The sequence below is a fragment of the Macaca thibetana genome, chromosome 14 (genome assembly GCF_024542745.1).
Source record: "Macaca thibetana thibetana isolate TM-01 chromosome 14, ASM2454274v1, whole genome shotgun sequence".
Lineage (NCBI taxonomy): Eukaryota > Metazoa > Chordata > Mammalia > Primates > Cercopithecidae > Macaca > Macaca thibetana.
The window spans coordinates 90,415,366-90,559,544 of NC_065591.1; the positions used below are offsets into that span (position 1 = coordinate 90,415,366).

The following is a 144,179-nucleotide window of genomic DNA, read 5'->3' on the forward strand; positions in this document are numbered from 1 at the left end:
AATTTTGGCTTTTGCTGCCGTTGCTTTTGGTGTTTTAGACATGACGTCCGCGCCCATGCCTATGTCATGAATGGTATTACCTAGGTTTTCTTCTAGGGTTTTTATGGTATTAGGTCTAACATTTAAGTCTCTAATCCATCTTGAATTAATTTTCGTATAAGGAGTAAGGAAAGGATCCAGTTTCAGCTTTCTACTTATGGATAGCCAATTTTCCCAGCACCATTTATTAAATAGGAAATCCTTTCCCCATAAAGAAGAAAAGAGAGAAGAATCAAATAGATGCAATAAAAAATGATAAAGGGGATATCACCACAGACCCCACAGAAATACAAACTACCATTAGAGAATACTATAAACACCTCTACGCAAATAAACTAGAAAATCTAGAAGAAATGGATAATTTCCTGGACACTTACACTCTCCCAAGACTAAACCAGGAAGAAGTTGAATCCCTGAATAGACCAATAGCAGGCTCTGAAATTGAGGCAATAATTAATAGCCTATCAACCAAAAAAAGTCCAGGACCAGACGGATTCACAGCTGATTTCTACCAGAGGTACAAGGAGGAGCTGGTACCATTCCTTCTGAAACTATTCCAATGAATAGAAAAAGAGGGAATCCTCCCTAACTCATTTTATGAGGCCAACATCATCCTGATACCAAAGCCTGGCAGAGACACAACAAAAAGAGAGAATTTTAGACCAATATCCCTGATGAACATCCATGCAAAAATCCTCAATAAAATACTGGCAAACCGGATTCAGCAGCACATCAAAAAGCTTATCCACCATGATCAAGTGAGCTTCATCCCTGGGATGCAAGGCTGGTTCAACATTCGCAAACCAATAAACATAATCCAGCATATAAACAGAACCAAAGACAAGAACCACATGATTATCTCAATAGATGCAGAAAAGGCTTTTGACAAAATTCAACAGCCCTTCATGCTAAAAACGCTCAATAAATTCGGTATTGATGGAACGTACCTCAAAATCATAAGAGCTATTTATGACAAACCCACAACCAGTATCATACTGAATGGGCAAAAACTGGAAAAATTCCCTTTGAAAACTGGCACAAGACAGGGATGCCCTCTCTCACCACTCCTATTCAACATAGTGTTGGAAGTTCTGGCTAGGGCAATTAGGCAAGAGAAAGAAATCAAGGGTATTCAGTTAGGAAAAGAAGAAGTCAAATTGTCCCTCTTTGCAGATGACATGATTTTATATTTAGAAAACCCCATTGTCTCAGCCCAAAATCTCCTTAAGCTGATAAGCAACTTCAGCAAAGTCTCAGGATACCAAAAGCAACGGCAACAAAACCAAAATTGACAAATGGGATTTAATTAAACTAACGAGCTTCTGCACAGCAAAAGAAAGTACCATCAGAGTGAATAGGCAACCTACAGAATGGGATAAATTTTTGCAATCTACTCATCTGACAAAGGGCTAATATCCAGAACCTACAAAGAACTCAAACAAGTTTACAAGAAAAAAACAAACAACCCCATCAAAAACTGGGCAAAGGATATGAACAGACATTTCTCAAAAGAAGACGTTCATACAGCCAACAGACACATGAAAAAATGCTCATCATCACTGGCCATCAGAGAAATGCAAATCAAAACCACAATGAGATACCATCTCACACCAGTTAGAATGGCGATCATTAAAAAGTCAGGAAACAACAGGTGCTGGAGAGGATGTGGAGAAATAGGAACACTTTTACACTGTTGGTGGGATTGTAAACTAGTTCAACCATTATGGAAAACAGTATGGCGATTCCTCAAGGATCTAGAACTAGAAGTACCATATGACCCAGCCATCCCATTACTGGGTATATACCCAAAGGATTATAAATCATGCTGCTATAAAAACACATGCACACGTATGTTTATTGCGGCACTATTCACAATAGCAAAGACTTGGAATCAACCCAAATGTGCATCAGTGACAGACTGGATTAAGAAAATGTGGCACATATACACCATGGAATACTATGCAGCCATAAAAAAGGATGAGTTTGTGTCCTTTGTAGGGACGTGGATGCAGCTGGAAACCATCATTCTCAGCAAAGTATCGCAAGAACAGAAAACCAAACACCGCATGTTCTCACTCATAGGTGGGAACTGAACAATGAGATCACTTGGACTAGGGAAGGGGAACATCACACACCAGGGCCTATCATGGGGAGGGGGGAGGGGGGAGGGATTGCATTGGGAGTTTTACCTGATGTAAATGACGAGTTGATGGGTGCTGACGAGTTGATGGGTGCAGCACACCAACATGGCACAAGTATACATATGTAACAAACCTGCACGTTATGCACATGTACCCTAGAACTTAAAGTATAATAATAATAATAATAATAATAAAAATTACCCAAAGCTAGAGGGACACTTTACAATAAAAACATAAACACACGTGAAAAAGACATACAGCTATAATTGAAAAAGTATATGTACTAACAACTAAGATTTGAATTATACATGAAGCAAAAAATTAATTAAAGGGAGAAATAAATAGTTCTACATGTGTGATAGAAGTCATTAATACCTTCTCTCAGTAATTGATAGAAAAACTACACGAAATTCGTGGAGACAGAATATATGTGAACACTGCTGCTATGGACTGAATTTTTGCATCCCTCCAGATTTATATATTGATGCCTAAATTCCCAATGTGACGGCATTTGGAGCTGGGGCCTTTGGGAGGTCATTAGGTCATACAGGTGGAGCCCTCACGAATGAGATTCTTTTCCTGCTGGAAGAAACACGGGAAGATGTTCTCTGCTCTCCACCACATGAAGATCCAGTTATAGCATGGTTATCTGCAAAACAGGAATTGTCTGCTTTTACCAGAACCCACCATGTTGGCACTCATGTGTCAGATTTCCCAGCCTCCAAACCAGTGAGAAATAAATTTCTGTTGTTTAAGCCACCCAGCCTATACCAAGTTATAGCAGGCCAACCCTGCTAAGACAAATACCATCAGCCACCTTGATCCAATAATATTCATAGAAAACTACATATAACTGTGACAGAATACCCACTTCTTTCAAGTGTACATTCATTGAGGAATTGCGTTGCTAGACTACGAAAAAGGTCAATATATATAAAATTATCTACATCAAGCCCAAATGAAATTAAATTATAAATAATAAGAAAATATCTAGGAAAACACTAAATTACAGAAGATACTTTAAATAACTCGTGAAGGTAAAAACATAAAGGAATTTTAAAAAATTAACTAAATGGCAAAAATAGTTGTGAAATTTGTAAGATATAATTAATGTTGTTCTAGGAGTGGGAATTATAGCTCTAAATACTTATGTTAGGAACTAAAACAAAAATCTAAACCAAAAATGTTAGGTTCAACCTTATTAAGCTAGAAAAGTAAATTCAAAATAAACCCAAGTACAGAAAGCAATCAAATTAAAATAAGAGCTGAAATTTAATGACAATTAAAATAATAAGACAGTAGAAAAAGTTAGTAAAGCCAGAAGTTTATATTTTGATAGATCCACAAAATCAGGAAAATCCAGCTCTGCTGATCACCCATTAGCAAAGAAAATTCTGAAGAAAAACTATGAAATAATAAAAATCAAGCCTGTAATCCCCATTGGGAGGCCAGAGATGGGTGGATTGGGACGGTGAAAGTCTCTACTTATCAGCCCAGGTGGCATAATTCTGAAGAAAGTAACTATGAAATAATAAAAGTTCTAAACAATTTTATGCCAACAAATTTGAGGTCTTCAATAAAATTTACATTTTTCTTGAAATATATTATGTATACAAATTAATGTAGAAAAACATAAAATATCTGAACATCACCTTAATTATTAAGGAAATTAATGTGTTGCTGGCCTGGCCAATTAGTACATGTAAAAAGGATCGAGCTCACAAAAAATTTAAAACTATAGCCTCTAGAATGACTAAAATTTCTTCATTTACAAAATATGTTGGTTGAGGGAGATAATCTCTAAAATTCTTGCTCACTTTACATTTTAAGAAAACAATATTGTAGACAAAATTAAATGTTTATAGGGATGATGCTAGAATAATGAACATAGCTTTTTAAATATTGAAATTTAATTAATGCTTTGTGTCTCAAAGTCTATCTTGATTCTTCCTCTTAAAGGTCAACAGTTTTGGAAAATAACAAGCATAGTTTAATTCAAAATGTATACTAAGCACTAAAGGAATATTTACTATAAATTAATGTATTCTGAGAAGCGTGAGATTGGATTATATTTTAATTTGACAAGCATGACTAAAATGGCTGTTATTTTTCATTGTACTATAATTATTATATTAACAGCAGTTATTGTGTACTTCTTAGAAGACTACATTTCATGCTTAATATTACATGGCGTAAATATCATGTGAATGTGTATATGTTTGATCTGTAGTAATTCTTCGGGCTATTATTTTTATTAAGAATCCTATACATTAAAATTATCTTAAAACCTTTGGGAAAATACTAGTAATTCATAAACAGAAAAGTTTTACGTGTCTGAATTTTTTCTTTGAATCATGACCATGAAAAATTACAAACTTATAATTAAGACTCTGGTGTTCTCACATGGCTATAAAGAACTACCTGAGACTAGGTAATTTATAAAGAAAAGAGGTTTAATTGGTTCACGGTTCTGCAAGTTCTATAGGATACATGGCTGAGGAGGCCTCAGGAAACTTATGATCATGATGGAAGGTGAAGGGGAAGCAAGCATGTCTTACATGGTTGGAGATGGAGGAAGAGAGAAGGGGGCAGTGGGCAGTGCTACACACTTTTGAACAACTAGATCTCATGAGAACTCACTGAGTATCATGAGAACAGCAAGGGCCATGTCTGCTCCCCTGATCCAGTCACCTTCCATCAGGCCTTTTCTCCAACACTGGGGATTACAATTCAATATGAGATTTGGGTGGGGACACAAATCCAAACCATATCATCTGGAGCTTATTTAGCTAAGTATGACTATTTTATATCTTGATTTTTTTTTTTTCATCTAATACCTCCAAATGAAACACTCCAGTTCAAATGTTCTTAGTTTTCTCTAGCCTAATAAAAGCTTGTAGATCCTAGAAATCTGGGAAATGGCAGGAAAACCTTGCTTGGAATCTGCTTTGATTTGAACAAGTAATGGAAGATTTTTCTCTCATCAAGGCAGAATTAAACTTATAAGAAAGTTACAAATTATAAATTAGTGGGAAAAATAACTTATGACATATTAAGAAGAAAATAATCTCTTGAAACTTAAGAGCCATTTTACTACAACCTCTTACTGAAATATTGATTTTTAATGAAACAGCAGACTAAACTGTTAATATCATCTCTAAAGGACAGGAAAACTCTTTTATACTCTCTCTCTCTATATATATATATTTATATATATATAAAATTAATTCCATTTCAGATATTAAAAGGCAATTAGAAATAAAGTAAGAATGCAGAAGAGATAAATGAAGATAAAGTAGAAACCAAATGAATTAGAAAACCAACAATAAATCTATCAATAAATGCCAAAGTTTTTTTTACTAATATCAAAATAAAATATATAATTTTTAGCTAGCATAAATACAAAGGAAGAGAATAAGTAAATGTATGCAAAATAATAAACTTTTTATTGAATTATAACATATATACAAAAAGCATAAAAACATGACTATACAGTCATCTTTATGACAAAGTTTAGTCAATCACCCTCTCCTGAAGAGGAAAAACACTGTACTTATTGTCAACACGGAAGATTCATTTTTCATAAATTATATCTAAATATTTTGATCCACTTTTTGATACTCTTTTTTTCACACAACAGTTTTCTGTTTGTTGTTGTATATTGTTCCATTGCAAGAATGTACGGCAATCTAACCATTCACTTTCTTCCTGTTGGTCATTTAGGTTTCTTCAGTGTTGGTTTGCTATTAAAAGTGCTACTATGAGCATTCTTGTGTATAAATTTTATCATACTTTTGCACAGTTGTTTTGTCAATACCTCTAGAAAAAAATTTGATGTGCTATAGGGTACACACATGCATATATATGAATTCTTGACCCTGGTAGCTTTCAGTAATTTCATAAAATTGTTGGTCATTATCTCTTCAAATGTATCTCCTAGTCCATTTTCTCTGACTTCTGGAACTCGAATAGAGCACATGTTAAATTGTTAAAAATTATTCAACAACTCTTGGAGGCTTCTTTCAAATCTGTGATCAGTTGAGAAATATAACAGCTAAAAAAGAACAACTTTATTGCTTATACAGATGATTGGAGAATTTGAATCTTGAAAGATATGCTAATCTTCTTTAGACTGGCCCACAGAGAATAGTCAGGTCTGAATTAATATACATAGGTTTAGCCCACAGGAGAAGGGCCTGCTGACAAAAATGTCTAATTACTAAGAAAACAAACCAGCCTGCACCATCTCGTGACAGGCAGTCCCAAAATCAGCACTGATGTGGTGTTACTGGTGGCAAATATCCAAGTCAGACAGCACCAAGCATGTTACTGGTGGAAGGTATCTGAGTTAACCGTGGTGAATCTGTATGAGTCTGCAGCAACCTCAATGCTTGCCCCCTCAGAAGAAATAATTCAACTGAGGGGCATAAGGCAGAAAAAGAGGACAAGGCAAGTTTCAGAACAGGAGTGAAAGTTTATTTTAAGAGGCTTTAGAACAGGAAAGAAATACAAGTATGCTTGGAAGAGACCCAAGAAGGCACATGAAGGTCACGTGCGGTGTTTACCCTTGATCCTTTAGGACTTTATAGGCTGACCCTTTCCCGTGATTCTTCCCTAAGGTGGGCTGCCCACATGCTCAGTGTCCTCCTTCTCCTTGGAAGGTGAGCACGTGCAGTGTGTTTAGGAAGTTGTATGCTTGCCCATCTGAGACTTTCTTTTCTTTTCCTGTGGTGTGCCCCCATGTGGTCATACTTGACCATTTTGTCTTTTAATGCACATACCCAGGAAATTGCTTCTTCCTGGCATCTGCATTCAATTAACACTTTAGTGTAACAGGTATAGACCATCAGGAAATGGCCTCTCCCTGGCATCAGCTGCCAAAATCATAAAACAAAAATAAATAAATGAGACCTAATTAAAATAAAAAACTTCTATATAGCAAAATAATCAGCAGAGTAAACAGATAACCCATGGAATGGGAGAAAATATTCTCAAACTATGCATTTTACCAAGATCAGTATCTAGTATATGTAAGAAACTCAAATGAATCAGCAAGAAGAAGAAAACAAATAATACCATTAAAAAGTGAGCTAAGGACATGAATAGATATCTCTCAAAAGATATGCAAATGGCCAATAAACATATGAAAAAAATGCTCATTATTGCTAGTTATCAGAGGAATAAAAATTAAAACCACAGTGAGATACTACTTTAGTCCTGCAATAATAGTCATTGTTAAGAAGTCTATAAACAATAGATTTTGGCGTGGATGTTGGGGAAAAGGGAATGCTTATACACTGCTGGTGGGAATGTAAATTATTATAATACAAACTATATGGAAAACAGTATGGGGATTCCTTAAAGAGCTATCAGTGGACTTTCTTTTTTTCTTTTTTTCTTTTTTCTGAGACAGAGTCTCACTCTGTCACCCAGGCTGGAGTGCAGTGGTGCGATCTCAGCTCACTGCAACCTCCGCCTCCTGGGTTCAAGCAATTCTTCTGCCTCAGCCTCCTGAGTAGCTGGGACTACAGGCATGCACTACCAGGCCTGTCTATTTTTTGTATTTTTAGTAGACACAGGGTTTCACCATGTTGGCCAGGATGGTCTCAAACTCCTGACCTCGTGATCCGCCCACCTTGGCCTCCCAAAGTGGCCAAGACGTGCATTACAGACGTGAGCCACTGCGCCCGGCCATGAACTTTCTTTTTCTTTGGGTAGATACCCAGTAGTGGGACTGCTAGATTGAATTGCTAGATTTTTAACAATTTAACATGTGTTTTATTCGAGTTCCAGAGGTCAGAGGAAATGGACTAGAAGATTCAATCTAGCAATCCCACTACTGGGTATCTACCCAAAGGAAACAAAATCATTATATGAAAAAAGACACTTGCACATGTATGTTTATAGCAGCACAATTCACAATTGCAAAAATGTAGAATCAACCAAAATGCCCATTGATAAATGAGTGGATAAAGAAAATATGGTATATACACCATGGAATACTACTTGGCCATTAAAAGAATTGAAATAACGTAAAAGGATCAAAATGTCTTTTGCAGCAACTTGGATGGAGATGGAGGCCATTATTCTAAGTGAAATAACACAGGAGTGAAAAATCAAAAACGATATATTCTCACTTATAAGTGAAAGCTAAGCTATGAGTATGCAAAGGAATACAGAGGGATATAATGGACTTTAGAGATTCATAAGGGGTAGGATGGGAGGGGGCTAGGGATAAAAACTACATTAGATACAATGTACACTACTTGGGTGACAGGTACACTAAAATCTCAGAATACACCACTGTATAATTCATCCATGTAACATAAAAACACCCGTAGCCCAAAAGCTGTTGAAATAATAATTAATTACTTAAATAAAAATAAGCATTTGCCAGTATGAATTTACCTCTAACCATTGCTAACAGATGCATACCATTAATTTTAGTGTGTTGTATCTTCAGTTTCATTCATCTCAGAGTATATTTTAATTGTTCTTTTGATTTCTTATTTGACCCAGTGGTATTCAGGACTGTGTTGTTTAATTTGCACATATTTGTCAGTTTTCCAAATTTATTTTTGTTATTGATTTCTAATTTTATTCCTCTGTAATCAGAGAACATATTGTATTGTTTCTTTTTAAATTTATTGAGGTTTGTTTTTTGTTCTAGCATATGGTCTGTACTGAAAAATGTTTCATTTGCCCTTGAAAAGTGTGCATGTTCTGCTGTTGATGGGTATAGTGTTAGGTCTAGTTGGTTTATAGAGATATTCAACTCTTCAATTTCTTGTTGACTTTTGCCTTTTTTATTAATTTTTGGAAGTGTGACATTTAAATCTCTCACTCTTATTGTGGAATTGTCCATTTTCTGTCCATTTCTGTCAGTTTTTGTCTCATCTATTTTGATAGGTTCATATATCTTTGCAATTATTTTACCTGTTTGGTAGATTGCTTGTTTTATCATCATAAATGTCCTTCATCTCTAATCACTTTTTGTCTTAAATTCGGTATTGTCTGATATTAATATAGCCACTTCAGCCTATTACTGTTTGCAAGATATATCCTTTTTATTTGTCTATCCTTTTACTTTGAATCTATTTATAACTTTGAAGCGAAAGTGTGTCTCCTTTTGACATCATGCAGTTGGGTCTTGTTTCTTTATCCAGTCTTAGAATCTCTGCCTCTGAATTGGATTGTATATTTATCATTAGCCATGCAAAATTATGACCCTGGGTGGTAAAATTTCACAGGACCTTCTAAGTGGGCAATGTTGAAATAGTCTCTCCAAAGTGGGGAAAAAAAAAAAAGAACATTTCCTCACCAAATACTTAGAGAGAGATATATCACATAATAGGCCTCTTTGCAGGGGTTATGTACTACAGTTTACCTTGAGGTCTAACTCAGGGGTCAATCATTTGGTTTTTTGTTAGCCAGAGAGAAAATATTTTAAACTTGTTGGCATACAGTTTCTGTCAGCACTACTGAACTCTGCCATTGTAGTATGTAAGCAGTCATAAACAATACATAAACAAACGGGCATGGATATATTACAATAAAACTTTATTAACAAGAACAGATGGCCAGCTCACGGGTCATGGTTTCCTGACTCTGTTATAACTTATTTACTGTGTTATCTTTAAAACTGTCCAGCATAAAAACAAATAAATACATAAAAATTTGGAGCTAGTCCAGAGTTCCCCTTTTTAGTGGTGCATAAACTTTCTCTGCAGATAGGAATTCTGTATAAAGCCTTTGACACTCCTCAATAATAGAAGTAGGTATAAAAACCAAGAGAGCTTTTACTGAAATCACAGTCTTCTACAGATCACTTTTATTATTTGGCATAATAGCTTCTTACTTAAACATAAGACACCAAAGAATCATATAGCCCCCAACTCTTCATCCCAAACTGCATATTATATAACCACAAAATAACTAAACTGACTGTATGTATCATAATCATAATGAACACCTCTTAAGAGGTAATTGGAGATATATATCTATATAGATATCTCCAATTTATATATAGAATGATATATTGAGTGATAACTGCAATAACACATCTTGAATGATATATAGTATATATTATTAACTTATAGCTAGTAATATATTATCTAATATATATTATATATAATATTATATTATGTATATCTTATATATGTTAGATATAAACCAATTTTATTCTCTCTACTCTTCACTATTCTAAGTAATTTTAGTACTTGTTAATAAATATAGCTGGGATTAGAAGTAAACAAGAAAAAATAATTAACATTATTAGCCAGAAATAGAGTGGTTGAGCTTTGTGTTTCTATTTTGGGGAAAGATGTTGAGAAAAATTTTATGTTTTTAATTAGCTATGATAAAGTATAATTTACATGCAATAAAATTTACCAAGTTTAGATGTACAATTTGATGAGTTTTCTCAAATGCGTACATTTGTATAACCACTACCCTAATCAACATAGGAAACATTTTTATCACTCCAAACGTTCTTTCCTGCCCTTGATCAAGTAAACTGTCCAATTGTTTGCGACAATTGTGACAAACATATTTTTGCTTTCCTTCACTATAATTTGCAATTTTCTTGCCCTTTTAGAATTTTTTACCCTATTGCAAAGTGCAGGAAATTCAGAACACATTGAAGGTAAACAAGAGAATGACTGTTTTTGCCTTTTTCCTGATTATATGGGGAAAGTATTTACAGTCAGTAACTGTCAAGTGTGATGTTAGTGTTTGTGTTTCCCTCCATAACCTGTAAGATATTCTTTATAAAAGTAAAACAGTTCTCTTTTATTTCCTGTTTACTGATTGATGCTTTTTGTTTTGGGTTTGGTTTTTGTTTTTATAAATCATGAGTGTATGTTGAACTTTTTCTAATAGTTTTGCTGCAGATATTTGGCGGTATCTATAAGCCAATCAAAGATGAGGAAATTTACATCTGTATTGAAATGGCTCATGGTTGATTGATCACACACACAATTTCAAAAAGTTTTTAAGTGCATAATAATGGATATCAAGTTAATAACTTTACTAATTATACTACTACAGACTAGAAAGAAAAATATAGAAGTAAAATTGATCAGTGCTTGGAAACAACTGTTAGACACATACATTTTGTGACATATTATATCATATATATGTTGTATTACAAAAATTTAAAAATGTGTTACAGATAAAATTCTTGTATCAATTATATAATATTTTAGCTAATATATTGAAAACACATTTGTTGTTATTAGTGATAAATATACATGTGTATACATTTATATTACTTACTCTATTGGTTAGAACCTCCAAGTGAATGTCCTTTCCTCCATCCTGACCTTAGCAGGAAAAAATTCAGTTTTTTTTTTTTTTTTTTTTTTTTTTTTAGCCATTAAATGTGGTGTGTGTATATATGTGTGTGTGTGTGTGTGTGTGTGTGTGTATATATATATATATATATATATATTTTTTTTTTTAAAAACAGAGTGTTGCTCTGACACACAGGCTGGAATGCAGTGGCATGATCTCGCCTCACTGCAACCTCTGCCTCCCAGGTTCAAGCGATTCTCCTGCCCCAGCCTCCAGAGTAACTGGGATTACAGGCACCTGCCACCACACCTTGCTATTTTTTATTTATTTTTTTCTATTTTATTTTATTTATTTATTTTTTTGAGATGGAGTCTCGCTCTGTTACCAGGCAGGAGTGCAGTCGTACGATCTCAGCTCACTGTACTCTCCGTCTCCTGGGTTCAAGCGATTCTCCTTCCTCAGCCTCCCGAGTAGCTGGGATAACAGGCGCCCACTACCACACCCAGGTAATTTTTTGTATTTTTAGTAGAGACGGGGTTTAACTGTGTTAGCCAAGATGTTCTTGATCTCCTGACCTCATGATCTGCCTGCCTCAGCCTCCCAAAATACTGGGATTACAGGAGTGAGACACCACACCCAGCCTATCTTTAGTTTTGAAGGAGTTACTGAATGTTTGTGAAGTCATAGAAAACACATATAATTTTATTTAAAAATCTTTCATTAAGTATTTTTTTCTCAAGGCCCTTCTAGTTCCTGTCTTTGGGTCTTTCTATTTCTTCCTCCAAGTGATCTTTGGATCCACTTCTCCTGTTCTCTGAATTATTTAGCAGGATAGCTTTGATATGCTTTGTAGAACTTCAAGGTAGACCTGCTCAAGGGGCCCTGGAGGCTCCTTAAAACTTGCTGAGAGTTAAAGCATGTACTAAACAAACCATATACAATAAAAAATAATGGGCATCTCAGCTGCTAAGAAAATACAAATACACCACATATTAATTATATTTAGAAAATTTGACTACCACCTCTGTTGATTTGGAAATTCATGATGGAACTACTTAATTGTCTTAATGAATATCTCTACTGATCGTCACCTTCTGAGTGCTTTTGAGTATCAGCAAGGGGCATTTCTGACATTACTTCTAATTAAAGTACATGTGTTATATTAGCTATCTATTGTTGTGTAGCAATCTTATCACAAACTTAGCAGTTTAAATCAATACACATTTATCAACTCAGTGTCTGTGGGTCAGGAATTTGAACATAGCTTAGCTCTTTCCTTTTCTGAGGTTTGTATAAACCTATAATCTAGGTCCTGGTTGGGGCTGTGTTCATGTCTGATATGTAATGTAATTACATATATTCAATCACCTTTATCGTATTGTATTTTTTGTAAGGAAGCTACAGGTCTCACTTCAATCAAAAGGAAAGGATCATACAAGGACATGAATACCAAAAATTTGGGACATGGGAACCATCAAATGTCTGCCATGCTTAGGCTACAGACACGAATCTTAGAAGTAAGTGCTTCTATGAAGCAAATGTTTTCCAATAGAGATTTGATCGATGCTATTTCTGACAGACCCAATTAGCCCAAAATATTATAAATATAATAAATAAAGAAATATCTGTGGAAAGCATGAAGTATTTTAGAAAAATGAAAAAAATTAAACAATATCCAGAAATCAAGCAAAAACGGGCAGTTATAAATGAAAATGGGCTGGGTGTGGTGACTCATGCATGTAATCCCAACATTTTTGGAGACTGAGGCAGGAGGATCACTTGAGCCTAAGAGTTCAAGACCTGCCAGGACAATGTAGTGAGGCCCCAACTCTAAAATTAAAAAAAAAAAAAAAAAAAATCTGGGTGTGGGGGCATGCACCTCTAGTCCCAGCTATTCAGGAGGCTGAGGTGGGAAGATTGTTTCAGCCCAAAAGGCTGAGGCTACAGTGAGCCATGACCACACCACTGCACTCCAGGCTGGGCAACAGAGCAAGACCCTGTGATATGACTTGGCTCTGTCCCCAACCCAAATCTCATCTTAAACTGTAATTCCATGTGTCGACGGAGGGACCTAGTGCTAGGTGATTGGATAATGGGGGCACTTTCCCCTAGGCTGTTCTCATGATAGTGAGTTCTCACGAGATCTGATGGTTTCATAAGGGGCTCTTCTCCCTTTTGCTTGCTTTCTTTTTCCTGCCATCCTGTGAAGAACATACTTGTTCCTCCTCACTGTCTGCCATGATTGTATTTTATAGTAGTGTGAAATGGACTAATACACCCTATCTCAAAAAAAATAAATAAATGAATAAATAAATAAATAAATAAATAAATAAAATGTAAACAGAAGCCCCTATTATTCTACCAAATTCTGACTTCATAAATAGTTGCATCATGGATGCAGAAAAGGAAATAAATAAATGTATTTATTTTCTATTATTGCCATACCAAATGACCACAAATTCAGCAGTTTAAACTAACATCCATTATTGTCTCACATTTTGTAGGTCAGAAGTCTGGGCACAGCATAACTTTTCTCATTCTCTGCTCTAGGTTTCACAAAGCAGAAATTAAGGTGTCACTATGGCTGTGCTTCTCTTTGGATGCTCTGGGGATGAATCCCTTTCAAATTTATTTAGGTGGTTGGCAGACTTCAGTTTATGTTATTGTAAGAATAAAGTTTCCATTTGCTGGCTGTTGGCAAAGGGAGGACTCAAAGCTTTTAGATGCTACCCACATTCCATGGCTTATGTTTACCTTCCTCCATCATCAAAGCCAGCAGCATGGGTCAAGTCCTTCACATGATTCATATCTCTCTGATCTTCCTTCTAACTCCCTGCTTCTCTGGTTTGAGTTAAAAAAAAAAATTAAAAAAAAAAAAAAAAAAAAAAGCTCTTGGATTTTTAAGGGCTCCTAGTATTAGATTGCATCCACCAGGATAATTTCCCTACACCTAGTGCACAACCTTAACCCATGCCTGAGGTTGCAAGTTTTTTGAATTTTTGCATGAGTGAAAAATCCGACCTTGGCTACGGCCTTGAGCAGTAGAATATAAATAACTCCCATATGCTTAACACTCCAATAATGGAACACTAGGCATATGAAATGCATCCACAAATTTCCTTTGGTGGTGTAACCTACTCAAAGGTTGTGAGGATTAGGGAATGGACATCTTTGTTGGGACATTCTTCTGCCTGTCATAGTAAGCTACAAAATGACAATAAGACATGATGAGATTTATTTTTCTGTAAAAAAATAAATAACGTTGTGTTATGTGTTTTCCTAAAGGAAAGTATAAATTGATAATCCAAATACATGAAATACATTGCAGAGATTTAAGAGCTTTTAGTTGTAATCTTTTATCTGGCAAGAAACAACTTCTCCTGAATCCCATTTCATTGTTACTAATCTCAGTAACAGCATTATTTTTAGGAGAGTGAAATCAAAGCTGATTACAAAGTATTTTGGCATCTACTATACAATCTTTGAGCAGTTCTTAGATTTAGAAGAAATGCTAAGGAGGCACAACATTTTTATGCAAAATTATCTATTGGGTTGGCAACAGTATAATTGTCTGTATTTTACAAAACCAGTGCCAAAACATTGGCTTAAAGGAATTGAGAGTTGTTTATTTTCAGTAGTTTTTTTTTTTTTTTTATTTGAATCCTTAAGGGCATCAAGTGGTCCTAAAGAAGCTGGTATATTTTATGTGTTTGTATTTGATGAACTCTTAAGTGTGCTCAGCAACTTTATGCTCCTTCAGGATATGCTTCATGGAATAAAGGAAAGCATTAGTTGATCTTAAGAAGGATGATAAACATCAATAATCATGGTACGTTATTTAAATAATTCCTGTAGAAAATACTGTGCTAAACATTTTTTTTAAACACCACACTTGGCCGGGCGCGGTGGCTCAAGCCTGTAATCCCAGCACTTTGGGAGGCCGAGACGGGCGGATCACTAGGTCAGGAGATCGAGACCATCCTGGCTAACACGGCGAAACCCCGTCTCTACTAAAAACACAAAAATTAGCCGGGCGAGGTGGCGGCGCCTGTGGTCCCAGCTACTCGGGAGGCTGAGGCAGGAGAATGGCGGGAACCCGGGAGGCGGAGCTTGCAGTGAGCTGAGATCTGGCCACTGCACTCCAGCCTGGGTGACAGAGCGAGACTCCGTCTCAAAAAAAAAAAAAAAAAAAAAAAAAAAAAAACACCACACTTAATTCTGATTGAAAAGCAGGCACTATTGTTGTCTCAAGTTCAAATATGACATAACTGAGGCTAACATGTTACTATTTATACCACTAATACCTAATAACGGTGCATGTAAAGCCATGAATGTCTATTGTTAACACATAGGAATTTTTGTTTTCCATCCTCTACACACACACACGTACACATATGCACACACAAACACATATATGTCCAAAATCTAAAGACATCCACACAACTGGTATGCATTTTTAAGGCTTCAGTGTTCCATGCCTAGCTCAGACCCTGGTGTTAACTGCTGATGCTGAAGATCAACAATATGCCAGAACCATTAAATATGATTGGATTTGTAAATTGTGTATCTTTATTTTATTTTATGAGACTGTATTAGTCCATTCTCCTGTTATGAACAAAGACATACCAAGACTGGGTAATTTATAAAGAAAAAGAGGTTTAATGGACTCACAGTTCCACATGGCTGGGGAGGCCTCACAATCATGGTTGAAGGTGAAGGAGGAGTAAAGGTATGTCTTACATGGCAGCAGGCAAGAGAGTGTATGCAGGGGAATTGCCCTTTATAAAATCATCAGATCTTGTGAGACTTATTCACTGTCATGAGAACAGCATGGGAAAAATCAACCCCCATGATTCAATTACTTCTCATCAGGTCCTTCCCACAACACATGGGGATTATGGGAGCTGCAACTCAAGATGAGATTTGGGTGGGGACACAGCCAAATCATATTAGAGACAGTCACGTTCATGATTTTCATTTTATTGTATTCTAGTTTTAAAGTTGTACTGCTACTTTAGGCAGGACCTCTGATTATACCAATTTAGCTGAAAGTGAAGCCATAATTAAGATATGTTGATAAGGCAAAACACAGTAAATTACAAATTAAGTTATATCACCAGTTCTATAAATTCTAGGTGCCATAAGGGGTATTTTGTTAAAAGACACGTTAAATGAGTTCCTGAAGGTTTGAAATATTTGGAACAAAACACACTGGCTGAACTCCAAAATACCAGATAATTGAACTTAGATCCTTTAGTGGAAATAATTAGGCATCATTTGCATAGGTAAGGTCATTTGAACAACTTTCTGGTGGAAAATAAAGCTAATCAAGATTAATGATTCTTAAATATATTGCTTCTCTACTTAGCATATCAAGGCAGTATTTTCTGGAGAATAGAAAATGCTTTATTAATTCTACTAGGAAAATAGGAGTTATAAGCTTTTTATTTTCACTAATTTTATCACAATGCATTTTTATACATGACTATAATATGTTAAAATATATGTTATATATTTATATATGTGCATACATATATCTACATATTATATAATGTATATGTGTGTATATTATCTATTTCATATAATTATATATAACATTAAATTACAACATATCATGTGTGTTAAATTATTTTACAAAACAATTTTAAAATAGATATTCAGAGAAATGAAGTTACTTGTTAAAGACTATACAATTTATAAATAATCAAATCAGGATCAGACACCAAGTCTCTTCAACCCCCAAACCATTTCAAAGCCTAAAGAGAAATAAGTAGAAAAGGATATATATAATTTACCTATAAATATACAACAATACAATTTTTCTTCTTGGATTGTGTTCTTCTCACGTGTTTTCTACCAAGTAAACACAGGACATAGAAAGGATGTATTTATTTTAAGTAACTATGTATAGACATATGAAACTACAAACAAATTAGCATCTCAAAAATACTGCATCAGCATCTTGATTTTGTCAAAATCTCCAGTAACAGTTGTTTAAAAAGAGAGAGTAATATATTTGCTCTAGCTCTAATGCTTGAGTAAGTATGTGTTTTGAACAAACTTGGTTCTCTACAAATGTTGTTAATTAATATGACTCATTCATCATACTGTAAACATAATTGAGAAGTAAGGCTAAGTCTGGATCTGAACTAAGACTACAAATTGCCCTCTTTCATAGAACAGATATAGGGAAGCATATGAACTAAATGGCTCAGTACGGCCTAATGATTAAAAACAAAAAGAAACCTGAACATTTGTCTACTATCTTCTTATTGGCTCCAGTGTGCCCCCTCAAAATTCATATGTTGAAACCCTAACCTTCAGTACCTCAAAATGTGACTGTATTTGTAAATAGGGCCTTTACAGAGGTAATTAAAATGCACTGAGGTTGTTAGAGGGGGCCTGAATCCAATATGATGAGTGTCTTCATAAGCAGAGATCAAGACACTGAGAGAGAGACATCAGATATCTGCACACTCAGGGAAGCTGAGTCAGGGAAATCATTTGAATCCAGGAGGCAGAGGCTGCAATGAGCTGAGATCGAACCACTGCACTCCAGCCTGGGCAACAGAGCGAGACTCCGTCTCAAAAAAAGAAAAAAAAAAAGGAAGATGGCCAAATAGGAATAGCTCCATCTCCAGCCTCCATCTCCCAGCATGAGTGACACAGAAGATGTGTGATTTCTGCAATTCCAACTGAGGTACCAGGTTCCTCTCACTGTGGCATGTTGGACAGTGGGTGCAGTACAGTGGGTGCAGCCCACTGAGCAAGAGCCGAAGCAGGGTGAGGCATCACCTCACCCAGGAAGTATAAGGGGGAAGGGAATTTCCTTTCCTAGCCAAGGAAACCGTGACACACGACACCTGGAAGCAAATGGCACACCAGGAGATTATATCCGGCACCTGGCTCAGAGGGACCCACACCTACAGAGCCTCCCTCATTGCTAGCACAGCAGTCTGAGATTTAACTGCAAGGCAGCAGCGAGGCTAGGGGAGGGGTGCCCACCGTTACTGAGGCTGGAATAGGTAAACAAAGTGGCTGGGAAGCTCAAACTGGGTGGAGCCCACTGCAGCTCAAGGAGGCCTGAGTACTTCTGTAGACTCCACTTCGGGGGACAGAGCATAGCCAAACAAAAGGTAGCACAAACCTCTGCAGATTTAAATGTCGCTGTCTGACAGCTTTGAAGAGAGTAGTGGTTGTCCTAGCATGAAGTTTGAGATCTGAGAATGAACAGACTGCCTGCTTGAGTGCGTCCCTGAGCCCTGAGTACCTAACTGGGAGACACCCCCCACTAGGGGCAGACTGACACCTGACACCTCACACGGCCAGGTACCCCTCTGAGATAAGATTCCAAAGGAACGATTAGGCAGCAACATTTGCTGTTCAGCAATATTCACTATTCTGCAACCTGCATTGCTGAGACCCAGGCAAACAGGGTCTGGAGTGGACCTCCAGCAAACTCCAACAGACCTGCAGCTGAGGGTCCTGACTGTTAGAAGGAAAACTAACAAACAGAAAGGACATCCACACCAAAACCCCATCTGTACGTCATCATCATCAAAGACCAAAGGTAGATAAAACCAAAAAGATGGGGAAAAAACAGAGCAGAAAAGCTGAAAATTATAAAAATCAGAGCACCTCTCCTCCTCCAAAGGAACACAGCTCCTCGCCAGCAACAGAACAAAGCTGGATGGAGAATGACTATGACGAATTGAGAGAAGAAGGCTTCATATGATCAAATTTCTCCGAGCTAAAGGAGGAAGTTCAAACCCATCGCAAAGAAGCTAAAAACCTTGAAAAAAGATTTGACGAATGACTAACTAGAATAACCAATGTAGAGAAGTCCTTCAATGACCTGACAGAGCTGAAAACCATGGCACGAGAACTACGTGACAAATATACAAGCTTCAGTAACCAATTCGATCAACTGGAAGAAAGGGTATCAGTGATTGAAGATCAAATGAATGAATTGAAGTGAGAAGAGAAGTTGAGAGAAAAGAGAGTAAAAAGAAACGAACAAAGCCTCCAAGAAATATGGGACCATGTGAAAAGACCAAATCTATGTCTGATTGGTGTACCTGAAAGTGATGGGGAGAATGGAACCAAGTTGGAAAACACTCTTCAGGATATTTTCCAGGAGAACTTCCCCAACCTAGCAAGGCAGGCCAACATTGAACTGCAGGAAATACAGAGAACACCACAAAGATACTCCTCGAGAAGAGCAACTCCAAGACACATAATTGTCAGATTCACCAAGGTTAAAATGAAGGAAAAAATATTAAGGGCAGCCAGAGAGAAAGGTCAGGTTATGCACAAAGGGAAGCCCATCAGACTAACAGCAGATCTCTCAGCAGAAACTCTACAAGCCAGAAGAGAGTGGGGGCCAATATTCAACATTCTTAAAGAAAAGAATTTTCAACCCAGAATTTCATATTCAGCCAAACTAAGCTTTAAGTGAAGGAGAAATAAAATCCGTTACAGACAAGCAAATGCTGAGAGATTTTATCACCACCAGGCCTGCCCTACAAGAGACCCTGAAGGAAGCACTAAACATGGAAAGAAACAACCAGTACCAGAAACTGCAAAAACATGCCAAAATGTAAAGACCATCGGTGCTAGGAAGAAACTGCATCAACTAATGAGCAAAATAACCAGCTAACATCATAATGACAGGATCAAGTTCACACATAACAATATTAACCTTAAATGTAAAGGGCCTAAATCCTCCAATTAAAAGACACAGCCTGGCAAATTGGATAAAAAGTCAAGACCCATCAGTTTGCTGTATTCAGGAGACCCATCTCACATGCAGAGACACATATAGGCTCAAAATAAAGTAATGGAGTAAGATCTACCAAGCAAATGGAAAACAAAAAAAGGCAGGAGTGGCAATCCTAGTCTTTAATAAAACAGATTTTAAACCAAAAAAGATCAAAAGAGACAAAGAAGGCCATTACATAATGGTAAAGGGATCAATTCAACAAGAAGAACTAACTATCCTAAATATATATGCACCCAATACAGAGCACCCAGATTCATAAAGCAAATCCTTAGAGGCTTACAAAGAGACTTAGACTCCCACACAATAATAATGGGAGATTTTAACAAATCACTGTCAATATTACACAGATCAACAAGACAGAAGATTAACAAGGATATCTAGGAATTGAACTCAGCTCTGCACCAAGCAGACCTAATAGACATCTACAGAACTCTCCACCCCAAATCAACAGAATTCTTCTTAGCACCACATCACACTTATTCCAAAATTGACCACATAGTTGGGAGTAAAGCACTCTTCAGCAAATGTAAAAGAACAGAAATTATAACAAACTGTGTCTCAGATCACAGTGCAATCAAATTAGAACTCAGGACTAAGAAACTCAACCAAAACTGCTCAACTACATGGAAACTGAACAACCTGCTCCTGAATGACTACTGGGTACATAATGAAAAAAAAAAGCAGAAATAAAGATGTTTTTTGAAACCAATGAAAACAAATATACAACAGACCAGAATCTCTGGGACACATTTAAAGCAGTGTGTAGAGGGAAATTTATAGCACTAAATGCCCACAAGAGAAAGCAGGAAAGATCTAAAATTGACACCCTAAAATCACAATTAAAAGAACTAGAGAAGCAAGAGCAAACACATTCAAAAGCTAGCAGAAGGCAAGAAATAACTAAGATCAGAGCAGAACTCCTGAAGGGGATAGAGGCACAAAAAAATCCTTCAAAAAATCAATGAATCCAGGAGCTGGTTTGTTGAAAAGATCAACAAAATTGATAGACCACTAGCAAGATGAATAAAGAGGAAAAGAGAGAAGAATCAAATAGACACAATAAAAAAAAAAAAAAAACAATAAAGGGGATATCACCACTGACCCCACAGAAATACAAACTACCATCAGAGAATACTATAAACACCTCTACGCAAATAAACTAAAAAATCTAGAAGAAATGGATAAATTCCTGGACACATACACCCTCCCAAGACTAAACCAGGAAGAAGTTGAATCCCTAAATAGACCAATAACAGGCTCTGAAATTGAGGCAATAATTAATAGCCTACCAACCAAAAAAAGTCCAGGAACAGACGGATTCACAGCTGAATTCACCACAGGTACAAGGAGGAGCTGGTACCATTCCTTCTGAAACTATTCCAATCAATAGAAAAGGAGGGAATTCTCCCTAACTCATTTTATGAGGCCAACATCAACCTGATACTAAAGCCTGTTAAAGACACAGCAAAAACAGAGAATTTTAGACCAATATCCCTGATGAACATTGATGCAAATCCTCAATAAAATCCTGGCAAACCAAATCCAGCAGCACATCAAAAAGCTTATCCACCATGATCAAGTGGGCTTCATCCCTGGGATGCAAGGCTGGTTCAGTATATGCAAATCAATAAACGTAATCCAGCATATAAACAGAACCAAAGACAAAAACCACATGATTATCTCAATAGATGCAGAAAAGGCCTTTGACAAAATTCAACAGCCCTGCATACTAAAAACTCTCAATAAATTCGGTATTGATGGAACATATCTCAAAATAATAAGAGCTATTTATGACAGACCCGCAGTGAACATCATACTGAATGGGCAAAAACTGGAAGCATTCCCTTTGAAAACTGGCACATGACAGGGAAGACCTCTCTCACCACTCCTGTTTAACATAGTTTTGGAAGTTCTGGCCAGGGCAATAAGGCAGGAGAAAGAAATAAAGGGTATTCAATTAGGAAAAGAGGAAGTCAAGTTGTCCCTGTTTGCAGATGACATGATTGTATGTTTAGAACACCCAATCATCTCAGCCCTAAATCTCCTTAAGCTGATAAGCAACTTCAGCAAAGTCTCAGGACAGAAAATCAATGTGCAAAAATCACAAGCATTCTTATACACCAATAACAGACAAACAGAGAGCCAAATCATGAGTGAACTCCCATTCACAATTGCTTCATATAGAATAAAATACCTAGGAATCCAACTTACAAGGGATGTGAAGGACTTCTTCAAGGAGAACTACAAACCGCTGCTCAATGAAATAAAAGAGGACACAAACAAATGGAAGAACATACCATGCTCATGGATAGGAGGAATCAATATCATGAAAAATGACCATGCTGCACAAGGTAATTTATAGATTCAATACCATCCTCATTAAGCTACCAATGACTTCCTTCACAGAATTGGAAAAAAACTACTCTAAAGTTTCTATAGACCCAAAAAAAGAGCCTGCATTGCCAAGACAATCCTAAGCCAAAAGAACAAAGCTGGAGGCATCACGCTACCTGACTTCAAACTATACTACAAGGCTACGGTAACCAAAACAGCATGGTACTGATACCAAAACAGAGATATAGGCCAATGGAACAGAATAGAGCCCTCAGAAATAATACCACACATCTACAGCCATCTGATCTTTGACAAACCTGACAAAAACAAGAAATGGGGAAAGGATTCCTTATTTAATAAACGGTGCTGGGAAAACTGGCTAGCTATAAGTAGAAAGCTGAAACTGGATTCCTTCCTTACACCTTATATAAAAACTAATTCAAGATGGTTTAGAGACTTAAATGTTAGACCTAAAACCATAAAAACCCTAGAAGAAACCCTAGTCAATAACATTCAGGACATAGGCATGGGCAAGGACTTCATGTCTAAAACATCAAAAGCAATGGCAACGAAAGCCAAAATTGACAAACGGGATCTAGTTAAACTAAAGAACTTCTGCACAGTAAAAGAAACTACCATCAGAGTGAACAGGCAACCTACAGAATGGGAGAAAATTTTTGCAATCTACTCATCTGGCAAAGGGATAATATCCGGAACCTACAAAGAACTCAAATTTACAAGAAAAAAACAACCCCATCAGAAAGTGGGCAAAGGATATGAACAGACACTTCTCAAAAGAAGACATTTATGCAGCCAACAGACACATGAAAAAATGCTCATCATCACTGGCCATCAGAGAAATGCAAATGAAAGCCACAGTGAGATACCATCTCACACCAGTTAGAATGGCGATCATTAAAAAGTCAGGAAACAACAGGTGCTGGAGAGGATGTGGAGAAATAGGAACACTTTTACACTGTTGGTGGGAGTGTAAACTAGTTCAACCATTGTGGAAGACAGTGTGGTGATTCCTCAAGGATCTAGAACTAGAAATACCATTTGACCCCGCCATCCCATTACTGGGTATATACCCAAAGGATTATAAATCATGCTGCTATAAAGACACATGCACATGTATGTTTATTGCGACTCTATTCACAATAGCAAAGACTTGGAATCAACCCAAATGTTCATCAATGACAGACTGGATTAAGAAAATATTGCACATATACACCATGGAATACTATGCAGCCATAAAAAAGGATGAGTTCATGTCCTTTGTAGGGACATGGATGCAGCTGGAAACCATCATTCTCAGCAAACTATCACAAGAACAGAAAACTAAACACCACGTGTTCTCACTCATAGGTTGGAGTTGAACAATCAGAATACTTGGACACGGGAAGGGGAACTTCATACACCAGGGCTGTTGTGGGGTGGAGGGAGGAGGAAGGGATAGCATTAGGAGATATACCTAATATAAATGAGGAGTTAATGGGTGCAGCACACCAACATGGCACATGTATACATATGTAACAAACCTGCACGTGGTGGACATGTACCCTAGAACATAAAGCGTATTAAAAAAAAACTAAAAAATTAAAAAAAGAATTTATGAAAAAATCACATCATAATGTCTTTAGTAGGAAAAAAGCATTCAATTTCCAAAATGGCAAAGTTTTCAGCCCTTTGTTTCTCTTGGTCTTCTGAGTTTGTCATTGCCCAAAGCCATTCCTACTGTATGTATCCAAATGTTTCTTGCCACACACTGATTATGGATTTGGTACTTCATTTGGCTAAGTGATGACCATTTTTAGTCCTTGGCCAAGAGCAAATGGATAAACACACAGAGTTGTGGCGGGGGGATGGGGGGGAAAGCAATGAATGTCATTATTGGCATCTTGTAAGAAAGGCATTTTCATTATCTGTTGCTCCATTCTTATTGGTTCCAGTGTGCCCCCTCGAAATTCATATGTTGAAACCCTAACCTTCAGTACCTCAAAGTGTGACTGTATTTGTAAACAGGGCCTTTACAGAGGTAATTAAAATACAGTGAGGTTTTTAGGATGGGCCTGAATCCAATATGATGGGTGTCTTCTTAAGTAGAGATCAGATCATAAAAACCAACAATATTTAGCAGCTTAAAACCAACAAGCATTTATGGTTTCATAGTTTCTGTTGGTCAGGCATTTAGGTGCTGCTAGGCTAGGTTCACCTAGCTCAAGGCCTCTCAGGAAGCCACAGTTTAGGTTTTCACCAGGGCTGCAGTCATCTCAAAGCTCAACTAAGGAAGGATTCGCATTCAAACTTATTGAAGTGACTTTTGGCAAGACTATTGGCAGAAGACATCAGTTCCTTACCATGTGGGTCTCTCTCTCTCTCACGTTACACAAAACATGGTAACTTGCTTTTCTCGGAACAAATAATGGGAAATGGAGATAGTAAGCAAAACAGAAGTCATCTATTTTATTGTAACTCAATCTCACCCCTTTTATCATATTGAGTTCATTATAATTAAGTCACTAATTCCAGCCCACACTCAAGGGTAAAGGATTAATTAAATGTGTCGAAAGCAGAAGGCATGGATTATAGAGGACCTTTTGGAGGTTGCTTTCTATAAGGATAATATCTTAATTAGAGATTTTGAAATCTGCCTGTATTAGTTCTTTCTCACACTGCTATGAAAAAATACCAAAGACTGGGTGATTTATAAAGGAGAGGGATTTTATTGACTCACAGTTCTGCATGGCTGGGGAGGCCTCAGAAAACTTACAATCATGGCAGAAGGAGAAGAAAACCCATGTTTCTTCACAAGGTGGCAGGAAAGATAAGTGCCAAGAAAAGAGGGAAAAGCCCCATATCAAACTATCAGATATCATGAGAACAGCTTGAGGGTTACCGCACCCATGATTAAATTACCTCCCACTGGGCTCCTCCTATGACATTTGAGGATAATAGTAACTAAAATTCAAGATGAGATATGGGTAAACACAGAGCCAAACCATATCATTGCCTGATCTTCTTACCATGCAGTGAATATCACATTATTAATTTGGTAGGTATTTATAAGTTTTATGATATTATTTCACATACAAACAATGTCTACATTATTCATACTGGTTAAAAATGCTAATACCTAAATTCTCCAGGCTAAAATTAATTGGTCTGCAATGAATTAAGGTGGTACAGGGAAAATAAGGGCTGGGGTTTCCAAAGTAATATTAACTTGACACTCATTTTGACACTCTCCATAGGCTTTTCAGTAAATAAAAGCTTTTTGTCTCACATATAAAGGCAGAAGTTCCACTTCAAATTACAAGTAATTTGAATAAATAAAGTAATAGTATCAGGATTTTGTGAATCTACTTTTCCTTCCTTCCTTCATTTTCTTCCTTCTTTTTTTTTTCTCTTCTTCCTCTCTCCTCCACTTTTTTCTTTTTATCTATCTTTACAATAAAAACTTAAACAAGTCCCAGTCATATCCTTTAGTTTGCCTGATAACTGTCTGGAAATAGTATCCCTATTTCAAAACTCATTAAAAACAACAACAAAAAAAAATTACTAAGACCTCAAACAAGCTACTGGCTTCCACCTGTAGATCCAATCTCACCTCCTACTGCACCCTCCTTTTTATTTATGGTAGAATATTGTCTAAGAAGTCATAAAATCTTGATCTCAAGACATTTGTTTATTGTATTTTATTAAACTAGTATAAGGTGAGATTCTGTCATTTCCAATGAAAAGAATGACAATGACAGGAGGTATTGCAATTTTAATGTACCAATTTATCAATGAATGCTTAAAAGCTTTTTATTATTTGTTCTTCTTAAATTCTGTTCTCTTCATTCTGACACAATTAAAATAAATACAATAAACAAATAAATACTTAGTTTTCAAGGTTTAGCTCAAAATCCCACACCCCTGTGAAGCATTTATAAAATTAACTAATTCTTTCTTTGTGAACTGAAAGCATTTTTGCCACAGTACTAGTATAGTACTTACTATATTGCAACTATGATTGTTTTTAGTTTTTGTAGTTGTTTTAGTTGTTAGATTTTTAAGGCTAGAATGTGAAAGTACTGAGCCCATGCTGAAGAAAGCATAACATAGTGAACTGCCCTGTGTATTTCAAGGGGTTTTCAAGGGGTCATCTGCTCACATTTATAATTGAGAGCAAAAGGTAGATTCAAAAGGAACTATAACTATAACCATATATATACATATATATGTACACATGCATATATACATATGTATACATATATATACACACATATATGTATATGTGTGTGTGTGTGTGTGTGTGTGTGTGTATATATATAATTTTTTTGAGACAGAGCCTTGCTCTGTTGCCCAAGCTGGAGTGCACTGGTGCCATCTCAGCCCACTGCCACCTCTGCCTCTGGGTTCAAGTTATTCTCATGCCTCAGCCTCCTGAGTAGCTGGGATTACAGGTGGACACAACCAGACCTGTGTAATTTTTTGTATTTTTAGTAGAGATGTGGTTTCACCATGTTGGCCAGTCTGGTTTTGAACTCCTGGCCTCTAGTGATCTGCCCACCTTGGCCTCCCAAAGTGCCGGGATTACAGGCTTGAGCCACTGTGCCCAGCCTAGGAACAAAGTATTTAATGTCATACATCTTTTACAAACTAACCTTTTCACATTGTTTATTAACATAAGGTTTTGTTTGTTTTCTGGTCACCATCTTTGGAAAACAACCATCTCTCATTCACATCATTAATTTCAGGTGATGGGACAAGGAGTTTTACATGACCAAAAAGGAAACAAAGCTCTCTTTTCATGGGTCATTGATAAGAAATTGATGTGATGATTTCCCTAGGAACTTTGTTGGAATTGTAGGCGGGAGGCACTAATTCCGTCTTATAGTTCTGGTGAAAAGAGCATTTGTAGCTTACAGCTGCTGGGGAGTTATTTTAAGAACATAGAGAGGCATCTAATAATGAATATATCAGAATAGAAAGCAGAGTGAGGAAGTGAGATTAGAGACTGATTTGTGCAATTGTTTTATGAAGTGATTGAGTACATAGTTTTTTAAAAAAAACAAAATTATCTTTTTTAAAGTTTTGTAAGCCTATTTATTATATTGTATTTTATTAAACTAGTATAAGGCGAGATGCTGTCATTTCCAATGAAAAGAATGACAATGACAGGAGGTAATGCAATTTTAATGTACCAATTTATCAATGAATGCTTAAAAGCATTTCAACAGGGCAGTCATATAATGTAGAACAAAGAACATGCACTTGGGAGGTAAACTGCCCAAATCTTGTTCTCAGCCTGCCATTTATTAGCAGCATGTCTGCTGGAAAGTTACACATTCTTTGTATTCTTTGTGTGCCTTTGTTTTTTCATCTGGAATATGGGAATAATCACAGAACAGAAATATACAGGAATATAACATTGTTACAGTGTGTGTGTATATGCATGCACGTGTGTGCTTATGCAGGTTTTAGAAGATTATCTGGTACATTGAAACATAACTGTTGGCAATAAAATACCTTACAAAGTTTGCTTGAACCCATTCATTAATCAGAGGGTGTCTACTATATGCCAAACAACTATGCTACATATTTTAGTTAATAATAATAAATAGGATGTGTACATTGCCCTAAAATTATTTACCACCAAATGGTGGGAAAGGACCTGAAACTAAGTTATTAAAATAGAGTAACATGTAACAGATCTGTAAAACATTACTCTGGTCTAACTGAAACTTTTTAACTATTGGTAAACATTTCCCCATTCCACACCCCAAACCCCAGCCTCTGGCAACCACCAATCTACTCTCTACTTCTATAAATTTGACTTCTTAAGATTCTGGATATAAGTTAAATCATGTGGTATCTTTTTTCCTGGCTATTTCACAATTATTATTGTCAAATAACAATAACATTTTAAATAAATATTTTAAAAAACTAAACACTCCTCCCCAAAAATAGACCAAAACAATTATTAATTCGTATGTACACATAAATGACAATAGAATAACTGACGGTGTCATAAATAACTGAGACCAGAAGTAACAGAGAAGATTTCATAAAAGACACAGGTTTGAGTAGCATAAAGGAAAAACATGAGTTTAACAAATAGGGTAGACTAGAGGACAGAAGTGTTTTAAAAAGTTAAAGAAATATAGAAACTTATCTAGTTATTGGATTACATACAATAGCATTTACATCTTAAAGTAGTTTTGAAGGTTTCTTGTACATCAAAGCAATTCTGACCTGTAGATTTAATTGTGAGTTAATCATTTTCTAAAAAATCAAGGATAATGTTTTCTATATATATTAAAGATATATGCTACTTCTATTTACATACTTTATATTCTTACATTAAACCTGTTTTCTAGGAAGAAATTAATCCAGTAATTCTAACTCGATCAAAGAACTAAAATGAACACAATAGGTCAAAAACTAGTTCATAGAAACAATTTCAATTAAGCTATGGAATTTTATTTTCATTAAGTTCCTCATTAGTGTTCTTAAAATAACTTCTCCAATGCAATTTTAATTCTGTAACACCAATATTTTGATTAGATTAGACAAATTGTTATCTACTATGAAATTTGATATGTCCTTCAAATTTTATCTCTAACTGAAATATTTTTACCTATTTAATAGATTAATTTGTTAATTAATTTAATTATAATCTACCTCTATGGTTGCTGGAACTTTTTCAATTATTTATTGGACTATTTTCAAACAACTCTGTATTTAAATTTCTCAAGCATTTCTTTTTCTTTCACAATTTTTGGTGAAGCGGTCCACTGGAGACCAGTGTTATAACAGTTAGACCAGTATATAACATGTTTTTTATTAAAAAAAAAAAAAAAAAAAAAAAAAAAAATTTCCTGTCTTCTGAAAACCTAGAACTTATGGTCTGGGCTTCTGGAACTTAAAAGAGTAACATTTTATTGACCTCATGATTAGTTTATATGCCTTGTTGCATTGTGTTTTAATTTATGACAGTTGAAAAGCTCTTTGCAGTGTTTCATTTTTTAGGCTTAGTGCTGCCAGATGCTTGAAGTAAACAACATTTTGAAGATATGTGGTTATCCTACATGTATATAAGAACTGGGATTAAACTTCTGCTTTCTTAAGCAGCTTTTATTCATAGGCGTGGTTTAATAGTTACTGTCTTCTCTCTCTCACAATGTGTAAGGATAAGTGACAAAACAAACCCATATGTTAAACTAATTAAAACACTTTTTCCTTTAATTTTCTCAGTGTGAAATTATCGTGTAAAAGATGATAAAAAGGGATAAACTAGTAGATTAAGTTCATTATAACTTTAAGCATAAATTTATGAGTGGGGCTAATAGATATACCACAAAGCAGATCATTTTCATGTTTTAAAATACTTCATAATGCCTAAAGCATGAAGTTAGCCAAAAAGTAAGATAGAGCTAGTGCATGGATCTATCTCTGTACCCCCTGCAAGTTACTTTACTCATGTGAGGTTTAGTTTTCTTATCAGCAAATCAAGAACAATAATAGAATTGAAGTAAAAGCTGTTGTAATGATAAAATAGCACACATATTCATTTAAACCAGTGTTCTGCAAAATAACTTCTTGGTCAGACACACTGGGAGAAGTTGTCAAATTAAATGGTGACTTAGAAGAAAATGTATGAATTTAGGTGAAAAATTTCTCTGTATACCCATATAAAATTTGTCTATAACAAATTATGTGTATTTCTTTACTTATGTATTTATAGTTTATCTTTCTAAGCTCTATGAGACAACTTGTTGCTTTAACTTTAACAAGTAAACCTTAACTTCCCCAGTTGAATGTCAAAATTATACATACCATCATACAGACCCTATATAGTAACAAAAGTTAAAAACATTATCAAATGAGAAGAGTAAAGGGTATTCTTCTAAGCTGTTCCTCTTTAATATATATTAAGGCTGTAATTCAGTCAATAACAAATGATATATCACCTAACACTGGAGGAACTTTGACTTCTAATACCTGACAGTGAAGTGGAGAACCCAAGATGGACCTGAAACTCTCTACGAAGACTCCTATCAGGTCACCCAACACAGAAGGCAGCACAGATATGACTATTTAATAATTATATGCTCAGAAGCATAGGGTGTGAGTGATAAAATGATGTCACTTCTGAGCATATATTTTAATTTTTTTGTAAATATGCAAATGTTATAACTCCAAACTGTATATATCTGCTAATATAAAAATGTAAAAGTGGATACTTAATCATAACCCATGTCCCACACACTTAAATTAAGACCAATTTAGGCCAATCACTGCATTAAATAATATAAAACCAATAATAAAAATTAGAATGTTTAAAAATTTTCTTGTAAGTTATATTATAATTCATTTTGAATGCTCTTATGTCTGAAGTCCATTTTCTCTGAGCTTTACGGTCTAACAAATTTTATACATTTTAATTGAAAAATTAATGCTATATTATTTCTGAGCTTTCACAGTTGTTTACATAGCTAGATAAGGCAAATTATTTAGAATGAAATCATTTGCATTTACTTATAAGTAGAAATTATTTCGAATGAATTTATTTGCATTTATTTATAAGTAGAAATTTATATTTGTTACGTATTTTAACTATAAAAACAGAATCAATTGGATGCAAAACTGATTGAAAAGAACAAATTTGTCATTGTAAATATTGTCATTGTAACATTTTAGAAATGTTATTTCTAAAAGAAAATGTTATTTACCTGAGAATAGGCACTGCATTTGAATGGCAGGTGCCATAGTAAAGTATGTGCATTTCAGGGAGGTAAAGAAAGACAAATGTTTTTAGAGGAAAAACGAGGAGGATTACATAATTGTTTTGAGATTATCCTTGCCCACAAGAATCAGTAGCAAGTTTGGTGTCAGTCAAAGGTTGAACAGGAAGTTGCTGAGCAGATGTCCTCACACACAAATTATTTTTTGGTGTAAGGTTGACATGGCCTTTGTGCAAGGTTGTGGTTTTTCCAGAATTTTTTGTGATTTTTTTTTTTTCGTGATAGTTTTTGCTGCAGACATTTGTGTCTGAGAACCTTCCATTTGTGGCCTTCCTGGAGTTCATTTTAATTTTTCAAGGTTTTGTTTGCTTATTTGGTTGGGGTTTTTTGTTTCTGTTTTTGTTTTCTTTTGAGACAGGATCTTACTCTGTTATCCAGGCTAAAGTCTGTGGCTGTACATAGGTATGATCAAGCTCACTGCAGACTCCAACTCCTAGGCTCAAGTGATCCTCTTTTCTCAGCCTCCCAAGTAGCTGGGACTATAAACATATGCCATCATGCCAGGCTTACTTTTTGAAAATTTTTATTAGAGATAGGTCTCACTTTGTTGCCCACTCTGGTCTCGAAGTCCTGGCTTCAAGCAATCCTCCAGCCTCAGCCTGCCAAACATCTGTGATTAAAGGTGTAAGCCACCATGACTAGCTTTGTTTTGTTTTGTTTTTAACAGAAGTGACTCCATTTTGACTTTTGCAAAGTAAAACAATAACAAGAAAAAAACCTGTGTTCATTAATCAAGATGTAAATAAATTTAAATTTGTTAAAGTATTCTCATAGTTATATTAAATCACTGATTGTATTAAGTCAGAATTCTACAGAGAAACAGAACCTGAGGGTGTTGGTGTAAGTCTGATTCTGAAGATCCATTAACCAGAAGTGCCAATGGCCTGACCAAAGGCATAAAAGAATGAAAGAGTAGAAATTCACCCTTTGTCTTTTTATCCTTTAGGGCATCAACAGATTGAATGGTGCCCACCCACATTGGTGAGGGTGATCTTATTTACTCATTCTTCCAATTCAAATGCTAATCTTTTCTAAAAATATTTTCACAGCTCTTATCAATACGCCAGGGATTCAGTCTAGGTTCTGATGCTCACTGCACCATCATTGAGATGAAGAATATTGCCAGGTAAGAAGCCTTTATTTGGGTTTCACAGCTGAGGAGAATGGGAGATCAGTCTCAAATCCATCTCCCTGAACAATTAAAATTGGAACTTATAGTTCCTTCATATCTGGTAGACCTGATGATTGGTTTCCTGAAAAAGGAACTCAGATAAGAAAAATGTAACTTTAAGTTTTAAGTCTGGGAGGATCAGTTTCTATGTTTGTTCAAAAGAAACCATAATCACTAGTTCTATGAGACAATTGGACTGGTTTCACAGACACACCCAGGAATACCAACTAAACAGACATCACTTGGGCTAGTCAAGTTGACACATAAAAGTAACAGTCCCACTCATTAAGTAAATGCTATTAATTCAAATTATAGACTACTGATAACAAAAAAACCCTAAGTGATCTTTTTTTTTTTTTTTTGAGACAAAGTCTTGCTCTGTCACCCAGGCTGGAGTGCAGTGTCACGATCTTGGCTCACTGCAACTTCCGCCTCCTGTGTTCAAGCAATTCTCCTGCCTCAGCCCCCTGAGTAGCTGGGATTATAGGTGCTCACCACCACACTGGGCTAATTTTTGTATTTTTGGTAGAGACAGGGTTTCACCATGTTGGACAGGTTTGTCTTGAACTCCGACTTCAGGTGATCCACCTGCCTCGGCTCCCCAAAGTGCTGGGATTACAAATGTGAGCCACCGTGCTCAGTCTGTGATCCAATATTTTTACTCAAATATAAATTGATCATTTTGAAGATAGTTGTAGTCAACATTGTGATGGTTAATATTAAGTGTCAACTTGATTGGATTGAAGGATGTCAAGTATTGTTCCTGAATGTGTCTGTGAGGGTGTTGCCGAAAGAGATTAACATTTGAGTCAAAGAACTGGGAGAGGTAGACCCATGCTCAGTCTCGGTGGGCACCATTTAATAATTGGCATTGCAGCTAGAATAAAGCAGACTTGCTGAGTCTTCTAACCAACATGTTTCTCCAGTGATGGATGCTTCCTGCACTGGAAGATCAGACTCCAAGTCCTTCAGCTCTTGGACTCCTGGACTTATACCAGTGATTTGCCAGGGGATCTCCAGCCTTCAGCCAGACTTAAGGCTGTACTGTTGGCTTCCCTAGTTTTGAGGTTTTGGGACGCAGACTGGCTGCCTTTCTCCTCAGTCTGCAGATGGCCTATTGTGGGACTTCACTTTGTGATCATATGAGTCAATACTCCTTAATAAACTCTTCTTCCTATATTTATCTATCCTATTAGTTCTGTCCCTCTAGAGCATCCTAATACAGTCACAAACTAAATATTATGTTTCTTTTAAATGGTATGCCATTAAAATAACACTATTTCATCATTTCCATTAGCCCTCTGTATCTATGGGTGCTACATCCATGGATTCAACCAACTGTGGACTAAATACATACTTCTGATCAGCATTTGCTTGAATTTGCAGATGTGGAACCTGCAGAAGCAGGGGGCTGACTTAAGAGATAAGGATCTGCAGACTCTGACATCCATGGTAGGTATTGGTTCAAATTCCTGGTGAATGCTAAGAGATAACTGTATTTGTTTTGTAAAAGAGTTAAAATTTTTAGAGAAAAATGTTAATTAAAAACTTATCTAATAAGCGAGAAACTTTTGATTTGCATAGTAATTATAGTATATGCTATAGTATTAATTATTAACTGTACATATCTCAATATGTTTGTATTTTTAATACAAATTTGCCACTGGGCAAGATAGCAAGATGACAATGAATGTGATGGTGATTATCTAGAACAGCAGTTCACTGGCACTCTAGTAAAAGGGCTTAGAAGAACATGGAAATTGAATTATATGAGTTACTTCTTCATTACTCTAGTATCCCCAGCAAAGGCCACTCTGTCCTCAAATATTGGTAAAAAGTTGTTGGCAAGGCATAGAGAAAAATGGTGCATTAATGAGCCCATCTATATATGGGAAAGCAGTTCATTTTCAATGTTGGAATTCTATGCATAAAATGGACAACTTTAGGAAAATAACTTGGCAAGAAATCATCAAGTCAGTACTATTTTGGCATCACTACTACTTTGGATGATATGGGTTCTTGGCCTTGTTAATACCACACTTGTTCTCTTCTTCACTGTTACTGGCTTCCTGTCTTCCTGCACCCACCCACATGCTTAAGTGTCTGCTCTTGCCCCTGCCTTAGCACTAATGATTTATTTAAAAACATGCTAAAAGAGTAAAATAAACTAATTCCTCTAAGTGGCCATTCAGACCATCATCTTTTACGTATGCTTTTATATCTTACCATTAGAATTATAAACGTTCTAGGTCATTCATCATGATCTTATCTCGTATAACTCTACATTTTTTTTTTTATTGTCTTACCAGACCCTATCATTTACGTATCTGGGAGATACATATATTCAAAAAAATTACAGTATGCCTTCAGGAAGTCATAATATACTAGCTATAATATCTCCTATATTCATTCTTCAAAGTTCTTTTTGTTCTTAGTATAACTGAATTCAGGCTGCCAAGTGAAGACACTGGGTCCCAGCTTCTGAAGGTGATACTTCTATTTTTCTCCTACACGTTATATGCCACATAACCCAAAGATGTGCTGCTTGCTCTCCGTGGCTCCTCCCCCTTTGTATTACCCACTTACACATTGTATTCCTCTCTTCTCACTTAACATGTCCAATTAGGTTGAAGTCATTCATTATGACTTCAATATCGATGGAGAAGATATAACAAACATGTGGTGTCTGTGTTCTTTTCAAGTCCTCATTTCCAAAGACCTTTTCCTTCTCTTAACCTCAGCCTCTTATTCCTCATTTGGTGATTTGCTATTTACTGACAACAAAATATAGGTATACCACCTCTGAAATTCATAATTTAAGTATCTCACTCTGTTAATAACACCACCTAACTTTCAAGCTATCTTTTAATCTTTCTCCCACGTCAATTTTTTTTCAAACTTCTGGCGACTTTCAGTCATTATCCACCATTACCTATGTCCTCTCTTCTATCTTTAAACCACTTGATTTTATAGACTGTTACTATAGCCATTTAATTAATTGAAAGTATTCTTATTTCAGTGGCCTTTTTTACTTATAGAAACAACTATATTTAAACTTTTTTTTTTTTTTTTTTTTTTTTGAGAAGGATTTTCCCTCTTTCACCCAGGCTGGAGTGCAGTGGCATAATCTCAGCTCACCGCAACCTCCACCTTCCGGTTCCAAGTGATTCTCCTGCCTCAGCCACCCAAGTAACTGGGATTACAGGTGCCCGCCACCACACCCAGCTAATTTTTGTATTTTTACTAGAGACGGTGTTTCACCGTGTTGGCCAGGCTGGTCTCGAACTCATGACATTGTGATCCACCCACCTTGGCCTCCCAAGGTGCTGGGATTATAGGCGTGAGCCACCTTGCCCAGCCTAAACTAAAATTTTAATGTAAACTGTAGAATACAGCAACAAGGCCTACACCAACCTTGATGAATGCATTTGTAAAAACACAATGATGGTGACTGAAATTTTAAAGCCACAGCTTTTAAGCAAGCTTTCTAAACTATAAATATTATCGTGATAGGTTTACTTTCTTACTCTGATAAAGGTGTAATATTTAAAAAAAACAAAACAAAACAAAAAAAAACCTATCCCTGCTCAGTATTTAACTCTTAGTCAATTATCTTACTTCTCTAAGAAAACAAAAGCAAACCCATTGTTCATAAAAAAGCTATCTCCATTTTGATAGGTCCCTATATAGTTGGTTTTTCCTCTTTTTTTCAAAGATAAAAACTTTTCTGCTTCCTAAGTTCACATTTAAATTGTTCCCTATATCCCATTGCATCTGGTTACTCAAAGATTTCATTCTAGCTATTATACCCTTTCCTTTTAAATCACCATTTTTCTTTTCTACCACACACATTAAATTTAGCATAAACACAAAATAATTCTTCAGTTTTGTAAAACACTCCTGTTAACAGTAGAGGGTATCCAGGTTCCTGGCATCTTGAACAGAGAATTATACAGAAGGCACAAACAAAGCAAGGAAAGTCCGGGCATGGTGGCTCACACCTATAATCCCAGTACTTTGGGAGGCCAAGGCAGGTGGATCACCCAAGGTCAGGAGTTCAGGACCAGCCTGATCAACATGGTGAAACCCCGTCTGTACTAAAAATACAAAAATTATCTGGGTATGGTGGTGCATGCCTGTAATCCCAGCTACTTGGGAGGCTCAGGCAGGAGAATCACTTGAACCTGAGAGGCAGAGGTTGCAGTGAGCCGAGATCACGCCACTGCACTCCAGCCGAGGCAACAAGAGCAAAACTCCATCTAAAAAGAAGAAAAAAAAAAGCAAGACAGGAATTAAGGGATTTATTCAAAATGAAAGTACATTCCACAGTCACAGTGTGGAAGCGGGCCTGAGCAATAGGGGCTCAAAGGCTCCGTTATGGAATGTTGCAAAGTTTAAATACCCCCTAGAGGATTCCATTGGTTACTTGAGGTATACTCTGTGTAAATAGAGAGGATGAGGTAAAGTTACAAAGTCATTTACTTGGCCTGTGCGCTATGGAGAGGATATTTCCTATCATAGCTGAAGTGTGAATCAGCCTTATGTTCCCTGCCTCCAGACCTCATTTTCCTGCCTCATCTCCCTGCTGAGAGATGTGATCCCCATAAATCTTTATGGGAGGCAGAGGGGCCAATGGTCTTTTTTCTGTAACTGCTTCATGCTGGCTTGGGATGTACTCCCTACCTATTGGGGATCATGGAACGCTCACCCTGCTGTGTCTAGTAGAGGCAGGGTAGCTCCTTGATGGCCAGGGGTGGTGTCTTCACTTGGAACTTGCTGGAGCCTTTGTTGAGTGATCATCTGAAGCTCGATGGTCTCTAGGAGAGAGGAAATGAATTTGGTTAAAAGATTTCATGGGAACTTCAGGGGGTGGATACCTATGATGCCAGAGATGTTTGTTATAGAGATTTGCAGAAGAAAAAAAAACAAACCCTGGTCTGTTCCAGAATCCATGTGTTTCCTTAAAGTCTTAGCATGAGCAACTCCATTTTGGTTTGGTTTGGTTTGTTGGGGCCTAGTGCATGAGCTCAATCCAAAACAATGACCTCTCATAATTTTGTTTAAAAAAATTCCCCTTTTTTGGTCAGGTTCTCACTTAGACGAGAGTGTGACTAAAATTTATGGCCTTAGCCCCACTCTCAGTTACCATATCATTTTGGGTTTCTGGTCTCAGCATGTCATTCATAAGTTACAATGTCCTCATAGTTGCACGTTTCTTTCAGCTCTTGTTATTCCAGTTGAAGAGAGACCATATGACATTCTAGAGATGGCTGCATACAAACATTTAAAACCTTTGAGAGAATATAGCACACCAGGGAGACTATTATTAAGACTATTGGGAGGATAATACCAAGCGTTTGGTGTATGCTCCTTACCCAAGGTCCCATAAACCAAACCTCCTAAAATTAAACTAAAGAGTTTACTCACTTGACTAAGCAATTTCTTCATCAATCTCCTACCACTGAGTTTCTATAATCTTCACTTGATGTATTTCCCCATAGGCTACAAATGCCAGCAGCTGCACAGGTAACTTTTTCTGTTTAGCTAATTCTATTATTTAGCATAGCTTTCACAAGAGAATTTAAAGTCTGTTGTGTGACTGTAGCCTCTACAGTAGAATTTGCTACAAAACCTATCATGAGGGGTACATTTCTGATCATTGCTTTTTCATTTTAAACCATGGAAAAAGGACCTCACAAATGAGGCCCTTTCAGAAGAGTGAAGGCCTTCTGGCAATGTTCCCTTTCACCCATGATGTGGATTAAGAGGAGTGAACCAATGTTTTGTTTTTGACTGATTATGAGGCAACACATGTACCATTAAAGTATCTTACCTACATTGGGCCTTTATCCTTTATCTATCAAAGTATAAGGTTACCCATGTATAAGGCAGGCTGCAAACTCCTTCACAAATAAAAGTATACCCCGTAAGTGCACACAACCGACACCTTTTCCACTTCTATTGTTCACAGAGACACAAACAAGAAAAAACATTCAAAGATAAGAGTTTCATGACAGTAGAAGTCTTAATCTGTGAACTTGGGAAAACTGTTCACAAGGATGGTGTCTTCTCCTTGGGAGAAATTTCCCTGGTTAGTTTTACCTCAAGGGTTCCAGTGGGTGCATAGTTCCAAAAGTGTGGAGGGAACCTTCTCAGTTGCAAGACCATGAACTGAAAGCCCAAGGTCCTGAATGAAGTTTTGTTGTAATGTGGATGGCAAGGACAGTCTTTCTCCAATGTTCTCAGAAGATCCAAACCATAAAAAGCTTTTTTACCTGGAGAAAATACACTATAGCATAATAATCTGCTTTTATAACATCAGCCCTCTTCCATGGGAAAGCTTTTATACAACCAGAAAACATGCATTGAAAATAACAATTGAATGAAATCCCTTTATAAAATGTTTAAATGTCCCACCAGGTGACCAGATATACCTGAAGCTTTGTTTTTCCAGGAATATGGAATCAAGCATTGGTTATAAACTATTCTCGTAATTTGTAAATCATTACACCAAAGTATTCAATCTGGATCATTGTATCTTTTCCATGATGAGTCATGGAATGCAGAACTTTTAATAATAAAAGCTTTAAGGACTCAGGAAGGACAAAGTGGCCATCCTGTTTCTCTGTGAGTCCATGCTTAATTAACATTTGTTGTATATCCTCTTGGATACCAGTGGTTTTTCCAAATTAGCTGCATAGCACTGACAAGGAAATTTGGTTATTTTTGTGGTTTACAATAACTTAACACAATAACTATAATTATAATTGATAGCATATACTTAAGCATTAGAATTTTAGAAATCCTATATAGTTTAGGAATATGTATTAGTATTATTCACAAAAATATAACCTAAAGAAGATTGAACATCATTTTAGCAAACCCATGTAGCTAAACACATAAAATAATCCTGTTTACTTTTCTTCTAGATGTTTTCAGGGGCCCTCATCCAGAAAGCCAGGCCTTATGAAAGACAATTTTGAAACTGTAGTTTGATTTTAGAATTCTAGATTACCATAAATTATTTATTTTGCCAAAACAATGACTCAAATTTTAAAGAAGCAAAAACCTTTTATAACCTTAAAAACACACACACACACACACACACACACACACACATTCTACCATTCTTACACACTTTGCATGTAAAATTGTTTTTAGTAGTCTTAATTGCATGTTATAATGGAGGATTTTAATGGAAGGCCTAGTAAGTCATGTTTTGATAAGGCTTGATTGTTTCCAGCATAGGTAGGGGTGTGGCCAACTCCACATGACCCCTAGTCTTACCTAGTTGAAAAGCAGACAAGTTAAATTTTAAAAGTCAAAAAAGCAGTTTATAACCTTAAAGCATTTAGCAAACCTAATATTTGAACAAATTTAGACCACATGTTTACATTTTAAAGACATTTGTATGTTACCAATAATGTTGAAAACCATCTTTATTTCCCAAGGATTGCTAAAGCCACATGAAGTAAAAGGCATTACACTTTCTGCTTTTCTGACAAAATACTTGATTTAATCTCTTATTATTATTAAACCATTAATTTAAAACTTTGCAGAGGAAATTAACCAGTTTGCACAGAGAGAAAGATGCCAGAGACTGAGTGGTAAGAAATTCTTAGCCCTTTTGCCGACGTGCTAGGTTTGTGGGTTCTCTCTCCCTGAGTAGCCCTGGAGACCCTGCTTGACAATATGCAAACAAACACATTGCCATGAATTAAGAATACACATAGATAGTTTACAAATTTTGGAGAAACTAGGCCAAAAGAGAGATGTGACTTAAATTCTATTTGTAACATTATACTAAACATTAACGTATAAGGAAGCCTAGAATCCAAGAAGTTAGTTTAAGGGTAAAAAGCTGGTGTGCTCCATTAATTCCTGCAGCCTGACAAAGGTAGCTTAGGAATTCCAGATAAATGGAATGGATGATGACTTGCCAGAAATGCATAGAAAACAAAATAACTATTTGCAGAACGAAATAAAAGCCTTCCACTAGAAACTAAAAAGCACCATGGTTTTATATATATGGATACACAAGCTAAAGCCAGAGAAGAATGAAGAGCAAGAGAATTAAAAATAGAAGCAAAAACAAATAAACAGAAAACCAACCCTCAATTTCCGTATGCAATTTATCCTGGAGGGTGCAGTGTTATCTAAGGCCTCCAAAACCCCACTTATTGAATATCTTATTTCTGATATACAATTTACTATTCTTAAGTTTACTAATATCATCATACATCCTGTGTAATCAAGAAATTCACCTTACGCACATGACCAGTTAGTACTCTAGCATTCTCCATGCAAACGAGAAAACATAGTGTGAAGCAATGCAAGCATGGATGTGAAATTTGGTTCCACACTAAATTCATCTTCATGCTTAACTGTCTTTAAAAAAAATTGCCAAACTGTCAGTGTCTTTCTTTACAATATTTCTTATTTTACTTTAAGAGCTTTGACTATGAAAATATTTATTAGCCAAATGTCTCTAATTCTCTATCAGGATTTAAATAATATTTTATTATTTAAACTCTTTCCACATCTTTCTCCCCTACTTAATGATTTCTTACTGGTTTCATAAATAACATTTTCAAATCTGTAATTTGAGCTTTTAGATAACTTCTGAATTAGACAAAATTATTCTTTTTTCCACTAATAACAATGCTTTCTGGTGCATTTTGTATACAGAATTACATGTTAACTAAAATTTGTATCTTTAGTAACCTAAAACTTTAGTGAAACCCTAAAAAGCAAGAAGTCCTGAACTGTCAGATATGGGCATTTATAGATAAGAACAATCCCACAATTTTAGAAACGTATTTCCCTTATCACAACCCTTTCTTAATTGGAAATGACTCAGATGTTAAATGAGTATCAAAAATAACTTTAACATTTTAATTTACCCAAAAAGTTTACCTAAAACATTTATCCCATTCACTGTACTTAATTTTTACTTTTAACAAGGGAGACATGAGACATCAATCCACATATGTAAAACATTAAACATTAGTTTGGTCTGGAAAGGCAGGACAACTTGAGGCAAGGAGGGGGCTGGGGGGCTTTCAGATCATAGGTGAGAGACAAATGATTGCATTCTTTTGAGTTTCTGATTAGTCTTTTTGAAAGAAGCAGTCAGACATGGATTTATCTCAGTGAGACTTTGAGTAAAATGGGAGGCAGGCTTGCCCCAAGCATCTCCCGGCTTAAATTAACACTGACATTTTAAAATATCTAGCAAAGATAAACAAAAAATTCAGAAAAAAAAAAGTGTGCTGATAATTCTGAAGGCCTTTCTATTTTTATTCCACCAATAATGTTAAAGCTAGCTTGTTTAGTAAAGTTATACTTAGGTCACATGAACTTGAAAATTGCTTATTTACTTAATTTATGAATGCTCTCTAAGCGCCAATTTGGTAGACACAACATATAAGTGTAGGTACAAGGAAACATATCTAGACATGTATACACTCATATACAAAGATCCGATAGCTTGGAATGTTAGCCATGAGATAGCAATACAAGCTTTCCGGTTTTACTTTGCCCCAATGGATAATTTAAGGAAGGCTGTGAACCAAAATTTCAGGTACAGCGGTATCCGTGGCAGTTTGATGTTTAAAGGCTAAACTCCCCAGACACCCAGGAGCACTGGGGCCAAAGAGTCCCAAAGGAGGGTGTTACATGTTAACCAGGAACCCTGCTTAGAACAGCAGCACAAAAGCATGGATACATGCAATGCCATCCCACTTTCCCATTAGACAGTAAACTTCAGATTCTAAACAATTTTAGGGCCAAGCAATATTGCAACTGCGAGAGAAAATTCTAAGGAGGGCTCATTACTATACCTCAGAACCTCTGCAGAGAGCATCTTCTCTGGAGAGTTTGAGGTCCGGATGATCCCCCCGAGTAGCCTGCTATGGGGTTCAGTCTTAAGAGTTCCAGATGTCTCTTGGCCTTAGGTGGGCACCAGTGCCACTTTGCATGCATTCCCTCCAGAGCCTACTATGAGCTGTCCTTTGTTACCTGGGTGTAATCCCAGATTTTTAGCATCCTTGTAATTTGATAAGGCCACGCTTTCCCAGGCTTCCTATTCTATGAACTTTAATGATAGGAACTAGAGGCTTGGTGGGTTTCCTTTGCCCTTAGCCAGTTGAATAGGGGAAGGGAAGAATTCAGCATAAGAAAAGAAGGTTTGAGTCACCTGAAACAAGTAGGAGTTGGCTCCAAGCTGCACCACACCTAGGAATCAGGGACCATGTATGGAAAAAATTTTTAGAAAGCCCTTTCCTCTTCTGGCAGGGCAATTATTCTCATTTGTTCTTAGGCCTTCAGGCAATTCCGGGGAGTGACCTCAGCCAATTGTCCTCAATTTCCAAGGAGCTACTAGAAAACAGTCATCGAAAGACTGAAGAGAAAAAAAAAAAAAAAAAGAGAGAGAGAGAGACAAAGGAGTAAAAAAATGAAAAAGACCCAGATTCCTTAAGCAAATTGGGCAGTGGTGGTTAAGCTTTGCCTGTGGAAACCCCTTAGTTTCACTGACCATGGCCAGAAACCTGCAGTTGCTTCTATGTTTAGGCGCTGCCCACCGAGTCCCAGGTTGGAAAGGAAAAGAGAGAGAAAGAGATTCCCCTGTTTGGAGCAGAAAGGAGAAGGAGAAAGGAAAAGAATAAATCCCAAACTTTGGGCTTACCTCTTCCTCCTAGCTAGCTCACAAAAATATGTTAACAGTGAAGGGTGTCCATGTTCTTGGCGTGTTGAACATAGAATTGGACAAAATGCACAAACGAAGCAAGGAAGGAATGAAGAGATTTAGTAAAAATGAAACTACGTTCCACAGTGTGAGAGTGGGCCCAAGCATAGGAGCTCAAAAGCCCCATTACAGAATTTTTGGAAGTTAAAATACCCCCTAGGATTCCATTCATTACTTGAGGTATGCCCTATGTAAATGGAGAAGATGAAGTAAAGTTACACAGTCGTTTACTTGGTCTATACCCTATGGAGATATTTCCTGTTACAGCTGAAGTGTGAATTGGCCTTATGTTCCCTGCCTCCAGACCCTGTTTTCCTTCCTCACTCCCTTGCACTATTATTTTAGACAATTGACAGATTATCTATCCCATCTTATAGGCAATTGCCAGGAAAGTTGTTTATACTTACTGCTTTTAATTCTCTGTGTCCTATTCTGTTGTTAATTATCTCCAATTAGGTATTTACTCTCTACTGAAGCCATTCTATTTAATTTTTATTCTATTTAACTACTATCCTGACACTAAATGTACCATTCTTAGAAAGTTCACCAATGATTGACTCTACCAACACCATCTTTTCAGCTTTATCAGTGACTACCATTTTTCCCACTTTAATCATTTATATGTTTTACTCTTAGTTGAACTCTCAGCAGCTTTGACAAAATCATTACTTCTACCTTATTGAAACACTTTAATGTCTTAGTGAAATGACCTCATTAAAGTCACATAGCCTTAGTTTCACATTTATAAATGAGTGTAATTATCTTGCAGGATTGTTATGATGATTCAATGAGGTAATACGTGTAAGAATTACCAGTGGTTGGCTTTTAGGATGGACTCAATGAAGAGAAGCAAATGTAATAATAATTAATTCCTTAAGTATGCTAATCTTGTCTGTAGGTCATATCTATTCTTTATGAATTGCAAATGATCAGAAAGCATTCCTATATTACATACTACTTCAAACTCAATTTTGATCATAAATATAGCAAAATATCTGAAACATAGCAAAAGTCCAGTAAATAATTGTTAGAATTTATGAATTCTACTTTTGATTCAACTTCTTTAACAAGGAAGCATCAAACTAAATAATTTGCATGCTTGTTTTTCAGCAGGACAGGTAGAAAATTGCCTATGTTGTCACCCTATGCTGCCTATAGCTCAATTTTTGTCAACATGGTTCAAAAGATATTTTAGCATTTACCTGATACATGATATTGAAGAATTAATTTCTTCAGACAGTGGAGCCACAACCTAGTGCTGAAGTCCCAGATTCCTTTAATAAGCCTCTGCATTTAAACTTTGTGAATTCACAAACCGTATTTTTTCTTATTGTAAATTTTGTTGTATTAGAGTTTTAATTACAGATAAATTATTAAATTGGTTGTTCCTATATAGATGTACTTTTTGTAAGAGGAAAAATACTAAGACTATAGATAGTAAATTTCAATACGTTTTTACATTGACATCATCTAACACAAATTGTCTAATATAACCAAAGCTATACATTTATCGGGGTTTATATTACCCATATGTAGCACAAATTCTAATCCCCATGTGTCTTAGTTATAGATTTTTGGAGTCTTCTGTGAACTTTCATTTCAGGTTTTATTATTTCTTATGAGAGGTAGCCTCTCTAGACTCAACCCATTACAAAAAAATTATGCCTGTATTTCCTCCATCCCTTTCAATCAACTAAGTATGTTCACATCAATGCTGAAATAGGAAATTAGTTTTATAGTAGCAAGATCATTATATGATAATTGTTTCTTATAAGGCTATAACCTTGGACAAGGGGATAATAGAAAGCAACTTTATTCGTTTAAAATACAGCATATGTATCTTTTTTTCAGTCACCAATCTGTGTCTTATGTTGGAACCGAACTGTCGATTCCCTCCTGGGCAGGGGTCGCCGCGAAGGATCACCGACACGAGATTCACAGCAGAGAGTTATTTATTACTAGCGCGCTAGGGTCCCAAGCTCTAAGTTGGCCCTGGGACCCTGACTGCTTGTTACAGGCTGTTTATATAGGCAAACACAAGTTCAAACACAGCTTATGGCGCGAAATTCAAACAAAGCTTAAGGCGCAAAATGATTGGGTCTAGCTATGGCCTGAGCAAGGTGTCTTATGCTAATTGGTTAGAGCAGGACCTTATGAGGTTTTTTTCCTGGAGTTGTTGATTCCGGGAACTTCGAGGCAGGGTGGGACCCCCGGAATTGGCAGGGTGGGACCCCATGAGGTTGTTTCCCAGAATTGGCAGGGTGGGACCCTATCAGGGTGGGTCCCTATCGAGGCAGGGTGGGACCCTATCCAGAGCCACCTGGTGTTAATTTTTTCTATATGAGGCCTAGTTTCTAAGTTTTATGAGGCCTAGTTTCACTTATTTCATCTCTAACCCAGCTCTGCACTTCTTTTTATAAACTTTCCTTTTATTCACTTGGCTTCAGATATAACACATTCTCTTGAATTTTCTTTTTACTTCGGTGGTAGCACCTTCTCAATCATCTTTGCTTAGTTTGTTTTTACCCATTTCCTCAACTTGAAGCAGTGGAAAGCCTTAGGATTGTGTCATGTTCCCATTTAGAAACATATTCACTCCCTAGGTAAGCTCATTACCTACTTCCTCTACTTTACATACTAGTCATATAATAGTGATTGGTAAATTTTAATCTCCACCTCTGACCTGCTACCTACCTTTCAGAGCCTTATACTGTATTCAGCTGACTAGTTGAAATCTCCACTTGAATTTCTGATCAGTGTATCTAACTTAAAAGTTCCCAAAGGTATACAATTGATTCCCTGTTTTGTCAATTATACCTCCTACGCTAGGGATTCCTATCTCATTAAGCTGCAACACCATTCGCCCAATTGCTCAGGCCAAGATATTGTATTTCTCTTTTTTCTACTAGTGTGCTTTATCTGAATAAATAGTACCACCATTTACCCAGTAAATTGATCACCCTTAAGCCTTAATTTTGAAGCATCCTCTATTAGTCTCTTGCTTTCATTTTTGTTAATCCAAACTAGTCCTACCAATTATTAAGAGGAAGAGTTGCCTTCAGTTTTTCCCTCTATTATTCTGTTCCATCCACAGTGATTTTATTGTTTCTTGACTACATAAATACAAGCTTAATTCAGAGTATTTGTTATCTATTGTATCAAAAATACTTGTTGACTGGGCTCAATGTGATCTCATTTAAGGGCACTTTATGTTGTTTGATGACAATTGACAAAGTTTTATCCTTTGAGTGGGAAATGTAATATTGTCATCCTTTGAGTTGGAAATGTAATACTGAATAAACATGTAATTCACCATTTCCTTGATACCCCAGATGACACTCACTAAAGTGGTTCCTGTACCTCTCAATTCTAAGAAATACTGGGGTCCTGATTTCCAAAACTGCTGAAAAGAAGATGCTGTTTCCATTCGTGTCTCTTCTTTCCAGCCCTAAATCACTTAACTAATTTGAAAGATTCACAAAGGCCTGCAGGAAGGAGAATCAAGTTAATTTAATGTTTTACTAGCAAGCTTCTGCTTAAAAAAAAAAAAAATCTAAATCATACCCTTTGCTCAATACCACTACTTAATTTCTGTTATTCATTTGCAGCCCAGCAAGAACTATTACCAGTGTTATTTCTAATATAGAAGAGCTATAGTCACTCATAGTAAAAGAAAAAACCTCATGTTATGATAATTCACAAAATATTAATAAGCATTCATATAAATACCCAAAATGGATTATAAATCATGTTATAGTGATTTTTATCCTAATAGTTTGATTTTAATTCTGAGTAGACCTGAAATTTTTCTTAAATGTAGAACAGTGGTTCTCAGACAAGAACAATTTTCTCTTTCAGAGTACAAATGTCTGGAGACATTTTTAATTATCACAACTTGGGGTTGGTGGAGGATGTTACTGGCATCAAATGGATAAAGGTCAGGGATGCTGCTAAACATTACAACCCTAAGTGCATCCTACATTGTCTCTTGCACATGAAGAATTTTCTGGCCCTAAATGCCAAAAGTGCCAAGGTTCAGACATGTTAATCTACAGTAAGTAAATATAATAGCAGAAAATTCACCAGTAGTACTCTTTTAGAAAATTACATACTTTTTTAACTTGTGTAAGCCATATACAGTAAAGTATAAAAATTGATTTGTTTTAAAGAAATCATAAGAAAACACAATTGAAGGTTATTTTAAAAATTACCATAATATAAAAATAAACTTTCTGTATTTTACAAAAAAGAAAGCATGAAAGATAATATGTAGGGTTCCCCCCTCCTCTCACCCCTTAGTTTTCTTATTTGTAATTTCTTCATGAATTTGTCTCTGTTTACGGAAATTGTGTTGTAAATGTATGGTAATTATAAATTTTCTTTTATTAGGCATTTATCTAAAAGAATGTCATGTACTTTAAAAATTCATAAATATTCATGTTTTCTATAAAACAGTAGTCATTTTCTAAGATGTTTATGAAAACATGAGGCAGTTAAGAGGTTATCTGAAAATGTGCCTAAATTCAAAGCCAAAGAGAAGTTTAAAGTTAAGAGTTGTGAACAGCAGATCCAATAAAAAGACCATAAGGCCAGAGGAGGAATATTTTACTCTACACAAAATTGATTTTCCTAGAAACCATCAGGGTAAAATGAATTATGTTGTTCTTAGGATTCTTCTTTAGATTTTTTTCTCTTCTTTATCTACCAAATACTTTCCAAGGAGATTTTATTTTTTCTCCTAGGTTTAACTCTTGCTTGTATACTGATTTCATTACAATGTATGATCCTCCTTAGTTCTTCTCCCTGAGTTCTAGGCAAAACTATACAACTGGATGCTTAACAAAACACCAGAGAGAATTCAAAGTATTGGTCTGGGTTTGTTTCATAGACAAATGAACTCTGCATTCACACAGGGACCCACAGCCACAAGGGCATTTTCATTTTGCACAGGGTCCCACAGATTATGCCGCCTTCCTCCTATATGTCAGAGTCTGAATTCATCCTTCCCACTAGACCATTTTCTCCTAATAATCAATAATCTCCAGTCCATTTCCTCTGGGTTTCTTGTTCTATGTAGACAATAGCATTCCACACTTTTAACTACTTTTTAGATGTTTATTTCCATGTTTTCAATAGTATCTTTGTATTGTCATTACTTGACTTCTCTGATTTAGAATTCCTTTGGCTTCCCTTTATACAAGATGAATAGTCAGTTCCCTGACACCCATTCCAAAAAACAAAACAAAACAAAAAAACACTTCCCTTTTTCTGTGCACACATAGGGATTACATCAGATATTTTAGTCAAATCAACCCCTAGGTTATATATTATTGTGACTACATAAATATTAGTCACATATCAGTTACATTTGACACTTTGGGTATATTTATTTTCTTATGCTACCTTTTATTTTCTCTGAGGTAATATCCGAATCGTATTAAAACACTTCTTTGAGACATCTCTTCTTGGGTCTTTGTCTTTCCACTTCAATCTGGCTGTTTCCTCTCTATGTTTAATAGGATCTCCCTTCAACATAATCATGGGAATTTCCTTATCATTTCCGCTATGTTATTTTTTTTGTCTTATAACGCCATGAATATTTCTCTTTGTTTGTTTCTCATTTGATAAAGTATATCCCAAAGTATTTTCCTGGGAGGGATGAATATAAGATTATTTTTGAGATTTTGGGCAGTGGATATTGTAAATTGGCACTATTCAGTGTCTATTTTCAGCACCTTCTAATGTAGCTCCCATTACTTCACTTCTGCCTGAAAAGCTGTAAACATTTCACAGATCCCCTTTGTAGAGACGGTGCTGGATATAGTTTTTATTTCACCAATCTTACTCACTTTTTTTTTTTTTTTGTAAAATTTAGACAGCAGGAGGCTCTACTTAAACTGTTCTTTCTGTTTTTACTGCTAAGCATGGTCTTAGAAGGCTTTGGACTTTCTATAGCATTGTCAGGTATATCCTTGTCCAGTCATGAGTTTTCTTATTGTAAAACATATGGCCCAAGGCATCTATTTTGTTGATGTACATCACAGTGGGCCCAATGTAATAGTAGATCTAGGTAAAATAACAGTAGTCACAATCACTGTTGAATATTATGCTTCACACACATACAGTCACACACACAATCTGCCAGTAGCGGAATTCAATGTTCTGTTTCCAATACAGCACTAGCTACTGGTGTCATTCCAATATATTAGAAGTTATATTTCATTTGTTTCTTTATTTAAGTGTTTTAATTCTCTCCTCCTTATGTTCATAATTTCCTTTAAATCTTTAAGCATATTTCTAAGGGCTACTGGAAACTGTTTGCTAATTTCATTATCTCATTCATGTGAATATTATGTTTTGAGTATATAAATAATGCCACCCTGAATTAAGAATGTTAAAATTTGTATTGAAAAAGCATTTAATTTCATTGAGAACCAGCTTGATCATTTTATTGGCAGCTGTTGAATAATTTTTACTCTAGGAAGGATAAAGTACTGTGATCTCTGGGTATCCAGAGAATGGGCCAGGTACTCAATGTGATCTCTCTAATCTAATGGGCAGTTGAACATCTCCTGATCTTTTGTGTGCTCTGGTATTCATTGATGTTACAGTTCTCTTGTTCTTTGCCTAGCATTGTTGAATTTTGTAATGTGTAGGCATTAATTCTTGTTCAGTGAAAGAATCAAAAGGATATATATGCATTTTAGTCTATACTATGGACTTTCTCTGTGTTCTTCCTTTGACTCCAACATTCTATATTACAAATTCAGTTGACTATCTTATCTCCTCAAAACTTAAACCCACATATACACACATCAAATCCGGTGAGGGCTTTATTTTTGGTATTTTATTATTACTATTATTAAGGTTAGAAATTTTGTCACATATTTGAGGATCCTTTGGTGTCTGTTTATATTTGGGGATGTAGTGCCAAGAAAAAAAAGGGGAGTTCTAACATTTTATGTTTATGTGTGGGGTCTAGTACAAGGATAAGTCTCATCATCTGGCTAGACTCCTCATTGTATAAGATCCAGTTATAATATGTATTTGCATTTTTCTTATTTACTTTCTGAAAGATAAATCTTCTAGTATATTGCTATGTGGTATAATCCTGGTTTTCCAACTTTTCTGAGAGCTAAGTGGTATCAATAGTGATGAGATCCCACACTTCAGGATGTAGACCTTTATTTTATTACTTTTTATTCTCGTAGAGTTTTATAGTACTCAGTTAAGCATAGTTCCAAAATGACTAGAATAATTCTGTATAACCTTTCACCAGATAAACCTACTTCTTATGGTTTTGAAATAAGAAGCAGATGGGGAATTCCATGCTGCTTGGAGTGTCCTGAAGTCTGGCTTCTCATATAGTCAGAAATTATTTATGATTATCTTCCCCAAGTTTACTATTATCTACAGTGATACCTGGCTTCTGTAATTTTCTTCTATTTGTGGCATTCTGCAATATAATTTTATTGATTACAGTATTCTTGCTGTTACTTAGGTTACCATATCAGTTACTCCATCTTTTTCTACTTTATAAAATATTGCTTGATTTTTACATTTGTATTATACTTGACTGTTTCCTTTATCTGTGTAATCCATTTTGTGCTTATGAAAATACCATTAACACAAATTTAATGGAACTTTAAATGAGTCCAAAGCTAGCGTTTATTTTTATTGAGAGTCATAATGTTCTTTTGTATCTTTTTAAAGTTTCATTTAAAATTGACATATAATTGTACATATTTACTGGGGTTAGTGTGAAGCATAGATTGTATAATGACCAAGTCAGGGCAATTACCATATCTATTACTTTATACATTTATCATTTCTTTACAGTGGAAACGTTCAAAATCTTCTCTTCTAGGAATCTTAATATAAATATGACATTATTATTAGCTATAGTCACCCTACTGTGTAATAGAACACCACAACATATTCTTCCTGTTTAACTATAACTTTGTATCCGTCTGCCAACCTCTCTCCAGCCCCCTTTCATTCTCTCCTCCTCACCTTCTGGTAACTGCCATTCTACTCTCCACTTTTTCTTTTTTATTCTTAGGGAGATGGAGTCTCACTCTGTCACCTAGGCTGGAGTACAGTGGCACCATCTCAGCTCACTGCAACTTACACCTCCCAGGTTCAAGCGATTCTCCTCCCTTAGCCACTTGAGTAGCTGGGACTACAGGTGTGCACCACCATGCCCAGCTAATTTTTTTTATTTTTAGTAGATACGGGGCTTCACCATGTTGCTCAGGCTGGTCTCGAACTCCTAACCTCAGGTGATCCACCAGCCTTGGCCTCCCAAAATGCTGGGATTATAGGTGTGATCCACCACACTTGGCCTCTACTTTCTACTTCTATGAGATCAGTTTTATGAATGAAATCATGTGGTGTTTGTCTTTCTCTACCTGGCTTATTTCATTTAACATAATATCCTCCAGGTTCATCCATGTTGAAGCAATTGACAGGATTTCATTCTGTTTTACGGTTGAATAGTGTTTTGTTGTCCATATATATATATATATAAATATAAATATATATATATATTTAATAGAGCCCCGTCTACTAAAAATGTAAAAATTAACTGGGCATGGTGGCTCACGTCTGTAGCCCCAGCTACTCGGGAGGCTGAAGCAGGAGAATTGATTGAATCCAGGAGATAGAGGTTGCAGTGAGCTGAGATTGTGCCACTGCACTGAAGTCTAGGTGACAGAGCAAGATTCCGTCTCCAAATATACATGTATATCTTTATCTATTAATCTGTGGATGAGCACTTAGGTTGATTCTATATCTTGGCTATTGTAAACAGTGAAGCAATAAATGTGGGAGTAAAGTAGCTCTTTGTCATATTGATTTTATTTTCGTTGAATATATTCCCACTAATGGGATGGCTGAATCATATGGTAGTTTTATTTTTAAAATAAAAATAGAGGTTTTGAGGAACCTCTTTACTGTTTTTTTCTAATGACTATAATAATTTACATTCCCACCAGTGGTATGGAAGTGTTTCTTTTTCTCTACATTCTCGCCAACAATTCTTATCCTTTATATTTTTGATAATAGCAAATTTAACAGGAGTAAAGTCCTATCTCATTGTGGTTGTGATCTGCATTTCCCTGGTGACTGACAATTTTGAGAATTTTGTACATACCTGTTGGCCATTTTTTATGTCTTCTTTGATAAATGTCTGTTAGGAGTTTTTGCCCTTGTTTAATTGGATTGTTTTTGGTTTTTTGCTGTTGAGTTATTTGGGTGCCTTATACGTTGTGGATATTAATTCCTTACCAGATGTATATTTTGCATGTATTTTCTCTCATTCTGTAGGTTGTCTCTTCCCTCTGTTGTTTGTTTCTTTTCCTGTGGAGACACTTTTTAGTTTGTAATAATGTCATAGTTAATAATTTGGTAGTAATTCCATATGTCTGTTTTTGCTTTTGCTGCGTGTGCTTTTGTGTAGTCTTAGCCGATAATTTCTTCCCCAGTCTAATTCCATGAAGCATTTCTCTTGTTATTTACTAATAGTTTCTTAGTTTTGGATGTCGCATTTAAGTTTTTAATCCATTTAGAATGGATTTTTGTTTACTCTGAGAGATTGGGGTCTAGTTTCATTCCTTTGCTTGTGAATATCCAGTTTTTCCAGCACTATTTTTTGAGTGACTGTTATTTCTTCAATGTTTGTTGTTGGTACCTTTGTTGAAAATCAGTTGTCAGTAAATGTATGGATTTATTTATGGTTTCTCTATTCTGTTCCATGGGTCTATATGTCTATTTTGATGCCTGTATCATGCAGCTTTATTACTATATGTTTATAATATAATATGAAGTCAGGTAGGGCGATACTTTATTTCTTGTTCTTTTTGCTCAAAATTGCTTTGGCTATCTGGGGTCTTTTGTATTTTCAATATAAATTTTAAGATTTTTATATAAGGATTATATTGAATCAGTAGATCACTTTGGGCAATACGGCCTTTATATCAATATTAATTCTTCCATTTCATGAACATGTGGGATTTCTTTATTTCATTATGTCTTCAATTTCTTTTACTAATGTTTTATAGTTTTCATTGCAGGGATCTTTCAGTTCCTTGGTTAAGTTTACTCATAGATATTTTCAGTCAATTTTATCTGTTTAAAACCCAGCTTTTCATTTTGTTGATACCTTGTATATTTTTTAGTCTCTATTATATTTATTTCTGCTTTAAGCTTTATTATAAATTTTCCTCTCCTTGTTTTAGGTTTTTGCCTTGATTTTCTACTTCCTGGAGGTGAAGCATAGGTTATTTATTCAAGATCTTTATATTTTTTTAATGTAAGTGATTACTGCTACAAACTTTCCACTTAGAACTGCTTTTATTGCATTTCATAGGTTTTGGTATTTTGTGTTTCCAATACTCAAAGACATTTTAAGTTTCCTTTTTTAATTTATTCATTTACTCATGAGCATATGTTCAAGAGCATATTGTTTAATTTTCATATATTTATAGTTTCAAAGCTTATCCTATGATTGATTTCTAGTTATTCCATTGTGGTTACAAAAGATTCTTGACATAATTTTGATTTTTAAAAAATGTGTTAAAGCTTATTTTGTAGCATAACATATGGCTATCCTGAAGAATATTCTATGTGCTGATGAGACAAGTGGGTATTCTGCAGCTTTTGGGTGGAATGTTATGTAAATGTTTGTTAGGTTCATTTTGTCTAGAGCAGTTTAACTTCAATATTTATTGGATGATTTTTGATATGGATAATCTGTCCATTGCTGAAAACGGGATGTGAAAGTCCCCTACTATTATTATGCTACAGACAATCTTTCTCCTTATGTCTGTTAATAATTGCTTTATATATTTAAGTGCTCCAGTGATGGGTGCATATATATTTGCAATTGTTATATTCCACTGCTATATTGACTCTTTTATCTTTATATAATGACCTTCTTTGATTTTTTACCATTTTTTACATAATGTCTATTTTATCTGCTATAAGTACAGTTACTCCTGCTCTTTTAGGTTTTAATTTGCATGGAATACCCTTTTCATCCCTTCATTTTCAGTTTATTTGCATATTTATAGGTAAAGTAAATTTTCTGTAGGCAGCATATAGTTGAGTCTTTTTTTTTTCAAATCTATTCAATCACTGTGTGTCTTTTAATTGGTCGTTATTGATAGGTAATGGCTTACTACTGTCATTTTGTTGCTTGTTTCCTGGTTGCTTTGTAACTTCTTTCTTCCTATGTCTTCTTTTGTGCTTAAGTGATTTTATCTGGTTTATTTTCTTCCTTTTTATTCTTGATGTAACATTAATAGGTTTTCCCTTGTGGTTACAGTGAGGCTTACCGAAAACATCTTAGAGTTATAACAAGTTATTTTTAACTAATGACAACTTACCATTGATCACAAAATATAAAGAAAACAAACAAAAACTATTTAAAAACCCTCTACATTAACTCCATTTCTCCTACATCTTGACTTATCTCAGTTTTCACATATTTATATTGTTTATCTGTTCAATTATTGTCTTTTTTATAATTACAGTTTTGCCTTTTAGTCTTTATACTGTAAAGATATTAGTGATAGACACACCACAATTACACTGAGAGTATTCTGAATTTATATACTTACTTTTACCAGTAAGTTGTATCCCTGAAGATGTTTTCTTCATACACTTTATCATCTTTTTCTTTCAGAATAAAGAACTTTGGCTTTTACTTGTAAGAGAGGTTTGGTGGTGATGGTTTCCCTCAGCTTTTCTTTGCCTGGAAAAGTCTTTATTTCTCGTTCATGACTGAAGGATAGATTTCTTAGATACAGCATTATCTGTGGTGGGGTGTTTCTTTTTTTGTTGTTGTTGTTTTATTTTACTTCATCATTCTGAATGTTGTCTCACTGTCTCCTGTCCTTCCTCTGAGAAGTCTGCTTCCAGGCATATTGGAGCTTTTTTATATGTTATTTCCTTCTTTTCTCCTGCTCATTTTAGAATCATGTGTTTTTCATTGACCCTTGAGAGTTTGATTATTATGCTCTTGAAGTAGTCTTTTTTTGGTTTGAATTTGACTGGCAATCTTTCACCTTCCTGTACATATACACACACACACACACACACACACGTATATATATATACACACACGTTTCTCTAGGTTCAGAAAGTTGTCTCTTTGAGTAAGCTTTTTATCCTTACCCTTCCTTTGTTCACTTCCTCTTGAAGGCCAGAAACTCTTAAATTTGCTCTTTTGATGCTATGCCATAGATCTTATAAGCTTTCTTTGTTCTGTTTTGTTCTCTTCTAACTGTATATTTTCAAATTGCCTGTCTTCAAGCTCACACATTCTTTCTCCTATTTGATATATTCTGCTATTGAGACCCTCTAATGCATTTTTCAGTTATTTGCTCTATTTTTCATTATGTTTGATACCTTAAAAATCATTTTAATCTCTTTCTTAAATTTCTCTAATAAATTTCTGAAAGATTTCTCTGTACTTTCTTGAAGTTCATCAAATTTCTTAAAATACTTATTCTAAAGTCCCCATCTGACAGATCACATATCTCCATCTCTTAAGGGTAAGTTGCTAGCACTTTATTTAGTATGTTTGGCTAGGGCATATTTTCTTAAATATTCTTGATGCTTATGGGTGTACATCAATGTCTGAATATTGAAGAATTTTACATTTATTCCTGTCTTCAGAGTCTGTCCTTGTTTGTACCTGTCCTTCTTCAAAGAACTTTCCAGGAATTCATAGGGTACTGACTGTCTAGTTTCCTAAGTCAATGATCACTGCTGCTGTTTCAACCCTGGAGGATGCCCTAAGACCTTGTTTATGAAATTATCTCACAGTATGTGAGGTCACTAAATCAATGAGCCTGCAGGGACACCAGGAGAAAGTGCACTGGATTCCCAAAGTCCCTCTCTCATTTTCCTTTCTCTCCATCAAGTGGAGGGAGTCTCACTCTTCACTGTGCTTCCTGGGGCTGGTCAGGGATTATGTAGGCAGCGTTACACTGTCCTTTCTATCCTTTTCAATGTGCCTTTTCTTACTATTTTTCTAAAACCAGGTACCATAATCCCTCATTTTGTTTTCTAGCTTTTGTGAATGTATTTTATTACATGGATATTTGTTCAAATTGTTCTTTGTGTATGTGGGAAAAGGGGCACTCACTGGAGGGCTCTTTTCCACCATCTTACTCTACCTCCTCATAATGTTATTTCTTAATGAAAATTTTACTATTGACCGAAATAAATTGGATCAACAATTTTGAATGCATAGTAATTAAACACAAAGTACAGTGTAACATAAAATATTTCTTTACTGCATTAACAATTAAAGAAACAATTTTGTTTAAATATCATATAAATACAACAAATTGCCTATCTCACATGTGTAGAACTTAAAGTTTTCACGAACTAGATGTGGTGGTGTATGTTTCATCAATATTAAACACTACCTCAGGTGTTTTAGATCAATGTTCATGGTTTATCAACTTCCCCTTACCACCCGAATCACAAGCGCTATGATGACATTTAGAATCACAGATTTGTTTTTACACCTTCCAGATCTCATAAAAGTTGAACCATATCACATGTACTCAGTTGTCTCTCATTTATCACTGAATTTATATTTGTAGTTTCTTGAAATTTTGCTTTCTGTGGTAGCTAATTTATTGTAATTGAGTTACAGTATTCCATTATGTGAAGAGACCAAAATTCATTGGTCTAATTTACTGCTGATGGACATTTCAGTTAATTTATAGTTTAGGATTATCATTAATTGCTTTCTTGAATAATTAAAGTATGCTTTTAATGAAATGAAAGTTTATCTATTGAGTATACACTAAGAAGTGGAATTTCTGAATCATAGACAATATTTGCAATCTGCTTCTTTATGCAATGCCAAAAAAAATTTTCAAGGTGGTTGTGCACTGAACTAAATTGTGTGTTGTGTACCCTCAAAATTTATACATTGGAGCCCTTACCTTCAATGTGGTTGTATTTGTGTAAGGAAGGAATGAAGGTTATCTGGGATTATTAGAAGCATAGAGCCCTTATTTTACAGAAAATTAGTGTCTTAATGAGCAGGGACACTAGAGAGCTTGCTTTTTCTGTCTCCAGACATACTCACCAAGAAAAGGCCTTGTGAAAAGGCTACTGTTAAAATCCAGGAAAAAAGCCATCACTAGAAACTAAACTTGCTGGCACTTGATCATGTATCTAGTGTCCAGAACTGTGAGAAAATAAATGTCTGTTGTTTAACCACCCAGTTATGGTTTTGTTTTGTTGTGTTGTGTTGTATCGTGTTTACTCAGCCCAAACAAATAAAGGCAGGTTGTACTAATTTTAACTCCCATCAACAATGTATGAAGGTTTATTTATTTATTTGTTTATTTAACCTTTTTATTTCCATAGATTTTTAAGGAACCAGTGGTATTTTGTTACATGAGTAAGCTCTTTAGTGGTGATTTGTGAGACTTTGGTGCACCCATCACCTGAGCAGTATATACGGAATTTAATTTGTGGTCTTTTCTCCATCACCTCCTTCCCTTTCCCCTGAGTCCCTAAAGTCCATTGTATCATTCTTATGCATTTGCAGCCTCATAGCTTAGCTCCCACTTAAGAGTGAGAATATATGATGTTTGGTTTCCATTCCTAAGTTGCTTCACTTAGAATAATAGTCTCCAGTTCCATCCAGTTTGCAAATGCCATTAATTCATTCATTTTTATAGCTGAGTAGTATTCTGTTGTGTGTGTATGTGTGTGTGTGTGTGTATATATATATATCACAATTTCTTTATCCACTCTTTGTTTGATAGACATTTGGACTGGCTCTATATTTTAGCAATTGTGAATTTTGCTGCTATAAACATGCATGTGCAAGTATCTTTTTCATATAATGGCTTTTTTTCCTCTGGGTAGATATACAATAGTAGGATTGCTGGATCAAATGGTAGTTCTACTTTTAGTTCTTTAAGGAATCTCCACATTGTTTCCCATAGTGGTTCTACTAGTTTACATTTCTACCAGCAGTGTAGAAACATTCCCTTTTCACTGCATCCACGCCAACATTATTATAGGTGATTTTTTTTATTATGGTCATTCTTGCAGGAGTAAGGTGGTATCGTATTGCGGTTTTGATTTGCATTTCCCTGATCATTAGTGATGTTGAGTTTTTTTCCATATGTGTGTTGGTCATTTGTATATCTTCTTTTGAGAATTGTCTATTCATGTCCTTAGCCCACTTTTTGATTTTTTTTTTGAGACAGAGTCTCGCTTTGTTGCCTAGGCTGGAGTGCAATGGCACATTCTCGGCTCACTGCAACCTCTGCCTCCCGAGTTCAAGTGATTCTCCTGCCTCAGCCTCCTGAATATTTGTAATTACAGGCACCCGCCACAACACCCAGCTAATTTTTGTAGTTTTGTAGAGTTGGGATTTCACCATATTGGCCAGGCTGGTCTCAAACTCTTGACCTCAGGTAGTCTGCCCACCTAGGCCTCCCAAAGTGCTGGGATTTGTTTGAGATTTGTTTTTTTTTTTCTTGCTAATTTGTTTGAGTTCGCTATAGATTCTGAATATTAGTCCTGTGTTGTATGTATAGATTATGAAGATTTTCTTCCAATCTGTGGGTTGTTTATTCTGCTGACTGGTTTTCTGTTTGTTCTTTGCTATGCAGAAGCTCTTTAGTTTAATAAAGTCCTACCTATTTAATTTTTTTTTTTTTTTTTGTATCTGCTTTTGGGTTCTTGGTTGTGTTTTTTTTTTTGTTTTTTTTTTTGTGTTTTTTTTTTCTAACTCAATGTATAGAAGGGTTCTTCTGAAGTTCTCTTCTAGAATTTTAATAGTATGAAGTTTTTAATTTTTTGGCATGCTTGTCAATGCTTAGTGTATTTCGTCTTTTCTATTTAGTCCTTGAGGAAAATAGATAGTTAAATCACACTGTGATTGTGATTTTGATTTTCATTTTTCTTATGACCAATAAAGTTATTTAAGTTTCCATTTACTTATTGGCCATTTGGGTATTTACTGTTTTATAAATTGTTGTAAATATTTACCCATTGTTTAATTATTTTTACAGTAATAGCTGTAAATATTTTTTCCAATTTCAACCATTCTTAGACTGTGTATTAATATTTTTCTTTAAGAAAATGCCTCCATTTAATTTCTATTTGAGTTTATTAACCTTGTTATGCCTTATGGATTTTGAGTCTTAGAAAATATTTCTGCTTTCTAAAATAGTTAAAAATTCTCACATTTTTTTCCATATATATTTTCCATTTTTATTGTAGCAAAAACACATAAAATAACATTTGCCATTTTGAACCTTTACTAAGTGTACAATGTACAGTGGTATTGAGTACATTCATATTTTCATGCAAACATAATCACCATTCCTCTCCAGAGTCCTTTCACCTTGCAAGACTAAAACTCCATACCAATTAAATAACAACTGCCCATTTTCCACTCCCACCATCCTCTGGAAACCACCATTCTATATGATTTCTCTACGATTTAACTGTAATTACTTTATTTTGTGATTGTTTTATTTTACTTAGTTTAATGTTCTCCATGCTCATATATGTTGTGATATGTCAGAATTGTTTTTGTTTTTAAGGATAAATCATATTCAATTCTATATATGTACCACATTTTGCTTATCCATTCATTTTTCAGTGGGAACTCGGGCTGCATCCATATCCTAGCTCTTGTGATTAACGCTGCTACGAACATGAGTGTGCAAATATCCCTCTGAGCTCAGGTTTTCACATCTTATGACTACATACCTAAAAGTGGAATTGCTGGATCACATGGTAATTATACTTTAAAAGGTTGAGGAACCACTATACTATTTTCCGTAACTTTCTGTACCATTTTACCTCCTCACCAGTAGTTTACAAGGCTTCAAATTTCTCCATAGTCTTTTCAACACCTATTTTATGTTTTCTTTTCTCTTGGTAGCAGACATTCTCATTGGTGTAAGGTGATTCCTCATTGTACTTTTGATTTGCCCTTCCCTAATGATCAATGATTTTGAGTATCTTTTAATGTGCTTATAGGATATTTGTGTTTATTTTTTGGAGAAATGTTTATTCAAGTCCTTTGCCTATTTTTAAATCAGACTGTTTATTTTACTGAGTTTTGAGTCCTTTATATATTTTGATATTAACCCATTATCAGATACATGATTTGCAAAAATAGGTTTCTTATTTTGTGGGGTGCCTTTTTATTCTGTTAATAGTGTTTTAATACACAATTTAAAAAATGTTTATAAAGACCAAATTATCCATCTTTTCTTTCGTTGCCTGTGCTGTTGATGTCATACTTTCTAATACATTTTTATTTTCTTTTTATTCAATACTAGTGTTTTTGAGTCTACTGGAATTTTTTCTAGTGTTCTTTCTGAGACATTAAGGTTATTAACCATCACCAAATTTAGGAAACCCCCTTTTCCTTACACTTGCATTTTAATTTACATGCCATTTAACCCCCTGCAATTGTGTGTTCTGCTTTTCTCCTTCTAGATTGTAAGTTTCTGGAAATATAGAAACTTGTTCCCTAAAATCTATTTTATATATTTATTTTAAAATGCTTAATAGATATAAATGTCTCAGTAAGTATTTACTAAGCAAATAAAACTTGTATATTTATTTATAGAAATAGAAAGTAATCTTTTCTTGACATAAGTATTATTAATCAATTCTCAGACATGAAGTTACACAAAACATTGTCTTATAAGACCTAACATAAAAATGCTGATGAAATAATTGCCTAATCATATTTTATTATTTAGGATTCATTATCTACTTATGTGTTTACATACAGTTGTATCATTTCTATGCAAATATTAAAAAGTAAAATATAAACAAAATCAATTGTTTAAGGCAGAGTCCAGCAAACATTTTCTGTGATGAGTCATAGTAAATATACTTTGCTGTGCAGCCATAATGACTCCATTACAACTCCTCAAAACTGCCATTGTAAAACATAAACAGCCATAGACAATATGTGAACTCATATATATGTCTGTGTTCAAGTAAACATCTATTTATTAAAACAAGTGGAAGATGGATTTAGATCAAGGACCATACTTAGCAAACCCTTAAGGTAAAAATTTTTTTTTCAAAAATTACTTTCACATTCAGAATCTTCAGAATTATTATTTGGCTCACAGCCATAAATGTCTATATTTTCCATATAATATCTTTTGGCCCATCAAAATATTTCTGATGCAGCAGTGTTGCAAAAAATGATCCATATAGTCTAAAGCAACTGTGGAATAGAAATATAATGGGAGCTATGTGTGTAATTTTAAGTTTTCTTATTACTACATATAAAAGTGTAAAACAGATGGGATTCATTTTATGATATATTTTACTTAAGCAAATTTATTCCATATTTTATCATTTCAACATGTAATATATATTAAAAAGTTGTACTGAAATATTTATGTTATTTTTACGTACTATTATGTACTGTATTTTGACATTCTGTATTTTTAACTTACAAATTGTCTTAATTTATACTAGCCACATTTTAAGTGCTCAATATTCACTACTACACAGTATAAGTCTAAAAGATATTCTTCCAAGATCCTGATAAATCTGCAAACTTTTGAAGTTGTGGTTTTCTTTTCAAAGTATCCTATTGGAGGTTTTCAGAAACAAACAGTACTCCTATTTAAACTCATCATTCTTAAGTGCTTTGATTACTGAATTTTTGAGAGTACAATTGTCTGGTTATGCTATCAGGAATAAAAACTGTAATACTACAGCCATTTGGCTGACAGCTATTGTAAAATGTCATTTATTAAAGAGATCTAATTTTTTAAATTCCACTTCTTAAAATTGATGTAATACTGTAATTAACTTCCCAAAAGTCAATAGCTGCTATTTTAAATAGCTCCTTTTTCTTTTCTCTCAATATATATAACCTATGCAAAAATTGTGTGTGTGCGCATGCACACACACACACATGTGCACGTGTGCATGCGTTTGCATCTATGGATAAGAGAGAGAAAGAGACAGAATAATGAAATTATTTTATCTATGGTATAGGGTAGCTGGGATTAGTAATTTGAAAAAAGCACTAGTTTGCTCTTTCAAAAAGTGTGATTGTGATACAGTTATTTCCTTTTAATCACAGTTAACTCTCACCAGTTATCTTTCTTTTCTGAATATCACTCTCCCATCCTAAAGATACCTAAAACTGTACTTTTCAATTTATAGATAATCAGCAAAGATTACCTCCTGACACATAGCAATGACTTGATAAGTTAATTGCAAGAAGTACAACTTTACCCATAGAAAGTCCTCTCACAAAATTAAAATTAAATGTTCTAATTGAGAATTGAAGGGAGTTTCTGGAATGACAGGTTATGTATCAGCCAGAGGTATGTAGCAATCTTTTGCTAAACAGAAAACCCGAGTGTATGTTAATCAAATTGTAAGTTTATTCTCCTACTGAGATTCATGAGTTTAAAAGCTAATATATGCTGGAAACCTCGGTAACCAAGCAAACCTGAATGAGCAACAAGATTTCAGCTGTTGAATTTTTGTTGGTACTGTATTTATTATAAGGTTGAAAGGAGGAGGAGAGATGTTAATAAATATTTCTTTTGGTTCTGTGTGCTCAAGTAGGCCACTGGGCTTATCAAGTTTGTTTGTTTGTTTTTTTTTCTGTTTTATATTTGGACTCTTTTGCTTGTTATCCATAGCTTTTATTTTTGCTTGTGATTCAGCAAAATCTATGTAGTGCATACTTAAGATCCAACAACAAATTGAGAAGAAAAAACATCTAATGCATATCTGAATGGAACAAGTATTGAATGATGTTTAAGTAATATCTGGTGTAGTGAGGGTGTGTGTGTGTGTGTGTGTGTGTGTGTGTGTGTGTGTATTCAATTATATTCAAAAAGTGTGTGTATCCAGATGTTGGGTCTTGTATTATGATTGTGATATGCTTCTGCATTTCTTCCCCCTGTGGGCACTTACGTAAGGATGTGATTAACTACGTGACTCTTTTATCTTTTAAGTGAACCAATTCCTTTTTATTTGATAAGCCCATTGGTTTGCTTGAACATGAAGAACAGAGAAAGAAGCATTTACAAATGAGGGGGTGGATGTACCCTGTGAAAATTATTATAAAACAGGAAGTATGATTGGGTTTGGTCCAACACCTTCAGCCCATTAAGGGTGTTGTACCAAACTCAGATTTTCATGAAAGTTGTGGCTTCCAGTATGCCAGGAGTGGAAAGTGTGTCTTCACTTGGGCCCAGTGTCTCTAGGTATTTGGCAGTTGACATGTTCAAACAACTATCAATAGCTGCCACAAAAATCCAGATTTCCTGATGCCAGAGTTTAAGTTTATTGCACTGAAGAAGTTGCTTCTATATTTACCTCATGAGAAGGGAGACCAACAGGGGAGTGGGAAAGTACCAGTTCACTTGAATACAAACCCACTCACTAAATTTATCTAGCAAATGCACCAGGCCTTTGCATGCTCATAAAATAATGCAAGGATAAGGGATTTAAATTTTTTCTTCTCTTCTCTCTGACATGTTTTAATGTATTTTTTTTCTCCTTTTTACCTTAAAATCTCTCCCTAACTAGTGTGACATTTTAGAGTTACTTCTGAGTTCCAATGCACAACAGATGACAACCCAGAAGAGAGCAACATGAGTCAGTTGTTGCACTAAGAAGTGACGTTGCATGATACCTTTCCATAGTAAAACACATTAGAAGAAAATAGGAATATTAAACATTTTAAAAACCAGATAGTGTTAAAGATATTGATATGTTAGCCATCTTTGATTCCTCAGGTGCCTTTAAAAAATAATAAAACGAGTGGAACATATGCTTCATGTGCCTATCAGTCGATTAAATTAACAAAAACAAAATGCTAAACAAACACTAAACTAAAACGCTGATTAGTTTGACCTTATTGTGATTCTGTTTATATAAATTAGAAATTGTGAATTGTAAAAATGATGCTGGCCATCTGGAATACTTTGGACTCAATCTTTATGTTATCTGTCTATTCCCTGCACTTGGATACAGGAGTATGAAAAAAGAGAAGTCATTTATTAAAACCCTTTAGGTTATGCTCAGTTTATTTTTGTTGGAAGTCATTATGATATACATAAAGGGTAGACATGTTTAAATACGCTTCTCAGTGTAACTAAATATGGTGAAATACAATACTGAGACTCTTAGAAGTATACTATGTATTTTTTCTTAATCTTTACCTTCATCTTATTAAGAAATAATACAGTCATGATTGTATGCAAATATGTAGGCAACTGATAACAGCAACAACAAAAATTCTATCTTCTTCTCTTCTAAAATATTTCTTTTGTTTCTTAGAGTTTTGTTTTTTTGTTTTTTTCCAACTTTTATTTTAGGTTCAGAGAGTACATGTGCAGATTTGTTACACAGGTACATTTTGTGTCACTAGGGGTTTGGTTTACAAATTCTTTTGTCACCCAGGTAGTGAGCATAGTAACAAACGGGTAATATTTTGATCTTCACCCTCCTACCACCCTCCACCTTCAAGTAGACCCTATTGTCTCTTGTTCCCTTCCTTGTATCCCTGTGCACGTGATGTTTACCTCCCACTTGTAAGTGAGAACATGTGGTATCTGGTTTTCTATTCCCATGTTAATTTGCTTAGGATATGAATCACCTCCAGCTGCATCCGAGTTGCTGCAAAGGACATGATTTTATTATTTGCTATGGCTGCAGAGTATTCCATTGCATATATGTACAACATTTTCTTTATTCTCTTCACCATTGATGAGCACATAGGTTGATTCCATGTCTCTGCTATTGTGAACAGTGCTGCAATGAATATACAAGTACATATGTCTTCATGATAGAACAATTTATATTCCTTTGGATATATACTCAATAATGGGATTGATGAGTCAAATGGTAGTTCTGTTTTAAATAAGTTCTTTGAGAAATCTCCAAACTTCTTCCCAAAGTGGCTGAACTAATTTACATGTTCACCAGTGGTATATAAACATTCCCTTTCTCTGAAACCACCATCTGTTTCTTCTAAATGTTTTTTTCTTTTGTTTTGTTTTTTTGCTTTTTTTTTTTTTTTTTTTTTTTTTTTTTTTGAGACGAAGTTTCATTCTTGTTGTCCAGGCTGGAGTGCAATGGCACTATCTTGGCTCTCTGCAACCTCTGCCTCTTGGGTTCAAGCAATTCTCCTGCCTCAGCCTCCTGAGTAGCTGGGATTACAGGTGCACATCCAGCTAGTTTTTGTATATTTAGTAGTGACGGGGTTTCACCATGTTGACCAGGCTGGTCTTGAACTTCTGATCAGCCTCAGATCCACCTGCCTTGGCCTCCCAAAGTGCTGGGATAACAGGCGTGAGCCACCATGCCCAGCCTTCTTTGTTTTCAGTATAGCCATTCTGACTGGTGTGAGATGGTATCTCATTGTGGTTTTGATGTGCATTTATATATTAATTAGTAATGTTGAACATTTTTCCATATGTGCACTGGCTGTGTGTATGTCTTCTTTTGAGAAGTGTCTGTTCATGTCCTTTATCCATTTGCTAATGGTTTTTTCTCTTGTTGTTACATTCTGTAGAAATTGTACATATTAGAAGTTTGTTGGATGCATAGTTTGCAAATACTTTCTCCCATTCCGTAGATTGCTTACTGTGTTGTTAGTTTCTTTTGCTCTGCAGAAGCTCTTTAGTTTAATTAAATCCCACTTATGAAGTTTTTTGTTGTAATTGTTTCTGGAGACTTTGTCATGAAACATTTGCCAGGGCCTATGTACAGAATGGTATTTCCTAGGTTTTCATCTAGAGTTTTTGTAGTTTTAGGTTCATATTTAAGTCTTTAATACATCTTCAGTTGATTTTTGTACATGGTGAAAGGAAGAGGTCCAGTTGCAATCTTCTGCACATAGCTAGTGAGTTATCCCAGAGTCACTGATTGAATAGGAAGTCCTTTCCCCATTGCTTGTTATTGTCACCTTTGTGGAAGATCAGATGGTTGTAGGTGTGCAACTTTTTTCTGGGTTTTCTAACATGTTCCTTTGGTCTGTGTGTCTGTTTTCGTACCAGGACCACATGCTATTTGGTTACTGTAGCCTTGTAGAATACTTTGAAGTCAAGTAGTGTGATACTTCTGGCTTTGTTGTTTTGGCTTGGGATTTCTTTGTCTTTTCATGGTCTTTTTTGGTTCCATATGAATTTCAGAATTATTTTTTTCTAATTTTGTGAAAACGTCATTGATAGTTTGATAGGAATCTCATTAACTCCATAAATTGTTTTGGGAAGTATTCTCATTTTAGCAATATTTTTCTTCCTGTCCATGAGCATGGCATGTTTTTCTATTTTTTTGTGTGTGTTGCCTCTGATTTTTTCAGAAGGGTTTTGTAATTCTCATTGTAGAGATATTTGACTTCCCTGGTTGGCTGTATTTCTAGGTATTTTATTTTATTTTATTTTTTTATGGCTGTGAATGGGATCACATTCTTGATTTGGCTCTCAGTTGGGATGTTATTGGTGTATAAAAAATGCTACTTATTTTTGTACATCGGTTTTGTTTCATAAAATTTTGCTGAAGTTGTTTATCAGATATAGGAGCCTTTGGGCAAAGACTATGCGGTATTCTAGGCATAGAATCATATTGTCTGTGAAGAGACAGAGTTTCATTTCCTCTCTTCCTATTTCAATGTCTTTATTTCTTTCTCTTGCCTGATTGCTCTGGCTATGATTTGCAGAACTATGTTGTATACAAGTGGTGAGAGTGGGCATCCTTTTCTTGTTCTGGTTCTCAAGGGGAAGGCTTCCAGCTTTTACTCATTCAGTATGATGTTGGATGTGGGTTTGTTATAGATGGCTTTTATTATTTTGTGTTATATTCCTTAGATGCCTAGTTACTTGAGGGTTTTCAACAGGAATGTATGGTGAATTTTGTTGAAAACTTTTTCTGTGTCTATTGAAATGATCATGTCATTTTTGTTTTTAGTTCTGTTTATGTGATAAAGAACATTTAGTCATTTGTACATGCTGAACCAGCTTTGCATCCCAGGAATAAAGGCTATTCTGTCATGGTGTATCAGCCTTTTTTTTTTTTTTTTTTTTTTTTTTTTTTTTTTTTTTTTGAGATAGAGTTTTGGTCTTGTTGCCTAGGCTGGAGAGCAATGGCACAATCTCGGCTCACCACAGCCTTCGCCTCTCAGGTTCAAGCAACTCTCCTGCCTCAGCCTTCCTAGTAGCTGGGATTACAGGCATGAACCACTATGCTCAGCTAATTTGATATTTTTAGTAGAGACAAGGTTTCTCCATGTTGGTCAGGCTGGTCTCAAACTCCCGACCTCAGGTGATCCACCCGCCTCAGCTTCCCAAAGTGCTGGGATTACAGGCATGAGCCACCATGCTCGGCTGGTGTATTAGCTTTTTGATGAACTGCTAGATTCTGTTTGCTAGTATTTTGTTGATGATTTTTGCAAGTATGTTAATGAGGGATATTGGTCTGAAGTTTTATTTTTTCATTGTTTCTCTGCAAGGTTTTGTTATCGGAATGATGCTGTTCCTATAGAATCAGTTTGGGAAGTTGTATACTTCCAGGAATGTATCTATTATTCTAGGCTTTTTAGTTTGTGTGCATTGTAGTGTCTGGAAGAGTCTCTGAGGGTGTTTATTATTATTATTATTATTATTATTATTATTGTGGGGTAAGTAGTAATGTTCCATTTGTCATTTCGGATTGTGTTTGTTTGGGTCTTCTTGCTTGTTTCTTTATTAATCTGGTTGGTGATCTCTCAACCTTATTTATTCTTTCAAGAAACTAACTTTTGGGTTTACTGATATTTTGTGTTGTTTTCACATTTGCGTTTCTCTCAGTTCAGCTCTGATTTTAGTTATTCCTTTTTTCTTTCAAACATTTTGTCATGAAGCATTGCCTTCATCATCAGTGAAAAAATACTAAATCTGTGTGCTATGAATAATCATTGCACAAATGATTTAAACTGCAATTACAAAAGAGAATATTTCTGGCAGATATATAGGAAATCACAAAAAGGCAGCAGGAGTTGGAGAATATCATTTTCTGGCAACAGGTAAATGCAAGCTTTTTAAGTCTGATTACCCTCTTTTTTATCTTACTTGATCAAACATACTCTAAATCAAGTTTTTGCCATTGATTTCAAAGCTTGAACAAAAGAACACTAGTAAGTTTGAAAATCTATGCTTCATATTATTTTCATGCCCTCAGATAAATTAGCACCCTGCAGCCAGAAGATGTTCAGCACATTCCGATATGAAGAATAACAACAACAAAAAATGATGGAGCCAGTGACATTACCAAGATGGTGAAGTGCCAGCCTTTATCCTCTCATAATAAATAAAACAAAACAAAACAAAAACAAATATAGACAGATATCCACAAGCCAGAATAGCCCAGCGAGGGTTCCTGGGCACATTTATGAATCTGCAACAATACTGTGGAACCAGAATTTTCACAAAGAAAAGATCGTTGGTGAGACTGGAATACCTGAGACTCCAGGAGACAACAGGGATAAAGACAAAAGACAGAGGCTATTGGCATCAGAAATGTGGTGGGAGCCACCATCATTCCCAGTGTTCTGATCCACAGACAACACTAACATGCTTTGCCACTGAGGTAAACAACAGCCATTCTTAGAGAGCCCTAGAGAGGAAAATGTGGCTGCATACCCCACCCTTCAAGAAGCAGTAAGACTCCACTCCTGTGCCACTCCAGGACTCAAGCCACCACCTCTCCCAACCTCATGCATGCCACTGACCCCGAGTATTAGCTATACTGCAAGTTCCCGCACTTCAGACTCCAGATTTGTGGCTTCACTGTGCCCTTCTATGCCTCAGAAACCAAAGCCATCACCATAGCAAACCAATTTTTACCCCTGGCCCCAGAGCCAATGTCTCTCTGAGTGTGCTCACACCCCAGTCAGTAGCTCAGCTGCCAAAGAGAGCTTGCCTGCATGCCAAAACCTGGAGATGCTGTAGCTACCTGTATGCCTGTGTCCCAGGAAATGACACAACAAACAAATTCAATAAAGTAGCAGGATACAAAATTAACAAAGAAAAATCAATAGTGTTTCTATACACTAACTATCCGAAATTTAATCAAGAAAACAACTCTATGTCCAATAGCTATACAAAAAAATACAATACGTAGTGATAACTTGAAAAAAGGAGTGAAAGATCTATATACTAAAAACTGTAAAACATTGATTTAAAACATTGAAGAAGATGCAAATAATTAAAAAGATACACTGTGTTCATAGATTAGAAGAAGTAATATTGTAAAAAATGTCCACACTGCCCAAAGTGATCTACAGATTCAATGCCATTCCTATCAAAATTCCAATGAAATTTTTCACAGAGATCGAAAAAACAATTATAAAATTTATGTGGCACCACAAAATACCCTAATAGCTAAACCAATATTGAACAAAATAACAAAGCCAAAGAATCACACTACTTTGTTTCAAAATCTACCTCAAAGCTATAGTAATCAAAAGAGCATGGTATTGTTACCAAAACAGAAAGCCTAGAAATAAGCCCACACATTTATACTCAACTGATGTTTAAAAAAAGGTGTCAAGATCACGTACTTGGAAACGACAGTCTCTTCAATAAGTAGTGTCAGACAACTGGATGTCCACATATAAGGAATAAAATTATATGCTTATCTGACATTATGTACTCAAATCTACTCAAATTGGATTAAAGATGTAAACATAAGACCTAAAACTGTAACACTACTGAAAGAAAACATAGGGGAAAAGCTCCATGATACTGGTATGAGCAATGATTTTTTTTAATATGACCCAAAAAGCACAAGTGAAAAAGGAAAAATAGACAAACGGGATTACCCAAACTACAAGCCTTCTGCACAGCAAAGGGAACAATCAACAGAGTGAAAAAACAGCCTATGGAATGGAATAACATATTTGCAAGTCATACACTTGTTAAGGGGTTACTATCCAAAATATATAAGAATTTTGAACAACTCAATAGCAAGAAAACAACACAACTAAAAAAATGGACAAAATATCTGAATAAATATTTCTCACTAGAAGACACAAATGGCCTACAGGCATAGTAAACAATGTTCAATCATCAGGAAATATAAATTTAAAACAACAAGATGTCACCTCACACCTATTATAACTACTATTATCAACAAGATAAATAATCAATTTTGGTGATAATGTTGAGGAAAGGGAACCTTTGTACACTGTTGGTGGGAATATAAATTAGAACTTTTATCATTGAAAACAGTATGGAAGTTCCTAAACAAACCTATAAATAGAACTACCATATGATCCAGCAGTTCCTTTATCAGGTATGTTATCCAAAGAATATGAAATTAGTATGTTAAATAGATGTCTAAACACCCATGTTTATTGCAGCAGTATACATAATAGCCAACTATGAAATCAACTTAAGTATCCATCATCAGATGAATGAATCAAGCAAATATGTGGTATGTGTACATATACACAATGGAACACAGTTCAGTCATAATAAAGAAGAAAACTCCATCATTTGTGACAACATGAATAAACCTGAAGATCATTGTTCTAAGTGAAATAATCCAGGCATAGAAAAAGAAATATAGCATGATCTCACTGACATGTGGATCCTAAAAACACTGAATTCGTAAAGGCAGAGAGTAGAATGATTTTTACAAGAAGCTAGAGGGTATGGGGATTGGGGAGATATTGGTCAAAGGATTAAAAATTTAGTTAGAAGGAATATGTTCAAGAAATCTATTGTATTTTATGGTGACTGTAGTCACGTAACGGTGTATACTTGAAAATTAATAAGACAGTAGATTTTAAGTGTACTCACTGCTAAAAATGTATGTGATGTAATAAATAGATTGATTTAGCTATTCCAAAATGTACACATACATCAAAACATCATGTTATACTCTATTAATATATAAAAATATAACTTGTCAAGTAAATATATGATAAAATAAGTGAATTAATACAAAATTAAACCTGGCCTAATGTAGAGGAGTTTATTTAGTGACAATTTTATTCTTTCAGTGGTAACTATCATTGCATTTGCAAATTAAAATATTTAGGCTGGGATTTAACTCCTTGCTTGAACTTAAATTTCACAGATGAAAGAGAAATTCTACTGAATCAAGAAAAACATCAAAAAGCACTAAGAGTCTACAAGTTCCCAAAGTAAAGCTACATACGATAGCACTCGTGTTAATATTTATTTTCACATGCTTCTTCGTCCTTGGCTCTGTATTCTTATCTAGATACATAATTCTGATCCTTCTAGGAAGTTTTATTCTAGTTAAGTTTTTGCTTTTCATTGAGTTATCAAACTTCTGTTCAGCTTCTCATTTAGTCAATGCTTTGGTCATTTTACCTTCAGTTTCCTTAGGCAAGAACTTGGAATCATATCTAAATCTTACCCTACTAAAACTCTAATTCTGTTTTTCTTCTGCAAAACCAAAAAAGCTCTAGTCCACCTGAAGCTTTCATTAGGCATTGGTAGAGAAGTTTTGATTTTTGAGATTTACAAGATGCATTGAAGGAAATTTAAAACACTACTTGGAAAATACATAATTCCCCAACTCCTGAATAAATTAAATTGAGTATTAGAGAGAGTGAGAATGTTTATTATGTGCAAATGTGACTAAAAGTTTTATTTTATAAGCAGACCTCCTATGATTATAATGCAAAACATGTCTTCATGTAAGTCTATTTATTGGAAAACATTCTTTTTTAATTCAATATTTTCATATAAGCCGTCTATTAGACAAGAGAACTTCTGTCATGCCAGGGAACTCTTTTTCTCTGAACTCCTATTTGCCATGTTTTCATGACTCTAATTCATAATAACTAACTAAAGAAATTAAGACTTTTAAGATTTTATTGCTTTTTATCACCTAAATCAATCGGAATTTTAACAAGAGATCTTAGTACCTTAAATGTAAAATGTAGAATGTTAGGTTATTATTATGCTTAATAAAATATAAGAGTAATTGTATTCCCCAGACTAATTTTAACCTTTACATTGTTCACTCAGGCTAGGTGTACAGCTGGACACAAACTCTTCAACTGCAAATACATTATTATTAAACTAAGCTTGTACAATTCAATGTTGTGGTCTATGATTGGAGGCTTCACTTCCTTTTAACCTTGACATTTCTACCTTAACTATTTCTGATATTAAAATATGACCCTATTTACTTTCATATTTTTCTGATTTTACTCTATTGCAATGACTACTGAATTACAAAGAGGAGAAAGCATGGCTGTGACCTAAACAAATCTACAACACATTTCTTTCATGCAACCTTGACTAGGCCTTGGGGAAGTACCATTACTTTTAAATTAATCTCTAGTTAGTTTGCTAAAACAGTCTTTAGAGTAACTGGGATATAACATCCATATTGTCCTAACTCTACTACTTTACATCTCCATAGATTTCCTCATTGCAAAGTTTATGGAGAGGATAGAATCCACCTAAAACAAATTTCTAGAATGTCTAACTTACCATATTATTTTATTCACATTCTCTTCTTTCTCTTTTCTAGCCTTATTCTCCAAACTTTTAAAAAACTATTTTGCATTCACTATCTACACTTACAAATCACCTAAGTCACAAAATATATAGTACTCAAGCTTTTGCTTTCATCATTTTTTTGAAATTTCTTTGTGGAAATTCCTGAATCTAATTTTTATTTCTTTTTCCAAGTCATTTTCTATTAACATTGCCATATTGATTTTCTGAAAATATGCAACAGAGTATATCATTACTTATCTTAAAAGCTTCAAAGTCTTTACTCTGTTTCTTGCAAAATCAGAAATCAAACATTATCAAATGTACTGGATACAACAAACACTAAAATGTTGGAACAAATATTGTAACAATTTTTTTAATTCTGTGGATGAACTGACAAGAGGGAAACTCTTTTGTAGCTGAAAGACTTAATAGAAACACAAGACAGCAGAGGTTAGAGTCAATAATGCTTCAGCAATAGCCTGGAACTTCAGTTTTAATGGCCTCAAGACCTAAGTCTTTTTAGAGATAAAGCCTTGCATCCACACAATGCAATACATCTGATTTAGACCAAAAAGGTCAGTTTCTTGACTATTTTCATACTCAGAGAAAAGACAAACAAAGAAACAAATAAAAACAAAATATGTTTGTTTTAGATGTGACTGGGTGGGTAGGGAAAATTATAAAAGGTTATTTTAAGAATTTGAATAATAAGATGTGCCTCACATTAGCTTGGGGGTGAAATTCACTCTATTTTCATGTTCCGAGCAAGTAAAACTAGCCAAAAGTCTATAATTTTATGCAAATTAGACCTGTTTTGGTGGTGCCTTCAAACACTGCAACTGAAATAGACATAAACTCCAATCCTATCTGAAGTAGAAAAACAAACAAACAAACAAAAACTAAAACAACAGCAACAACAAAAATTCAATTGAGCCTCAAAACTTTTTCAGATAAACTTAGGACAAACTAGACTTCACAATAAATTAATAATGCAAAAAGAGAAAGCAAAATATACATGGATCATGAACAAGAACAGGCAGAATTAAAACTGGAATGAGATCCATAAAAAATTAAAATTTTGAAGTATTATACCAGATCTAGTGTAAATGTTCCTGACCAAGAAAAAAAAAAAAAAAGTAGAAGAAATCAAAATCACAAGTAAGGAGAAAAGCCTGCCAAAGGGTAAGATATGTATATGAAAATTTATAAAAAGGAACCGGTAAAACATTTAAAGGAAAAAAAGGCAAAATTATAATTAATGTCTAATACTTATTAAATGGAAGCTGATATATAGCTGAGTAGAAAAGGAGTGAACTGAATGTTGTTTCTGAAGAAATTATGCAGAATGCAGTACAATGTGACAAAGACATAAAATATGAAGGTGAAGTTAAGAGACATGGATCATAAAGTGAGAAGGTAAAATAAGTGTTATGGCGTTTCTAAGATATTTTTAAAAAGATATATTAAGGATGTGCTTTTTTGCTGTTTTATTTGTTTTGAACAAAAAAAGCATATATACATCTATAGGCTCAGGGAGCAAAATCATTCTGATCAGGAAATATAACAAGAAATCTATACCTAGATTATCATTAGACAACTCAGAATATCAAAAAAAGAAAAGAGAAGATTTTAATAGCAGCCAGAGGGAAAAAATTTACCTATAAATGTTTAATGTATAAATGCAAAGAGGCAGATGATCTCAATGTGCTATTTTAAAATTATAAGAGAAATACACTGTTAAATTAAATGGCAATCCAACAAACTACCTTTCAATTTTTAGGATGAAATAGTGCAATTATCAGTAAACTAAAACAGAAAACATATACTTGAAAACATATACTTCCATAAGCAGAAACATTTCCCCAGAAAGAAAGACTTAGAGGTAAGACAAAGAACTGCACAAGAATGGTAAACGTGGACAAATCTAAACAAATATTGACCTTGTGAAACAATAATTATAACTGTCAGCACATTACTGTTACATATAACTTATCTATTGCTGCCTAACAAATCACTGTAAAATTAGATGATTGAAACAAATTTAGACATACAAATAGTAGCAAAAATGCAGTCTTAATTTTCTAATTTAATAGCATTATCAGACTGAATTAAATGTTAAAATTTCAATTATGTTTTGTTTAGAAGATATGTATTTAACATAAAGACACAGAAAGTAGATATAAGCTGAATAATAAAATTATAGCAGTCAATTTCTAAGCAAATTAATAAAAACTGTTGGCACCAATGCACTTCGGGAGGCTGAGGCGGGTGGTTCATGAGGTCCGGAGATTGAGACCATCCTGGTTAACACGGTGAAACCCTGTCTCTACTAAAAAAAAAAATATATATATATATATATAATATATATATACACACACACACACACACACACACACACACACACACACAGAAAATTAGCCGGGTATGGTGGCAGGTGCCTGTAGTCCCAGTTACTTGGGAGGCTGAGGCAGGAGAATGGGGTGAACCCGGGAGGCGGAGCTTGCAGTGAGCCAAGATCATGCCACTGCACTCCAGCAAGACTCCATCTCAAAAAAAAAAAAAAAAAGAAAGAAGGACACTGAATTAAAGGTGGTCATTGCCCACTTCACCAGGAGTAGATGTTAATTCTAAATGTAGTTGAAACAGGATAGTTCCCTTGACCCCTATGCAGTACTCGCAAAGGGCTTGGCTCGTTTACTTAGTCCAGAGCTTTCAACTCCTTGCAGGAAGGGGAGCATGCCAGTGAGTGGGTGCAGAGGCCAGGACAAATGCTGTTGCATCTTTTACTACAAAACTGTAAACAAGTCTATTTAGAAAATAAAATTAGAATGCTTAAAAGGATGCAATTAAGAATATGTAATATCGAGCAATTCTACTTCTTGATAAACACCCACAAAAACTGAAGGCAAGGCAGCATATTCACAATAGCCAAAAAGTGGAAGCAATCTAAATACCCATTGACAAACAGACAGATAAACAAAATGTGGTATATGTACATGTCATGGAATATTATTTGGTCTCAAAAAGGAAAGGAATTCTGACACACGCTACAACATGGATGAAAGCTGAAGACATATGCTAAGTGAGAGAAGCCAGTCATGAAAGGATAAACATTGTATCATTCTTTTTACATGAGTATCTAAAGTAGTCAAATTCATAGAGACAGAAAGTAGAATGGTGGCTGCCAGTGAGTGGGTGCACAGGCCAGGACATTTTTCCTTTTTTGTATCAAGAATAATACATTGATTGGTTCTGATGTGTTTCATTTTTCCTTCATATTACAAATAGGTAGTAGCCTGGCTACTTTAAGGAGCACTGTCTTGGGTGACTTTTGTTACTTGTGCTTTTCAAACCTTCTATGTCTCTACTCATTTTATGCCTGACTTATCTAACAGAGGAATAGGAAAAGTCTTTATTATGTACTTGTGAATTTTGACTTGTATTCATATCAATTTTGTTTGTTATTAAAATGTGTGTCACTATGATATGGACAGTAGGCAGGGAAATACTGTGTAGAAGAGGGCAGGGTCCCTGGTGAAGCCCCACTCTCAAACTGGGACACGCAGCCCAAAGTGGAAACAAGTATTACTGTTTTCCTGCCCGAATGTTGCCTTTTCCAACACCCCCCTGGCCCACCCCAACTCCCTCGTGAACCCATGAAAACCCCAAGCTCCACTGTCAGTGGGGTGGTGTGGCAGAGAAGGAGAGAAGAAAAGAAGCATCTGAACATTGAGAATAAGGAGCTGGACATCAGTGACTATGGTCAGAGAGGAGTTCAGCCAAGCATGGCCAAACTCCAGGGAAGACCACGTTCACACTCCATCCCCTTTCCAGATCCTGATCCCACTGAGAGCCACTTCCACCACTCAATAAAATAGTTTGCATTCACCACCCTCCAATTTGTTCATGTAATCTCATTCCTCCCGGACACTAGACAAAGACCTGGGTGCGGGTGCAAGAGGCTGTCACACTGACCCTCCACTGAGCTGTTTAACCCTTAAGCTATCTGTGGATGTCAAAGCTAAGAGAGTGCACTGCAACACACGCCCTCTGGATCTCCAAGGGTTGTGGGCAACTCCTAGATGCTGCATGGGCCTGAACAAAGTTCTGCTCCTGGTGGTTCCCCAGAAGGTTGTGTGGTACATGATTATATTTTCAAGAGTTGATTAGAAATGCATCTGAGAGTAAAGAATATCTGGGACATTCCCAGAAAAGCACAAACTAGTGGGGAGAACTACCCTAACTCATATCAATTATATTAATGGAGACACTGTGGAATTGATAAATTGTCTGATGAAATTTGTAGGGCTAACAGACCCACTCATACATGAAATCTTGATCGATAGCAGAATTAATGATGCATACGTAGGGGGAAATTATGGACTATTCAACACATTGTGAACAAATTGTAATACATATCAAGGTGAGACGGAATGAGAAATCAAATTCTTGCTTTACACAAAATTTCAATTCCTGGAAGAATGAAAATATATGTGGAAGATACAACTTTAAAGGTTTTAAATCAATATTAGAAACTATATTAATTTGGTGTAGAGTGGTTCTTAAGAAAATTACAAAAAGTGAAAATTACTAAAAAGAGATAGATAGAGATGAACAATATTGACAGTAATGATAGTGCTCTTTAAAGTCTACCATGGAAAAAGTAGAAAACCCAAACTGGAAAATCGTTTGCCATTACTAACTGACAAGTTATTAGTATCCAGACTATATTTAAAAAGAACTACAAATTAATAAGAGAAATGACAAATCAATAGTAAAATGGGCAAAATATGTTACTGCATATTACAGAAAAAGAAATAGAAAACTGCCAAGATACATATGAGAAATTATCAGTCTTGTTAATGAAATGGGAAATTCTCATGAAAACTAAAATAAAACATTTACTGTTTAACATGTATACTTTACTCATAGGAGAGTATATTGGTAAAACTTTTTTTTTTTTTTTTTTTGAGACGGAGTTTTGCTCTTGTCACCCAGGCTGGAGTGCAATGGCACGATCTTGACTCACTGCAACCTCTGCCTCCCGGGTTCAAGCAATTCTCCTGCCTCAGCCTCCTGAGTAGCTGGGATTACAGGTGCCCACCACCACACCCAGCTAATTTTTTGTATTTTTAATAGAGACGGGGTTTCACCATGTTGGCCAGGCTGGTCGCGAACTCCTGAAATCAGGTGATCCACCTGCCACAGCCCAAAGTGCTGAGATTACAGGTGTGAGCCCCCATGCCCAGCCCATATTGGTAAAACTTTATGTATGTAATTAATTTTATTTGGTTAAGTAGAAAATATTCATACTCTTCACTTTCTAGAGAAGATAGTTTCTTGCACACATTTACCGGGCAAGAAGATCACAGAAGCATTTTAGTTAATAGAAAAATCTGAAAACAACAAAACTGACTATCTCAGTATAATGGATACATAAAATATGGTATATTTATATAATGGATGTTATATAGCAATCTATGATTTATAGCTGTGTAGCAATCTAGCCATCTCTCAAAAAGATGATATTAAACACAAATAAAAAGTCAGATATCCGTATACCTGTGTGAATCTTGAATATCTGAGACAGGTCTCAGTTAATTTAGAAAGTTTATTTTTCCAAGGTTGAGGATGTGTGTTCATGACAGCCTCAGGGGTTCCTGATGACATGTGCCGAAGGTAGTCAGAGCACATTTTAGTTTTTTACATTTTAAGGAGACATGAGACATCAATCAATATGTAAGAGGAACGTTGGTTCCCTCCAGAAAGGAGGGACAACTCGAGGCAAAGGTGGAACAACTCAAATGGGGAGGGGCTTCCAGTTCTTAAGTAGGTAAGATACAAATGGTTGCATTCTTCTGAGTTTCTGATTAGCCTCTTCAAAGGAGCCAATCAGATATGCATTTATCTCAGTAAACAGAGGTATGACTTTGAAAAGAATGGAGGCAGGTTTGCCCAGAGCAGTTCCCAACTTGACTTTTCCCTTTAGTTTAGTGATTAAACTCCTAGGGAGATGGATTTTAGGTTTTATCTTGTTTCCTTGTTCAGTGGCCCTATGATTGAACCTGTTTCTTTGCTGTAACTTGGTTACTCAGCCTATTGACTTGTTTTGTGCATAGAGTAATGGATCCATTATAGTAACAATTACTCATTCTCATCTTCACTCTGAATAGTTTTTCCTGCAACTTCATATATGATGACATGTTGTTAGAATTTGCGTTAAGATAGTTGTGGTTTAGATTCTTAGCTCTGCCATTTATATGAATGTAAACAAGTAGCTTAATCTCTATGAGTTTTTAATTCTCTATTTATAACATGGGGTTAATAAGACCTAGTTTGCACTTGATCCGTATTTGTATTAAAGAACTAATCCTACTCTATCTTGTTTGGGGTTTTTCCAAACTTAATTTTAAAACTCTTACTAGTAGTCCAAATTTAATAGTCTTCGTAGTTTCATATAAACTGGCAATGTCTTGCACATAAATGATAGTTTGTTATTGTTGAAGGAATCAATGAATTTTCAAAGAAATACATGGAGTTTAGTCAGTATATAGACTAATAATAAGTTCATCTAAAGGTTGCTGGGAAAGAAAGAAAAGATTAATAAACATACTAAGTATCAGAATATATATAGTCTATGAAATTCAATAATTGCATGTATTTATTTAGCTTACCTATTCCCAAAGAATATTCTCGAAAGAGCATTGATACACATATATGTATATATCAGTTATATGTATATGTAAATTTTTTTTACATATTTAATTGAAATGTATTTTTTCTTGGAAATGTTTATTAGGCAAAAACCGGAAACTTGAGAAAAGTATATTGACCAGCTAACTAGAATCTTTGATTTTCCAGGGGCTTACTAGTGCTTTGTTCCTTCAGATGTGGTCCTTGGACCAGCCACATCAGAATCTATATCACCTGAGAGCTTGTTAAACATTCAGAAATTGAAAGCCCACCCAACATCTATAGAATCAAAATCTACATTTCAACAAGATACTCTGGAATTCATACCTAAATTTTGTATTTTGATAACTCCTGTAGTGCAGATGAGTAAATCATCCATTTACAATTTCTTAAATTTATGTGATCAAATAAACCTCTCCCCCGTGTGTAATTCCATATTCCAAGAAATATAGTCACATGAAATAATTTAGTTTCCTAGGAGGAATATTCTTTAAAGACAACACAAACATTGTAACCGGTTTGGCAGTTGCTTCTTATTATTAATTAATAGGCATTTTGTTCGGTTGTTTACCGTGAATCTGGTTCGTGAGAATAGGTCTTCCGTGCCTCTTTATCTTTGGGCAGTGTAAAAAAGCAATTACTACATGAGATAAATTTGAGAAAAATCCCTAGGTTAGTATTTCTGTAATAACACATTAGATGGAAATGTGGTACTAGTGAAAATGCAGATTCTTGCAATCCATAATAAATCTGACTTTACCACTGAACTTTTATCATCTATGTTTTTAACCAGCCCCACATTCTAAAGCTTGTGAATCACTAGACTATTTTCTTGGTAAACCCATCAAGAAGCACGTGGTATTTTAAGTTTTTTTTTTTTTTAACATAATATTCAACCTAACGCTCAGCTTTTAATTTTAAACACCTGTTTGAAATTGATAGATTATACTAAAGAAATAATGCTCACATGTGTGGTCCATGAATATCTGAGGCTGCAAAGTCTTCTACTTACTCTTATATTACTCATTATTTTACTTATTCTTTATTACTTGGAGGAGTTAAAGGCAAGACTTGTAAGCACAGCAGTTATGTGTACAAATAATGAATGGATTTATATATAAGAAATAAATGAATTATAGCAACATTTTATATTTAAAACTACCTTAATAATTATTCTTTATTCCTTGTTATTCATATCTACATAGACTCATGTAGATGAGATAGTTTCTACTTTATTTCTATTATCAACTAATTCGCTTCTCTTATTTAATAAATGCTTAGGCTTTTTAATCGATAAGTTGATGCACAATGTGCTAGGAGAATGTCACAGAAAAAGCAAATTGGCAAGACCTCATATGTCATAGAAAAAAAATTTACTTCATCAGTTTTACAAAGTAATAAAATGGCACTGGAGCAAAGGTAAAAAATAATGTGAGTAGATATCTGTTAGTGATATTATTTTAGTAAGGGAAATTATTTACTGTGAAAACATAAAGATAAACAAATATATTAATACATAGTCTTGCAAAGTATATATCTAGCTAAAATTGTGTAATGACTTTATGAAAATTATAATGTTTAAGAACTTTCTAGTAAAATAACAAATAAAAATTTATAAATACTAGGTAATTTGCTGGATGTATTTGACTGTCACTATTTAAAAAGAAAGCAAATAGAGATTAAGAAAATAACAAAAATAAAACCTTACTTAAATTACTGAATCTGCCTCCTCAAAAAGTAAAAATAATGTTAAGAATCAATGAGAGGTTACAGAAGCCAAAGCCAATAAAATAAATAATTTGTTTAGAGCTCAAGATATCAGTTATAATTACGGTAAGAATACTTCCCATTTACTGAAAATTATTTGAATCTAGATTCTCTATTTCATTCCATTGACATGTATGTTAGTAGACTTTAAAATCAGAGGCAATTGAAGAAAGAAACAGCAGCTTATTTACAAAGCTTTCTGTCTCCAAGATTCCTCTTAATCTTGGATTATCAGGACAATACTAAAATTCCTCCTGCATCACCTCAGTTTGTCTGTGTTCCAGATTAACACCTCACATGTCTCATGTTGATGATTTTGGAGTAAGTTGTTTTAAGAGATTATCTGACTCCTTTTACTGTTTCAGTATAAAGGAAGTGAAAGGTGTCATATAAAACCATATAAAAAAATAAAGAGTTAAAAATTTCTTCATTCAGTGTAAATCAATCTGGATTATTTATACTTAAAAGTCCATATGGACTTAAGCCTTCAAGATGATTTGTGAATGAAGATTATTTCTTTTAGCCTCACAATCTGGAGAGAAGCCTATGCTAATTTCAATGGCTAATGTTCAGTTATTCACTTTATTTTAGTTTTAAGTACCTTATTTCTTTTTTTATCATCTTTGCCTTTCTATCTTATCAGAAACAACCCGTTCAAAAACATCCTCCAATTCACAAATCTTAAATGAAATATCCATGGATCTACTTTGTTTTCAGATTTCGTATCCTGTATAATGAGAGAAGAGTTTTGCCCTAAGCTAAAGTAGAAATAGAATTAACCTATTTTATTAGAGACCATTAAAGGCCATACTCATACTAATGTTTAGAAGCAATGATGTACACCCCTTCATTTGTAAACCAGTATTGCCACTGTAGACCACGCCTTTAAAAGTTTAATTGACTTCACTTTGAACTATTTGTGATTAACTTTTTATAGAATAGTTCTTCTAAAAGTTTAGTCGTCAAGTCTTATGACTCAATATCTTTCCATAGAAGTAGGAAATAAGAGATGTAGCACTAATTTTAAACTACAATAACTAAAATATTATTTTTAAAAATAGATACTAAAAAATCAAAATTAGCTGTGTTGTGAAAGAGGATAAATATGGAACAGGGAGTTTGTGATTTGATTGGTTTAAAGAGATCAATTTTTAAATATGAAAATAATTTTTAAAAATTAAGGAACATAATTTCTATAGATTTTTAAAGTAACCTCTTTAAAAAGGATTATTCATGCCTATGGTTAATAAAAACCAAGGCCGTGTGCGGTGACTCACGCCTGTAATCCCAGCACTTTGGGAGGCAAAGGCAGGCAGATCTCAAGGTCAGGAGATCAAGGCCATCCTGGCTAACACGGTGAAACCCCATCTCTACTAAAAATACAAAAAAAAATTAGCTGGGCATGGTGGCAGGAACATATAGTCCCAGCTACTGGGGAGGCTGAGGCAGGAGAATGACATGAACCTGGGAGGCAGAGCTTGCAGCTTACAGCTTGCAGTGAGCCTAGCTAGTGCCACTGCACTCCAGCCTGGGTGACAGAGACTCTGTCTCACAATAAATAAATAAATACATACATACATACATACCAGAAAGAAAACACGGTACATAACAAAAAGTAACCATAATCCCATTACCAAAAGCAAAGAGAAAGGACACTGGTCTGTTCATTTACAGGTGTGTGTATATCATCCCAAAATTGTATGTATGTATAAGCATATAAACATATATATATCTTTTTACAGAAATAAGAGCTTATACATATTCTTCTATAATAGTTATTGCTATTTGCACTTACCATATGGATCATCTCATAATACCACATATAAACTTATTTCATTCCTCTTATCTCATTACTGCAAAGCTGACTAACAGTACTTTGTATGGGTATTTCACAATTAACTTATTAATTTTCTTCTGATGAACATTGATTAGCTTGCTTTCTGCTTCCCTTTGCATTCCCAACTGCATCAGTTAGAAAAATATCAAATAATAATGTGATAGTTACATCCTGACTTAATGGAAGTTCTTCTAAAATTTCAGCAGTCAGTAATACTGATGGCTTTTTATTTATACACGCATACACACAGTCATTGTGATACAGCAGTTTCCATATCTTCATTTATGATTATTTTGCCAGTATTTTTGGTAGCTGCTATTTTTGTCTTTGTTTTTGTGTATGTGTTTGTGTAAGTTTTTTGTACTAATGGCTATTGAATATAATGAAATGCCTTTCTGCAACTATGGAGATAACATTTTCTTTTTCTTCTGTGACTTATTATTAATGATTTATACTTATAGACTTTCTAATATTCTAGTGTTCTTACAAATCTAGAATGAGTTATATAAGTCATGATATGGATATACTACCAGATTTTTTCTGCTATTTAAAATAAATTTGAATACATACATGAGTATATATTTTTAGTTGTTTTTTAATGCTGGTTTTGTCACATTTTGTTAATAACATCCCAGCCTTTGTTAAGGACAGATCTTTGAAATATTTCCTTGTTCTCTTTACTAAAACATTTTAAATGGTATTGAAATTGTGTAATTTTGAGAGTTTGTTCATATTCACTTATAAAATCACATAGGTTTGTGAATTTGGCAATTTGGGAGATACAATGAGGCTTGCTATTAATTTCTTCTATAATAATTGGTTTGTATACCATTTATGTTACTTCATGTGTCTTGTCCATATCCTAGAATATCCTTAAATGCCCAAATAGCAAAATAATTTCCTGGGAAAACAAAATAAACCCCATTTAATCACTTCCCAGTGTAAAATTCATTAATGGTGATCTTCTTGGTGTGTTTAGAATAAATAAAATACTGCCTACCAAGCACACTTGGTCCTATATATTTTGGCTCCACTCTCTCATTCTAGTCACATTTTTCATGAATCCCATCCACCCCCTCTAGTCCAGTCATATGGAAATATTAGGTTGGTGTAAAAGTAATTGTGGTTTTGCCATTACTTTTAATACCAGTAAATTCTACAGATGTCATGTTGTCCCAAATACATATGTTATTTCCTCAGGCCTAAAACCAAGGCAAAATTTAACTACTAGCTGGACACTTAAGAGATTAGCCTGGCTGGGCACGGTGGCTCACGCCTGTAATCCCAGTACTTTGAGAAGCTGAGGCAGGCGGATCACGAGGTCAGGAGATCGAGACCATCCTGGCTAATACGGTGAAACCTTGTCTCTACTAAAAATACAAAAAGTTAGTCAGGCGTGGCGGCAGGCACCTGTAATCCCAGCTACTCGGGAGGCTGAGTCAGAGGAATCGCTTGAACCTGGGAGGCGGAGGTTGCAGTGAGCAGAGATTGCACCACTGCACCACTGCACTCCAGCCTGGGTGACAGAGCGAGTCCCTCTAAAAAAAAAAAAAAAAAAAAAATCAGTCTGGTTTCATTTATCCTCCGTAATATTTTTTCTTAGCATTCTTTACATATTTCTATCAAGCAATTACCATACTGTTCACAGTCATTGATTTGGATTTCTGTCTTCCTCTCTCCTATGCTTCCAGAGCTGATGACATTAGCACTTTGCCTGCCATATAGTAGGGTAGTCCTAGATAAGTGTAAAATGCATTACTTCAATTGATAAAAAATTAAAAAAAAAAATTGTAAATTTTACAGCTAGAGTAAGAATTGCTTTCATATTAGAAAATATGTTGTTTCAATTTTTTTCTATTATTTTACAAGTTCATCTTTAACTCCTAATATTCTTGAATATTACAATTAACTGATAACAGCACTTAAGAGAATGGGCACTTTCCCCTACCCCAAACCTAATCAAACCAATACATACCAAAGAAAGCTAACTTGCTAATCTCTTAACAACACAGAAATTCCAATCACACTGTTAATATCTACCTAAGCAAATTTGTGCCAACTCACAAGAAAAGGACAGGGCCCAGAGATTATTTTCTCCATTCCTTTTAACTGAGGAATATAAATGTGGAGAATTAAAATACTTATTACTTTGTACAGAAAAATTAGATATTCTTGACTTGCAGTTTTGCAATGATAAACATGAATGTCACTCTTTAGTTCATATTTTCTTATGGAGAATTGACTATCATCCTGCCTTTGAAAAGGGGATTAATTGCAATATTGCAGTCGTATAACTGAAGATCTGAGAGTTTACTTGGCTGCATAACAGAACAAGGAAAAACAAAACTCACAATTTAATCTCTGTTTTATTAAAACTGAGTGAAATACCAAATAGGAAATTTGTCTGAGAGAATCAAAGAAAGGAAATACGTATTTTAACTATTAAAATCCTCCAGGGGGAATTGCTTGAACCCGGGAGGTGGAGGTTGCAATGAGCTGAGATCGTGCCATTGCACTCTAGCCTGGGGAACAAGAGTGAGACTTGGTCTCAAAAAATAAATAAATAAAATAAAATCCTTCAGAGGAGCAAATAGAATTCGAGACTCAAGGGAATAAAGATGCCAGTTTAAGGAGAGAAGGTTTTATTCTTGCTTAGCTATTAGATTTACTCAGTGAAATGAGGCAGTAAAGAGGTTTTTAATATAATGATATGGAGCTGTGCTTTAAATTGAATACATTTTTATTTTTCAATGGGATGTAACTTATATCTAGGTTAGGCTTCAGTCTGCTATATCTTCGGTTGTTTATAGTTTCTTTATATATAAAATCACTTCAATATTCATCATATATACACAATATAATCACTTCAATGTTAATCATACATATATCATTACACTAGGTTGTTGCATATCTATTTCTCATCTGCCTGTGAAAAGAGGAAAAAAGGAAGAAAGGGAGAAAGACAGGAAGGGAGGAAAGAAGGAATGGAGGAAGGGGAAAAAAGAGAGAGAGAAAGGAATTTGTTCTTCAAAAAATGAAAATATATCAGACAAGTACTTAAAGTCTGGAAGTCTGGAGAATATACATGATTATTTCCTCTTTAGACCACATATACTTTGACTTGTAAAATATTGGAGATGTTCAAATAATTTTGGTGTTCTTCTCTGTCATAGTTTTCTATTCATTTGATTAGTTTTCTATTCATTTTATATATAAAAATGACTTTTGTTGCTTATAATGTTAAAAATACAGGGGATATTTTGATTGCTATAACACAGTAATGCTAAATTAGCTCTCAGTATTACTTTACCGTGAATATATACAAAGGGCTAAATTTACCCTTTGAGATATCAAGATTCTAATCTCTGGAGAACGAAATGGTGTTTTAATAGGCTGCAATTCTGATGTTTCACATATAACCAGATGAAACAGAAATTAATATAATTTGGCTTTCTTTCAATAATTACTAAAATGGAAATTATTAAAAATTTTAAGTCACCTGTAGGAATCAGTTACAATAAGAGATTCTCTAAGATTCTCTAATTGTTTACTTTTCTTCTATTAATAAGTTATCTGTACAGCTAAAATAAACTGAAAATGGATAGTTTTAGTCTACTTTTCTACCACCTTAAGGCCAATAATTTTATGTAACGTTGAGGATCTTATCTGAATTACCAATGAATATAATCTGTATTCTTACTTTACTTTTTGTTTGGAGTGGATAAGGGGATGGCATAGCAAAAATAATGTGATTGTAAAATGACTTAATATACACAATTCCTTTCTTAGCTAATATACCAATGCAATCATTGTGGATCACATAATAAACAGCTTTACATTCACATTAGAGAAAATTCTTAGCTTATAGTTCATTTGCCATTATAAACACACCAGGAAGCCTTGGATGACAGGTAATTCACAAATACAATATCCTATACTAAGTGAACCAGGATGAAATAGAGGAACAGTAATCAAAAATGATTTCACATTCTGCTAACCTTCTGGGTTGAAAATGGTATCTTCTCCCCAGGGGGAAATATCGTGGCAGCCTTAAACCAACAAGAACTATATTACCCAATGTCTGATGAGAAAGAGAGAAATCTAACAGCCTAGCTTTCAGTTACCAGGTAAAAATACCTGGGAAGAAAGAGATAATTAGAAATGAAGGAAGCTATATTGAAAAAAAGTAAATAGGATTCAATGTCCTGTTTTGATTACACTCTAGTTGTCTTAAACTTACTATATATTTGGTTTGATAGTTGCTTACCTCTCCTTTCCCCTTCTCTTATTTATTTTATCTTGGACAAACATTTTTTGACAAATATTTTGCATAAATCAAAAGAAACACTGCATGGTTTTTGACAGGTAATAATGTTTACATTAAATATCCTTTTATTTCATCTTAGACAGCATAATAAAGACCTTACAAATTTAAAGAAATTCAAAAGGAGGATCCACACATCATTGTGGATGTCTACTCTACAGACCTTGCATATTTTGTAGAATTAAAGACAATATCTTTTTGTAGAATTAAGGACACTACCTTTTTTAAAAGGATAGGAAATACTGATGAATGGAATCGCTAATTATATTTCCTCATCCTAAATCAAGACTGTTTTCTGATGAAGATGGCAAATAACTTTTCTTTCATGTTTTTGAAAAGTGTTTGAAAAACTTCTCTAATTTTATGAAAAATATATTTTAAAGAAGGAAAATCTGGAAACTTTGTCTCACTTCAAAAAAAGGACAGAAGCAAATTCCATTTTGTACCCGTTCTAGTCTGTAAGCAACTTGCTTTCTTACCTTGTCTTGCAGCAAAATTAGCTGCTTTTAACAATAAACCTAGGTTTAATGAAAGTAAAATTTTGCATCTTTTCTTTCTTTCTTTCTTTCTTTCTTTTTTTTTTTTTTTTTTTTTTTTTTTGAGTTGGAGTTTCTCTTGTCACCTAGGCTGGATTGCAATGTCGCGATCTCAGCTCACTGCAACCTCCGCCTCCCAGGTTCAAGTAATTATCCTGCAGCAGCCTCCAGAGTAGCTGGGATTACAGGCACACACCACCACACCCAGGAAATGTTTTTGTACTGTTAGTAGAGACAGCGTTTCTCCATGGTGGTCAGGTTGGTCTTGAACTCCTGACTGCAGGTGGTGATCCACCTACCTCGGCCTCCCAAAGTGCTGGGATTACAGGCGTGAGCTGCCACGCCCCGCCTGTGTCTTTCATTTCTAGTGTATTGCTATAACACTAAATATTCCATTGTCTTTTTTAGAGATAATCAGTGTGGATTAAAATTTTCCGGAAGATGACATGTTAATTTATTACTGGGCATCTGTTCGTACCTAGATTCATAAACTCTTCAATTTTATATAGTTTATTTGATTAATAGAATTAATCAAATAAATTGAACCTTGACATAGCAAATGTAGGAAACAAAAGAGAATGTATTTTCATACTATAAACTACTCACAAATTATTCATATACTTCCTTTTTTAAAATATAATGTATAATTAAAGTATAAGTAAACAAACACAAATAGGAATCATCTAATTGTTAAGTGGTTTTTAGTGTGTGAAGTGGCTTATTTCAGAGGACACACTTTGGTATGAGATTTGGCATATATTTGGACAAACGACATAACATTGTTTTACTAAGCAGGTGGACTGGAGTCAAGGCATTGGGGAAATTTTAGAAGTTAGAGGGAGAAGTAACAGAGATACACATTTCAAAATCCATTATTGGGTATAGTCATGTTTCATTTCACAGAACAGCAAAAATTGAGTGTATGCTACCAAGTGTAAAATCTTCATATGAATGGTAAAGATATCTATCTCAAGCCATCTTAGTACTTATAGTCTGTGAAAAAGACAAATGTTAAATAATTTTTATGAATATTAAGTATAATTTATAGGAGGTGATTGTTTTGGACTAAGCACTTGCACTAGGCTCCAACAGACCAGGAAAACCCGAATGGAGTCAGTCATGCTAGGTACCACATAATCAAACAACCTTATTTATTTATTTATTTATTTAAGACTGAGTCTAGCTCTGTCGCCCAGGCTGGAATGCAGTGGCACAATCTTGGCTCACTGCAACCTCCACCTCCCAGGTTCAAGCAATTCTCCCGCCTCAGCCTCCCAAGTAGCTGAGATCACAGGTGCCTACCACCATGCCTGGCTAATTTTTTTTGTATTTTTAGTAGAGACAGAGTTTCATTGTGTTGGCCAGGCTGGTCTTTAACTCCTGACCTCATGATCCACCCGCGTTGTCCTCCCATAGTGCTGGGATTACAATCTTGAGCCACTGCGCCTGGCCAATCAAACAACTGTAAAAGAAGCCAGGCTTTTCCTAAAAACAGGAGATTTGCAGCAACCAGTTGAAAAGGGCCCAGTTTAATTGATCCAGCATCATAAGAAAGTCCCCTCATTTTTAACTCTATGAGGAAAGTAGCTCTGAAATGACCAATCCACTTTTTGTCCTGTTTTTCCACTTTCTTCATCTCTTCCTTTACCTATAATGCCCACTTTCTCCGCTTAGTTTAACAGAGCACCTATTCTATTTTATAAAATGAGATGCTGCCCAATTCATGAATCACAAACAAAAAAGTCAGTGTCTTAAAATTTGTCAAAATTTTATCTTTTGCCATGAGTATATTAATAAAAACATATGTGCAAATTCCACTAATAAAACATGCATGTAATATGAAATATAATAACAAGAAGGTTTAATTTAGACTTTCTGTAAAAGTGACATTTAAGCTGCTATTCAATAGATGAGCAGGATTTAGCCATGTGAAAGGCAAGGAGAAGAAAATAGAATGTTCTAAGATAGGAAAAATGAGACGCTTCTCAGGAGCTAAAAAGAGACCTTGTGGCTGGAGCTGGGTGAGAAAGCTGCAGTGTAGTGGAAAGCGGGTGTGGAAAGATGAGCAACTATCACATCAGAGAGACTTTGTAGGTTACTATGATGACAGTGTTGTGGCTGACTTTCTTGAGACATTTCCATTGTCTTCAGAAATAGGAAATTTTGTTATTTTGGTATCTGTTAAACCACCTTGAAATCAATAGCGTTTGTTTTGAAAAATCTTTAAACAGTTAATATGTATAATTACACACTTCTGTTATTTATCTGACCTATTGGTGAAGAATAAGAGGAAGACAACACCTGTGGTATACAGATGTATTTCTGACTGTAATAAGATATTTAAGGCTTATAGTGAGAAGACTGGGTAATACTTTCACAGCTTCTCCAAATTTGAGACTAAAGTTGTAGGGATCATGGGATATCTCTCTAAACAAAATAATACTCTTAGATAAATAGATTTTACCATTCACAGTGGGACTGATGACTTCTCGCACTTACATGGTTCAAAATACACCCCCTTAAATTTGGTAAGTTGTATACCTAAGCTAGTTCTCATAACACAATAAGCTTCATGAATAAATAAAATATTCTAAGAGTCTGTGTGATAGAACTTCTCACACTTCATTTTATTATCCATAAAGCCCAAAGATCCACCATATTTAAAATGGTAATGCCAATAATAGCAATTAGACAGTACTTTAGAGAGCGTCTTATGTAGGTATATTTTGGAGAATTCTTTCAACTTAACAGACTGGTTGTAAGGCAAAAAGATAAAAGACTAGCACAACTGAAGGATAACCAAACATTATGGCAAAGGTCTTGAATTCTGATCTCCTTTCAGTTATTAACCAGTATTGTAACTTGGGCAAGTTACATAACTTCTCTTGGTCTTGACTACAGTATTGGAAAATTAAAAAAAAAAAAAAAAAAAGAAAAAAGAAAATTTAATGTTAGACTAAATATAATGACTCTTGTACATACCTACACAGATGGTTTCTTAAAAAGACCAGAATGAAATTGTAAAAAAATAAAATAAAATAAAGGCCAGTTAAATCACTAATTTTGAAATTCAAACTCATTTAATCAATTAGATGTGGTACTAATCAAATGCATTTAATAGCTTAGTTTCTATTGTTCCAAATTAAAGTACACAGTCACATAGATGAAAATTTACCTAAATATGATCATAAAATTAAGCATACTATTAAGTGAATAGTTTTAAGAAAAATTTTGTATTATGAAATATAATGTATATTTTACTCAGTGATGGTTTCTACATTGAAAGTAATGTCGCATTATAAATATTTTTTATATTCTTTGTGGGATTTATTCTCACACAATGTGATGTTTTTAATTGATCTAGGTCTGTTTGGTAAAGTTATTTATTAAATATATTGAACATTTTTCATATTGAATACAAATGGCCAAAACAGAACTCTTTTCTTTGTCAAACTTAATAAAACAAATTGAGCCTCTATAAAAATCACCTGCACATATAACATCAAATCCTAACCACTTATGTGAAAATGAGCCAAGATTTAATTAAGGATATTATTCATTCAAACTGATCAACTTATTCATCCATATTTATTTTTGTGTGCTTATTGGGAAACAAATGAAGCTTAGTCAATATCTACATGTGATGTCTGAGTTGAATGTAGAATCCACGTAATTTATGTAAAGAAATTCAGCTTAAGAAGACCTGACAGCAACAGAGATCTAGTACATCAATTTGCAATATAAGGTATAAACAATGGTAGGATTGTATAACCTTAAATTAAACCATTAAAATTTTTAAAAAATGCTTTTTTTTACATATGCTGAGAAGAGACCATTTGTTCTTATTGTTTTATATTTTAAACTCAACTTCATTGAGGCTATAAGGATATTGATAACCTAGAAAAATAAATTTTGGGGACAAAGTATAAGTAAGTCTGTATTTTATTATGCTTCATACTCTCCATACACTGTATCAGTAATGAAAACAGAAATACTTAATGCAATTAACTAACATACTGGAAATAACCATAATATGCACAGATGTTAAAATATCACCGTATACATTATGCTTTTAACCCCAAGTATGGGAAGATTGGTATTGTGTTGTCATATTCTCTCTCAGTGTACATATTCTAACATACTGCTAATATTTGAATGGGTTTATTAATCTCAATTTCAATAACCTCAGGAGAGAGGGAATCATCATGGTGGATGGGAGGCAGGACTAGATTGCAGCTCCCACTCAGACAAGACAGAGCAGCGTGTGGAGGCTTGCATCATGAACTTTTGCTCCAGAACAACTGCAGGAATACATTAGGAAAACCAAGAGAACCCACAGATCCTCTGAAGAAAGAGAATTGCTCCTGCAGGACTCAGGAGATACACCAAATACTGTGAATGCCCAACCTATGGAGGCAGGAGAGGGAACTCATCCACCCTGGAACACACACCCCCACTGGGGAACCTGAACACCTAGATTATGGGAGATGATTCTGACCTTACCTGGGGCTAAGTCAATTTAGAGAACAGAGTGAAATACAAGGGTAGAGGAAGCAATGGGAAAAGCCCTGTGGGTGTGCTGGGTCCCCTAGCAAGCCATTTCTGCCCTGCCTCACAGGGGTCCTTGGGGAGGACAGCCAGAGGCACTGAGAAAAGGCCACAGGGAGAAAGAAACCTCCAGCTGAACTTTGTTAACTATTTGAACTGGTTGAGAAGTCTCCTGGCCAGAACTCTGGGGAGGGCCTGAATCTGATATGCAGACTCCACAGGCCGGGGAAGAAGGAAAGTCCTAAGTGCTTTCACAGCTGGGAGGAGGGTAGCCTGGTGCAAGTTCTCAGCCCTGCTCAGCCACTGTCTGGAAACAGACTTATTGCTGTCTTGGGGGACATGGTGGGAGTGAGACTGGCCCTTCAGATTGCATGGGAGCTGAGTGAGGCCTGTGACTGCCAGCTGTATCCCACTTCCCTGACAACCTGCATGACACAGCAAAGACAGTCTTATATTCTCCTAGGAACATGACTCCATTGACCTGGGAACCTCATCCCCATCCCCCACAGCAGCCACAGCAAGATCCGCCCAAGGAAAGTCCGAGGTCAGACATGCCTAGCCCTGCCCCTCTTGGTCCTTCCCTATCCACTCTGGTAACTGAAGACAAAGGACATATATTCTTGGGAGTTCTAGGGCCCTGCCCACTGCCTGGTCTTCCCCATACTGTCACAGTTGATGCTGTCTTGAAAGCGCCACCTCCCTTCAGGAGGCCAACCAGCACAAAAATAGTGCATTAAGCAATCCAAGCCAAGGACCCTCGCAGAGTCCATCTTACCCCCCTGCCACCTCTATTGGAGCAGGTGCTGGTATCCACAGCTGAGAGAACCACAGATGATTTAAATCACAGGACTCTATAGACAACCTCCAGTACCAGCCTGGAGCCTGGTAGACTTGCTGGGTAGCTAAATCCAGAAGAGAGATAACAATCTTTACAACTTGACCCTCAGGAAGCCACATCCCTAGGAAAAGGGAGAGAGTACTACATCAAGGGAACACCCCATAAGACAAAAGAACCTGAACAACAGCCTTGAGCCCTAGACCTTCCCTCTGACAGAGCCTACCTCTGGTAATATAACACAACAAGATTATTTAACACCCCCCCAAAATTACACTAGCTCACTAGCAATGGCTCCAAACCAAGAAGAAATCCCTGATTTACCCGAAAAGAATTCAGAAGTTTAGTCATTAAGGTAATCAGGGAGGCACCAGGGGAGGGCAAAGCCCAATCTAAGGAAATTGAAAAAAAAAAAAAAAAAAAAAAAAAAGATGTGGGAAGTGAAGGGAGAAACATTCAATGAAATATATAGCATACATAAAAAACAATCAAAACTTCAGGGAAAAATGGTCACACTTATAGAAATAAAAAATGCTCTGGAATGTCTCAGCAATGGAATCGAACCAGCAGAAGAAAGAACTTCAGAGATCAAAGACAAGGTCTTTGTATCAACCCAATCGAACAAAGGCAAAGAAAAAGAATAAGAAAATAAGAACAAAGCGTCCAAAAACTCTGGGATTATGTTAAATGACCAAACCTCAGAATAATTGGTAGTCCTGAGGAAAAAGAGAAATCTAAAAATTTTGAAAACATATTTGGGGGAATAATTGAGGAAAACTCCCCTGGTCCAGCTAGAGACCTAGACATCCAAAAACCAGAAGTTCAAAAAACACCTGAGAAATTAATTGCAAAACAATCGTCACCTGGACACACTGTTATCAGGTTATCTAAAGTTAAGATGAGGCTGGGCACGGTGGCTCACACCTGTAATCCCAGCACTTTGGGAGGCCTAGGCAGACAGATCACGAGGTCAGGAGATTGAGACCATCCTGGCTAACACAGTGAAACCCCGTCTTCACTAAAAATACAAAAAACTAGCCGGGCGCGGTGGCGGGCGCCTGTAGTGCCAGCTACTCAGGAGGCTGAGGCAGGAGAATGGTGTGAACCTGGGAGACGGAGCTTGCAGTGAGCAGAGATTGCACCACTGCACTCCAGCCTGAATGACAGAGCGAGACTCCATCTCAAAAAAATAAAAAATAAAAAATAAAAAAATAAAGTTAAGATGAAGGAAGATATTTTAAGAGCTGTGAGGCAAAAGCACTAGGCAACCTAAAGAGAAAACTTATCAGATTAACAGCAGATTTCTCAGCAGAAATTGTATAAGCTAGAAGAGATTGGGGCCCTATCTTCATCCTCCTCAAACAAAATAATTATCAGCCAAACATTTTTTATCTAGCAAAACTAAGCTTCATAAATGAAGGAAAGATATAGTCTTTTTCAGACAAACAAATGCTGAGAGAATTCGCCTCTACCAAGCCAGCACTATGAGAACTGCTAAAAGGAGCTCTAAATCTTGAAACAAATCCTGGAAACACATCAATACTGAATCTCTTTAAAGCATAAATCTCACAGGACCTATAAAATACAAATACAACTTAAAAATCCCAAAAAACACAAAAACAAGGTATACAGGAAACAAATAGCATGATGAATGGAATGGTACCTCACATCTCAATACTAACGTTGAATGTAAGTGGACTAAATGCTCCACTTAAAAGATACAGAATTGCAAAATGCATAAGAATTCACCAAACAACTATCTGCTGCCTTCAAGATACTCACCTAACACATAAGGACTCCTATAAACTTAAGGGAAAGAGGTGGAAAAAGACATTCCATGCAAATGGACACCAAAAGTGAGCAGAAGTAGCTGTTCTTATATTAGACAAAAGAAACATTAAAGCAACAGCAATTAATAAAAATACAAAAAGGGACATTATATAATGATAAAAGGCCTTGTTCATCAGGAAAATATTATAATCCTAAATATATATGCACCTAACACTGGAGCTCCCACATTTATAAAACAATTACTAATAGACCTAAGAAATAAGATACACAGCAACACGATAATGGGGTGGACTTCAGTATTGCTTCCACTGACAGCACTAGACAGGTCATCAAGACAAAAAATCAAAAAGAAACAATGGATGTAAACTATACCCTGGAACAACTGGACTTAACAAATACATGCAGAACATTCCACCCAATAGCCGCAGAGTATACATTCTACACAACAGTACGTGGAACTTTCTCCAAGATAGACCATAAGGCTACAAAACGAGCCTTAATGAATTTAAGAAAATTAAAATTATATCAAGCACTCTCTCAGACCACAGTAGAATAAAACACTATCAACTCCAAAAGGAACCTGCAAAACCATGCAAATACATGGAAAGTAAATAACCTGCTCCTGAATGATCATTGGGTCAAAACTGAAATCAAGATAGAAATTTAAAAATTCTTTAAACTGAATGACGATAGTGATATAACTTATGAAAACCTCTGGGATACAGCAAAGGCAGAGCTAAGATGAAGGTTCATAGCCCTAAACGCTTACATTTAAAAATCTGAAAAAGCACAAACAGGCAATCTAAGGTCACACCTCAAGGAATTAGAAAAACAAGAACAAACCAAACCTAAACCTAGCAGAAGAAAGGAAATAATGAAGTTGAGAGCAGAATTAAAAGAAATTGAAACAAACAAACAAACACAAAATATAAATGAAAAAGCTGGTTCTTTGAAAAGATAAAATTGATAGATCATTAGCAGGATTAATTGGGAAAAGGAGACAGAAAATCCAAATTAGCTCAATTAGAAATGAAACGGGAGATATTAAAACTGACACAGAAATACAAAAGATCATTTAAGGCTACTGTGAACACCTTTATGCACATAAAATAGAAAACAGAAGAGATGGATAAATTCCTGGGAAGATAAAACCATCGTAGTTTAAATCAGAAAGAACTAGATACCCTGAACAGACGAATAGCAAGCAGTGAGATTGAAATGATAATAAAAAAATTAACAACAAAAACAAGTCCAGGACCAGACGGATTCACAGCAGAACTCTACCAAACATTAAAAAAAAAAAAAATTGATACCAATCCTATTGACACTATTCCACAAGATAGAGAAAGAGGGAACTCTCCTTAAATCATTCTGTGAAGCCAGTATCACCTTAATATGAAAACCAGGAAAGGACATAACTGAAAAAGAAAACTACAGACCAATATTTCTGATGAACATAGATGTTAAAATCCTTAAAAAAATACTAGTTAACCAAATCCAACAACATATCAAAAAATCCATCATGATCAAGTGGGTTTTATACCAGGGATGTAGGGGTGGTTTAACATACACAAGTCAAAAAATGTGATACACCACATAAACAGAATTAAAAACAAAAATTGCGTGATCATCTCAATAGATGCAGAAAAAGCATTCAACAAAACCCAACTTCACTTTATAATTAAAACTCTCAGCAAAATCGGCATACGAGGGACATAACTCAATGTAATAAAAGCCATCTGTGACAAATCCACAGCCAACATAATACTGAATAGGGAAAGGTTGAAAGCATTCCCTCTGAGAACTAAACAAGAAAAGGATACCCACTCTCACAACTCCTCTTCAACATAGTACTGTAAGTCTTAGCCAGAGCATTCAGAAGAGAAAGAAATAAAGGGAATTCTAATTGGTAAAGAGGAAGTCAAAATGTCACTGTTTGCTGACTATATGATTGTTTTCCTAGAAAACCTAAAGACTCCTCCAGAAAGCTCCTAGAACTGACAAAAGAATTCAGTAAAGTTTCTAGATACAAAATTAACATATAGAAATTAGTAGCTCTGCTATACACCAAAGCGACCAAGCTGAGAATCAAATCAAGAACTCAATCCCTTTTACAATAGCTGCAAAAAAGTAAAATAAAATATTTAGGAATATACCTAACCAAGGAGTTGAAAGACCTCTACAAGGAAAACTACAAAACACTACTGAAATAAATCATAGATGACACAAATAAATGGAAACACATCCTATGCTCATGGATGGGTAGAATCGATATTGTGAAAATGACCATACTTCCAAAAGCAATCTACAAATTCAATGCAGTTTCTACCAAAATACCACCATCATTCTTCACAGAATTAGAAAAAACAATCCTAAAATTCATATGGGACCACAAAAAAAAAAAAAAAAAAAAAAAAAAAAAAAAAAAAAAAAGCCTACATAGCCAAAGCAAGACTAAGCAAAAAGAACAAATCTGGAGGCATCACATTACCAGATTTCCAACTATAGTATAAGGCCATAGTCACCAAACAGCATGGTACTAGTATAAAAACAGGGACAGAGATCAATAGAACAGAATAGCGAACCCAGAAATAAAACCAAATACTTACAACCAACTGATCTTTGACAAAGCAAACAAAAACATAAAATGGGGAAAAGACACCATAATCAACAAATGGTGCTGAAATAATTGGCAAGCCACATGCAGGAGAATGAAATTGGTTTCTCATCTCTCACTTTATACAAAATCAACTCAAGATGGATCAAGGACTTAAATCTAAGACCTGAAACTATAAAAATACTAGAAGATAACATTGAAAAAAATCTTTCCAGACATTGGCTTAGGCAAAGATTTTATGATCAAGAACTCAAAAGCAAATGCAGTAAAAACAAAGATAAATAGCTGGCACTTAATTAAACTAAGAGAGCTTTTGCACATCAAAAGGAACAGTCAGCAGAATAAACAGACAACCCATAGAATGGGAGAAAATATTCACAATCTATACATCTGACAAAGGACTAATATCCAGAATCTACAATGAACTCAAATAAAGTATCAAGCAAATAAAAAGCCCATCAAAAAGCACAAGAATAGAAAATTCTCAAAATAAGATATACAAATGGCCAACAAACATATGAAAAATCCTCAGCATCAGTAATGATCAGGGAAATGAAAATCAAAACCACAATACAATACCACCTTATTCCTGCAAGAATGTCCATAATCAAAAAATCAAAAAATAATGGTTGTTGGCATGGATGTGGTGAACAGGAAACACTTCTACACTGCTAATGGGAATGTAAACTAGTACAACCACTATGGAAAAGTGTGGAGATTCCTTAAAGAACTAAAAGTAGGGCTGGGCGCGGTGGCTCACACCTGTAATCCCAGCACTTTGGGAGGCCGAGGCGGGTCAGGAGATCTAGACCATCCTGGCTAACACAGTGAAACCCTGTCTCTACTAAAAATACAAAATATTAGCCAGGCATGGTGACAGGTGCCTGTAATCCCAGCCACTCGGGAGGCTGAAGCAGGAGAATGACGTGAACCCAGGAGGTGAAGCTTGCAGTGAGCCGAGATCACGCCATCGCAGTCCAGCCTGGGTGACAGAGCAAGACTCAGTCTCAAACAAAAAAAAAAAAAAAAAAAAAAAAAAGAAAGAAAGAAAAGAAAAAAATCCTCAGTAGATTGCATCTTGATAGACTTACAAAAATATTATTACAGATTTTCACAAAAGGACCTTCTTGGTAGAGATGGGACCTGGCAGAGGGTTCTCTGGGCCTAGGGAAGGTTAGTGTTTTAAGCAGTATAAAAAACTGACTGGCGATATGTTCTGAAAATTTTTTAAGCAGGAAAGCAAATATTCCCTCTAATCCTGAAGTGAAAAACTAGGACTCAGCTTCTGTCTTTACATATTTAGAGAGGTATATAAGGAGGCGGGTCTACAAAAGAACTAAGAAGTATCCTGTGATTCAGTTAGGATTTAAAGAGTGTGGCATTACTCAAGCCCAGACTAAAAATCTTTCAATACATAGGCAGGGAGCATTAAAGTTATTGAAAGTTGCTGTCAAGTCAACCAAGATAATAAATGAGAAAAGGGCTATTGACTTTAACAATATAAATTGTTGATGGTAACAGAGGAAAGAAAAACTGGAGTAAAAGGCTTGAAAAGGATTAATTAGAATAAGTTAAAGAAAGTAGGTAAGGAAAGAAAGTTAATAAAAGGACCATAGATTAGTCTTTCAAGATATTTTATAGTGTATTTCTGAAGAATTGTAGATAATTATTCGTCTCACTTATTATGACATTCCAAAGTCTTCTTTCCAAAGTCCTCTTTTAATATTTCCGAAAGTAATTTATTTAGCTTTTCTATTGGCTTTTGTGCTTTTGCTTTTATATCAAAGACCATTGACAAACCAGGGTCATGAATATTCACTGTTATGTTTTCTTCCAAGAGTGTAATAGTTTTAGTTCTTATATTTAGGTCTAGGATGCATTTTGAGTTAATTTTTGTATATGATGTGAGGTGGGGATCCTCTACCACACTTTTCCATGTTGATGCTGATTTTCTCCAGAACCATTAGTTGAAAACACTATTCTTTCCCCTACTGAGTAGCTCTGGCATGCATGCCAATTATCAATTGACCATAAACATAATGGTTTACTTCTGAACTCAATTATATTCCATTGATCTGTATGTTTATATGTATACCAGTACTACTACCACAATATCTTGATTTGCATACTGTAGTTTTGTAGTAAATTTCAAAAGAGAGATAAGAGTCCTATGACTTTCTTCTTCTTATTCAAGTTATCATTGGTCTGCATTTTCATATTTATTTAAGATTTAATTTGTCAATATTTATTTAAAAGTTGTGTTTTAGGGATCACATTGAAACTGTGGATTAATCTGAAAAGTGTTTCCATATTAAAAATATTGAGTGTTCTCTTAAATAATTTGTGACTATGAAATACCTTACCACTTATTTAGGTCTTCTTTAATTGCTGTCAACTCTTGTTTCTGGGCACAAATCTTGCACTGTTTGGAGTCTCAGTCTAGGTCACTATAACAGAGTATCATCGACTTAAACAATGGTAATTTATTTCTTGCATTTCTAGAGGCTGGGAAGTCAGAGATCAGAATATCAGCATAGTTGATTCTAGTGAGAGCCCTCTTTCTGGTTTGTGGAAGGCCATTTCTCATCGTAACCTCACACGGTGAAGAACAGAGTGAGAGATCCTGTGTCTCCTCTTTTTATGAAGGCGTTAATCCCATTTCTGAGAGCTCAGTTCTCATAACTTAATTACCTCCCAAAGGCCTTACCTCTTAAATCATGTTATTGGGAATTTAGGGTTCAAAATATGAATTTTGGGGGATACATATATTATTGCAAGGTCATTGTTTTATTAATTTCACTCATGTTTCATTTATTAGTGGCACATAGACAAAGAGTGGATTTCTGTATATTAATCTTGAATTCTACAACTTCACTGAATTCATTTATTTTCCAGGTGTGTGTGTGTGTGTGTGTGTGTGTGTGTGTGTGTTACTTAGGATTTTCTATATGCAAAATAGCATATTCAAATAGAGATAGATTCATGTTCTTTATCATCATAAGTACCTTTTTTTTTCTTGCTTAATTACATTTTCTAGGTCCTGTAGTATGTTGAACAGAAGTAATAAAAATAGAAATCCTTGTGTTTTTCCTAATCTCAGAGGGAATGCTTTCCGTGTTTCACCACCAAATGCAATGCTAGCTGCTAAATTCTATAAATATGCTTTATCAATTGGAAGAAGTTCATTTCTATTGCTTGTTAAGTGTTTTTAAACATTTAAGTCATGAGAGGGGTATGAAATGTTATCAAACTTTTTTTCTCTTCCAATCAACATGATAATGTAATTTTGTTCTTTTTTCTTTTTAATATTATGTATCATGTATTGAATTGACTTTTATATGTTAAACTTAGCATTTCTGGGATAAATCCTACTTAGTTATGATGTGTAATGCTTTTTATTTATGCTACTAAGATTTCACATTTATATTCAAAATGAATATTGGTCTTTAGTTATCATTTCTTATACATATTTTCCTGGTTATTGCATCAGAGACTCAAAAATGAAATGGGAAGTGCTCTCTTCTCTGCTATTTTTTGGAAGAATCTGTGAAGAATTGGTATCAATCTTTATCATCCTCTTTCTTCTATCTCATATGTTTCTCTGAATCTATAGTATATCTCTGTCTTTTTTACAGTGCATGCAGTTGGGCCATGTTTTTTTTTTTTTTTTAATTCTATTCTGAAAATTTCTGGTTTTGATTGAAATATTTCACCAATATGTAATTATTCAGTAGTTGTTGTAATTACTGAATCAGTAGGATTTATATCTGACATTTTTGTACCTGTTTTACATATATCCTATTTATTTTGTGTTCACATTTCTCCATTACTGCCTCCTTTTGCATTAAAAAGGGATTCTCTAGCATAGCATTTTAATTCTTTTTTTCTGTTACTATGTTTATGAGTTATTTTGCCACTGGCTTCCTGTGGGACTACAATAAACATTTTAACATAAAGCACCTTGTCTACTTAATTTTTGTAATATGCAAAAGAATAATCCATCCAATATAGATGTTTCTAGACCCTCTTTTGTGCTATTATTGTCATATAAGATTTTGAAACTCTCCTTCACTGGTTCTCTGTTCTGGGATTTCCCCTTTAATTTTTAGCTGGTCAGACAGCCCTGAACTCTGTTCATTTACTTCTCAAACAGGTAAGGATGAGGCTTTCTTTCTGAGCTCTATTTGAAATGCCACCACAAGAACTGGAGAGTGTTCTAAGGGATATTGTGTAAATGTGTATCTTGGTACTCAGTCATAGTTGCTTCCTTCTTTCAAAGGTCAAATATCCCCCAGTTTCTTTAATAATTTTTGTTTGTTTGTCTTACCTTCTCAAGAGGGAATCATTGTCTTTGGCAGAAGTGTTATTTCCATTACTATTATTTTTTACAGCCAGAACCCTATAAAGAAGCTTTAAAGTCATTTAATATATACTCAGACTTACTCTATGCTCACCAAGCAACAATGAGAATATCACTGCCATTAACATTTTAACATAAAATACTCTAATTTCAATAACATGGAAGAAAATATGCTACATTATGTCTCTTTTCCTAACCCCTTTCCCTCCTTTGTGCCATTACTGTCATACAAGATTTTGAAGCTCTCTTCTTTTTGTGAAGGAGATACTTAGATAAGAGAGAAAATATGTGCTAATTAGGCTTGAAGATAACTAATGTCAGCCTGCCAAGTTTATCTATCATGACAAAGTAATAAGGGTACTGTAGTTTTAGATAAAATTCTCAGGTACATTGATCTAAGCATGGTTCAACATTTTCTAGTTTGATCAACTGTGAGACACTAGCTGAAGTCTCAAGTTTGTTCACCATTATTTAGACTTTGATGAATTATCTGATGTAATGTCATATTACAGTCATTTCTGAGAAACTCATGGTGACCTTCTGTGGTGACAGCCTATGATTAACATATAGTCTGTTTTGAATTTAAAATTCCTACCAGGAAATCTTCTGTACCTTCTCACAAACTCTCAAACTTGTGCTTGTTATTATTAATTTAGTCTTGATATACTTAAGCCCCTACCAAATCCAAATCAACAGAGAATAATTGGTAGCCATAGAAATGGTGCTTAGTTTTCTACTGTTACTTTATGAGACACTCTTCTGGTATTGTTGGAAGTAATCTTTCCACTCTCACACAATTAGTTTCTAGCCTCACTTTTCATTCCATTTAGAAACTAGTGACTTGTTGGAGTAAGGTGCCCGTGATGCCTACTCCCAAAAATATAGCTTGGGTTAATGAACTAAACACTGGATGCAAATCAGGGAACATAGAGTTCAAATCTTTCAGTCTACGTAATAATATATGACTCCCTTGTTCTCTTGTTTCTTCTGTAAAATATAAGAAGGTTGAATTTGATTCTATTGAATTTCCTATCAATTTTAATACTCAGTATTTTCCTCAGTACTCATAACCAATCCAATCAAATAATTTGCAAGTTTGCCTAAGTTTCCTGATGTTTCCTTGAAGGGAATTCCTTTCTTCAGTGTTATATGAATAGATATATACCTTCAGTAAAATCTAAGGCTTTGACTTTTCCCTACAAATTGCAAGGTAAAAATAAATATGAGGAATAGCATTTTGAGATGCTGGAACACATTTTTACTTTTTCATGCTTAAAAACAGTCATTATCTTACAGAATTATTATAGTTATAATATTATTTATAATATATGGGCCAGCCACAGTGACTCATGCCTGAAATGCCAGCACTTTGAGAGGCTGAGGCAGGTGAATCTCTTTAGTCCAGAGTTCAAGACCAGCCTGGGCAACATGGAGAAACAAAAAAATACAAAAACTAGCTGGGTGAGGTGGCATGCACCTGTAGTTTCAGCTACTGGGCAGGGGTGCTGAGGCAGGAGGGTCACTTGAACCTGTGAGATGGAGGTTGCAGTGAGCCAAGATCATGCCCCTGCACTCTAGCCTGGGTGACAGAACGAGACCTTTTCTCATATAAAATAAAATTTTACATATGTGTGTGTGTGTGTGTGTGTGTGTGTGTGTATAGTGTGTGTATAGTGTGTGTGTGTATATATATATATGGATATATGATATGTCACATTCCTTTGTTTTAATCAAATTACATCTCCTCCAAACTTGATTCACTCCTCCACAGCCACATCAGAGTATCTCAGATTTTTGTGTTCTAAAAATCTAGAGAAAGAGCCAGATCCCAGTCTAAATGTTTCTCATGACTATCTTCTGTTTTCTGGGTACCTTCAGAGCTTCCCTTCCAGGACTCTGTTTATCTGACCCTGATTTAGCATTCCATGAAAATTTCCCCACCAAGAGATCTCATCACAAAATACTTCTGACCAGCATCTCTTTCCTAAACTTCTCTTTAGTGTCAGGGTAAGTTAAACTCACCCTCAGCTCCAGCAATGTTTACTTTACTTACTCAAAGTATCTCCCGCTATTTCTTCCTTCTACCGCATACTTAAAGCGAAAATTTAGAATAATTCTCCTTAATGGAATTTTGGGAAAAGTAAATGCTGACCTCTAATTCTTGTGACAGAGTACTTTTCCCTAAATAATTTATCATGTTACACTTGAAAATAATTATATTCTTCTTTTTAAAATTTGGACAGGGCAGAAGTAGAAATTTAATTTTAAGTCTTTCCTCTCATCTACATTTGAAGGGCATATACTGTATAGTCTAAATCAACTCTTATGAATAAATCTCTACTATCTCAGCACTTTGCCTCTCTACTATATACCGTGTTAATTTACCTGCCATAATATATGTGATGTTGCATTATTTGCGCAATTGGCAGAACTTATTTTGCCTGGAGATTAATTGATTATTCATCATACTCTAGAATCTAGCCTAAGTCCTGGCCCAGTGGAATTATTCATTAATATTTGTTGAAGAACACTTTCACTACCAACACAGTCATTCAGTTCATTAATTAATGGAAGAGGATTACAGAGGAAGTAGCGGGAGGAGAGCTTTTTAAGAAGACTAATCTGCTTCTCTTTGCAGTGATTTTCAGGCCTTCATCTTAATCTCCACTTCATATCCCAGCATCTCAGAATTTTCTTCCCCAAACTATGGTATGCAAGAGGGGAGAAGACAGCAACTCTTCATTTCCTCAGCAATAGGAGAAGAGAGCTCTAAGGGTATAAAAAGAAGAAGAAAACTCTTCACTGAAAATATGATAAGATTAGCACACAACATTATTTCACAGGGTACTCATTAGTTGTCTTGAGACTAACCAGGATTTTCTATAATAAATTTTATTTCTCTTTTTAAATAAATGTTACAGTCATCTACAGAACAGAATGCAGTTATATTTTAGTGTTCACCTTTTTTTTTTTTTTTTGTATCAATGCAACCATGGCTCTGGGACATTTTAGATTAGAAGTAGAAATGATAATTAACATTTTCTAAATTATGATTATCCTCAACATGGCCTGTCAATACACTGTGATAGAGGGTGGTATGTAATGTGCAGATGGATAGAAACTAGTCAAAAGTAATAGATCTCTGCAAGATGACACTTTAATCTAATACTCTGTAATAGCAAAGTTCAGTACATACATAAAGAATAGTTAGGCATATACAAGAAGTATCAAGACATTTGATACAAGAAGTGTCAAAAGTCTAGACATTTATAGTTATAAGGCGGGTGAACTGCAGAGATAGACCAGCAGATTTTCCTTTTAAAATGTTAGCCAACTTTTGTGCTTTTATTTTAAATCAGATTTTATACAGGTTTAAACCAGATGTGTAAGCATGATGAAAACTCAATACCCTCCTGCTCATTATTATAAATGGAATAACACACTAAGGTATTTTGTAGATACAATTATTCTTGTAGGGCTACAATAATATCAGTCCAAATTATGTGCAGTACATAAAAATGATTGTTGTTTAACTTGCGTTAATTATTTGCATTCACTTCAGTTTTTCACATAAGAATTAATCACATAGAGATAAATAAGAAATCTATACATAATGACCTAGAGTAGATAATTTTCAATCTCACTTTTTCATGATAGGAAAGTTCATATGGAATGCCTACCTAGAAAAGCCAAGCACAGGCTTGGGATAGCTGTCTTCTTCCCTATTTCATCCTCTTCTCTATATCAATCTTTTGTCCCTTTAACCTTGGTTTGGCATGCCGCTGCTATTTTTCATTTTGTGTCAAACTCTTCTGTTCCTGGGAGATGAATCACTTTGGGTAACTGAACTCTTAAAGAACTGAGCTACTCCTGTCTTCATCAGTTTATCAGATACTGGGGCTGGCGATTAGCAGTAACAAATACGATTATATGCTCATTTAACAAATTGTTAATCCTTCGTATTTACACTTAGATTTTCAAGACTCTTTTTTCGTTTTTTTTTTTTTCTGCTTCTGTTCTTTTAAACAATCATCTGTATGTAAGACTCAATGTATATGATTTATATGTGTGTATGCTTGTGTGTGTGTGTGTGTGTGTGTGTGTGTGCATCTGGGTAAATCAGAGCACAAGGTGGAACTGCATTATTCACTTAGATTTATTCCTTGGAATGATCATGGCAGAAATATCTTAAATGTGTAGGAAAAGTCACTACAGGTAAACTTTAATATTATGAACCATGGGCACTCATCAATAATGTATTCTTTCCTTTCCTTTTTAAGGACTCGGCTATTTCTTTCCCACTGTATGAGCTCAAAATTTGTTTGTTGAGGTGAAAACATATACCCTGGAAACAGAATATCACAATTTTTAGAAGCATCTAAGTACATTTTATTTTATCTAATTGTATTCAACAGATGTTTTGATAGGTTAACTAACTAATTGCTTTCTGAAAACTAGCAGCATAAGAATTGAGAAAGCAGATTGTTTATCTGGGCTGATAACTAACAGATTTTCTGGAAACTACTCTCAGGCAGTTTCTGAGAACCTTTCTTCAAAGCCTTGATAGAAGGCAGCTGGCCTTTGAAAAGGCACTATCTGAAGTATGCTGTAAACTCACAGGCACCTGTAGGCACAGATGATCCTTCTATAATGTGAATTACTGGGGACAGACATTCTTGCATTTTTTAGTTCTGAGATTTACAAGAAATGAAGGTCCCTTTGAGCAGGAGCACACAAGGTCAGTATCGCCTTCAAGTCCCTTATTTTAGGGACTGTGCCACTGGTGCGAAAGTATTTAGTTGGGGAAAGTGCTTCTAAAAAGAGGAAGAGGTTTTGATAGCCTAACAGCCTTAGCTTTTGCTCTCTATATGTTTTTGTGTGATAGGTTCTCACTAAAAAAAAACAAAAACAAAAAAAATTACTTAAAAGTGCTGTATTTTACTCAGAGTTCACATATCTGTGATTTTTTTTATCTAACAGAACTCAGAGCTAGATGCTTGGGGAAATGTCTTCAGCAAATTCATATGAATAAGAAAAACTGGGTTTTGACAGATTTACTGATGGAATATAAAAAGGGACCTGAAGGAGGCAACAATTTCGACAGATTTTGATGGGGGATTGAGGGGGTCAAAATTTTGAAAGTTTTGTGAAAAGTCAAATTTTTACCTCCTTGTCATTACGACAGCCACTGAGCTAGTATTAAATAACAGTGGGGTGTAATCCAAGATACTAGTATATTTCAGGGCAATAGTAGAATGTATTTAAAAAACAAGGTTCCCACACTGAGAGTATATAAAAAGCACAAAGTTTCAAACATGCATCATAATGTACAATTGTTTTCATTAATATTTGATGTATTTATTTTTAAAGAAAATAATGGTACTTGATTGTTGAAAAAATTAAAGCAATAAAATTTCAAGATATATACTCCTCACCTCTCAGTCAGCTAAAGAAATAAATGTTCGTTTGTACATGTAATGTTCCAGATTTTGTTCTTAACCATATTAATATATTTCAGACAATATGATAGATTGGATCTTGTATTGCATTTTCACTGGATAAAATACTGTTTGCTACAATGTTGCCACCTTTTTTGGTTTGCTACATTTTATCTTTTTCACTCCTAATCTCAGCCTTTTAAATTAATAGGTATTAAGAGTCAAGTATAATGTCACCCTCTACAATTTATATCATGAATATACAATTCTAATCATGTGTATGCACAGATATATTTGTATCAAGTTACTTATAAAAGTCTATTCTACTGTTTAGGTTCCCAGCAACTCCCTTTTCATGTTTCACTATAAACTATTGACAGAGACAGGATACAACCAAATGCTGCCCAGGTGATTGTGCACAGGAGGCTTGCCTAAACATGCCCATGGTGAAAAATTCTGTAGTTTAACACATGCGAGTAAGGGAAATAAATCAATGTGGAGTGGCTCAAACTAAGGACCCACTTGCTCACTGCGAGAATGGGATGGAACCACCAGGAATTTGTGCCTTAAGCAGTGGGGAGGAGCCTGGCTTCTTCAGCTCGTGTGTGGCAGCCTGGTATTCAATCTGTGACACGGGAGCCTGTCAGCAGGTGCCCTCTTTTTTTGCCAAGAGCTTTCTTTTAATAAATTCTGCTTTCCTCACCTTTCAAAGCGTCCACGTGACTAATTTTTCCTGGTCATGAGACAAGAACCCAGATTTTAGCTGAGCTAAGGAGCAAAACGTCCTGCATCATAATGAATATCCTCCTAGAGCAAAAGAGAAAAGGATAATTCTCTTTATTAGATGTATCCTATTCCATAGTATATGTGTAATAAAATTTATTAAGATGGTTATTAAACTCAATTATTATTATTCTTTCATTGCCACTGCAAACTTAGTACATATTGCCTTACATACTGATGCTTTTAATTCTATAGGATAGATTTTTGAAGGGTAGGATTGCTATGATATAATTACATAATATATTTTCATACTACATTCCCCAAACTATATACAGTCATTAATCTCCTAGAAGAATATATTAGTTCTTCTAGGACTCACTCACATTCTTGCCAGACTTTGATGTGGTTATGTATAAATTTCACTCTCAAATGTGAAAATACATCTTCTTATTTATCCTTATTCAGTGTCAATATATGTCCAATTAAGAAAAATAATTAGTAAGCATAAAAATATTGTTTGGTATTGGTTACATTAAACCATATAAGCTTGATTTAAAAATTAATTTGCTTCCTGTAGAAAACTTTATAGTATCTTTTGAAAAAGAAATGTACAAAGGTAAAACTAAGAATAAACAGTTTTACTATGAAATACTGAGGCTGATTTGTAAAATATATCATTTATGCTTATTGAAATAATGCCCATTTCTTCTTTGAAAACTGCTCTAAGAAATTATTAGTACCAGAAAGATTTTCAGGTTAATACTTCTGTTAATTTGATCATTTCAAGCTTTTCATTAGTCCTCATATAAACATCTTCACATCACTTTAATTATTCTAAAAATTACTTATAAATGCTTTTACTAAATTATTCTATAGCAAGAGACTCCTAAATGGGGTGACTAAACTCTTTATTTGGAGGATCATATCAAAAAGAGTTTCTCTAGTGTTTAGACTGCATTTTCTGTTCCTCACCATGCTAGTCTCATTATAAATGCACATAATTCATCAACTTTATTAATAGCAACATTTAGACCTAACATGGTTTGGTGCAGACAATGCTTGGTGTTCACACCACATTTTGGGGGCATAGAGAATACATTCGCAGTCGTCTCTTGCAATAATATGTGGAGCAAGTGAAGTAATATTGTATTGACGACTAGAAGGTGGACAGAAGCCATGAAACTAAGGCAAGCCACTTCAAGGCTTGGCTACTTAAACACCTCACAACCATCCAGCTTCCTTTCTCTTCTGTGGCTACCTTGAAGCCCTGTATTCCAGATGGCAAGGTATAAGAAGGAAGGGCACTCCGAGGTATGTGGGGGACAGGTGTATGTGAGAGATATATTTTTAGTGTGTTAATCTTTTAAGAATTGGGGTTTTATATGTTACTTCAGTACAGTCTATCTATTTTGACTAAGACATATTGTTTGGAATATCTTTGAGAGTCTGACTTATTTTTGTCTCAAACCTCATGTCTTTAACTCCTCAGCCTACATCACCAGGACTTGAAGGACAGCAGCACATCTTCAGTGAGTACCTACTATGAGGTAATCACTACCTCACACTTTGCTTCTCATGATAAGTTGCCATCATGTATTACTACTTACAGTGTTTTGAATATCCATTTTTGTTCTATTTTTTTCTACACTGGTCTCTATCTAGAACATTCATATTGTCTTTCACTTCTATATCATTTATTCTTTTGCTGCTATTACTTTTATTTATTATATACTGGGATGGGGTTGGGACAAAATAATAACCAATCCTAATAAAGCAGTAATAACCAAACATAATAAAAATAAAATATAACAAAACTGTTTTCCTGAGAATCTTACTGTAACGCTATAGGATAAGTTCAGTACCTGTTTGGGGGCATTATGAAAAATTCCATAATAGTACTCTTTACATCTCATTTAATTATCTGGGTTTTCATGAGAGCAGTGACCATGTCAATCTTGTGTATGCCCGTGGAAAATACTTGGCAAAAAATAGACTTTCCATAAAAATGAGTTGATTCATAAATTACTTTTTATTTGCAAATATATGAAACCTCAGCATGTAGTTGTTTTTGAGTAGTTTGCTTCTGTAAAATGATTCCATTGATATATCACTTCACAGAGAACAGTAATAAGAAATAAACTGATGAACTGGGAACTATTTCTTTCTTTACAAACTGGCAGAGTTATGCTTTTATATTTTTCTTTAATACCTAAAATTATGTTTACAATGATAAATGTTTACTCACTGTAATAATTTTTCAAGAAATATTTTATTCAAAAATCTGAAAATTCATTTTATACTCATAAATTCTGTCTCCACAATTTAAAATAACTAATTGGAAAGTACTGAGTGAATCATTAACTTTTCGGTACAGTGTCAGAAAAGTTCTGATTTTCTTCATAATGCATGCTCTACATAAACCATATGTGTATTAAAAGTTGGTAAAAATTTGTTTTTCTGAAAAAAATTGTCAAGGATATCTATAAAATGTTGTTTGATTAAAGCGAAAACCTCTAAATTCTTATAATCAAGACCCCTGTAGAAAATAAGGACAAAGGAAAACACACATGATACACACAACACATGGTCACACACATACTCTCATTTACCACTTAATGGTTTACAATATCTGTTAGCAAGGCTCCAGAGGATAGAGGACTAGCTCAGAATAATTAGGGCCTCAAAGTCCTTATCTATGTTTTTCAGACCATTCAGAGTAGATGTCCTTGTCAGATAATTCTGTCTATGACAAACTAGTCAGAGACTAGAAAAGTGCTGCCTTTAACAACAACAGCAACAACAACAAAAAAGCCAACTATGTATAGTACAGCTAAATGGAAAAGCAAGCACACATTTCAAAGTGTGTATCTGTCACAAAATGTCTTTTCTGAGACTTCTCCTAAATGCTAAGAACACAGTTGCCCTTTTACCTGACTGCTCTGCCCTGCCTGACAATTTACTGGACTACTAGTTTCATAAGGATGCTAACTGGGCCCTTCCTCTGTTATTTGGATTCATTATGAACAACTGACACTTGAGTCTGCAATTGACTTACTTCTTAGACTTCAATCGTTTTTTTTTTTTTTTCCACATGAATACATTATAGTTGATCCAACATGTTTTCAATGACAGAAAATGTGAGGTAAAAGACCATTAAAGGCACTACCTTATTTACTGTATTCATCAAGTTTTATCTCTAGGGCAAATTATTTTACCTCCTGAGGGCACACATCTGACAACAGGCAGCACCCTGTTTGTGTTCTGATTTGCTAGAAACACACTGATGTTTAATGATGTCTGAGTTGCCACAAAAGGCATTTCCATAGTCACTGCACGAGTAGGGTTTTCATTCTGCATAAGTTCACTTGTAAGGAAGGAGCTGTGACTCTCCATTACAGGAATTTTCAACTTGACTGATTCTACCCATTTCTCTTGTGTGCATCTTCTTATGTTTGACAAGGTTTGATGAGTAGAAGGAGGCTTTCTCACAGTCAGTGCATCCATAGGGTCTCTCTCCTGTATGCGTTGTTTGATGTACGTTGAGTACTTTGTGGTGAAGCCTTTTCCATATTTGTTGCACTCATAAGGTTTCTCTCCTGTGTGAATTATCAGTGGATAATGAGACTATATTTGTGTGAATAGGACTTTCCACACTCAGTCCATACAAAGCGAGTCTTTCCTGTATGACATCTCTCATGTTGTATGAGCCATATTTTCTGGATGAAGGCTTTACCACATTCATCGCATTCATCGGGTTTTCTCCTGTATGAGTTTGGTGATATATAATAAGAGTGTACTCTGTGGTGAAACCTTTACCACATTAACTGCATATGTAAGATTTCTCTCCTGTGTGAGTTCAATGATGTATAATGAGAGTGCATTTGACAGTGAAGCCTTTTCCACATTCGCTGCATATACAAGATTTTTCTCCTGTATGCTGATGTACAATGAGGTTGCTCTTCACAGTAAAGCCTTTTCCACATTCACTGCATATATGGGGTATCTCTCCAGTATGGGTTTGCTGATGTGCAACAAGGTAGTGCTTCATGGTGAAGCCTTTTCTACATTCACTGCATATACAGGGTTTCTCCTCTGTATGAATTTGCCCATATACAATGAGATTGATCTTCACAGTGAAACCTTTTCCACATTCATTGCACACATAAGGTTTCTTTCCACTACAAGTTTGCCAATGAGCAATTAGATATCGCTTCATTGTAAAGCCCTTTCCACACTCACTGCACATATAGGATTTCTCTTCTGTGTAAGTTTATTGATGTGCAATGAGAATACACTTCACAGCAGAGCCTTTTCTATATTCATTGTGTATACAGATTTTGTCTCTTGTATTAGTTTTCAGAAGCTTAGTGAACAGGACACTTCTGGACAATTTCTCACATTGACCACTTCCAGGATTCTCTTCTATATGAATGTTCTCGTGGTAAATGAGCTGAGACTTCAGGGGAAGGTTTGCTCACATTCAATGAATGCATGGGGTTTCTCAATTTTCTGAGTCCTCTGATGCTTAAACACTTGGAATTTAGAATGGATCCATTTTGCATTTTCAGAAAATCTAGTTTTGGTATTCGTACGTTCATACTTACCATGTAGAAGGGTTTTCTCACCTCCAATAAACTCAACAAGGTTATTTATTCCATGTTTTCTCTTCTGGTTGATTAAACTTAAACTTGATTTCAATTTGTTTTCTGTACATGTCAAATGTATTATGATTTTGCGCTAGAGGAAAATGTGTCTTGCTGAGATGTACAATATTTCTAAATGCATTCTGTCCACTGCATTGCTGCATGCTCTTCAGAAATCATTGGTTTGAAGAGCGCTCTTGCAGATGACTGTCAACTTTCCTGATTCCTGGACAATTTTTATTCTGGATTTTAGCATCTGTTATCCATGGTTCTTGTCCATGTGCCAACCTGGAGAGTGCATCTTGTTTGCTAGTTTGATACCCCAGTGATACCAAGTGGTTATAGTTCTCCACCATCACATCCTGGTACAGGTCCTTCTGAGCAGTGTTCCAGGAGCTGCCACTCCTCCCAGCTGAATTCCACAGCCACATCCTCCAGGGTCAGTTATTCCTGGGTCTTGATCATTTTCTTCTGTGCTCAGAAAATAGTGGATAACATGGACAATACATCTTTGTCTCTTCTGCATTTGCCATGAAGTTTTCCTAGTCAGAAATATTAGTGTCCAGGTAAAGTTGTCCCCAGAAATGATGATATCCAAGGCCAGCAACCTCCTCCTTCTTCCTTCATTGCTTCACTTGAGTTCTCTTGCTTCTGGGAGCCGGGAATTGAGGGCTGTGCTGGAACCTCTCCAAACACTACTGGCAGCCACAAAACGCCGCATCCACGTAGGAAACCGCTTCCTATTCAGACGCGCTCCTGCACGGCCTAAGGGACGCTGAGCGGTGACAACGATGGAGTGATGGAGTCAGGCAAGGGCCACGGAGATCGCCAGGGATCGACTGCGGTCGCTGCTCTGCGGGTCACACGGCTGCCTCCACCACAGTGTTTCTGACAGAAGCGTCCATAATGGCTGTGGAAATCACTCTTGACCACCTCAATGCCTTTCTCTCTTCGTTGCGAGGGACACTCAACAGCTCTGGGCTAACCACGTAAGCTTTAAAAGTCAGATGCCCAGCCAAGGCCAACACAGCGCAGTGGCATTCTATTCAGCCGGCTGGGGGAAAAAAGATGGCGGTGCCCTTTATTCCAATAGTTTTAAAGCACATAATTTAATTTGTATCTGGATGACCCACAGCCACCTATACTGTGAGTGACTTATATGCAACTGAAACATATCTGCAGTTTTATATATTGGTATGCTTAAAAATATATGTGGTTTGGCTTAAAAACAAGATAGTTCTTGTTAGAGTATTGCACTTGAGTTGTTATCAATATCCTATAAAATTTGTGATATAAAACATAGGCACATAAATATTGCTTTAGAAATAGAGTTTTATATCACTGAGAACACATTTTGGAAACTTTGCTATGAGATTCTTTCAAGTAAAGACCCATATATTGAAGATTCCTTAATTTGACTTAGTGTGACAAAAAGCAATGGCAATATAATATTCTAAAATGACTTTGGAATCAAGAAAAATTGAACTTGAGATAGAGTAATACATCACAAAATAATCAAAAGAGACATTAAAATATAGGATAACAGATAGTATCTAGAAGATGCAATGAAATAAATCATCTTTACTGTAATATTACCAATGTACTAGGTAATAACATATAAACACATATTACTTTTTTTTTTTTTTTTTTTTTTTTTTTTTGCTAAGGAGTAGGATTTTAACAGAAGTACAGGAAATGAAAAAAATAACTGATAAAAGTCATGAAAGATTGATTGCCATAGAAAAGTAAGTATGATTTTCTTGAACATTACCAAATAAGAAGGGTATTATCAGTATGCTGTTGTAACATGATGTCCAGACTGCCTGCAAGACTCAGCCCTGTGCAAGAGAGCAGACGATTAGAAATAGGAGACAGCTGTTGGAATATTGAACCAGAAAGTGATGCCAAGACTGAAGCATTAGTAATACATTGTTGAAATCTGACACTTTGAAATAATCAGGGAGAGGAGATTAAAACAAAGGGGTGTTAGCACAGAAAGAGAAGAAATTGAAGAGTGAAATAAAGAGTTGGAGGAAATGTGAGAGAGGAGTTATCCACAGGTATAGCTGTTGAAATATTGGGGTTGTTTGCGGGTGTGTTTCTTTCTTTCTTTTTTTTTTTTTTTTTTTTTTTTTTTTTGAGATGGAGTTTTTGCTCTTGTTGCTCAGATTATAGTACAATGGTGCGATCTCAGCTCACTGCAACTTCCGCCTCCTGGGTTCAAGCGATTCTCCTGCCTCAGCCTCCCGAGTAGCTGGGGTTACAGGCATGTGCTGCCATGCCCCGCTAATTTTTGTATTTTTTTTAGTAGAGATGGGGTTTCACCATGTTGGTTAGGCTGGTCTTGAACTCCTGACCCTAGGTGATCTGCTCAACTCGGCCTCCCAAAGTTCTGGGATTACATGCATGAGTCACCGTGTCCAGTCACAGGTGTGTTTCTAAAGGACCAATTTTAATGGAAAAGAGGTTACTAATTCTGATATTGATTAATTCAACAAATCAGTAAGATTTATTTTCTCATTGTAAAGCAGAGGTTGTAATATATACCTTGGTGAGTTTTGTGAAAATTAGAATTTATTTATAGCTCCTCAATATTGATAGCTATTGTTAAATGTCTGACTTTATTGATCAAAATATTCACCAAAAATATTCATAAATATCTACCATTCTTCAGATACTCCGTTAGTGCTAGGGGTTTGAAGATAAATAAGATGAAGGCCTACCTCTCACAGGGTCCTGGACCAGCAGGGAGAGACAGATAAAAAGGGTGAACTGAAGAAATAATAATCTGCAACAAAATATTATTACATAGGGTCAATACTAGAAGTGAGTATTTGGTGCTATAAAGGTACAAAACAAGAAGTAGTCAACTTTATATTGGGCAATAGAGCTTTAAAATTAATGTTCAATGCAGTCTTACAAAATTAATTATAATGGAGAGGGGCTCTTTACAGCAGAGTGTATGCAAAAAAACCCATAAGCACAGAGGCATGCAATGGCCTCATAAATCTGGGAACTACAATCAGCACAATGAAGATGAAGAATGGATGTGACTGAGTAAAGGAAAAGATAAGAAAATAATGTAAAGCTAGGGGTCATATTATTCAGGTTTTTGTATGATATATTAAATAGGGCTGCATTTAAAACTAACCATGATTAGCAGTATGAACTAAATGAGGATAGAGAAGTAGATATAAATATATAGCAACTCCACTTTCCTAAGACTGCAAGAGTTGCTTTATTCCCCTCATTAGGGCACTTCCATCCAAATGACACAGAATTTGTTGTGGTAGAAGTGATATTATGTGACATTTGCTGTCACTCTGGATAGGTTTAACTAAATTCACACATATCCTCTGACTTTGTATCAAATGCACCATAAGGGCTTCCTTAAAATGACTCAATTAACTATGGAACAATGTTTCCTGGGCAAAGATAGCTTTCAAAGGGACACATCAATGTAATTAACTACTATAAACCTAACTTTAAACATTTAGATAGTAAATATATAATGCTTGACTATAGCAATATGCTTTGGCCCTATTTGGACGTTTTCTTGGAGTTAAGGATGTAGGTAAAACTCAAAAGATAGAACTTGAAGTTAAAATGCGATCGAAAACTGAGAGTAAAAATTTGCTGAAAAATTATAGGACATATAAACTACAGAAGTAATTTAGATACATTTTTAAACTGGAAATATAAGACATTTCTATGAGTAGGTATTTTGTTAATCTTAGAAGTATTCTAATTACTCATCTCTTCAAAACTTATTCATTATGCACCTATCACTAAGTGCCAGATGTTGAGTGATGTTGATTTGACAAAACATGAGCCTGCTCCTGCCTTTGACCCTCTACTTAAAATGCACTTGTTTCATGTAGCTACATTTGTAAATCTCTTCAGATCTCTCTGTTAGGTCACATTCTCAGAGAGACTTTTCCTGACTGCTTACATACAGTAACAATGACCACTGTACATACTCAGCCCCATCACTCTTCATTCCTCTTACCCTGCTTTGTTTTCCTTCATAGTAATCATCTGGCATTCTATATATTTACTCATTTATTCTTATATGTCTTTCCTCCCTGGAATTCACAGGGTGGATGTTGCTTTCACACTGTTCCTTCTTTCCTTTCATATAGTTAAAAGGAAGACCTTGGCTCTCTCCTTTTTGAGACTAGTCATTTCCTCTAGATCTTGCATCCCATTTTCTTTCAGACTGAGGTCCCTTCCAAGAACAGGTGGTCAAGTGGCAAAAGGAGAGGCAAGGAATTAAAGTAACTCAAGAGTGACAATTTAAATATGTTGAGTCAGAAAAAAGATTAGGATCCACAGTTATAATGGAGAGAGAATCAGATATAAGTAATTGAAGTGCAAATATTTTTGTGAGACCTCCATGAATTACAGTATAAGCGGAAATGTGACACTTTCTTACATTCTCTTGTAATTTTCTTATTTTCTCTAAAAGATAAAATATTTTTGCTTTTATTTTGAATAATACTTTTCTTCACCATGTTGCTGTCATGGAAGTGTGAGATTAAACTCTCTACCTATTCCAGACTCCAGACTCCAGACTGCACTTTCAGAGCATGTTCTTTTTTCTTTCTTTCTTTCTTTTTTTTTTTTCTGAGACAGAGTCTCACTCTGTCACCCAGACTGGAGTGCAGTGGCGCGACCTTGGCCCACTGCAGCCTCTGTCCCCCCAGGTTCAAACAATTCTCCTGCCTCAGCCTCCCTCTTTTTCTATTATTAATTACATCAACACTCAATTCTCTTATCGTTTCTGAAGATTTCAAGAGAAGCCTGATATGAGGCACAAAAGTACAAGACATTTGGTTAGTAACTCCTAGATGATTATTGTATTAGTTAAAAATAAAACAACTGATATGGAGGGTGGGCATGCTGGTGTTAACTGAGTTATCTCATGAGTGTTCTCAGTCAACCTCAACCCATCTCAAGATACATTTGATCATGAGATGTGTTGGGAAATCATCCTAAATGCTTTATGTATAATGTGTTGATGCCTTAAAGTATAAGGAGATTGGGGGAAATGTCAATTGGATTAAAAAAAAAAAAAAAAAAAAAAAAAACAGGTTCCTGGACACCATTACTGTCTTAAGAGTTTTGTACTCAGCAAGTCTATGTCCTCTATTCTGTTTTGTCACATTGTGATTATCAATATATCAAGGAGTTCTGTTGAATTCCAATAGAGCAACTACTAGAGTTGGCTCACTACTTTTGCAAGTAGACTATTAAATTATTATCAGTCTAACTAGCTGCCTGGCCATGGAAGGTCCTACAAATACTCCCTGTAGGAGAAGGGTTGGATATAGTTTTCACTTCTGAAGATGAACCTAGTCTTACCTCTCTGACAATGTAGTAGACAATTTTTTAATCTCTGTAAGAGCAATTGTCTTTCTTCCTTCTAATTTCTGTTAAAGGTGGGTTATTTTCCTTTACAACTAAATGGAACAAAATATTTCTGGAATACTGAAATCCTCTGCCAGATCAATTCTGTCTTTTCTGTTCCTTGTTGGGAAAAAAAAAAAAATGTATCTTCTCTTCAGTAGATGGCTTTCCTCCTCTAATTTCTCTCATAGGTAAGCACAAACTTTAGGATATTTTATATCATTATCTTTTACTTCCCTTTTTTATTTAATGGAAATCACATTTGACTCACCTCACATACTGCTTTGTCCCACCGAAAGAATTTTGAGCATTTAACACATAATGTTGGCATCACTGAGCTCCTTAGGGCTCTATACGGTAGATTTCAGTTATTTATTGCTGTACAACAACTCTCCCAAACTTACTGCTGTAAACAACAATAATCATAAATTGCTAAGAAATATACAGTTCAGGTAGAGTTCAGTGAATGCATCATACCTCCTGCTCAAAATAGTGTCATAAGAGGTAGTTTGGAGACTGGAGGTGTGAGTTGATCTCAAGCCTTGCTCAGGTTCTGGACGTCAAGATTGATTATCACCTGGGGCCATCAGCGAGAACATATATACACAGTCTCTCCTAACAGCAGGGTGGCTAGACTCAAAGGACAAACATCTGAAGATACAATAAATGGAAATTGCCAGTTTCTTAAAGCCTAGATCCAGAAAATGGCAGTGTATCACTCTGTTTCCCACTGGCCCGATAATTGTAAAGCCCAGCTTCCAGGGGAGAGGAAAGAGGAATGACAGAAAATATTGAGTCCATGTGTCCTAACTGGTCAAGTACTTATTCTAGTAACATATTATTTATATTCCTCTTACATACTAAATACACTAATCCAATGACAATGCACCAGTCCTCATTCAGCCATGGTTTCACTTTCTAAGGTATCATTTATCTGTGGTCCACTGTGGTTAGAATACAGGTGAGTATAGTATTATAAGATATTTTGAGAGAGAGAGAGAGACAGACAGAGAGAGAGACAGACAGAGGGAGAGAAAAACCACATTCACATCACTTTGATTACAATTTATTATTATAATTGTTCTTTTTTATCATTAGTTACTGTTAATCTCATACTGTACCCAATTTATACATTACATTTTATTATAGGTATGCATATCTAGAAATAAACATAATATGCACACTGTTTGGTAACATCTGTGGTTTCAAGTATCCACTAGGGGCTTGGAATGTATCTCTCATGGATAAGGGAAGACTACCATAGTCCCCCACAAGTCTCATTCTGTGAAAGTACTTGTCTCAGGGTTGAGTTTCAGAACTTTGTCATTTTTATCAAGCCAGGGTATAAATAAGACTCCTTCTGTGTGTTCTCTGGTATAACTGCTCAAAAACACTTCCTCTTGACACTATGACCCCAGGATTAAAGAGACAAGTTATCTGCTCCCTACATACCCATTATGCACTGACATTCAAAAGGACAGAAACCAGAGGCATCGAGCATTCTCTGACCCACTGAAGTTCTGAAGTGAGTCATACACATACGTATTTCCAATTTCTTGACTCAGGACCTGTGAATGATTCTTTCTTACTTCTGCTTTTTACATTATTGGTTCTACCTTTTGAATCATCCTATTATTTAATACAACTACGAAGAAGTTGCCTTTTCAATCTACTCATAAGAAATTTGGCATCCACAGGTCTCTTTTCACTTTGTACTGTCTCTGTCTCTTTTAATCCAAGCTGATCATGCTTCTATCAGTACAGTTTTCTTTAAAAAGAAAGCTTGTGGTTCCTTTATGAATCTTCACTGCATTAGGAAAAAAGATAACAACCATAGATCTCTGCAAGACAGGACTTCCTCAACACCACACTTGCTGTGAAGCTGTAGCTGAAAACCCTTAAGATTCTAAGAAGCCCTATTGTTTAAGGAGAATATCTGTGAGGCATGCTCCTAAGCTTTTAAGAGGACCTTTTATGTGTAAGGTCTATGAGGCACAGCCTTCGATCTTTCTGAAGCCTTAACAAAGAGTTTCACAGTCATGCCCTTGGCTTCATCTTTAGATCATGTTTTCCTAAAAGTGCACGGGCTTGACCTCTACTCTGAGATCTTTTCTTATTTTGAGAATTTCCTGCTGACTATAGAGGCTGGGAATAACAATGAGTTTTATTTTCAAACCCAACAAGCTTTGGCTCCTTTATACTTAACTATTCTGTTTTTAGCTTATATCTATCCTACAGTATTTTATCATAGGCAACTAGAAGAGTCGAAGAAGCAAGATGGCACTTTTAATATTCTAACTGGAAATCTCCTCTAGATCATCAGCTTCATTAATTGTTGTTCCTACTTTCTACATTACTGGAAGTGACACTATTACTAAACTTTCTGCCACTACAAGTGTCCCTTTTACTCTAGTTTGCAACAGTATTCCCCTGCTTTCTTTGACCACTTAATCATGACCTGCTTGAGGTTCTTTAGGTTCTATAGTTCTTTAGAAAACTATAAGTTTTTATTAAAAGTCTCCCAAATGCCCTTTCAGTTTCCACGTGTAACTTGATGTCAAACTCAGTGTCTCTTGTTTTAGGTGGTTGTCATGGCAACATCACACTTCCAATTTCCAAAATCTGTTTGAGTTACCTAATACTGCATAAAACCACCCCAGAATTAATGCCTCTAAAACATCCATTTATTATACTCATAAATTTTATAGATTAGGAGTTGGAAAGGGCACATTAGAGGTAACTTTTCTCATCCCATGATATCTGGGGACTCAGCTGGGAGTATTGAAGGCATGAAGGGACTCCATGGCTGGGACTAGAACCATCTGAAGCAGTGCTTTCCAGTAAAATTTTCTATGATGACAGAAATATTCTCTATCTGCATGGCTCAATTTAGTAGTCCTAGCTACATATGGCTATTGAACATGTGACTAGCACCACATTACTTTATTTTCAATTAAACTTAAATTTAAATAGTCATATGTGCCTAGTGGCTACTATCTTAGGCATCACATGACTGATGGCTTGTGTGCTAGTACATTCGGAGGTCGATTCTGGCTGTCTTCCAGTTTCTAACCTATAGGTGACCTCACTCAACCTCAGAAATCAGACAGCACCAAGTCTTACTTAATCACAGACCCACTCAAAATCACGAGTAGGAAACACAGGAAATATAGATTCCACTTTAACACCATGTTTTATACAGAGCATTTGACATGGGAGATCTTGTTGAGATCATCTTGGAAAATACATCTGCCATGCCACACATCCTAGTAAAAGCCGGGGGTTGGGGGGGTGGGGTATGTATGGCTTATTCTTACCATTCTACTTTCCTGGATTCTAATTTTTATTCCTTAAACCATGTAGCTAATTCATATAGCCTGGATTATTTTGTCAATTTTGGGATTCCTAGTAGACTTGAAAGTTATTAATTCAGCAGAAGTAAAATAAACCTCTTTTCATTAAAGTGAGCAGGTGTGTGTTTATCTTGGGCAAAAGAAATATTTCAACACTTTAGAGCAAAGGAAAAAAATAGATCATAGAGCATACAGGCTTCCCCAAAGGCCTACATTCCCCTCATAACTGTGCTGCTGATCAATGTTAATAATCGTGTGGGACAGAAATCAGGAGAGCACGCGTATCTCTTCACAGGATACTTTCTCTCTTACCAACCAAGAGATCATGTTGTTACTGTGTTACATTTTTTTAAAAATCATTTTTTCTTCATATCACTGGAAAAATAAATGAGGTCCTGGATATTGAAATGTTCACAGTACCCAAGTGTCTAATAAATCATAACATAAGGGTTTAGAAGCAATGGGAAATCTTCTCAGAGGACGATCAGGCCATGGCCTAGCACCATATTACATATAAAATGCATTATATTGTAACCTGATGATACTTACCTGGCACATAAGAATCAAAATAACTCCTTTCCTATGAATCCTTTTTAACAACATAAAGCATATTTTTTACTCTTTCTTCTATGCTGTATAATAATTATAGAGCACTTGGTTCATACTCAATATTTGGTTGTAACATACATATTCTATATGGCACAATTATAGTTTTGTATCTCACTTCCTATTTGACAGTGAAATCATAAGAAAAAGTGATGGCATCATATTTAATGTAAATCCAGAATTCCCAAGGTGCCACATATAGAGTAGAAGCACAGTAAATCTGAAATGATCTGGTTGTATTAATGAATAAGCAAGTATATTGCAAACTTATGTCTACAGCAAAATGAAAGACACTGTTCATGGTTGCTCTCAAATTGTTTGTTCCTGATATATAGTAATATACATTTACTTGAATTGAATTATCAGGCAGTGCCTTTAGAAAGCTCCTCTAAAAGTTACAAAAACATCTTAAAACAATGAACGACGAGGTCATTAGGTGAAAATATTTATATGAGGGGCTTTTACCTGGGGCTGTAAAATCCTGCAAATAAGCATTTTTTTCACGTATAAAATTATCAAGCAGACCATGGTTAAATCAATTAGACTTTACTTATCAGGGAGGCTTATAACATAATGTTTTATAAACTTGAGGAAATAGGCATGTATTTATTATATATACAACTATATAAATACAGCTATATAAAATGGTGGTGGTATTTTTAGTAATAAAATACTTGGTAGAGATAAATATAGTAAAATAGATTACTGATAATACACATTTTTAGTTATTTTTAAATTTTCTCTTAACTGAAATTGCCTATGCTAGAGAATCAACAATATTGTATTAATTGCAAAATTAATTGCATTAATATTGCAAAAATTTTCAGCTTTCAGAATTTGAATTCTTCTTTTCCTTTTTTTTTAAAAGCTCAAAGAAAGTAACAGTAGCATCCTAAAGTCTCTTCTTTAAACTTCACAGTGTTAATTAAGTTAACCCCAGATGCCCCCAATACTGAGAGTTCTCTATAGTTTTAAGTTAAATATTTTACTATGATGCATATTGATTTTAAGCCATTTCAATAACTTCTAAAATATCATACAGAAAATAAGTTAGTAAATGTGAAGATAAAGCACAATTATTTAAAAAATACACCTGTAGAAGTCATAGCATTGTATATTCAAATGTCTCTAAGGACTGAATACCAGTGATTGGGAGAGTGTAGTTAACAGAATGAGTGAAGTGAATATGTCAAATAATTCAAATTTATTTAAAAGGTTTTGAGAAAACAAAGCATATTTGGTAGTACATTTTTGTCCTGTAGGTTACCAGTTTATGTTTCCTTACTTTCCTTAAATTTATATTAAAAAATATAAATTTTATATTTATAAAGAAATGGTGTACCTTGGCCAGGCGCAGTGGCTTACGCCTGTAATCCTAGCACTTTGGGAGGCTGAGGCAGGTGGATCACCTGAGGTCAGGAGTCCGAGACCAGCCTGGCCAACATGGAGTAACCCCATCTCTACTAAAAATAAAAAAATTAGCCAGGTGTGGTGGCACACACCTGTAATCCCGGCTATTTGGGAGGCTGAAGAAGGAGAATTGCTTGAACCTGGGAGGTGGAAGTTACAGTGAGCTGAGATTGTGCCACTGCACTCAAGCCTACACTGCAGGAGCGAGACTCCATCTCAAAAAAAAAAAAAAGAAATTTAGAAAAGAAATGGTGTACCTATGTGTACATTTATGTTTGTGTTAATGTATTTGTACAAGTTTTCCCTTACACATATTTTCCATTATTAATCACTGAATTATGTGATAATTTCTGATTCTTACCTGTAGTGTCACAAATTAAATCTACTTAAAGAGATTTTGTATTTAAAATTGTCTTTACAATTAATACATATTCACATTAAAGAAAAACAAATAGCACTAAAATATTTAAAATTTTAAAAAATCAACTAAAACCACAATCCTCGTATGTTTAATTCTTGTTTTTACTTTTTTCTTCTGAAAACAATTATTAATATGTATTTCTAAATGATATTTGTATGTTATTATTGATTTTCCAAGTTTATATATTATAGATATCATTTTTTAATCAGGAAGATTATAATAAACAACAACATGTCATCCCACATGAACTTTTTCTGCTTTATAACTGAAATATAAATTCATCACATATTTTCTAAATGAATACTAAGCATTTATATCCTGAAGATCATTAAGATTAGAAAATATTATCTGTAGCTTGTATGATATATTTCCTTTTTTCTGAGTAATGATTACATTTTTGGTTAGTTTTATGTATAGCACAACTTCATTTTCAGCATTTTCAAGCAGTGAAATCAACATTTCTGTTTCTCTTTTTTCTTACAATATTTCTGTTTCTCTTTTTTCCTTTTTTATTGATTTATATTTTTTAAGACATACCACCTGTAGATCTCTCTTCTGCTGCTCCAATTTCAACTAGTTTTGTTTTGTGATTGCTGCGTTGCTGTTTTCCTGAAATTCCTTCTACCAACATCTTTTCCCTTTTTTGGACGCCATGTTTTCTAGATCTCCTGTAATTGTTTTACCTGACGGATTTACAAGTTACATCTTTAGCTTGTTTTACCTGTTGGGTTTACAAGTTACATCTTTAACTAGCTCCTTGAGTAAGACAAAAAGGGAGGTAGTTTTTTTTTTTTTTTTTCCTGAGAACATACTGTTCTAATTTTATATTTCATACTTACCTTTGATTGACATAAAGCTGGTGTATAATTCTACTTGAAAGCCATTGCCTTCAGCATTTGCTCTTCTTGGAAAGTTTGTTGATTTTTGTTTGTTGATAGGCTTTCATTGCTGTTTTTTCACTTTTCTATTTGTAGATTTATTTGTGTCATGTGTTATTTTGATGGGTGATTGTTGATCGTTTTTGAAATTTATTTTTATTTATTCATTTTTAGTCTGGAGACAGGGCCTGACTATGTTTCCCAGGCTGGAGTGTGGTGGCTAATCATAAATACGATCAAGTGCACTGCAACCTCCAACTCTTAGGCTAACAGCATTCTCCCTCCTCAGCCTTTCAAGTAGCTGGTACTACAGACATGCACCACCACAACTGGCTTTCTTCTTTTTTAAATTATGTTATATCTTAATATATTTTCTTATTTGGTGATTTTAGTTATCATATTATTTCTTCTATTGTCTCTGTCATTGTTACCTCTATTTTACTTTATTTTTTAAAAGCTTTTGTTTTGTTTTGTTCCTTAATTTTCCTATTGGCAATTCTATGGCATGTGTAGAGCTTGTCAGTTCATACACCACTCAAAGTGAACTGGTAGAAACTTAACATTTTAACTTGGAATCTGTTATTTTTTTTTCACTATGAATTTAGAAATAAGTTATATATATATATTATATAAAATATATATAGATTATATATGTAGAATATATATAATTGTACCTGGAGACCATAATCCTGGTACCAGTGTTCTCATAGTTGATAGAGGAAGAATCTTAGAGATAATTAGAAGTATCTGAATAGTTAATATACAATCCATCACTTGAGCCTGTTTTCAGAACAGCATCACTCCTGCTTTCAGGTGTCTCTGGTATCTGAAAGTACAGAGATCTCTGTATCAACCTCACAAGAACACAATGTTTTGTTTTTCTTGGGATGAGGAATGACCAATCACCTCACCAGAAATTTTGGAAGAGGAAATCTGAATGTCAAATTGCTTCTTAAAATTGATTTTCAAAAGATCTTCCTGTTAAAGCAGTACCTCAAATCCTATCTTCTCAATTTCTTAATCACTCTAGAGTTCTATGGCAAAACTTGATTTTTTTCTAATGAGCTATATAAGTTATAAAAACTCCATTTGTCCTACAACATCCATTTTCTGTTGTTGAAATTTTACACTTTTAGTTATTTGTTTTGCTTAATTTTTTGTTCTTGGAAGTTGAAAAATCATAACATTAGTTCTCAATCTACCATATGGCTCAAACCAATCTGGCAAAAATAATTAATAAATTATGGCCATTCATTAATATTTTCCTTCTAAAAGGCTGGTTAAAATACTAACTAGTATTTTTAAACTAAGAAAATACATTTCCCTGACTGCACTAATTAACTGAGAAAACAGTTACCAACTCCCTCTTCCCAGTCCCCAAACATAAGAAAATTTACAACAGAGAATGATGAAAAGATAGAGATAATGCAGTTATTATTACGGCAGTAAAAAAAAATATATTTGGAGGAAAACTAAAGTAGGAATAACTTGCAATATACAAAAATCAATTGTACTCAGTGAATTATCTCTAATCAAGAGGAAAAGTGAGGACGTATTTTGTGTTTGCTCACTTACATGACATCACTTTCTTATAGTATTTCAACAAAGAATGAGCATTATTATTCTTCATAACATCTTTCTGGTCAAAAAGGCAGCAAAACTTTAAACAGGACCTAGTATGCCTCCTTTCAACTTTCTACTAAGGTATCCATAAATATACAGAAAATTGAAAAAGTACTACTACCTGCCCAATAGAAAATCTACAAACAAGTCTCATCTCACTGCCACTAAATATATAAAATTCAATGAATAATTAACAAAATTCTTTTGAAGGGAGAAGTTGGAGAGGCCTTAGAATGCAGAAAAATCGAGAAAAGGATTAATATGGAATAAATAGAAGAACCAAAAATAACAGCGATATTATATATAATTAATTGTAATGGGAGCTGCTTTTACTTGATTAAGAATATGGTTCAGTCTGCAAACACACAGAGGTTACCAAATTTTGAATAATTTTTAAAATATCGAAATGAAAGCAAAATCTCTGACCAACATCCAGGCAGAGATCCTCAAAAATTTAAAAACAGTACTACAGTATGATCCAATAATCCCACTTCTGAGTATACAACCAAAGAAAATGAAATCAGTACCTCAAAGACATATCTTTATTACACGTTCATTGCATCATTATTTACAAAAGCCAAGATAAGAAAAAACCTGTGTCCAAAAAAAAGTTGGTATATATAAGCTGGCTCAGGTGGCACTTGCTTGTAGTCCCAGCTGCTCAGGAGGCTGTTATGGGGGAGATTTTTTGAGCCCAGGAGTTTGGGACCAGCCTGTGCAACATAGTGAAGCCCTATATGTTAAGAATAAAAGAGAGAGAGAGAGAGAAATAAAAAGAAGAAAGAGAGAGAGAGAAAAAAAAAGAAAGAAAGAAAGAGAGAGAGAGAGAAAGAGAGGAAGGAAGGAAGGAAGGAAGGAAGGAAGGAAGGAAGGAAGGAAGGAAGGAAGGAAGGAAGGAAGGAAGGGAGGGAGGGAGGGAGGGAGGGAGGGAGGGAGGGAGGGAGGGAGGGAGGGAAGGAGAAAAAGGAAGAAAAAGAAAGAAAGAAGAGGAGAGAGAAAGAAAGAAAGGGAAAAAGAAAAAGAGCGAAAGAGAGGTAGGCAGGGGATGGAAGGGAAGGGGGGAGGGAGGGAGGGATTAAAGGCTGGATGCTAAAATGTGATTGTGTAATTCCACACATAATGGAATATCATCCAACCTTAAAGCAGGAGGAGATACTGGCATTTATTACAACATGGTAACATAAGTCTAAAACAACATGATACATTAGCCTAAAAATCATTATGTTAACTGAAATAAACCAGACACAGTGACAAATACTGTATGATTTCACTTTTCAGTGGAATCTAAAAATGTTGAACTATAGAATCAGAGAGTACCATGGGCTGAGCAGGAGGAGCGAATGGAGAGATGCTGGTTAAAGGATACACATTTTCAGTTATAAGATGAATAAAGGCCGGGCCTGATGGCTTATGCCTGTAATCCCATCACTTTGGGAGGCCGAGGTGGGCAGATCACCTGAGGTCAGGATTTCAAGACCAGCCTGGCCAACATGGCAAAAACCCATCTCTACTAAAAAATACAAAAATTAGCTGGGCATGGTGGCAGGTGCCTGTAATATCAGCTACTCAGGAGGCTGAGGCAGGGAGAATTGTTTGAACCAGGGAAGCGGAACTTGCAGTGAGTTGAGATCCTGCCACTGCACTCCAGCCTGAGTGACAGACGAGACTCTGTCTCAAAAAGAAAAAAAAAAAAGATGAATAAATTCTGGTGATCTAATATACAGCATGATGACTATAGCTAATAGTATTGTATTACTATTAACAGTACTATTAATAGTATTGTGTTGTGTCTGTATACAGACACACATATACAATGGTACGTATAGCAGTGTGGTTGTGTTAATTTGACCGTGGTAATCATTACACAATGCATGCATATATCGAATCATCACATTTTACACCTTGAATATATACAATTTTTATTGGTCAAACAAAGCTAAAAACCAAGACCTTTGATGATTAGGTGTTTGTATTTCTGTGCCTGACTTATTTCACTTAACGTGATGTCCCCCAGATTCATTAATGTTGCCGTAATGACATAATTTCATTCTGTTTTATGACTGAATAGTATTCTATTGTGTGTTTGTGTATATATGTATGTGAAGGTATGAATATTTGTTATATATATATACACACATACATAAAACAGGAGATACTGCCATTTATTACAACATGATAACATATTTATATACAGGAGACAGTGTGATGTTTCAGTGCATGTATATATTGTATAATACCACATTTGTTATCCATTTGTAGAAGGGCATTTAGGCAGATTCCAATTATGGCTTTGATTAGTGCTGCCACAAATGTAGGCATGCAGATATCTCAACGTAACTGATTTTATTTCCTTCGAATGTGTTCCCAGTAGTGGGATTGCTGGATCATATGATAGTTCTATTTTTAATTTTGTGAGGATCTTAGATTCTCTTAGATTTTGTTTTCTATAATGGCTGTACTAATTTACATTCCCACCAACAGTGTGTATGAATTCCCCTTTCTCCACATCCTCACCCGTACTTGTTATTTCTTGTCCTTTTGATAATAGCCATTGTAACATGGGTAAGATGATATCTCATTGTGCTTTTGATTTGCATTTCCCTGATGATTTCTTTTGACAAAAATGCCTATTCACATCTTTTGCCAATTTGTTAATTCAGTTATTTGCTTGTTTTTACTATTGAGTTGCTTGAGTTCTTTATATATTTTGGATATTTATTTATTTATTTATATTTTTTGAGACTGAGTCTGCTCTGTTGCCCAGGCTGGAATCCAGTGGCACCATCACATCTCACTGCAACCTCCACCTCTCGGGTTCAAGTGATTCTCTTGCCTCAGCCTCCCAAGTAGCTGGGATTACAGGCACACACTACCATACCCGGCTAATTTTTTTGTATGTTTAGTACAGACGGGGTTTCACTATGTTGGCCTGGCTGGTCTGGAACTCCTAACTTCAGGTGATCTGCCCACCTCGACCTCCCAAAATGCTGGGATTACTGTTATGAGCCACTGCGACCCGTCTGTATTTTCGATATTAACACCTTGTCAGACGCATAGTTTGCAAATACTTTCTCCTGTTCTGTATGCTGTCTCATCATTGAAAACAGAGGATATTTCCTTTGCTATGCTGAAGAATTTTTTAAAATTTTTATTTATGTATTTATTTTTGAGATGCAGTCTCGCTCTGTCACCCAGGCTGGAGTGCAGTCCACATTCTCTGCTCACTGCAAACTCTGCCTCCTGGGTTCAAGCGATTCTCCTGCCTCAGCCTCCTGAGTAGCTGGGATTACAGGCTCCTGTCACCACGCCGGGCTAATTTTTGTATTTTCAGTAAAGACGGGTTTCACCATGTTGGCCAGGATGGTCTCGATCTCTTGACCTCATGATCCACCTGCCTTGACCTCCCAAAGTGCTGGGATTACAGGCGTGAGCCACCGCGCCTGGCCTGAAGATTTTTAATTTGATATAATCTGATTTGTCTGCATTTGATTTTGTTGCCTGTGCTTTTGAAGTCTTACTCAGAAAATTTTGTCCAGGCCAATTTCATGAAACATTTCCACCATATTTTCTTCTAGCAGTTTTATAGTTTTGAGTCCTACATTTAAATCTTAATCCACTTAGAGTTGCTCTTTAGATATGCAGAGAGATAGGCATCTAGTTTCATTCTTCCACATGTGGATATTGCTTTCCTGGTATCATTTATTGAAAATACTCTCCTTTTCCCAATGTGTGTTCTTGATAGTTTTGTCAAAAACCAGTTGGGTGCAAATGTGTGGATTTATTTTGGGGTTCTCAATTCTGTTCCATTAGCCTGTGTATCTGTTTTTATGCTACCACCATGCTGTTTTCATTACCATAGCATTGTAGTATATGTTGATGTCCCATAGTGTGATGTCTCCAGCTTTGTTCTTTTTGCTCAGGATTGATTTGTCTATCTGTAGTCTTTTCCGTTTCCATTCACAGTCTCCCAGGATTCCATATATTTTCAGGGTCCTTATTTTTAAATGGCAATATTTTTTAGGCTTTGCTCATAGACTCTCTCAAACTATATTCATTAGACATGTATGATATATTGAATATTTAGTTAACGTGCGTTTGCCTTCCTTAAATATGTTCTTGAAAAGGTGACTGTATCTTCAACTTATGAATAAAAGTGGTTACATCTGGTTGCTGCCCTACGTTTTTAACTTGAGTGATCTGTAGTTTCTTCTATGGCACATATTTAATTCAGGTATTTCCTACTCCACATACACTGTAATGAATGAAAGGAAGATGTTTTAAAACCCTGTTTCAGGAAAAGAAAATCAAATTATTAATTTCTGTTTAAAAATGCAAGTTAAAAACTAGCTTCCATTCAGTAGCATGATGACTGTCCCTGAGAATCACCTTTATATATACTCAAAGAGCAGAACACAAGGAACATTCATTGTAAAATTCTCACACACAATCACCAGGTAAGCTAAAGAATAGTGAATGTTTTGGATCTAAAGAAGTTCTTAAATTACCATAAAAATAATTATCAGGCTAAGAATAATTAGTCTTTGAAGCAAGACTGAAATGTCCACCAGAAGTTTGTGATTTTTAATTGTCTATAGTCTACCTTCAGCAGGTGAAAAAAGTCCAAATTGCTTTAGGCCTTTTAAAATACATTTTATATTATAGTTATAAATAGTTAATTATTGTATTTTCATTACTAAACTTTGACTAAATAGAATATCCCTCAATACCTCATCAACCATGTATAGTAGGATTGGGAATTTTAATCATAGGATAGACACACCTAACTTAGAGTAAATATGACTAATAAAGTTCTTGTTATGGTAAAAAAAAATACAAAAATATGGAAAGAAAATGTTCAGTTTACAAAATATCAAGAATTTGTTTTATAGAAACTGTCTATCACCCGAAGCAGATTTATTTGTGTGTTTGCTCGCTACAGAGGCCTTCTTATTCAGTAGCTTGCTTTGAAAGCAATAAGCTTAAACTGAGAAGATTAATAATAAAGTCTAAAAATCTGAGTTTTACTAGAACAGTTCCTATGATTTTGGAATTTCTTTGCAGCACTAGAAAAACAGCTTTTTTAAAGAGAACAAATTGTAGATGTTTGCCTAATGGGTATAAAGGCAAATGGAAATTTAAAAATTCAAGTACAAATCTACACTCTCTTGTGAGATTTGAACCAAAGTCAACAGAATTTGAAAATTCTATCTAAATAAATGAAAATCACTTCAGTGAAAGCCTACTCCATGATTAGGCAATTCATTGCATGCTTAATTATAGCATTCATATTCCAATGACATCTATAAGGTGGTAAAAAAATTCAACAACAAGAAGGCCAGTGTTATTTAGGTTTGATTGTGTAACATAAAAATAATGCTGCCACTTTCCACATGCATTTGAAGTGAATAACAGGACTTACATTAATGCAATGTGTGTTGCTTTGGAAATCAGCCTTCCAAATATAACTCATAATAATCAGTCTCACCTACTACTTTATCACCATGGTGGTGTTTCTAACCAAGGTGTTTAAAGCCCTAGCTGTTATTGAATGCATACCATAAGAGATGGAAATCAGTTTAACACTTAAAGAAAAACCTCTGGATGAAAGATCAATGTAAACTGAACTTATTTTTGTTCCTTAAAAAATGAACAAAATTTGCTTGCTCATTTTGACTAATACATGTACAGCAATAGGCTGTGTCAACACCACAGAAAGAGAAGAGACTATTATACATTTTATCCTGAATAGTATACTATTATACATTTATTTAGATTATCACTTAATCTAATTGGGAAATTTTAAAGCTATCATTTATTGTATCTATACTTAATTTCTGCTTGTTGTTGAAAAGAACAAACTGTAAAATATTTAAAGAGGTTAATTCTGAGACAATAAGAATAATCACAGCCCAGCGATGAGTCTCAAAGGCTTCTGGGAAAGTGTGCCCTAGGTGGTGGGGTTACAGGTTGGTTTTATACATTTTAGGGAGATAGAAATTACTAGCAAAGACATAACTCAATATGTGTAAGATGCACATTGGTTCAGCCTAAAGAGGCAGTATATCTTCAAGTGGGGGCTTACAAGTCATAGGTGGATTCGAAGATTTTCTGATTACCAATTGATTGAAAGAGTTAAGCTTTGTCTAAAGTCTTAAGTCAATAGAAAGAAATTATTCAGTTAATATATGGGAGTTTGTGAAAACCAAAGTTCTTTTTGCATAGCTGAAACTTCCAGGTATCAGCCTTCAGAAAGAATACATAGTAAATATTTCTTTTTAGGCCTTAAAGGGTGTTAGACTCTTAATCTGTCTGAAATCTGTGAAAGCTTTAGCTGCATTAATGGAGATTCTCTACAGATGCAAATGTCCCCCATGAAAGATTATTTTGCAAGGCCATTTCAAAGAGATACACTTTGGTATAAAATATTTTTATTTTCTTCACGGTCTTCTATCTGTCATGTGATGATATACCAGAGTTAGGCTGAAATTTGTTATCTTATTGCCTCAAAGAGTCTGTTTTCTCAGTCTTATGATGTCTATTTTAACATTAATGCTGGTCAGTTGTTCCTAAACTCCAGTGGGGAGAAAGTATAACAAGGTGTATCTAACCCCCTGTATTAGTCCATTCTCATGCTGCCAATAAAGACATACCCAAGACTGGGTGATTTATAAAGGAAATAGTTTTAATTGACTTACAGTTCAGCATGGCTGGGGAGGACTCAGGAGGAGAGAGAGGCAAACATGTCCTTCTTCACACGGTGGCAGCAAGGAGAAGAATTAGAGCTGAGCGAAGGGGGAAGTCCCTTATAAAGCCATCAGGTCTTGTGAGAACTTCCACATTATTATGAGAATAGCATGGGGGAAACCACCTCCATGATTCAATTACCGCCCACCAGGTCCCTCCCACAACACATGGGGATTATGGGAAGTACAATTCAAGATGAGATTTGCGTGAGGACACAGCCAAACCACATCACCTCCCTTCCTGTCATGGTTGGGAATTCAGTTTTTCAAGATTCTCTAGGGTCTCCTTGGTCAAGAAGTAGTCTGTTCAATCAGTTAGGGACCTTGGATTATATTATTGGTTTACATGCTTAAGAATATATTTCTCTGATGGCCAGTGATGATGAGCATTTTTTAATGTGTCTGTTGGCTGTATGAATGTCTTCTTTTGAGAAATGTCTGTTCATATCCTTTGCCCACTTTTCGATGGGGTTGTTTGTTTTTTTCTTGTAAATTTGTTTGAGTTCTTTGTAGGTTCTGGATATTAGCCCTTTGTCAGATGAGTAGATTGCAAAAATTTTCTCCTATTCTGTAGGTTGCCTGTTCACTCTGATGGTAGTTTCTTTTGCTGTGCAGAAGCTCTTTAGTTTAATGAGATCCCATTTGTCAATTTTGGCTTTTGCTGCCATTGCTTTTGGTGTTGTAGACATGAAGTCTTTGCCCATGCCTATGTCCTGAATGGTACTACCTAAGTTTTCTTCTAGGATTTTTATGGTATTAGGTCTAACATTTAAGTCTCTAATCCATCTTGAATTAATTTTCGTATAAGGAGTAAGGAAAGGATCCAGTTTCAGCTTTCTACTTATGGCTAGCCAATTATCCCAGCACCATTTATTAAATAGGGAATCCTTTCCCATCACTGGCCATCAGAGAAATGCAAATCAAAACCACAATGAGATACCATCTCACACCAGTTAGAATGGCGATCATTAAAAAGTCAGGAAACAACAGGTGCTGGAGAGGATGTGGAGAAATAGGAACACTTTTACACTGTTGGTGGGATTGTAAACTAGTTCAACCATTATGGAAAACAGTAGGGCAATTCCTCAAGGATCTAGAACTAGATGTACCATATGACCCAGCCATCCCGTTACTGGGTATATACCCAAAGGATTATAAATCATGCTGCTATAAAGACACATGCACACGTATGTTTATTGCGGCACTATTCACAATAGCAAAGACCTGGAATCAACCCAAATGTCCATCAGTGACAGACTGGATTAAGAAAATGTGGCACATATACACCATGGAATACTATGCAGCCATCAAAAAGGATGAGTTTGTGTCCTTTGTAGGGACATGGATGCAGCTGGAAACCATCATTCTTAGCAAACTATCACAAGAACAGAAAACCAAACACCACATGTTCTCACTCATAGGTGGGAACTGAACAATGAGATCACTTGGACTCGGGAAGGGGAACATCACACACCGGGGCCTATCATGGGGAGGGGGAAGTGGGGAGGGATTGCACTGGGAGTTATACCTGATGTACATGACGAGTTGATGGGTGCTGACGAGTTGATGGGTGCAGCACAGCAACAGGCACAAGTATACATATGTAACAAACCTGCACGTTATGCACATGTACCCTAGAACTTAAAGTATAATAATAATAAATAAATAAATTTTAAAAATAAGAATATATTTCTCCAGGCCATTTATTTGAATAACCAAAAAAAATTAAGTCCAATAACCCTTTGGCTTTTAAATGAATACAATGAGTCACAATGATAGGAAAATGTTTCCATTAGCATTTATTTTATAGCACATATTACACTTTGGAGACATAAGTTTTACATTAAAAGTAAACACATTTCATAGATCTTTAAAAAATTGCATAATTTATTTAAAATTTTATAGATGTATTGAGAACAAATATAACTAAACTATTGGACTAATTTGTATAAGAAAAGGATTACAGAATAAATATACATACTATAAGTGTTTACGTTTCTATAGTTGTGTAAACTCTAAAGGAAAGCATCATCTAAGATAAACATCTTCAGAGATATGACTATTATACTTGTTTCCTTGGAATGTTTTGTCATATATGTACCAATAAATAAATAAATAAATACATACATACACCTTTCCTAACTGTAGAAACAACATAGAAAAAGAAAAAGAAAAAAGCAAACAATTTCAAGCCCAAGAAATCCTGTTTTAACTGTAGAAAGGAAAAAAAAGAAAAATAGAACAATGAAACATTTTAGAACTTAGAAAATTCCTATATGTCTTTCAATAAATGTGAGTAACTAACACATTAGCCAGTCACTGGACAGGTTTCTGGGGAATAAAAAAAAAATCAAGTAAGACACGGTTCCTGTTCTCAGTGCTGGAATGGAAAATGCATTTTGTTGGTTGGGCTTCCCAGGGTTTCAAAAGATGCCACGTTGAAATTGTTATTATTTTTAGTATACAATAAGTATCAGTTGTAGTTTAAATTGAAACAGACAGACAAAGCCAAGTAGACTTCCTTGGGGGTAAACTCACCTCCCTTATAAAAGTAAGGGAATGGTAGCTACCATTTATTGAATGCCTATTGCTTGCCATACTAGAGATACATATTTTCTTTTTTGAGAATTATGCAGTAATGATGTTATTATTTTTACCATTTAACAGGTAAGAAAAGTAATACTTAACTTGCTGAAATTTGCTGAAATAGTAAGTGTCCAAATCAGGACTTAAACCTAATGTCCTTTGATAGTAATATTTATGAGCTTACCATCAATTTGACCAGATCTGTCTATCACAGGAATAGATCATTATTTTTAATAAAGTTATTAAGTATTCCCACAGTATCCAGAATTGGTTTATATGAACATGTATGGGATGCTACAGGTTAATAGACATAATTTTTATATGTTAGGAAGAATAGAAAAATTGTGTATATATTTCCAATTTACTGATACTGAAAATGGTTTATGTGGAGGAAATTTCCACCCATGTAAATACCTGCAAAGTGAACAGAAATCAGCTGTCTTGATTTCAAATTAGAAGTCAATGAGGACTGATGGTAAAGACAAAGTTACTAACTGACAAATAAACACATTGGTGCATTTAAAGTAAATCGTCTGGCAAAATTTTGGTATAATGTAAGCTGCTATATTTTAGCTAATATTTCTACTTTATTTCTATATCTAGATGAAATTTAAGTTTTTAAAATTTTTTTATAAATGTAATTATTACTATTACTGGCTGAACTGTCAGGCAAAGAAAATGACAAGCAAAGAAAATTTTTAAGATGTGAAAAATTTAAATTAAAGTTATATATGAAATCAACAAACATATTACATTTGCCATAGTCTTCTTATGTGAATTAATGAAGAAATAGAAAATCAAATACTTTATGTTCTCACTAACAAGTGGAAACTAGACTATGCGTACACAATGTGTACACATAGACATAATGACGGAAACAGTAGACACTGGGGACTTAAAAAATGAGAAGGAAGGATGATAGACAAAGTTTGAAAAGCAATCTATTTTGTTGACAATTTGAGTGACGGGTTCACTGCAAGCCCAAACCACAACAAGACCCAATATACCCTTGTAACAAGCCTACACATTTACCCATGAATCTAAAATAAAATGTTTAAAAAGAAAAGAAAGTGGACTTTTTGTTTAATTAATTTAGAAAAAATAAATGAATCACATAGGTAATAGTACTTCCAACATATTTTAATATATATATTTGTGTATTGTCAAGTTCCCATACCAACTGACTTTTTGGATAAAATGATTTACCTTCCTATGTTGTAAACAAAAATTGCTGTCCTTAGTTTTTTGGTTTCCTTTTTAACTTTGTCAGTGTTATTTTTTTTTATAGTTATTTTGATATCTGAAAATAATTATGAGTAAGAATTGCTCCTTATTGGACTTTAATGTACTAATGAAAATAATTTTCAATAACTTTTAAAATACATGTCGCCTTAGGCATCCTGTATAATTAAGTATGATACTATCTGATAGAGAAGAAATATGTTTGAAATATAGCAAAATAAAGCCATTTTAGTAGGTAGCATACATAACAATTATCAACGCACAATAACAAAATATTACAGAGGAAGTAGATTGGGTTCTGCTTCAGGAAAGGCAAACATGCTAAGAAATAACTAGAAAAATTAGGCTAAATACAAAAATTGTCTTTGAAGCCATTATAGAACTTCCATTAGAGAGTCATGAAATTATGTGGTACTGAAATCTGGACAGAGGAAAAGGTGGAGAATAGAGAACAGATTTAGCAGTGCTTCTGCCCCCAAGGGAATTGTCAGTTCTGAAAGTTGCATCGAAAAGTTGAAAAGCTAAATAGAGCTTTTGTCAGTCTTAGAGGGCTAAGGGGACGCTGAAGTTCAGAACCCATGAAAAAGGAAAAGCCATTCTACAACCCCCAGGATGTTGGATGATATCTTTGGGAGGCTGCACTCCCGAATTAAGAGTAAATTGGAAATAAACAAATCCTCACATAAACTGAAGCCCAGGTTCAGATCATGTCAACCTCTGGTTGATTAAGCTAACTTGCCCCCACTGCAGTTGCCTTCCAGAGAAAATTAAATACTCTCTGGAGGACAATAACATCACAAAAAGTCTCCAGTTATGGATGTAATTTTTTGTCCGACTGCCACTCAGTGAAAAATAACCAGGAAACAAGCACACAAACAAGAAAAAAAAAAAAAAAAAAAAAGATAAAAAATAAAAGTTTTTTTTAAAAAAGCAAATAATATGCAGATAATCAATTTAGCTCTAGATGATAAGAGTTATGAAGACCTGGATGTTAAAATATCTATGACCAATTTATTCAATTAAGTTTAAAAATGGAGAATTTCTGTAAAAAACTGAAAATTAACGGAAAGATTCATAGAGAAATCCCACACTACATAATATAGTAACTGAATTTAAGAAGTCAGAAGCATATTACAGATAGATTTTTTATAAAAAGACTGTTATTGTACTGGAATTCATAGCAAAAGAAAATTTCCAGATTAATGTACAGAAAAATGGATGAAAATATAGAAACATAAAATGTGGTAAAAATGTTTAAGATATTAAATTGGAATGTCAAAAATGGAGTAGAGATAGACTGGTAACTAACCAATATTTGAAGACACAAGAAGGACATGAAAAATATAGATCCCAGGAAAATTGCAACTGAGAACTACTCCCAGACACCTTATATTACAGTACTGTAAATCAAACACCAGTGACAATCTCAAAAGTAGCAAAGAAACGTAAACCAAACAAACACACACACACATTCACATGAAACACATTACCTTTAATGAAGTAGCAACAGGACTGTTAAATGATTTTCTCACTGATAGTAGATGTATCATTTTCAAGGTGCTACAAGAAAATATTTGCCAATGTAAAAGTCCAGTAAATATAAAATATAGTAAATACAGCCTGAATTAAATAAAATAATGAAATAAAATAATAATTTAAATAAAATAAATAGTAAATTGAATATAATGCCTTACTTTCAAATATATGTTTGATAGATCTAGTAAATCATCCAATAAATATAAATGTCTAGTAAAATATCTAGTAAAGTGAAAATAAGACATTTTCAAAATAAAAACAAAAAATCATTAGGGAAATTTGTTATCAAACACATTAACAGAGACACGAAAGCATTTATTCTGTCATAAGAAATATTTTTCTTATCAGAAGAAAGCTTGTTTATTCAGAAAGGAAGAAAGAGCAAGGAAATTAGTATGTGGTTAAAGATAAATGAATTTGACCTAATAATAGTGTGTAGTTGATATATGTGTGTATATTTTACATATATAGAGAGAAACGACAATACAACAAGTTAATTTACAAATAAAATCTGTTAATGGGGAAAAATAAAACAATAAATTTAAAATAGAAAATTCAAAAATAAAAGCACAATAAATCAAGAAAAACGAGAGAACAAAAAAATCCTTAGAGACATATGGGGCCAAATAAGGATTAGACAGTAAAATGACAAACTTAAACCATTAAGTGCACTAAATGTAAACTAAAATTAAATGTGGATTGACTACGTTTTAAATATCAGGCCAGGTGTAGTGTCTCATGACTGTAATCCCAGGACTTTGGAAGGCCGAGAGGGGTGGATCACCTGAGGTCAGGAGTTGGAGACAAGCCTGGCCAACATAATGAAAACCTGTCTCTACTAAAAATACAAACATTAGCTGGGCGTGATGGCACACGCCTGTAATCCCAGCTACTCGGGAGGCTGAGGCAGGAGAATCGCTTGGACTTGGGAGCCTGAGGTTGCAGTAAGCCGAGACAGCAGCCACTACACCCATTCTGGATGACAGAGTGAGACTCTGTTTCAAAAATAAATAAATAAAATAAAATAAAATATCAGCTATAACCTGCACACAGACTTTTATTTAACTTTTCTCTCTTTTACTTGGTAAATCCAGCTAAGGTTTGTAAATGTTATTGATCCTTTCAATGAATCAGCTCTAGTTTCATTGATTTTTCTCTGTAGTTTTTCTGTTTTTATTTCATTTGTTTCTACTTTACTCATTTTTTTTTCTTCTTTGTGCTTGCTTTGAGTTAAATTTGCTCTTCCCTGTTAAGATTCTTAAGATAATGAGTTAGTTTATCAAGTCTAGGTCATTTTGTTGTTGTTGTTATGAAGGCATTTATAGCTATATCACAGTTATAAATGTAACTGTAGACATTTTTTTTCAAAATTTGAATGTTTTCTCCCTGCTTCTTACCTCCATAACAGCTATATCACAGTTATAAATTCAACTGTTTACTTTTGTTTTCAAATTTTGAATATATATTTTCTCCCTGCCTCTTACCTCCATGGGTCCTGATGAGAAATGAACTGCTCATTTAGTTGAGGACCACTTGTACATAACAGCTTACTTTTCTCTTGCTTCGTTCAAGATTCTTTTTCTTTAATATTTGTCTTTGAAAGTTTGACTCTAAGTTTTCATCAAACTTGAGAAGTTTTCAACCAGTTTTTATACAGTATCATTTCCATCCCTTTCTCTCTTTCATCTCCTTTTGAGATTCCCATTGCATACATACATGATGGTATGCTTGGTGGTGCCCCCAAAGGTCTCTGTGATTATAATTTCTTCATTTAAAAAAATTCTTTCTGTTCCTCAGATGAAAAATTTCAACTGACCTATATTAAAATTTGCTGATTTATTTTCCTCCTGGTTCATATCTGCTGTTGAATCTCTTTAATATATTTTTCATTAAACTTTTACTTTCCAACTTCAAAACTTTTACTTGGCTCCTTATTAAAATTTCTGTATCATTATTCTTCATTTGGTGGGAATTTGTATGCATTCCGTTAATTCCTTTAATGGTTTCCTTTGGTCCTTTGAATATAATGATAAAAGCCAATATGAAGTCTTTGTCTAGTGAGTCCAATTAATACCTGAGTTTCTCAGTAACAGTTTCTATTGACTGTTTTTGTTGTTTTTCTTATGTATGAAATACACATTCTTAATTCTTTGTGTGTATCAAAATTTTTTTAACCTTTGATATTGTAAATAATATGATGTGTAAATTTTGGAAATAATATCTCCCCTCCCATCTCAGAGTTTCTTGATGGTAATGGTGAAGATATTTGTTTATTTAATGACATTTCTGGACCAATTACTAATATCCATCTTCTTTGTAGTGTGAGGTCATCGAAGTATTTATTTGGCTTCTTTGTAGTGAGCTAATAACTGAATAGAAATTTCCCTAAATTGATAAACTAATAAGTGTTTTTGCCTTGCTGAAATGTTCAATGTATGTGTTTCAATTCACCTTCAAATTATCCACAAGAAGTATGTGATTATGCCAAATATAATTTTTAAAAATGCTTATACATTTATATTTAAAAGACCTACTAGAAATTCAATTATCAAAAATGGTAGAGACTTAACTAGAAATTTTATAAAATTCTAATATGGGAAATTCAAGCAAAACACCATTATAATATTCTACTATACTCATATGACATTGACTAAGTTAATTAGACTGATGATTTGTTTGTTTTCCGATATCTACATATTTCTCTATTTCTACTTGTTTCCACTTTCACCTGGAATTGGTTACTTTTTCTTGATTTCCATCTGTGTCTGCCTTAGCAAAGCTCACTCTGATGTTGTGACATAAATCCATAATGATTCCATGATTGTTTTACTAAAGATCTCCCGAAGTAAATATTGGGTCTTGGAATAACCTCTATTATGACTGCTGTGATTGAAGCTACAGAAATTTCAGTACCAATATAGGCATTAGTAGGATTCATGGAAGCCCTTACTGTAGAAATGTTACGGTTGGCGGTAACAACCGTTGACACACAGCAGCATCATAATCACGACAAATTTCAACTTTAATTGGTTTACAGGAGGTGCAGCTGGATAGAAAGCATTGGGCAATCAAGTGGCTACTGCACCAAATTAGTATGGAAACAATGACTGTTATGAGGGTTTTGCTAGTAGATAGCCACTTTAAATGATTTTAAAGACAAAATTCTGGGGGAAAAATGATGTGAGGCTCAGACCTGGACTTAGGCATGGAGAAGCTAACCTGATAATCTTGGAATCCAAAATTTTTGAGATATTCTGACTATGAGAGATAGCCCATTTTTCTTTGCCAGAAGGGAAGGACAAACCTCGCTTTGTTGGTAGACCATAGAATACTGCATTGAATTAGGTAAAGAATATTCCTAACCCTTTTCAAAGTCCCTCTATGAGATAACGGCGTTCTAAGCTGACAATAGTTACATTATGATTGATATGGTTTGGCTCTGTGTCCCCACCCACATCTCATCTTGAATTTTATTACCAATAATCCCTATGTATCTACGGAGAGAACCAGTGGGAGGTGATTGGATCATGGGAGCAGTTTCCCCCATGCTATTCTTGTGGTAGTGAGTGAGTTTTCATGAGGTCCGATGGTTTTATAAGGGGTTGTTACAGCTTCACTCCTCACCCTTCTCTCTCACCTGCTGCCCTGTAAGATGTGCTTCTTCTCCTTCTGCCATGACTGTAAGTTTCCTGAGGCTTCTTCAGCCATGTGAGCCAATGAAACCTCTTTTCTTTAAGAATTATCCAGTCTCAGGTATGTCTTTATAGCTGTGTGAAAACAGACTAATACAATAATCTTCAAAGTGAGACTTACACAGATTGGGTGGAAGAAAAAAAGGGGGGGGGGCGGTTGGACTTAAGCCCAGTGAGTCATGGGTAATTCTGATTATGTTCTTGGCCTTTAATTTCAGAATTGGTATAGAAATAAATGGACATTGATAGAACCTCATATTGGTTCCCTATCTTTGGAGTAACAGACAAATGACAGTTTTTGAGTGGTCTCAACTGTCTTTCCCAACATTTTAACTCAAAAGGAATATTACATGTAGGGAGAATTGCAACATCAGAATCATCATCAAACATACAGGTGTAGTAGCCTTATAACATCCATGGTTAGTTCACTTCTCTGTTATCCCCAGAAATCCAGTGGATTTTGGTTGATGAACTGTCTGAGAGAATAATGGTAATATGATTTTTTAAATCTTCAAATCCCTTTTAGTGGACTTCCATAAACTTATCCAGTATGTGGTCACCATGGCAGTTGCTATGGTATAATAATGAAGAAGCTAAAGATTCACTCAGCAAAACTGAATCTGCTCTCTCAAAACATATTGATCAAGATAAACTAAACATTATAGACGTATGAGATTCAATTTACACAAAGTTCTAAAATAGGCGAAAGTATTTAGTGATGTTAGCAGGATAATCATTACTGATGAGAATCAAGGAAGTTGAAATTGAGAGAGTACACAGAGATGGTTCTAAGTTTCTATTAATATGTTTTTGCCTGGGTGGTAGATTAATGGGTATGCTTATCTTTTTCAAATTAATACATTGCCATAATACACTCTTATAATATGCATGAATTTATTAATGAATGTTTTACTGCTACTAGAAACATGTTTATTAAAATGTACCTTAAGGGTACAAAATTAGATTAATTCTGTTACAGTTGAGAATTAAAAGATGAACCTTTACTAATTTTCTCATTTCATCTATTGATAATAAATCAAATTTAAGAATTTTGCTACACATACATTTTTTTGCCTTTTGTAAATTTATTGATAAAGTAATTTTAAATTTAATGCTAAACATGAAACAAAAGTTTCAAAATACCGACCAGGCTTTCAGAAGAGAAATGGAAAGATAGTAAGCAGGCTAGGTGCTTGGTAACAAATGAGAGTTTTTGTTGTCCCATTTTCGTTGGAAATATATCTGAGGTGCACATAATTAATTTGCCTTAAAGATGAATTAAGTTTCTTTGAGTCAAAATACACTTTTTTGTTAATTCATGGGCCTCCTGCATATAAAACTATTTTGTAGATGGACTCGACCTTGCAAATTACTATTTACACTCAGGAATTGAAATCCCACACAATTTGTTTTTTCCCTAGCGATATTGATTACATTGGTGTGTATTTTTTTAGATAATAAAAAGTACAGCAAGTCTGTCACATAGGAAGTTATTGTGTATGATATAAGTTATTGCCCAATGGCAGATTTTTAAGGAATAAGAGGCAAATTAAGGGTGCTGGTGGAAGCATTTGTATTTACACAAAAGTATAACATGCAAGGCAGCTTTCATATATGCTTTTCTGTAATCTTCACAATAATTTCATGAGATGGGTATAATCATTTACAGTTTACAAAAGTGGAATTTGACTTAGAAATTATACTACTTGATGTGAGAGGTTGAAACAAAATTTG

General features: G+C 35.0%; 1 long non-coding RNA gene and 1 pseudogene across 1 annotated transcript; one reads left to right on the top strand and one right to left on the bottom strand.

Moving 5' to 3' along the window:
- Nucleotides 1-12,872: 12,872 nt before the first annotated feature.
- LOC126935914 (uncharacterized) lies at nucleotides 12,873-109,859 on the top strand. The gene is made up of 4 exons (XR_007719339.1): nucleotides 12,873-12,991; nucleotides 32,435-32,511; nucleotides 33,943-34,008; nucleotides 109,793-109,859. It is a non-coding gene; the product is annotated as an uncharacterized LOC126935914 (long non-coding RNA).
- A 1,805-nt stretch (nucleotides 109,860-111,664) lies between these two features.
- LOC126935896 (zinc finger protein 614-like) lies at nucleotides 111,665-113,411 on the bottom strand (annotated as a pseudogene).
- Between the last annotated feature and the right edge of the window lie 30,768 nt (nucleotides 113,412-144,179).